General features: G+C 38.7%; 4 protein-coding genes across 13 annotated transcripts; 3 read left to right on the top strand and 1 right to left on the bottom strand.

Annotated features, from left to right (window-relative positions):
* Window positions 1-16,196: 16,196 nt before the first annotated feature.
* Window positions 16,197-34,053, top strand: LOC127440802 (gastrula zinc finger protein XlCGF57.1-like). Of its 4 annotated transcripts, XM_051697716.1 has the most exons (4): window positions 16,214-16,254; window positions 16,811-17,480; window positions 22,799-23,076; window positions 28,413-34,053. In XM_051697716.1, exons 3-4 carry the CDS (start codon window positions 22,980-22,982, stop codon window positions 29,594-29,596), a joined length of 1,281 nt encoding a protein of 426 aa, XP_051553676.1. In that variant the 5' UTR covers window positions 16,214-16,254; window positions 16,811-17,480; window positions 22,799-22,979; the 3' UTR covers window positions 29,597-34,053. The 4 variants fall into 4 exon arrangements, with proteins under 4 accessions (XP_051553675.1, XP_051553676.1, XP_051553677.1 ...); XM_051697715.1 differs by lacking the exon at window positions 16,811-17,480 and having other exon boundaries at window positions 16,197-16,254; XM_051697717.1 differs by lacking the exon at window positions 16,811-17,480 and having other exon boundaries at window positions 16,214-16,249.
* Window positions 34,054-35,306: 1,253 nt separating this feature from the next.
* Window positions 35,307-63,352, bottom strand: LOC127440893 (gastrula zinc finger protein XlCGF49.1-like). 2 transcript variants are annotated; one of them, XM_051697983.1, is made up of 3 exons: window positions 63,334-63,352; window positions 63,075-63,199; window positions 35,307-36,230 (listed from the first exon to the last, which is right to left on the bottom strand). In XM_051697983.1, exon 3 carries the CDS (start codon window positions 36,223-36,225, stop codon window positions 35,491-35,493), a length of 735 nt encoding a protein of 244 aa, XP_051553943.1. In that variant the 5' UTR covers window positions 36,226-36,230; window positions 63,075-63,199; window positions 63,334-63,352; the 3' UTR covers window positions 35,307-35,490. The 2 variants fall into 2 exon arrangements, with proteins under 2 accessions (XP_051553943.1, XP_051553942.1); XM_051697982.1 differs by lacking the exons at window positions 63,075-63,199; window positions 63,334-63,352 and adding an exon at window positions 37,119-39,284.
* LOC127440908 (gastrula zinc finger protein XlCGF49.1-like) lies at window positions 40,349-46,884 on the top strand. Its single transcript, XM_051698006.1, has 2 exons — window positions 40,349-40,877; window positions 43,309-46,884. The coding sequence occupies exons 1-2, from the start codon at window positions 40,787-40,789 to the stop codon at window positions 43,818-43,820; spliced, it is 603 nt and encodes a 200-aa protein (XP_051553966.1). The 5' UTR covers window positions 40,349-40,786; the 3' UTR covers window positions 43,821-46,884.
* On the top strand, window positions 55,784-96,407 carry LOC127440895 (gastrula zinc finger protein XlCGF7.1-like). 6 transcript variants are annotated; one of them, XR_007897218.1, is made up of 4 exons: window positions 78,336-78,599; window positions 83,514-83,759; window positions 87,178-87,302; window positions 94,144-96,407. XR_007897218.1 is itself a non-coding variant. In XM_051697986.1 (3 exons), the coding sequence occupies exons 2-3, from the start codon at window positions 62,164-62,166 to the stop codon at window positions 94,878-94,880; spliced, it is 822 nt and encodes a 273-aa protein (XP_051553946.1). In that variant the 5' UTR covers window positions 55,784-55,933; window positions 62,003-62,163; the 3' UTR covers window positions 94,881-96,407. The 6 variants fall into 6 exon arrangements, 3 of the variants coding, with proteins under 3 accessions (XP_051553946.1, XP_051553945.1, XP_051553944.1); XM_051697986.1 differs by lacking the exons at window positions 78,336-78,599; window positions 83,514-83,759; window positions 87,178-87,302 and adding exons at window positions 55,784-55,933; window positions 62,003-62,248; XM_051697985.1 differs by lacking the exons at window positions 78,336-78,599; window positions 87,178-87,302 and adding an exon at window positions 55,809-55,933.
* The last annotated feature ends 17,931 nt before the right edge of the window (window positions 96,408-114,338 follow it).

Below are 114,338 nucleotides of genomic sequence, written 5' to 3'. Positions count from 1 at the left end.
AATTGTGTGATATAGCGGCATTGTATCGGCCTATCGGCCACCCTGCACTCTGGACATTGGCATCAGCCATTAAAAAACCCATATCGGTTGACCACTAATCGTGAGCAGTTCAAAATACCATTAAAGATTTTTCTGAATGTACCATGGTGTCATTTCCATCATCAACAGGGGAGGGATAATCACTGGCATGTAAGCAAAAATGAGAGGGAGATGAAGCCCCTGAATTTTTTAAGTCCCTCGCACCTACGTGTTGATCTACCTTTTTGAAGTAATTCAGTTTATTATCGCACAGCGTGTTTTATGTACTTAGGAGCTGAATGCAAAGATAAAAATACATTTAAGAGTGCTGAAACTGAACAAACCCTTCACGTGACCATGACCGGCTAATTCTGCTGTGCTCACACGCCATGTGAGGAGCAGACATGTGAGCGACTAGCTCTGCGCACTTTGCTAGTTTTTTTATTATTTTCATGTTATAATCCAGTGAGATTCGATACACCCAGTTACACATTTGCTCTTTGGGAAAATATGGCAAAGAAGTCAAAATCCTCAGGCTCTGGAGACATTAAAAGACACTTACGTGCTCAAGCTGAAACCTTTGATGGGCCTGCAGACCGGGGACTCAATTTGAACAGCATGGTCGGAGAAATTCAGCATCAACTGTCCAACATGTTTGTGATGCTGACGAAGGTTGTTGCTGACTTGGAGGATCTCGCTGTAATATGTCGATCGATTACAGCGATGGAAACAAAATTCTCTGAGTTGGTTACAAGAGTGGCAGATGTTGAGAAATGGATCGATTATCTGGAGTCATCAGAAAGGGAATTGTCTGCTAGTCCACCCGCGTCCAAAATAGACCTGGAACACATTTTGGAAAAACTGAAAGATCTCGAAAATAGGAACCGAAGGAATAACATACGGATTGTTGGAATTCCTGAGCATGAAAAAGGCAGAGATATGGTGAAATTCCTAGACAAGCTCTTCCGAGTCTGGTCGACAGAACAGGCCATAAACTGGAAATCGAGCTAGCTCACAGAGACCCGGCTTGCAGATCTGCTGAGGGAGACAGGCTGTTCTGGCCAAATTTCTAAGATTATCCGATAAAGATCTTGTGTTGCGCCAGGCGAGGAGCAAAGGAAAGCTTTCTTGGAAGAATCACAATATTTTCTTGTTCCCGGACTTTGCGAATTCGACAAGAGAGAAACGCGATCAGTTCAAGGAATGTAAGAAACTCTTACATCAACAGAAGATTGCTTTTGCAATGATGTTTCCAGCCAAACTGTGAATAGACACCAAGGACGGCCACAAAGTATTTTTATGCCCCAAATAGGCACTGGCCTTTATAGAAACTATGGGTGAGTAAACCATTGGATGTTTCTCATGTAAGTGGATTGACTCGCTGTACATTGACTCGACTGTTAAGGAAGCTGGGCGGCATTTTTGTTTCTGTTTGTGTTGGCTCCACCTAGCGGCTGGAGTTTGTTTTGTGGAATGACACTTCTCCTTCAAGAAACTTTTGCATTGTTGGAAGATCGCTTTTACACTGATGTTCCAGGCCAGATTGAGAATGGACACTATGAATGACCGCAAAATATCTACATGCTCACACAAAGGACGTCTTTTATGAAGTTGACGGACTGAGTAAGTCATGGTGAATTTTTTTTACGCAGCCTCCGAGTGAATTTGACTCTTGATCATCTGAGGAACCAGGACGCCTGTTTTGTTTCTTTTTGTGCTGGAGTTTGTTTTGTGGAATAACACTGCTTCAGGACAGTTGTGGATGAATCTGTTCGTTCTTTGTGCTTATGCCTCCTGTTGGCTGGAGTATGGTTGCGGGACATTGGAATGATTACGTCATCTGCTGCACTCATAACAGCCGGCTCACTTGTTGTCGCGGGGGCTCTCGTAGGCGTACATGGACCTTCTGAGTTTAGAGGGATTGACACCGGTTGGTGCTGTCGTGCGCGGGGTTAATGCGCACGTTTTTTCTTTTTTCTGTTTGTTTGGTTCGGGGGAGGGGGGGAGTTCAGGGTTTATTGTTGCACTAATGGGAAATGTGGTCTGTATAATTTTGTTTTTGACACAGTTTATTTTTTCAGTTATATCAAAATGTCAAATGTTAATATGAGTGGATTGTCTCTCTCCACATGGAACGTGAATAGGTTGGGGCACCCCATAAAAAAAAAGGAAGATTATTTATTTTCTTAAGCATAAGAAATATGATATAGTGTTTCTTCAAGAAAGGCATCTTTCCCCGCAGGAAGCTGAAAAATTTGGGAAGATATGGGGTGGACATGTTTTCTTTAGTGGTGGTTCAAGTAAAAGCAGGGGGATCATGATATTGATAAATAAACATCTACAATTCAAATGTCTCAAACAGAGTAAAGATAAATTAGGAAGAGTCATTATAGTTTTAGCAGAAATTCAGGGGCAAAGGTTGATTTTGGCTAATATATACGCACCTAATGCTGATAATCAGGGCTATTTTATAGATCTTGAAGGGATGTTGCAAGCCGCTGGCACCAGTCATGATATAATATTGGGAGGAGACTTTAATCTTTTGATGGACTCAGTCCTTGATCATAGTGAAGCAAAAGTGTGCAAGCCTCCTAGAGCAACATTGATGCTTCACAGGATGTGTAAAAATCTTGGTCTTGCAGATATTTGCCGACTTTTGAACCCATCTGGTAGGGTCTATAAATTTTTTTCATCAGTCCATAAGATTTATTCTAGAATAGATTTTTTTTTTTTTTTTATATCTAAGTTCCTCATTTCATCTGTGGTGGATTGCTCAATTGGAAACATCTTAGTCTCGGATCACACCCTGGTGAGTTTGGAGGTGTTGCCACATATGGAGAAAAAGAAATCATACAGTTGGCGCTTTAATGTATCCCTTTTGCAAAATCCTGATTTCTAACAAATGTTAAAGACTGAAATCAGTCTTTGAATGATATAGCTTGCAAGGCACTTCAATTTCCAATAGTCAAAGTTGGCAGCACCATTCATACATTTTTATGGTACAACAGCAACCTTCTTCGGGTGTGGAAGAAAGCAAAACTTCACTAAGGGAAATGTTGACTTGAATATTCAAGAAGTAATTAGGAAAGACTGTGGAGTCCTGGAAGAAGGTTTTATAGACGTATGACACTAAACTGAAAATGAGTTTTAGACCCATGAGTCAGCAGTACGTCTGGAGTACAATGACAAGGTGATGACAAGAACAACACCATCCCCACAGTCAACATGGAGGTGGGTCAGTCCTGTTATGGGGGTGTTTTGCGGCTGCAGGAAATGGCTATCCTGACTATGTGACTGACACCATGGATTCTTTCTGGTATCAGGCCATTTTGGCATGAAAAAATGTGATGCCTTCAGTGTGTAAATTGAAGCTCGAACAGTTCACAGCTGACGGGATTACCTAGCGCATCTAGAAACCAAGCGATCGACAGAATTTCCTGTCGCTCGTTACAGCTGGTTAGGACAAAAAGTCTGATTAACATAGAAAAGATACATTTTATCGTGTGTCATTGGCCATGAGGTTAGGACACGATGTGATTGTAGCTGCCTTCAGCATCCTCTGTCTATCTCTCTCAGTTTGATTTCTGAGTACTCCATTTCAAACAAATAAGGCTGGGCATAGAAATGCATCAACTACACTGAACAAAAAAGACATCTAAATCCATTTAAGTACAGATACAAGCTAAAACAAAAATGTGCAAAGAGAACTAGCTTCTTTTCTACTGAAGACTTTCACTGGAATTACTGTTAATTTTGCTGCTGCATCTTCCAGTGGACTAGTAAACAACAACTTTTTTCAAAATAGACTGCACGCTCTTTATCTAATTGTTTTTTAAATGGTCTCGTGCGGACAAGCTATCTCTGCAAGCCACTGGGCTTGGTTGCAAGAAACCCCTAAAGCTAAGAAAACCCTTTGTGGCAATACCCTTACAATTATAATTAAGGGGTTTCTTAAGGGGTTTCTTGCCAGCATGGAGTGACCAAATGGTTAACTCAAAGTTGGGTTATTTAATTGCAGCTTCCAGTGGTTAGTGCAGCTCAAAGACAGTAGGATGTCATAAAATTTATTTTATTTATTATGTTTTTATTAAAAAAAGTTTTACTTCTTGTTAATACAGAGAAATAGCCAGAATATGTGTTAACACTTTACATTAAGTTTATACAGGTTAGTTATATATTAGTTAATACAATAAATAACACAAATTAACAGTGAACTATTTTACAGCATTTATTAATTTTGGTCAATGTTAATTTCTTTATATACTAATGCATTTTGAACATAAGAAGTTTCATACCATAACACTAGTTAATGCATTAAGAACTAAAAATGAACAATAACATTTATTAATTAACACTAATAAAAGATTAATAAACACAGTAGTAAAATGATTGGTTATTTTTATTTAGGGCTAAAACGTTTAGTCGACGTTATCGACAGCGTCGGCAATAAAAAACCATAGACACATTTTTTTGTTGTCGAATAGTCGTTTGATCTCGTTTAACGTAACATGAGTTCAAATTAAACTCTAATGATGACGCGCGAGAGCAGCACTGCAGTTCACGCCGACTGAGGAGAGAAAGAATTACACAGCTCACAGTCCAGATGCACTCTAAACTTTCCAAAAAACTTCAGTTGATGTAGATCGCAAAGTATTATGCAAAAATACAAAATAAGTAAATACAGAAGCACTCTTGTTGTGGAATAAGCGGAGCCGGAGCTCTTTCAAGGAAACACCCCGATGTTACATCTTTAATGCAGTTATATTTAATGCATTATAGCTTTATTAAAGATCAAATAATACGGAAGCAGATCACGTAAATTAATACAAACTCCAAAACTTGCATTTCTCTGTGCGGTCAGCACCTCGTCCATGAGTTGTCCACGCGAATGTCCCGATCAAAGGGGGAGAGATTGAAACTGCATCCGGCTGAGGTACACTCTGTCACGGGGACGCTCATCCATCGAGCGCGCACTTGCTGCAGCTAGATTATAACGTGATGGCTCACGACTTATTGTATCATAATACAGTACATGTATGTGTCACTGCGCATTTCTTAACAGGAAGAAATTTGGCAATACGCAGCTTTATTAATATGAGAGAGTTTGTTTTTTTGTGAGTTAAAGATGGATTGAAGTGAACAAAAAGGTAAGAGAGGGTTGTATTCACCCCATTATACACTGCAACAAAATGCGTTTTGGATTTGTTTTTGTGTTGGCTTGTTTACCAATATAAATATCTAAAACTCCTTTAAAACAATGTACATTTACTTTAGCAGCTATACTGCAGAATAAAAAAAAATTATCTGAGAAAGTTGAATATAATGTTAAACAAATACAAATATTTTAAAATATCTAAAAATCCTTTTAAAAAAGCAACATATAAGTTATTTAGACTTGCTTTTAGAGAACAGATCTTGAATATAAGTATACGTTGTCTTTACTGCACTCGCAGAAGTATAACTAAGTGAAAAAATACACTTATATACAAAATACACTTATATTTAAGATACATGCTCTTAAAGCAAGTCTAAATATCTTATATGTTGCTTCTCAAGTAAATGTATCTTGTTTTAAGGATTTTTAGACAATTTTAAATGGAAAACAAGACAAAAACACTTGATAACAATAGGTTTTTCTGCAGTGAATTTCTTTAACTGAATTAAACTTAGTAAAAAGTTTAGCTTTCAGTGAATGTCATTTAGAGTATTTTCAAAGATGAATTTGTCCTCTTTATTGTTAGTAAGCACATTTAATACAACCTTTTAACTCAGGGCACAAGCTGAATAATCAATTAAGAGATAATGATTAATCATTGCAATAATCGAATAATCGTTCTAATAATCATAGGATTAGTTGATTATCAAAATAATCGTTAGTTGCAGCCCTATTGTTATTTCATGACACCTAATGGGTTAACATTGATTCATGTTTTAGTTGCGATAACAAACAGTTTTTCAAAATTATTTTGGAATGTACAGTTCTGTATTTGACTAAATTAAAGTTTAGTCTGAATCCAAGACAAACAAGTACTGTTGTATCCAGTCATTCCCATCATATGATAAAACGACACCTGTTAATCAGTATCTGCAATGCTGAAATTTGGTTCTGTGATGCCAACATGCCATTCTCATATGTACCCACATATATCATGTCAATGCCAGTCCTGTATGTCAGATGCAGCAAGGACAAAGTTTGGCTAAATAATCATACCAGAAGTCATGGCACCCTCTGTTCTCAAACTGTGATAGTTCAATTATCTGAAGTGTTGCAGAGACCATACATGCATCTCATTATCTGGATGAATGTAGAAAATACTCATCTATTTAATTTCCTGCAGTGCACAATAACATTTTGTGTTGGATCATCTCAGCATCTTTACTTTACACATAAAACAGAAAAAATGTATTGACAAGGACAAACTGTCAGCACTTAGTATAAAGCAGTGCAATTGTTAAATGATTTAATTAGTACTAACATGACTTTAAACCACTTTTGAACATTGTTAAACACCTTCTAACCCAAAGCGCTGAGAAACAGAAACCTTCCCTCAACCTAATGACAACACACTCAAGAGCCGCAGCTCAACCCACATGATGTCACATCGACAGAGAAACATGTGAACAAATATTTAGGGATTTGTGTCAAAGTCTTACACATTGTAATTATGTATGTGTAATAGACAAGTATTATTTGCCCTAATATCAAAGGTCTTACTAGAAAAAAAGAAATTATGATCCAATATGATGGATCATGCACACATAGACATCAAAGGGGGCTTGAGCACCTACCCTTTTTCTTTCTTGAGAGAAAGTGTCCTTTTTTCTGGGGTGCTTTTTTATTTATTTTTATTTTTTTAATAAATGAATATACAGGTGCATCTCAATAAATTAGAATGTCGTGGAAAAGTTCATTTATTTCAGTAATTCAACTCAAATTGTGAAACTCGTGTATTAAATAAATTCAGTGCACACAGACCGAAGTAGTTTAAGTCTTTGGTTCTTTTAATTGTGATGATTTTGGCTCACATTTAACAAAAACCCACCAATTCACTATCTCAAAAAATTAGAATACATCATAAGACCAATAAAAAAAACATTTTTAGTGAATTGTTGGCCTTCTGGAAAGTATGTTCATTTACTGTATATGTACTCAATACTTTGTAGGGGCTCCTTTTGCTTTAATTACTGCCTCAATTCAGCGTGGCATGGAGGTGATCAGTTTGTGGCACTGCTGAGGTGGTATGGAAGCCCAGGTTTCTTTGACAGTGGCCTTCAGCTCATCTGCATTTTTTGGTCTCTTGTTTCTCATTTTCCTCTTGACAATACCCCATAGATTCTCTATGGGGTTCAGGTCTGGTGAGTTTGCTGGCCAGTCAAGCACACCAACACCATGGTCATTTAACCAACTTTTGGTGCTTTTGGCAGTGTGGGCAGGTGCCAAATCCTGCTGGAAAATGAAATCAGCATCTTTAAAAAGCTGGTCAGCAGAAGGAAGCATGAAGTGCTCCAAAATTTCTTGGTAAACGGGTGCAGTGACTTTGGTTTTCAAAAAACACAATGGACCAACACCAGCAGATGACATTGCACCCCAAATCATCACAAACTGTGGAAACTTAACACTGGACTTCAAGCAACTTGGGCTATGAGCTTCTCCACCCTTCCTCCAGACTCTAGGACCTTGGTTTCCAAATGAAATACAAAACTTGCTCTCATCTGAAAAGAGGACTTTGGACCACTGGGCAACAGTCCAGTTCTTCTTCTCCTTAGCCCAGGTAAGATGCCTCTGACGTTGTCTGTGGTTCAGGAGTGGCTTAACAAGAGGAATACGACAACTGTAGTCAAATTCCTTGACATGTCTGTGTGTGGTGGCTCTTGATGCCTTGACCCCAGCTTCAGTCCATTCCTTGTGAAGTTCACCCAAATTCTTGAATCGATTTTGCTTGACAGTCCTCATAAGGCTGCGGTTCTCTCGGTTGGTTGTGCATCTTTTTCTTCCACACTTTTTCCTTCCACTCAACTTTCTGTTAACATGCTTGGATACAGCACTCCGTGAACAGCCAGCTTCTTTGGCAATGAATGTTTGTGGCTTACCCTCCTTGTGAAGGGTGTCAATGATTGTCTTCTGGACAACTGTCAGATCAGCAGTCTTCCCCATGATTGTGTAGCCTAGTGAACCAAACTGAGAGACCATTTTGAAGGCTCAGGAAACCTTTGCAGGTGTTTTGAGTTGATTAGCTGATTGGCATGTCACCATATTCTAATTTTTTGAGATAGTGAATTGGTGGGTTTTTGTTAAATGTGAGCCAAAATCATCACAATTAAAAGAACCAAAGACTTAAACTACTTCAGTCTGTGCACTGAATTTATTTAATACACGAGTTTCACAATTTGAGTTGAATTACTGAAATAAATGAACTTTTCCACGACATTCTAATTTTTTTGAGATGCACCTGTATATTCCTGTCTGCGCACAGCTTCCCTGTCAAACAAATATATTTATTGAATAAAAAATCAAAATATCAGGTCGGGAGATGAGACTTTTTGTCGAATTCCGATGCCCTCCCTCTCTGTCTCCCTCCCTCTCCACGCAGCAGTGCAGCACACATCGGCACATCAGACACACAGACAGGCAGACAGACAGGCAGCAGCCCCTCCCAGCTCCTATCCCAGTTGTGTTTTTCTTGGCTTGTGTGGAGTTGAGTGGTGATGAACAAAAGACTAAGCTACCAGTGCCTCGACTTTACAGCTAATTAGCCAAAAGCCAAAAGACAAATATAGTTAACTTGTGTCTTGCTAACATGCATGACTCATGAGCTACTAGCTAATGTAATAAGTTAGCTAAAGTTTAGCTAAGGCAATATATCATGGCCATACAAGCTAATGTACTGTACTTAATGGAGACACTACAAGTGAACACAGTAAAATTTGTGTCTAATAACGTCATCGCAATCGCCACATTGATATGCAAATTAGGCGTTAACTAAATAAAATGCGCTAATTTGCATACATTTGACAAGGCACTGCAGGTGAATAGGATAAACAAAATAACCACAGAACTTCCCCAGTTAATGACTGACATCAAGAGTCTTTACCCCTGAAATGTTATGTTTAAGCATGCAGATTAGCATGTTTTGGTTAATTTAGAAGAAATCTACAGATGCAAACAGACGGAGGGTAGTAGGCTTAAAACAAACACCATCTAAATATGTATTTTGGAAGTTTTCTTTCCATTAGAGTAAAAGAAGACATGGAAGCAAAATAGACCAAAATCTCAAAATTGACCACTACATTACACTAATTTTTCAAAATTTGCTAATGACTTCTGGAGTCATTGATTCCGCACATCAGTTTCACAGTTCTACAATTTTCTCCTTTTTGGGGTAGAATAGTGGGACACTAGGGTGCTTTGGAAATGCAATAGAGCTTTTGCCAGGAGAGCAGACCGACACTGGGTGTTCCAGTCCACACCTACAATGTTAAAGGCCTCAGTCATGCTCCCTTGACTCTCGTGGGCATTAAGTAACTTTAAATGGCTTACCACATCTGCAACTGTACAGTGATTAATACTCTGTAATATTGTGTAATTATAATGTAATTATGAAGCCATTACAACAAGCATTCTGCTGTAGTGAGTTAATTTAAATGTAAGCACAGCTTAAGGTGTGTAGTTACACTTGAAGTACACTTAAGTACAGCCTAGATACACTTTATTTTACAGTGATTAATACTGTTTTATATTGTGTTAATCTAATGTAATTATGAAGCTATTACCTGTATTCAGCTGTGTACTAGTGAGTTAACTGAAACTATTGATCAAATAGGTATGTAACAAGACAGGCCTGTTGTATGTGATAATACTTGTCTGTTACACATACTGTAACTAATCATATAACGTGTAAGTACATGCTGTTCCAAAACTTAATTACATATTAAGTACATAATATTTCATGTAATTACATTATTTATTAGTACTCTAAGGAACACTGTAAAATAAAGTGTTACCTGAATTTATTTTTGGTTGTGTCTATTGATTTTGTATTTCAATAAAAAAAAGAATAAGAATAATAACAAGAAACATATGAAAGTCTTTTAACGCAAAAGTTCCAGTCCTGCCTGCCTGCCATCCTTGATTTTTTGATGGGAATGACAATGAGGCTGTGAGGGATAGACATACAGTCTCTTCAATGTGCTGTACTGTATGGGATGAATATAGTCTGAAAATGATTCACAAATGCGTAAACACTTATCCACAGATTCGATAAATGTTATACATGCATCTTTCTATCAACACACAAATGCCTTTCAAATTCCGAATTAAATGAATGTGCAGCGATTTGTACAAATAGAGACATATTTGTGAATACAAATGTTCCCTTTTGTATAAATGTAACACAATTTGTGTGTCTAAGCAAAGGAAGTCGTTCCAAATTAAACACAAAATGACACGTGTGCATTCATTGACATGTTTTTGTGTCTATTCTGTTTTATTTATTTGAATTTTGAGACTTTTGTTTTGCTGTCTTTACCATGGCCGCCCCACACACAAACAACTAACAATGAATAAGTCCTAAATTCATCCATAATGTGGGCACACCTACCCACCAATTTGGGAAAAATTAACAAATGCGTGTTATTAGCCTTAAACAAAAGTATTTTTACTTGTGTCTGTGTAATTTATTATTAAATTAATGTGCACCTATTTGTACAAATAGAGACATATTTGTGAATATAAATGTTCACTTTTGTTCAAATAAACCACAGTTTGTGTATGCAACCAAATGAATATGTTCCAAATGAAACACAAAATGTTCTTGTGAAGCATTGAATGTGCATTTGTGGATCAGGTGACACACGTGCATTCATTGACATGTTTTTGTGTCTATTCTGTGTTATTTATTTGAATTTTGAGACTTCCTTTCCGCTGGTTTTGCCTTGCACGATCCATACATAACTTTGTGTAATATAAGCAGCTACCACTAGATGGTGGTCTAATTTTACAGATGTACCATCAGGCAGGGCATGATTTATTCACAAGTTCACTCGGCATGCACAGTTTACAAACGCCAATTGAAACAAACAGCGTCTGAAATCAGCAGAAAGAATCAAAGGTTTGTCTCAAATTTTAGAGTTTAAGTCCTGGTGAGAATATGTTTGTGTTACATGTCAGAAGCTTTCTAGCTAATAGGATTCCAACACCTGGCCTTTGTTCCATGTCAGCGTTAGAGTCTGCTACTCAGCAAGGGAGACAGCGATAGCGGTCATTAATCACGTCTTCCATATTCATGGCCTCCCGGTCGACGTGGTTTCTGACAGAGGCCCCCAGTTTGTGTCACAAGTTTGGGCAGAGTTCTGTCAACAGCTGGGGGCTACAGTGAGTTTGTGCTGGCTCATACTGTTGTTTGGTTTTATCTCTCCCTCGTGTCTCACAGGTGGAGCCGGCAAGAGTGATCAGCGTTTCTATGGTAACGCTGATCATTCTCGGGGAGATGATGATCCCGGCAATGATTTACTCACCCGTTCCACCTGCTTCACTCTGATTGCACTCCCTACTTATTCCTTGTGTTTCCCCTCTTTATTTGCCAGTTTATTGTTAGCTGTCAATGTTAACTGTGCTCTCTTGTGTAGTTGGAGCATGCTCGTTTGTCTGTTGATTACCTGTCTAAGAGGTGTGGTTACCTTCCCGTTTGCCGTCTCCCTCACCAGTTCGGTGCCCAGTTCATGTGGAGGAGGATTCCTCGGTCTCTGTCCTTGTCTCGGGGGAGTATATCATCTGGGCATTGCTTCGCACCCAACCAGCTTTAATGGACTCTCTTCGTATTGCTCCTGACTTCCACAACACACACACCCATCATACGAACACACTCTTCACTATCCCATAGCGGCTCAGTGGATCTCTGCCTTCTGCAGCCGGCACCGGGTGCACCTTACCTTGACATTGAGAACTTGTGTTAAAAAATCCATTTGAACTGTCATCTCTGCTTTTGGGTCCTTTGTCTTCCTCCACCCCCCATGACACATTTTCATTCATACGGTTTACATTTTAGAAATATTTTGAATATGTTTATTTAAAATGTCGCTTTATCCTTGTGCCTCTTGGATAATCAGACATACAAATATTTTTTGTATTATTCGGATGAATCAGTTATTTGTTTTGAAGTCATTATTCGTGCCTTTCCGAATAAGATATTCAGCTTCGGGCACATCCCTACTTAATAGTCCTTTTTTTTACTCGAAATCTCCACTTTATCTTTTACTTTCAGATGTGAGAGTGAAACAAAACAGGTACCACATGTGACTTTCAGATGTAAAAGTGAAAGTGGTCTGTTTCTCAACCACACCTATTATATCGCTTCTGAAGATATTGGTTTAACCACTGGAGTCTTATGGATTACTTCTATGTTTCCCTTATGTGATTTCTGGAGCTGAGATATTCTTCTAAAATCTTCATCTGTGTTCTGCAAAAGAAAGAAAGTCATACACATCTGGGATGACATGAGGGTGAGTAAATGATGAGAGAATTTTCATTTTTGGGAGAACTAACCCTTCAAGAATTTTATATTAAATAAATGGCAAAGGGAATTTAATATATGTAAATTAGGAAGACATTAATGTTCAGCCAACAGTATGAGAGATCACATACAATATAAGACAATATAAGAATAGAAGAGAAGAGGTGATATGGACTATTCTAAAATTTGGACATACAGGACTTAATGCATCCTTTATCAGGTTATAGTCCAAAAAATGAGCATGGGTTCCCTTGGAATTTTTCTATGGGTTTTTATAATGGCAGTTTTGGATTTATGAGTAAAATAAGGTCTGTGGTAAACATAACTTTAGGACACATGGACATTTTCCATGCCATATTGAAGCAACATATATATATATTTTATTTTTTATTTTTTTAAGTCAAGTTTTAAAGCTACACTATGTAACTTTTGACTTATTGGAAACACTGATGTTCTGAAATAAATGACATTACAAAAGTTAGGCAACGTTTGTTAACATTAAGACATAATGATTGCTAGTCTGATAAAGTCAAACGTTGTAAAGTTTTTATAACTGCAGGATATTCTGGCCAAATAGACCACGATAGTAACTAATTAGGGCCCAAGCACTGAAAGTGCGAGGCCCTATTGTTCTTCTAAGGATTATTATTATTATTTTTTTATTATTATTATTCTTTTCAAGGTTTTCGGTACTTTTGGGGTACATAACATGCGTGAAAACTCTTGAAAGTTTGCACACACATCAGAGTCGTTGGCCATTAGGGCTTGGCAAAGTTGCAGGTGGGGTCATGCAAGGGGGGCTCTGCAGCACCACCTAGAACATGGGCATGTTCGGGGGGCTCTGTAGCACATCCCTTTTGAGCTACAGTCACTTTGTACACATATAGATCTCATCAAGCCGGACAACTTTTGTGCTGACAGTCATAAGCTCTGCCCAAAAGGAAGTTGGCCATTTTGGATTGTTTGAAAAATGCATGCTGTGGAATTTGATATACTCCTCCCAGGGATTTCATGTTACAGGTACCAAATGTGGGTGACATCGTGCCAAGACATTGACGATGCTAAATTGCGAAGGGATTTTTGATATATCGAATGGTGTTGCCATGGCGAAGCGATAAATTAACATAAAAAAATGGAATAAGGAAGTGTCTTCATATCTTCTGCATGCATGGTGTGATTTTACATAGAAATTTAGCCAAATGTTTGTCCTTGCGGGCTGATCACATTGATGTGGCTATTGTGGGTCACGGCCATAGCGCCACCAACTGGCGGAAGGAAGTGTGTCACTTTTAACAGACTTTGAAATATCCCTATTATGTTAACCTGAATTGCTTCAAAAAAATTAATAATGGCAAGACAGTGCAGATTTAAAATTCTGAAGGGATTCTTGATATCTTAAATAGTGTTGCCATGGCAACGTATTAAATGTCATAATTCCTTTTTATGTATATTCACATGTTTTTGAGGAACTTGGCATGCTTAAATTTTCATGGTATTTTGCACACATATCAGAGTTGTCAGCCATTAGGTCTGGGAAAATTGTAACACATGGGCGTGGCTGGGGAGCTCTGTAGCACCAACTTTTGACAAAAGTTGTGTAGGTTAGTTTCTTCTACGATCACCAAACTTGCTACATATATTGTTCTCATCAAGCCGGACAACTTTCAAAATTACAGTCATTAGCTCCGCCCAACAGAAAGTCTGCCATTTTGGATTGAATGTGAATTTTTTGAAAATTGCAGGCCCTGAACTTTTGAAAACTCCTTCTAGGGGAATCATGTGACTGTCACCAAATTTAGGCATATTATGCCAAGACATTGAAGATGCCAAACTGCGAATGGAATTTTGATATATCGAACAGTTTTGCCATGGTGACGCAATAAATTAAGGGTAAAAATGTGAAACAGGAATTTCCTTATATCTTCTGAGTGAAAAATTCAGCTGTATGTTTGGTAATAGGGGCTGATCACATTTATATGGCTATTATGGGTCACGGCCATAGCACCACCAACTAACAACAGGAAATGTGACACTTTGTGTGACTTTGAAAAAGTCCTCTTATATTTACCCTCCCAAATGCATGCAGCCACCATGCTTAGTTTTCCTAAAGCCACCAGGTGGTGATGGCGCCGTAGTGCTTGGGCCCGTCATCGCTGCTTGCAGCTATATTTTATATATTGTAATTGTTACCAACCAGTGGTCAACATCATTTCACAACATCACATGTCCTTAGCAAGCCTAGGACTAAAGGATTTATTTATATAAACTATTGCTGTAATAAAGAAAAATACACACGTGTGCTAGCAAGTGAAAAGTTCTGCACTGATTACAGTATAATTATTGTATTTCACTACACACAGATGTGTGTGTGATTACACAACTATACATAAACCACATCAATAAAATATCTTACCTGTTGTGTAAAAAAAAAGCCATCTCTGGGTCACTTTTAAATCCTTTCAGATCTCAGAGTTGTACACATCTGAAAAGCCAAACCGATGTTGATTCGAGTTTTATTACGCACTCTGACGCTTTCCCTTTTTGCTTGTAGACTGCTCTGTTCGGGGTTTCTTTCTTTTTACAAAGTGATTCCCTGGAAGTTTGCCATTTTGAATGATCCATGGTCAAATTTTCTCGTTCCTTGTGACAACAAACTTTCAGCTTCAGCTACTCCCACACCATACATGTGCTACAGAAGCCGGAACTTATTTTCTCTGTGTATGGATATGATATGACATGCACGGGTGAATGACGTATGTATGCAATTTCCCGCTAAATCCATCCCGACAGCTCTAAAATAGAAATCTTTATTATAGGTTTATCAGAGTGTATTTGGGTAAAGACATGGTTTGGAAGATGGATTTTTGTTGCACTCTCTCATAAATAGCATTTTGTTGTTTTTAACAACAACAACAAAAAAAAGTTACATAGTGTAGCTTTAAGTACAGTATGAGTGTGTGTTATTTATGGTGTAGAAGAAAATGCCCACATGTCCTCAAGTAATGTTTACCACAGACTTTATTTTACTCATAAATCCAAAGCTATTATTAGAAACTATAGGAAATGCCTGTGGGAACCCATGGTGAATTAGGCAACAAATTGACGCCATGGCTGAGCAGCACCTTGAAAGGCAAACATGATACAGGCAGATGTTGTGTACGCAGAGAATTACAAAATGTGGAACATGTTATATTAAAATGTGAACATTATTCGGCGGAAAGGAAGATAACGGGCAAGAGCTTGCAAGGAAATTACACAGATATGTAATCGTAGAGCTGGCTGTTGGTTAGAAGATAGAATGTATTGCAGTGTAGTTGCGGAGTTTTTGATGAAAACATGAATATAACAAATATAACAGTGTGTTGTGTCGAAGTCTGTTCCCCCTGTGTTTCCCCGGTTAGTGTTCCCCGTAGCACAGTTAAACATTAAACACAGGGGGAACAGACTTCGACAAAGGGGAAACATAGGGGGAACAGACTTCGACACAACACAGTGTGAATTATAATGGTACTTATATAACATAAAAATTCCACACACACATAGGACTGACAAACACCCTGAGTGGTGTAGTCTTGTGGAGCTAAACACACAACAGCCCAGATCGCACTACAGTCATCATGTTGGATACACAGTGCACAGTAGGGGGCGGTATGTGCTCATGGCGCCAACCCGACAATGAACCAAAAGAAGAAAAGAGGAAGGAAGAGGCTCCTTCGTCTGCTGTAAGGTTTGTGTTTTCAAATGCAAAGTACTTTTAAAAGTGACGCGTTTGTTATTTATTTAAGTGCTTTCTTGGCATGGCACATATTTGTACATTCGTATGGCTAAATATGCGTTAAAAACTGCGTTTACAGCTGAGCTGCATATAAAACAAAGACGGTGCAAAATAATATTACACTACATAATCAGGAGAAAAACACAAAATGTATAGTTGACAAATAAGGTAAATAGGATACTGTTAAATAGTAAAAATGAAGTTACACATAAAGGGACAATAAATACCAGAACGAGCCATAGACAGTGAGTTTACTCTAGTGCTGCTATCACACAGCAGTCCTTGTGTTCAGTCCTCATAAGAAGGGCATTTTTTTTTTTATTATTGTTTGTTAACCAGTCAAATGTGTTGTGAATATGTTGTCTTTGTATTGTGTGGATTTGGTTAGATATGCAACTCTGTCTTGATTTTGTTTTTATCACAGTGTAAAGTAATATAAAAGATTAGTTGCAATAATAAAAAATAATTATTACACTATTACACCTTTCAATCCTCCTGCTTTGCACAGGTCTACTTCCCTGAAGATTGGATCTTTAATTTAGCTGACGTTTGTGCTTCATTGAGCTTCTGTAATGTAACTGCATAATATTTATTTTGAATAGTACACTGTAAAATATGTCTGTAATTTTAATGGTAAAAGACTGTAAAAATGTTACAGAAATAAAATGTTACTTGATTAACGAGTATTAACTGTAAAATATACAGTAAAATGTTTTAATATATTTTAAAAGACAATACAGTAGTTTTTACAATAAACTGTTGTAGAAATTATATTTGTAGATGTAAAAAGTATGATTTTCCAGTATAATTAATGGTAAAAAATTTATATTATGTTTAACAAGAGAGTACATAAATTATTGTTAAAATTACGGTAAAAAAAATAATAATCGGGCATTCCCAGAACTCCCTGCGTGACCCAGTTTATTATATTTTATGGGAATAGTTATGTTTCTTCTTATTTTTAATATCAGTTACGTACATTGGGGTGTTCTGTGTTATATCTGATGTAGTTTAATGTTTACTGAATTATTTTAATTTCACATGTGTTACGCTGATAGTGTTTAGTGTTTGTGTGAGTGACACTGAGCATTGTCTCTACATGTTTATTGGTCATTGCTCCTGGAAGAGCCTCTATTGATCCACTTCATGTCATCATGTGCCCTTCTGTAATTTTTACGGTGAGTAACAATACATTATAAAGTGAAAAGCAGATTTTTACAGTTTTTGAAGTTTAATATCAAGTATATGACTCTTTTTTTTTTTTTACTGTAAATGTAATGTTTTTTTTTTACAGTGCCATCGTGGTCATGTGAAATACTACTGCTTTAACTGTAAAATGTACAGGTTGTTCTGTAAAGTTGTTTAAATTTTACTGTATTTTTTACATAATTATTCTGGCAACCACAGCTGCCAGTGTTTTATTTATTTTTTGTAAAACAACAGGATTTTTTTTTTTTTTTACAGTGTATGTAAAATTAGAAGGCTCATCTATGTTCTGGATGATTGTATTTTCTGACCTTTTGTCTACTGACAAGTGCCAGATCGCAAAGACGTTTTACTACAATTCGTAGCAAGCGCGAGTCTGGTGAAACGGGTGTTCTATTTTCAACAATTTGGAGAGTTGGGGAATGTTACTTTTATAGGAATAGTTCACCCAGAAATGAACATTCTCTAATCATTTATTCACCCTCATGCCATCCCAGATGTGTGTGTCTTTTTCAAACACATTTGATGAAAAATAGAAAAATATCTCAGCAGGTCCTTAAAATGCAGGTGGATAATGATCCGACTTTTAAAGCTCCAAAAATCACAGACAGTCAGCATAAACGTCATCCATACGACTCCAGCGGTTCAATTAATGTCTTCTAAAGCATCATGATTGCCTTTTTAAGAGGAAAAAGATCAATAATCAAGTACTTTTTAACTATAAACCATCGCTTCCGGCCAGCAGCAGTATACGCATTCACAAGAGCGCTGCGTACACGTCGTCTCACGTGTGTTGAATTCACGTTGGCATGTTATGGGCGTAATCTCACGTTTTTCTCTTGGTTGAGACATCCAGGATAAGCACACAAACGCGCCATTGTGAGTAAACAAACAGATACAAATACAGATCTAAACCAAAACAAACGAAGCTTCTGTACAGCATTCCTCCTACTCAGTTGTAAACAGCGCTGCTCTTCCGGGTGTGACACACATGTGTCAGTTCTCGCGTGTCTCACGTGCCAACCGCTTACCGCTTACCGCTGCTGACTCAGTATAGTGAATGAGTGCTCTGTCTGTCCTCTCCAACAAGCACAGTGCGTGATGCTCAGAAAATGTATTGTTTTCAGCAAACGAGCATTTTCACACATTCACTTGCACCGCGCAGTACATGCAGACTGTACATTTGTTTAATTTGCATCCATTTGCAGTTTAATAATCAAGCAAGGACATATCACAATTTTATTTTGATTAATTGTCCATTTCAGTGTAAAAGGAGTCACAGACAGTCAACCAGCGCATCTTATCTCGTGGCTTGTTGAGCGTGGCTTGTTGAGCGTGTTGCCACGGAGATATAGCGCGTGTGGAGGCTTCACGCCATCTACTGTGGCAACCACGCCCAACTCACCACGCGCCCCACCAAGAACGAACCACATTATAGTGACCACGAGGAGGTTACCTCATGTGACTCTACCCTCCCTAGCAACCAGGCCAATTTGGTTGCTTAGGAAACCTGGCTGGAGTCACTCAGCACGCCCTGGGATTTGAACTAGCGAGCTAGCGAACTCCAGGGGTGGTAGCCAGCGTATTTTACCACTGAGCTACCCAGGCCCCCTATAGGTATGTATTTGAGTAAAATGAACATTTTTGTTTTATTCTATAAAGTACTGACAATATTTCTCCCAAATTCCAAAATAAAATATTGTCATTTAGAGCATCTATTTGCAGAAAATGACAACTAGACAAAATAACAAAAAAGATGCAGTGTTTTCAGACCTCAAATAATGCAATGAAAACAAGTTCATATTCATTTTTAAACAACACAATGCTAATGCTTTAACTTAGGAAGAGTTCAGAAATCAATATTTGGTGGAATAACACTGATTTTCAATCACAGCCTTCATGCATCTTGGCATGATCTCTGCCAGTCTTTCACTTTGCTGTTGGGTGACTTTATGCCACTCCTGGCGCAAAAATTCAAGCAGCTTGGCTTTGTTTGATGTCTTGTGGCCATCCATCTTCATGTTGATCACATTCCAGAGGTTTTCAGTCAGGTTCAGGTCTGGAGATTGGACTGGCCATGACAGGGTCTTGATCCGGTGGTCCTTCATCCACACCTTGACTGACCTGGCTGCGTGGCATGGAGCATTGTCCTGCTGGAAAAAACAATCCTCAAGAGTTGGGGAACATTGTCAGAGCAGAAGAACGTTTTCTTCCTGGATAACCTTGTACGTGGCTTGATTCATGCGTCCTTCACAAAGACGAATCTGCCCAATTCCAGCCTTGCTGAAGCTCCCCCAGGTCATCACTGATCCTCCACCAAATTTCACAGTGGGTGCGAGACACTGTGGCTTGTAGGCCTCTCCAGGTCTCTGTCTAACCATTAGACGACCAGGTGTTGGGCAAAGCTGAAAATTGGACTCATCAGAGAAGATGACCTTACTCTAGTCCTCTACGTTCCAATCCTTATGGTCTGTTGTAACCCTCAGCCTGGATCTTCTTTGCTTCTCATTGATGAAGGGCTTTTTTCTAGCTTTGCACAACTTCAGCCCTGCCCCTAAGAGCCTGTTTCGAACCGTCCTCACCGTGCACTTCACCCCAGCTGCCATTTGCCATTCTGTTTCTAGGTCACTTGATGTCATCCTATGGTTGTTGAGTGACATTCGAAGGAGTTGGCGGTCATCCCAGTCAGTGGAGTGTCGTTTTTGCCCTCTTCCGGTCTGTAGCTTTGTTGTCCCCAATGTCTGCTGCTTGACCTTGTTCTTATGAACCACCGTCTTTGAAATTTTAAGGATGGAAACAACCTGACGCTCACTGTAAAACCAGAATTGAACCCTTCTTTTCCTCACTGAAAACTTTTCTTTTCAACTCTTTTGGCATGGTCAATAGTTATTTTTTGATTCCAATAATTTTTTGAGGTACTACTAGCACTGTTTTTGCCATCCAGCTTGTCCTATTGCAAGAGGATAGTGATGACCACAGCAGTGGTTTTTATACTTTTCCTCATTAAATAAGATTTGGTTCAGGTGATAACCTAATCAGTATCTCATTAAGTAGAATGAGGTGTGCTTGTGTTGGAATTCAACAGACACTGGAATGGAATGGCTGCCATTTTTTAAGAAAAATTTGGAGTGGTCTCCTATTTTTTTCAGAGCTTTATATAAACCAGTAAAAAAAAAAAAAAAAAAAAAATTGATTCTCTTTAGCCCTTGCTTAAGTTAACTGTGTCTTCATTCTTTTTTTTAAAACAATTAATTAGCTAATTGCAGCTGTATGTTTTTGACTCATATAAAATAGTATGTTTTATTATTTTTATTTTATTACTTTTAAATATATTTTTCTAATCAATCACGTTTGATCTTGCCTGGCAACATGTGAGTCCCTGCCACTGCAATGAAATACGAATCCACTGACACAAGATGCAGTCTGGTCTGTAAATTTATTTCAAGTTTTAATTTTTGTAATATTTCCGGTTTGTCCAGATCCAAAGATCCTGGTGAAAATCGAAACATCCAAATCTTCAAGAATCTTTTGGAAACAGTGTTACAACCCCCTCAAACAGCACGTTTTCAGCTCAAATAGAAGATCTAAACAGCTTCATCCCCCCTTGAGTTAAGGGAAATAGTAAGGTGTGAATCGCTGATGCTCTGGGTGTTTAAAACGTATGTACGTTTAAAAAAGTTTTAAGGAAAAAGTCCTTAATAATGCACTAAAATATGTTACAGGAAATTGTTTAACATGTCTCACAAGTTAAACATGTCTCCACAAAACACTTTTAAATATTTTGTTAATGTTTATTAAAAGAAGAGTCTGTCTTCGCTGAAGTGAGATGGGATGAAAAATGGGTTCAGTAAAAGGTGGATACGAACCCTCATAATACATAGCCCCAATTTAACAGACTGATCACGCCATTTCTAAGTTAACAGTACAGTTTCTCAGCATTCAACAGGGCGCTAGGCTGCCTCACAGCGGCAGCCGCACTCCCAGCCCTTACCTAAATCAAAGATACCTCTGCATGGCCCGATCTTCACCTAGCCCCTCCGATCACCGCAAGAACAACTTGCCACTGCAGCAACACTTGTAATGCAGTTTGTAAACAAATATTAATATTAAAATATTAACTACTAATAAAATACTAGATAAAGAATAACAAAGCATGTAACCAACAGTTTTGAACTTTATAGCGTTTCTGGTTATTACATGAAGTATGAAACTCAAACTAGACAAATTTTATACAAATAATGACCATGTGGAAAAATTCTGTTCATCTTTTCTTTTTATTGCCAGGAGAATGTAACATAATATGACACAATGATACATATATATTAATTAATTCATATTTGTTAATCCTTTTTAAAAATAGAAAATATGGGCTAACCTATCGGGGAAAAAAGCACAGGTCTTAACCTGGTTTAACCTAGGTTTTTTGAATAAGCTGCCTAATGATGCTCACTCACAACGTCCGTGTATACTGTATAAACATACTCACAAATGATAATTCTCTCTAATGAAATGTGAATTAATAAAATGCACATGAATAACTCTTATGCGTGGGTGTCCTCGTGAACACTGAATGTTGCATGAAAGTGTTTATCATGCATCTCCTTTGCAGCGTCCCTCCAGCAAATAAATGTGGTGGTGAACTTGAGCATGTTATTCTTCATCTTTTTTATGTCGATTGGCAAAACAAGCTTAACAAGCAATACTGCCACAAACTGAATGAGGCGCTCAGCTCTGGCCTATTTAAATATATAGTTATAGCACCCCTTAGCAGTGTAAAGCTGCTAATGACTAATTCACGGGGTGATTGCAGCAGTACTAAGCATAATCTACAGTAATCTACATAACCTACTGTACATTCTATATATACTACTATATATACTTTTTTATTTTTATTGAATAATGTGTATCTATATTGTGTGTATTGTATACTGTACAGTGTATGTTATTATTTGTATATTGTGTTGAGTGTAATTATGTGTATATTAGACTTTAAATTGTGTTGTGTTAATTTGATGTTATTGTAAATTGGTATGTCTCATCACTTTCACGACTGCTATATTGATCGGAACTGCACACAAGAATTTCACACACCATTGCACTTGTGTATATGGCTGTGTGACAATAAATGTGATTTGTTTTTTTGTTTGTTTTTTTTAATCTGGTTGACTACCATTTGTACATTACAAGGCCTAGCTATGGTTATACGTGGAAAACAGGGTAATGGAATTTTCTACAAAAGGTGTTATTGTTCAAATTAAGGAATTTGGTCCCTCTTTTTTTTTTTTTGCAGATCTGTTCCTCCATACCACACAGCAATCATGATTCACCCCTGCAGTGAAGACACTCCCACAGCAATTCACCAATAAATGCTGTGATTATTTCCGTCATCCGACAAGTGAAGAAAAAAAGTGGTTTATAAAGAGGAACAACTCCAAGTGTAACCACTGAAGTCTACTGACACGATTCCTAAAATGCAGTGTGTTAAAGAAGAGTTTAAAGAGGAGAGTGAAGACATCAGTATTACAGAATCATGCAGAATTAAACATGAAGATACTGAGGAACAAAGAGGTTGGTGTTCATTCTTGATTCTTCGTCATTTGAGGAACAAAGGAATATTCCGGGTTCAATACAAGTTAAGCTTAATCGACAGCATTTGTGGCATAATATTGATTACCACAAAAATGTATTTTGAATCACAGAGGTGGGTAGTAATGCACTACATTTACTCCATTACATTTGCTTTTTGGAAAGAAATTACTTTTTAGGTACTTTTTTCTCTCACACAAGTAAATTTCTTTTGAAAAAATTTACTTTTACTTCGTTACAATGGGTGGTGTTCCTGTCGTTACATTACTGGGTTTAATTTTAATTAATGTATAATTTATTGAGAGATTATTGAATGGGACTTTTATGACAGCGGAAGTTCACACAGCTGCATACGCTGTCACAGACTGTCACTCAAGCCGAGTCTATCACTGCTGCAGCATCAAGGTCTTCAAAGTGAAATACTTTCTTCGCTCCGCACAGTGGAAAAAATAATAGTTTCGTCATGCAATGCCTTCATTTTACTATCAGTTTTTAAGTGTACATTTTTAAATCTGCAGCAGTATATCAGTGCACTTTGTCCCGGGTGCTGCATGTCATAAGCAGTATTTACGCATTTAACCCGTGCAGCTATCGCAGCTATTTTGGGCTGATTAACTGTATAAATCCATGTAAACATCCACGCATTTTGCTCTGCCGAACATATAATTGACAACTGGGCTGCGAACAGACAGCATTTCTGCTCGTGCACAGCGTGGTGAACGTGTGAGAAATGTGCGGGTGCAAGGCGATCATATGGCAAAGAGACATATGTTGCGCGACCGGGGTTGGTCCCCTACACAGGCTGCATACTCTGTGTTTAGGGAGCGGTGGTACTGCTGTCCAGAACTAATGATCTAAATTCTTTCTACACCGAAAACTGTAACTACGCTGAACTAAGAACTAAAATCTATGAAATAGTGAAAGTAGGCATTAATAAAGCATGATCTTGCTTTGGTTTATATTTCAGCATTATATATAATGTCCCTGTGGGACATTGTTCAAGTTTTCATGGTAATAATTACTAGAAATGTTTCCAAACCTCTCTTCTTATTGACAAATTCATCCAGGTCTGACAAGAGCCCTTAAAGGGATAGTTCACCCAAAAATTTAAATTCTCTCATTGTTTACTCAACCTTATGCCAGATGTGTATGACTTTCTTTCATCTGCTGAACTCAAATGAAGATTTTTTGAAGAATTTCTCAGCTCTTTTGGTCCATACAATTTAAGTGAATGGGTGCTAACATTTTAACGCTCAGAATCACATAAGTCAGCATAAAAGTAATCCATAAGACTCTAGTGGTTAAATCAATATCTTTAGAAGGAGTGTAATGGTTCTCGGTAAAAAAAACGAACCGTACGGTTCTCCACCCACGGTTCAGGAAGCATTGGCACCGCGGTCGGTTCACGTCAAGTTTAATGACACATCTGGAGCACAAGTTTTGGTCAAGAAAACAAAGCGTCAACAGACAGGCACAGTTACAACCTCCGCTAATGCACCTGAATGGATCTAGATGGATTCACTCTGCCTGTGTTTCAGTGTGTCAACTTGATGACAAAGAGCCGCTGATAGAGAAGCCCCCTGCGTTTCTCCTTTCTGGGAACATTTTCTTTTTGCAGTCAATTACAACAGCTATGGTCAAAAGACGTTTACAAAACAGGCACTGTTTGCAGACATTGCTCGACACGAGTGCTGTATACTGGTAATATATGTCAATAATGCACATGAGGGTTTAAAAAGCACACGCAAGTTCTTCTTGTTTCCTCTCGGGGCTGTAATCTATCGCGAGCATCAATAATGCACTTTGATTAATGCCATTAAAATGCCATCATAGTAATACATTGATACACGATTAATCTTTTATGCCGACATCACCCAGGGAAAGAGCCACAGGTGAGCCGAAAGTGCACACACTCCTTTCCATTTTTAAGCAGGCATTAAGTGCTAATTCGGACAGACATGAAAAAATAACTAAAGTGCTTGGGGTGTTCATGTGGGATTTCCACGTATGAGAAAAATACTCCAGGAGCATTATCACAACATCTCGTATGCATTTTAATAGCAAAGTTATTCCTTCTATAGTGATGTACAGCTTCCGAATATTGAATAAATGTTGAGTTGAGTTTGAAATGCACTTTATGTCGATGCATGTAGCGTATTAGTTAAAATGTTGATTTAGTAATTAGTGAAAATGTTTGTTTGGACCCTGATGAAAATTAACCATAATGCACCACATATTCTCAATTGGAGACAGGTCAGAACTGTAGGCAGGCCAATCTAACACCCACACTCTCTGCTTACACAGCCATGCACTTGTAATCCGGGTAGCATGTGGTTTGAAGTTGTCCTGCAGGAAAATGCAGGGACGTCCCTGGAAAAGACGGTGCTAGATGGCAGTATATGTTGCTCCAGAATTTGCACATATCTGTCTGCATTCATAGTGTTCTCACAGATGTGCGAGTTACCCATTCCATGGGCACTGACACACCCCTGGCCCATACAGACACTGGCTTTTGGACCTGACGCTGATAACAGCTTGGATGGTCCTTTTCCTCTTTGGCCTGGAGAACACGATGGCTGTGTTTTTCAAAAACTATTTGAAATATGGACTCGTCGGACCAAAAAACACAGTTCAACTGTTATACTTTCCATCTAAAATAAGACCGAGATCAGAGAAGTCGGCAGCGCTTCTGGACAGTGTTGATGTAGGGCTTCTGCTTTGCATAGTAAAGTCTTAACTTGCATCTGTGGATGCAGCGGTGAATAGTGTTGACTAACAAAGGCTACTAAAGTAATCCCAAGCCCATGTTCATGTTTATGATATGCATTACAGATGAATGACATTTTTTTAAGACAGTGATGTCTGAGGGATCAGAGATCACACACATTCAGAAGAGGTTTTCGTCTTGCCCTTTACGCACCGATATTTGACCAGATTCCTTGAATCTTTCAATTATATTGTGCACTGTAGAGGGTGAAATGCCCAAAATCCTTCCAATTTGTCTTTGGAGAACATTGTCCTCAAAGTGTTGGATTATTTTCTGAAGCATCTGTTGGCAAATTGACAAGTCTCAAACGATCCTTGCTCTTGAAGGACTAGGCTGTTTTTGGAGGCTCCTTAAACAGTATACAGTACTATGACACAATTGCCTCACCTGTTTAACATCTCCTGTTTCACATTGCCTTGTTATTTCAACTCGTCAAATTGTTATTAGTCTTAAATTGACCCTGTCTCAACTTTTTTGGAGTGTGTTTCAATCATCTGATTTGAAATTACTGTACATAAAAAACAAGGAAATTCACAAGGTAAAAACGTGTAGCTGTAGTGCTTTTAATATAGCAAAGGGTAAATATAATTTACAAATCACTCCTTTTTGTTTTTACTAGCATTTTTCATACTGTCCCAACTTTTTCGGAATTGGGGTTGTAAAAAAAATAGTGTTATTTAAGGGCAAACCTATTGAAGTGTTTACCAAATAGATTATTCTTTGGATTTGGGAGTAATATTTTTTTTCCGAACAAAGCAAATACCAAACCGTACCGAAACCATGACCCTAAAACCATGATACAAACCGAACCATGAGAAATTCAAACCATTACACCCCTAGTGTGGATGAGAAACAGATCGCTTTCACATTCTTCTTTTGTTTTTGGTGATTCACATTCTTATCTGCATATCGCCCCCCTGCTGGGTTGGGAGAATAACTTCTAGCAAAAAATTACTTAAATATTGATCTGTTTCTTACCCACACCTATCATATCACTTCTGAATATATGTATTTAAATACTGGAGTCTTATGGATTACTTTTATGATTCTTTTATGTGCTTTTTAGAGCATCAAAATTTTGGCATCCATTCACTTGCATTGTACTGACCTACAGAGCTGAAATATTCTTCTAAAAATCATAATTTGTGTTCTGCAGAAGAAAGGAAGTCATTCACTCTGGGATGGCATGGGGTGAGTAAATGATGAGAGAATTTTCATTTTTGGGTGAACTATCCCTTTAAAGTGATAGCTCAGCCATAATTTAATATTCTGTCATCATTTCCCTACCCTGATGTTGTTCCAACCCATATGACCTTCTGTATTATGTGGAATACAAAATGTGTTAGACAGAATGTTAGAGACTGACAGTCTCAGTCACCATTCACTTTCAAAATATGGAGGAAAAAAACATTCACTGAAAGTAAATCGTGACTCAGGCAAACATTCTGTCTAATATCTCCTTATTGTGTTGCATGGAAGAAAGAAAGTCATATGGGTTTGGAACAAAATGATGGCGAATGATGACAGAATTTCCATTAATAATAATAATAATTCTGTAATACATGTTAAATGTGTATTATGTAATGGAATATAGGGGAGTTAACATCTATTATGTCATTTGTGAAAGTAATGAGTTACAACTTGTGTACTCTTTTAATTGGATACTTTCTTACTCTTACTCAAGTCATTATTTATGTTAGTACTTTTACTTCTACTTGAGTAATTTTTTTTTTTTATTTTTTTTTTTTTATTGATTTTTTTTTTTTTTAAGTAATTGTACTTTTACTTGAGGACAGTTTTTGGCTACTCTACCCACCTCTGTTGAATAGTCCCTCCATGAAAAAGTGTGGCACTTACAATGAAAGTGAATGTGGCCAATTTTTAAACATTAAAATACTCACTGTTTCAAAAGTATAGCCACAAGACATAAACAATATGCATTTGAACATGGTTTTAGTGTGATAAAAATCACTTGCCTTTTCTGCTAAAAGTTATAGCCAATTTTACAACTTTGTTGTCATGACGATGTAATGTCAACAAACACAAAATGACAAAAAATTACTGTTTAAACAAATTTACAGCTCAAATAATACATGAGTTTAAACAGAAGAATTAATGTTAGTGCTTTTATAAAATTATAAACTTCACATTGCTGCCTTTTAACCATCCGAAATTGGCCCCCATTCACTTCCATTGTAAGTGCCTCACTGTAACCTCAATTTTTCCTTTTTTTAAAGAAAATGAGGGATGAGTCGAAATTTAGTTTTTGTGGTAATCAACAAATTATTTAGGTTGAGCTTAACTTGCAACTTGAATCCAGAATATTCCTTTAATTAGACCTGGCAGCTGCAGTCAGGAAATAATAGAAGTGGTAAAAATATAGTTGAACAAACAAATAATACCAGAATCTACATGAGAATTACAGAACTAAACTTCAGCATATCAAAGATCACATAAAGTAGACACTTTGCCTTTGCTGCTTGCTGGCATTAAATAGGGGTTCAATTGTACTTCTCTTTTCACATGTCTCAATTTACCCTCTTCATTTTAGATGTAATGGAAGTAAAAGAAGAAAGTCAAGAACTGAATGACGTGGAGGAGAAACACCATGAGTATCAGACATTTGATAATTTAATGATTGGTGAAGAGTCTTCTAGTGGCTCAAAGACTGAAAATAATTTCTCACAGAAAAGAACTAAAAAAACAAGAGACAAAAAAACGTACACCTGCTCTCACTGTGGAAAGAGTTTTGCACAAAAAGGAACCCTTAACGCTCACTTAAAATTTCTCACTGGAGAAAAGCCTTTCACCTGCCATCAGTGTGGAAAAACTTTTGTGCAAAAAGGAGACCTTAAATGTCACATGATAGTTCACACTGGACAGAAATCTTTCACCTGCCATCAGTGTGAAAAGACTTTCACACACAAAAAAAACCTTAACACTCACTTAAAATGTCACACTGGAGAGAAGCCTTTCTCATGTTTTCAATGTGGAAAAAGTTTCACATTTAAAAGAGGCCTTAAGTGTCACATGACAATTCACACTGGAGAGAAGCCTTTTACATGCCCTCAATGTGGCAGGAGTTTCAGAGATAGAGGACACTTTAAGAGTCACATGAGAATTCACACTGGAGAGAAATCTTTCACCTGCCATCAGTGTGAAAAGAGTTTCACACACAAAAGAAACCTTAACAGTCACTTAAAACGTCACACTGGAGAGAAGCCTTTCTCGTGCTTTCAATGTGGAAAAAGTTTCGCATTTAAAAGAGACCTTAAACGTCACATGCAAATTCACACTGGAGAGAAGCCTTTTACATGCCCTCAATGTGGCAAGAGTTTCAGAGAGAGTGGACATTTTAAGAATCACTTGAGAATTCACACCGGAGAGAAGCCTTACACATGCCATCAGTGTGGAAAGAGTTTCACACAAGTAGGCCATCTCACACTTCATCTGCAGTATCACTCTGGACTGAAGCCATTTAACTGTGATCAATGCGGCAAAACATTTATGGTGGCATCACATCTAAAGGCACACCTGATTACTCATACTAATGAGAAGCCTCACGTGTGTTCTTTTTGTGGAAAGAGTTTCGATACATCATCAAACCTGAAAGCACATGAGAGAGTGCATACTGGAGAGAAGCCATACCACTGCACTTCATGTGGGAAGAGTTTCAGCTCATCAAGTAATCTACAGACTCATTTAAAAAAGCATTGTCCAAAACTGTCATTGTGAGCATGTTAATTTTAGGGACAACACTTACACCGATCAGCAACAACATTAAAACCACTGACAGGTGAAGCGAATACCACTTATTATCTCGTTTAAGTGGCACCTGTCAAAGGGTGGAATATATTAGGCAGCAAGTGAACAGTCAGTTCTTGAATTTCATGTGTTGGAAGCAGAAAAAATGGGCAAGTGTAAGGATCTGAGCGACTTTGACAAGGGCCAAATTGTAATGGCTAGACTATTGGGTCAGGGCATCTCCAAAACGGCAGGTCTTGTGGGGTGTTCCCGTTATGGAGTGGTTAGTACCTACCAAAAGTGGTCCAAGGAAGGACAGTCGGTGAACCGGCGACAGGGTCATGGGCGCCCAAGGTTCATTGATGCGCGTGGGGAGCGAAGGCTAGCGTGAGCGTCAGAACTGAACCATGGAGCGATGGAAGAAGTTGGCCTGGTCTGATGAATCACGTTTTCTTTTAGATCATGTGGATGGCCGGGTGCGTGTGCATCGTTTACCTGGGGAAGAGATGGCAGCAGGATGCCATATGGGAAGAAGGCAGGCCGGCAGAGGCAGTGTGATGCTCTGGGCAAAGTTCTGCTGGGAAACCTTGGGTCCTGGCATTCATGTGGATGTTATGTTCCATGCCTCGACGGGTCAGAACTGTTTTGGCGGCACGAGGGAGACCTACACGATATATAACTTAAGACAGTTTACTTGATCTGCTTAAGTTTGAAAGTCATTAAAAAACATTAAAGTACCACAAAGGTTAGGAACAGAAAAAATGCCTAAAATGCATACTCCAAAAATCATTATAACTTCCTGAGACCTGGACGAGATTGATGTGTGCATTTTCCATTTCCCTTTATAATTTGTATCTAGTAGCACCTGATAACCATACAAAAGTTTTCTTTAAAATTATGTCATCATATGGGGACAGTGGGTCAATGTTTGGGAATTTTTTAATTAATGCCAAGCAAAAGATTGTGAGCTTTGTTTATTAAATGGTTTATTAAAATGTTTTCTCTCTCTGCACTGTCAAACCAGGGTCCGAAATTAACACTCACCAAGCGCTATATGCAGGTAAATTTTCTATTTGGCCAGTGAATTTTGCAGTCTCACTGGTGGGTTCTTTTTCCGTTGTTTCAACGTCAGTGTCAATTTATATAAGTAGTTAAGCACATTCCAGTTTTGTCCTCAAGGGGACTCTGTAGGCCTACAGTCAGAAAGGTCTCTGATGTTTAGACAGAATGGCCCAAATTTTCCCACTGCTCATCGGTAGCCTCAGTTAGCTGTAATTCTAGATGAAGGCTATGTTCATGACCGTTCATGCCATCAGGAAGAAGGGATTTCGGATTTCGAGTGAATGTGGGAGTACGTTTTAATAACCCATCACCACGCATTCAAATTCTCAGGTAATGATTGAATTATAATACAGGAAGCAAATGGTTTTCATGATGTTTTTTTCCATAAACTGTTCTCGATTGTACATTCTACTGGCAATGAGTGCAGAAAATCAAACTTAAATACTCTGAGGGGGTTTCCTGCACTACTATTCAGCAGCGCAGCAACCCCACCACTAATTCCACAGCGTGAGACATAAAGACAAACAAATGACTCTTATAACCCAGTTCTGTTGAATCTGTTATACATTGCGAGACATAAAGAGTGACAAGTGTTGTCTGATTCACAAATAAATGTCTGTATTAAGCCGGCTCTTTTTTTAGTGAATCAAATAGTCTTTTGAATCACTTGGAGCTGACTGAATTAATTGACTCCAAATATACTTACGGTGTTATTTAAGGCTCATGAGACTCAGAATCTTACTGGTTGTTCATATGACAGTACATATGTGTGTACTCTGGTGTGACATATTTTCAGGTCCCCAAAAAATCTGCCTACCAAGCTCCCAATACACTCTGGTACATGGAAATACTCATGTGAAACCGATCAATAGGCATTTGCCAGGTCCAGCCAGCTTACTTGGAGGTCTTTCTTGGTTCTCTCAGCAGACTGGATCTGCTCTCATATTATTGACGTATGCTCCACACACCCAGGAAAATCTGGTTTGCCTGCCTTCTGGCAGCTTGTGTCAATGTATCTATTTTTCAGGAGGTAGTCAGACATCTTCTTTGCTACCTATGGTATCCCATTCAGGCCCGGGGAAATAGTAAAGCAATACAATTCTTAAAAAAAGCAGTTCACTTTTAAACCTGATAACAGTCTTGTTTATTTGTCTCATGGCTGCCAAATCCACTTGTAAAATGCAATAAATAATTGGCTTGCAAGAAATCTGACTGGCTGATCTGGATGGCTGGTAGGCTAAAAAATTATTATCTGACAATAGGATTTAAGTTTTAATAATAATAATAATAATAATAATAAAGCAAATGTTTAGGCTTTGATTTGGTAAGGATGTCTTTGAAACGTTTCATATATATTTTAAAACACTATTGGTTAGGTTTAGGCTTTGATTTGGTAAGGATGTATTTTTTAATGTCTCATTTATATTTTAAAACACTATTGGTTAGGTTCAGGCAAACGTTTTAGGTTAGGGAGGTATGTTTTAAATACATCCATCTAAAATTCACCTTAAAACCTCGTCTGAATACAACACTATTTTACTCACTTTTGGCGCCCCCAGCTGGACATTTCACTGGAAAACTGCAGCCAAAGGTGTTATACAGCACGTATATTTTGAATTGCAAAAATGTTGTAATGTGCACGTAAATTTTATGAGATCAGGCTGTTTTTATCGGTTTTACAGTATGCTTTGCACAACTGTAAGGACAACCAGCAAAAGTAATGTGTCCACGCAACCCTGTTACTGTTTTCAACCCTGTTATTGTATCCTTTGAATAAAATATCTGAGCTCATTTTATGATGACAGACAAATTACACTGCAAAAGTTGCTCTAAATTAAAAACAAATTAGAGAGTATTTCATGTAATTATGATATTTCTTTACTCCATGAAATTGAATTTAATTGAAAGAAGGCTTTCTATTATACTTTTTCAGGTCCCCCAATATTGGTAACAGGATTGCTTCAAGGTCAACACATAACAGCTTAAACATCTCATAAAAAAAATTATCTTTGATTCTTAAGGTAGACAATACAGGTTTATTACCTCTTTTCTTAAAATTCATAACGATTTGTGTGGATCCAGCTGCTGTCTTGTCTTGCGGAGTCAGATATTTTCATCGGGACAGTACTGGATATAATCTTTTTTTTTCCTCCTCCTTTTTTTTTTACAAATACACAACTTGCAGAGTCTGTGGAAGGTGTGTAGACTTATTACAAGCTTTATTTTGCTCACGTGTGCAAGAGCTGACAGGTAACACATGTTTTAAGCTTTTTTTATGTTTTGGACATTCATTTCCCAAAGCAGTGCGCACCAGTGTGGGAGTTTCTGCAGACCGTTGTCTACAAACTCCCAGGAACAGAGTCCCCTTTAATAAGACTGCTGCATGGTTATTTGTCATGATAATCAGTGCTGGAACCACATTTGTTATGTGAGTTTGTATGAAGAAGAAAGTTGACAAACCTACTTTAATAATTTATATATATATATATCTGTCTTTTTAGCTGTTTGATGCTCCACTATCTTCACCAGCTGGTTGCGGACTTAAATTTGACCAAGCTGATAATGCATTTTTATACTTGTGCCTCTTTATGTTAATCTTATTGTTGTAATGTTAATGTACTATTGAAACAAAGCTATTAATGTAATTTTTTAAAGATTTGTGAACAGAAATTGGATGAATGGATATGGTTTATTTGCTGTTTTATTGTTCATTGAGAATGAAAATATACTTATGCTTTCTCTATGAAACACAATTTCTATTTTTTGTCTGTAGTTACAATAATGGAAGGTAGTAAAATATGAAACATACTCTCTGAAGTAATGCAAACCTGAGTTGTTATAAATTCACAAAAACTGCAGAAAATACTGATACCCAGATAGCATACATATCCGGGCTTCATCTGGGCCAACTGTGGCACATATGGCTCAGTTCTGGCAGCGGCAAAGGTCATATGGACCGTATCTGGCCCACACACATCAAGCCGGTATGGTCTTTTCAAACCCTTCATACACAGCTTGAAACACATTACCTACACATTGGGTTGTTGCAACCTAGCAAAAAATTATCACTACCCATAAGACATTTTAGACAATCAACCCATAGAGTTGGGTTGGTTGTACAACCCAACATGCTGGGTCAAAATAACCCACGGTTGGGTTTGTCCATATTTGACCCAGCCATGGGTTGTAAAACAACCCAAATTGGGTTATTTTCAACCCAAAAAGTGTGTTTTAGTGTGTAGGAGCAGTGGGTGAGGCATCTTCATCCTCAGCATCAAGGGCTTGGAGGTTGGGGGGCATCTCCTCATCTGTGTCACTTCCTTCATTGTCAAAATCTCCCTCCTCATCAGAATTAAAAAATATATTTATCTGATCTCCTCATCTGTAAATTGATTCCTTTTTTAAACCAGACGTATTTTCTGTGGCAGTTGTGTAAATAAAACTGTAAATAAATCAAATGAACTCAAGATGTGTGTAAAATAGATGACGAGCTCCGATGCGAGTATGAGGTAAAAGTGACGTGTTGTGACATCACTTGTCACCGGGGGAAAGGGAAGACTAGTGAAAGGCTATCGACATAGCCATGATTTTTTTCTTTTTTTAAATGGCAGTACAGGGCCTGTCTGATAATATATATACACAGATTCACTATTAAAAATAATTAACAACATAATATGTTTCATGTGAATAAAACATTGCGTTTGAAATGTAATAGTTTTTCTCGCTGTAGATATGCGCTGGAAGCTTGTATTTTAATACTTGTGTTTATTTGAATACAATGAACATTTCCTGTGGTAGAAAAGACTGTTCGAGCAGCTGTTTTAGACATATAAATGACAAGCGCTTAGCCAGTCACTCTCTCTGAAGCAGCGGCGGGAAAGCAGATTTGAATTTTAAAAATTGCCAGTTGATGACGTCAGACACGAACGAAAGGGTTAAAGCCATTTTATTTGCAAATATAATAGTTAAAATGAGTGTTAAATCTGTCTTTTTTGTATAATGTGGTTGATGTACAGTAAGCGTTTTTTAATGGTGCAAAAATATTTTGAGTTATTAATTTATATTAAAGATTAAAATTATTGCATTTAAGTTGTGTGCCACATTTTGCACCTGTCTTGCCTGATAAAGTAAATGAAAAACAATAGGTCACATGGCAAACAGAGAATTACAACATCAAGAGAATAAAAATCGAGGTTACAGTGAAGCACTTACAATGGAAGTGAATGTGGCCAATTTTTGGAGGGTTTAAAGGCAGAAATGTGAAGCTTAAAATTTTATAAAAGCACTTTAAATCTTCTGTTAAAATGTGTCTACTATTTGAGCTTTAAAGTTGTTTAAATCCTTGTTTTACAGTCGTTTTAGGGGTTTGGGGTTTACCGTGTTACGTTGTCATGGCAACAAAGTTGTAAAATTGGATATTGATATTGGATACTTTACACAGAAAATGTTAGTATGCAGTTTTATCACACTAAAATCATGTTTACACGTATTGTTCACGTCTCGTTGTGATACTCAAAAGTTGGCCCCATTGAAAGTCTCACCCAGAAGTCTGTTTGATGTTTGTGTTTACTTCTGGAAGACATCTTTTTTTTTTTAAAGCAAAGTATTGCAATAGAAGAAAAAATTCATACAAAATGTGTTTCATTTCACAGCATCAACAACAATAGTTTTATTTCACAAATAAGTACAAACGTCCTTCTTCCACTTACATACAATGACAGTGATTCACCCACTTAATTGTAATTGTTCTTTTCAGAGAAATCCTATCTTGTTTTTTTCTAAATTTCATCCCAATTTGCCAGGCAAATAAAGATTACCTTTGCTCACTGTGACAAACCTGGACAATTATTTCTTCTATGAGCCCGTAGATTACTTGATTGGGTGAAACTCTTCCCACATGAAGCGCAGTGGTACGGCTTCTCTCCAGTATGCACTTTCTCGTGTTTTTTTAGGTTTCCTGAATGAGCAAAAGTCTTTTCACAGTGTGAACACCTGTAAGGTTTTTCTCCAGTATGGACTCTATGGTGACATTCTAAGTCATACGCTTTGTAAAAGGCCTTCCCACACTCAGAGCACACGTGATCTTTCACACCAGTATGCAATATCAGGTGCCGTTTTAAATTGTGCAGAAATGTAAAACTCTTTCCACAAATAGAACACAAAGGCCTCTTATTTGCATGAACTTTCAGGTGTTTTCTTAAGACTGATGCTGAAAAAAATGTTTTGCCGCACTGATCACAGCTAAATGACTTTTCTCCAGAGTGCACAGACAGATGATTTTTGAGACTACACGCCTCTCTGAAACTCTTCCCACACTGATGGCATGTGAAGGGCTTCTCGCCAGTGTGAATTCTTATGTGCTTAGTAAGACTTGCTCTACATGTAAAAGCATTCCCACACTGATGACAGATGAAAGAATTTTTGCCTCTTGTTCTTTGAGTTCTTTTTAGTGAGAAAATACTTTTAGTGTGTGAGCCACTAAAAGAGTTTTGTGTCTGATCTGGATGGCGCTTCTCTTCCACGTCATTCAGTTCTTGACTTTCCTCTTTCACATCCATCAGATCTAAAATGAAAGCACAAAATGGTCATCATTCATTTCATAGAACAAATATTAAAATTAAGAAAATAAAACGGATCCCAAATTTTATAGCAGAAAGCTACAGGTGTTAAGTATCTATTTTAAATATGATCTTTTTAAGTGTGATCCAAGCTGCAAGGTTTAAAGGGATAGTTCACTCAAAAATGAAAATTCTCTCATCATTTACTCATCCTCATGCCATCCCAGATGTGTGTGACTTTCTTTCTTCTGCAGAACACAAATTATGATTTTTAGAAGAATATTTCAGCTCCTTAAGTTCACAGAAAAAGCATTTAAAGGCATCATAGAAGAAATCCATAGGACTCATGTTTTAATCCATGTCTTCAGAAGTGATATGATAGGTGTGGGTGAGAAAGAGATCAATACTTAAGTCCTGTTTTTGCTATAAATTCTTTTCCCGGCCCACTAGGTGGCGATATGCACAAAGAACGTGAATCGCCAAAAGCAAAAGAACTCTAAGGAGAGAAGAGCGCTTAGGAAAGTGAAAGTGGAGATTTATAGTAAAAAAGGACTTAAATATTGATCTGTTTCTCACCCACACCTAACATATCACTTCTGAAGATATAGATTTAACCACTGCAAGTCATATGGATTACTTTTATGCTGATTTTATCATATTTTTGGAGCTGCAAATGTTTGGTCACCATTCACTTGCATTGTATGGACCTACAGAGCTGAGATATTCTTCTAAAAATCTTCATTTGTGTTCTGCAGATGAAAGAAAGTCATACACATCTGGGATGACAGGAGGGTGAGTAAATGATGGGATAATTTTCATTTGGGTGAACTATTTCTTTAAGAACTTTAATGTTATTAAAAGACAATAATAAGTAATGAAGAATGGACACCAACCTCTTTGTTCCTCAGTATCTTCATTTTTCATGACATTTGAACTGCATGATTCTGGATAACTCATGTCCTCACTCTCTTCTTTAATAAACATCATTTTACAATGTTTTATCCCGCAGATCTCAGTTGAAACACCTGGAGTTATTCCTGTTCGTCTTGAAACAAGTCTTCGTTTAGGATGATGAGAATACTATCAGCTGCATTTATCGCCATGAATCCAAACTTCTGTTGTTAACCTGTGTTATTCAGTGTGGGATGCTGGATATTTCTGCTTGATCCGGGTTTCAATCATGCGGCGGTCTATTGTCCGATACTCGAATAATGTACAAACAAACAAAACAACAATGCCAGTAGATGTTTTTACAACTTTATGGGTATCAGCAGAGATAATCGCTTACCGCTTTACGTTTCGGCAAACGTGTGCTAAACATAATATAATGGGGAAATTGTGTTTAATTTATTTTAGTCATTGGTGCATTTTATTTGTTTAAAGTAAATGTTTATCATAACTGCAAATCTCCCTGAGCACCGCCATGTTTGCATGACGTAAACAACAGCAACTCGGAGGGGACATTCTGAACAGTTTGTCGTGTAAAACGCTTAACGTGGTTTAAAGGAATATTCTGGGTTCAATACAAGTTAAGCTCAATCGACAGCATTTGTTGCATAATGTTGATTACCACAAAAATTTATTTCGACTAGTCCCTCCCTATCTTTAAAAAAAAGTAAAAAATCGAGGTTACAGTGAGGCACTTACAATGGAAGTGAATGGGGCCAAGTTTTGGAGGGTTTAAAGGCTGAAACGTGAAGTTCATAATTGAATAAAATCACTTACATTAATTCTTCTGTTAAAACTGGTGTAATATTTGAGCTGTAAAGTTGTTTAAAATGTAATTTTTACAGTTGTTTTAGGTTTGACATTACATCGTCATGGTAACCAAGTTGTAAAATTGGCAGTTCACCGTTTTCGTTTGCAATCACTGGTCGGCGCCCTGATGATTCGAATTGCCTGTTTTCTGTTTCTGGTCTCAAGACGCAATGTAAAAACTACCAAAACGAGTGATTCAGATGGAAAACAACAACCCTTTAATTTGTATTTTTATTTTTTATTTTTTATTTTTGGAGTAAAAATTAATTTAAGATAGACATGGGAATCTTTGAATGAAACACTAGTTTTAATAGCAACAACAAGAGCAGTAGGATTAGCACTAAGCCAAATTATTAACAATATGACTTTGAAAGGTTTGTAAATCATTCCCTGTAACTGTATTAAGGGGATGGAAAAAGGGGGTTTTCTTAGTTTGAGTCACTGCATTTATTGGTGAATTGCTGTGGGAGTGGCTTGAATCTGTAAATGGGTGCATTGGTATTCACGAAACACGAACAAAACTATTTGATTTTGTGAAAATTCTCATTAGCCATTCTTACGTACATTTTCGCATTCACAAACATTTTCTTTTCTTTTTTTTTCTTTTTTTTTTAATACAAACAGCTTGTTGATATTACATCGTCATGGTAATTAAGTTGTAAAATTGGCTGTAACTATACACAGAAAAGGCTAAGAAGCGGTATTTGTTTAAGTGCTATAATTCTTAAGAAAACATTCTAAACCAGGGGCGTAGATTCCAGGGGGGATGGAATCTACAAGCAAGTACAACCAATAATCAAAACAAGCAAGTACAACCCATCCAATATTTATACCATGATCAATGGAAACATGTAAATGCTTTATGTTGCAACCCCCTCAAAGTTCAAGCCAAATCTACACCCATGTTCTAAACAAATACAACTCTTCTCTGTTAAGAACTTCAGGACATATACTCAAAACTGTTTCATGCTTTCATTGTATTTGATATATTGAATATTCTTTTTTATTATGACTCCTTTCCAGAATATTTTTAACTTTTTACAAGAATAAAAGACATGTGGTTAGCACTGAACTACACTCTCTCCAACACCTTAGATTGTTTATACTTAGATGATATTTCCGGTGATATAAAATATCTCATATTGCTTTTCCAAGCATATTCTTTCCAAAATGGAGATTGTGTGGTTGTATGTCCTTTAAAACTCTGATCCCATTAACAATCTGTTATTTTGTGTCAAATTCTATGTACCATATTTCTTTAATATTATCAAATTTTTAAGAACCATTTTCTTGGAATAATTTTTAAACTTGTCCCCTTTTTTTCTTCTTTAAACTTCTAAGGTTATATGTATTTATTATTGATTAGGAGTAATTTATTTAATTATTGTCATTATTTTATTTGCTGAATAATGTATGGGTGGTGGGAGAAAATTGCTACCACAAAAAAAAAAAAAAAAAAAAAAAAAAAAGTGAATGAGAAATAATTGTGTCTAGAGAAAAAGAATGTAAATGGAATCTGCAATGTAATGAGAAATGTATTGAATGTATAGACACAATAAAGTATATATAAAAAAAGATGTAATTCATCGATAGGGAATTACGTAAGCCTACATTGCTGTGCAGAATATTTCCAAACTGCACTCAAACTTTAAGATTTATGCATTTCAATTTCATAACAAAATTCCATTCAACTGAATTGACTAATGCATGACAATAGAAATATCTACAATGAAACAAAATGTTTTTAGGATAAATCACCAGTGGGTCGAATTAAATACCATATAGTATATTACATTCAATTTCTAAACCCTTGTGTGTCAGTTTAAAAAAAGTTACTCAGAGGTCCTTAGAGGACAAAAATGTCAGTGGCAAAAAAACTGCCATAATAATATTATATATAATATTATTTTCCACTTTCAATGACTTAGATTTTTTTAACAAACATCAGTCCTGATCATAACTACCAAATATTCATTCATGTTCAGGATTTTAACCCTTTAAATGCCAGTTTGTTTACATAATGCCACTGTTGTTTTTTACACACACACACAAATTACTCAATACACGCATACAAAACACACTCTGAAATCCATACCAACACACCCACACAATTTTATCTGCATCATTTATTAAATTGGCCTGCAGTGCTCTGTAATACAGCAAACAGAAAACAGGGGAAAAGCATGTATTTGCTCCATAGGCTAAACATGAGGAAACATGGCGCCATCTGGTGGAAAATATAAAAAATTACAATTTTGAAGCCAGGGCTCCTGGATGAAAGCATAATGTCCTAGAATTCATGATTTTATGCTTTAATGGCACTGGGATTAAATATTGCAGTTTTAATGGGTTTCAATGGGGACAATTTTGTCCTGAAGGTCCAGAGTGTAACTATTTTGTGAACAGTGAATTACAGATGTTTCCCTCCAAAATACACACCTTTGGGAAAATTTATGCCGTTGGTATTAACAGCCAAAATGATCGAAAAAACAGAAATGAAAAAGACAAAAATGTCCCGAAGGTCGCACAAGGGTTAATTTCAGAAGCCTATATTAATAACGAATTATTTGTAGGTTTTTTTTTCTCCCTTCCTTCGACGCTCGCACAATCCTGTCCAGTTGGAGGCAGTAAAGCACCGAAGCTGTTTTGCCAAACGTGATTAAACTTCAGAAGAAGAATCCTTTTCTTTGGACGCTTTGTGGATATAGTGGCTTATTATAAACTTTAACCATCTTTGCACGTTTCCAAGACTTGTTTCCATACAAACATTGGCTGTGGATCTGCGTGACATCCTGTTGTAAAGATGTACTTTATTAAAGAAGAGAGTGAAAGTGAAGACATGATTGATCAAAAACAATGCAGAGTAAAAACTGAAGATATCGAGGAACAAATAGGTTGGTATTTATTTTTGATTCTTCACAATGACTGCTGATGACATGAATGTTAGGCTGTCGCTGGTATCTACCATACAGGACTTTGTCTCGGCTATGAGCTTTCGCCACACGCACCCATTGTACACAGGGGCCATGGGTTGTTCCTGGCAGGCAGTAGATGCCCCAATCCTGCCCCACCATAATCCTAAACCCCAAAGTGTACTTCAAGTTTGACGCAAACTCTCAGCATCTGCGTACAGTCGAACGCGAGCCTGTCAAAATATACTACACCTGACTGTGCGCATACACAGGCGTTCAGCGCATGCGTGGTACAACTGCTGTGACACACTGGACTATTTCTCTTCAGGAGTTTAGACCCATAAAAATGTCTTTATATTCCTTAAGACTCGAGTTATACAATTACAGGTATCTCCTGACCTCCTCACTAGGGCTGCAACTAACGATTGTTTTGATAATCGATTAATCTTCAGTTAGTTCTTCGATTAAGCAGTTAACGGATAAAAACAAAATGTTATTTCCTGTATTTTATTAAAATAAAAAAAGGGCATAAGGATTTGGTTTGATTTACAGTACTGAATTCATGATTCTAAACTCAAAAAACTCAGAACAATGCCTGAATCATGAAACATTGTTTGATTGTATTATTATTATTATTATTACTTTCAGGACATTTGCAAAACAGTTCCTTTCCTCTACTTGTAAAACTTAACAAAAAGTACTGTTCATTAAAGTGAAAATGATCTATCTGGGATAGAGTGGGACCAAAATCAGCCAAGCAGAGGGTAAAATGGTGACACCAAAAAATGGGGACACATCCCGCTGTCAGATAAGCATGAGAGCTGCATTCACTGTCTGGGCAGCACCCACGCAGAGACAGCCCTCATAGAGACAGACTGCCCTCACTGTGAGGGGATGAGTCTCAAGACGCTTCGCTCGCGAATCGCCCTCGTTCTGAGGCATGATTCAGCCATCCACGCCCTTCCACCTGCCTCTTCTGTGACTCCCGAGGGATCACACGAGGAGGTACAGCGGGGCCGCGAGGTCGAACAGGATGACTTTGAGGTTGATCTCATGCCGGCACACGCCCCGTGAGCCCCTCAATCTTCATATACTGCTTCTTTGCCGATACATTATGTGTGTGACGATAAATCTCGTTGCGTTCGGCGGTTCTGATGGTGGGATGATGAGATGTCTCTCGCTGCATCTGGCGAGTGGTCAATGGAGGACGTTGCCCCCCATCCCCCAGTGAGGACGAGGAGCATGCAGGCACCACTGTCAATGAGATGCTTCACGTCCTTTCAAGGGCGGATGAAGAGCTCGGTCTCGAGTGGTCTCCTCCAGAGGAACCTGTAAAATCTCTCCTTGTTCTCGCAGTCCGGATGCTGTCAAGCGACTGCATTCCGCAGATCTGCCCCGTTCTTCCCGGAAGTTAATAACGAACTGACAAAATCCTGGCACGTGCCTTATTCAGCTCATTATTCAGTTGACAATTCATGTCTGGAGTTTGGTTCGGGTCTTTCAAAAACCATTGTCAAACCCAGGAAAGGCTATGTGCCTAAGGTTCTAACCACAACCTTCAGAGCGCAGGTGGTTCACCTTCAAGCCTTTTTCCTTCCTTCATTTAATTCGGATGAGGAACAGTCCTTGCATTTGTTATGCCCTTTGCGAGCGCTACACACATACGTTGACCGCACCCGCCAATTCTGATCAAATCTGACCAGCTCTTTGTGTGCTATGGAGGATGCACCAAAGACTTTCTCACTGGATCGTTGTTGCGATCGCCCTGGCTTATGATTCACAGGGTGCCCAACTGGGGTTAAAGTACACTCAACTAAGGGCGTGGTCTCTTCATGGGCATGGATGAACGGTGTGTCCTTACAAAACATATGTTTTGCAGCAGGATGATCTTCTCAAAACACTGAAATGATAAAGCAAGGCTTTACAACCTAGATGTAACGTCAAATAGCAAGTCATCTCTGTCTTGAGCGCTTGCTATTTCATTGGCCAAACATATACTTATGCCCCTCTTTTTAAGTACGGGCTCAAAAAAAATGAAAATGGTAGCAAATTATGCAGTATTTCAATTGAATGTTGGGGTGTATTTGTTTGATGTGAGAAATTAACCATCAGGGCAGTCATAAATAATACGGTATTAACAGCACTGACAATTCAGTGTTCCATGAGGATTTCACATCACAATATCATCAGTTTTCTTTAATGAGATTGGTTTTTTCTTTTTTCAAAACTTACTAGTATTTTTATTGGATATACAAATCTCATCCATTCTTCTTTGAATTTTCGTTTTTCATCAATGTGTACATATCTGTAACATAGCATTCTGTATTCTCAAGGTTGATTATTTTTTATATCCTGTCATTTCATACTTATCCCTCTTGAAGTTAATTTCAACAATTTGTTGTTTTCTCTCTAGACATAAAGGTGAAAGTGGAAAGTCAAGAACTGAATGAAGAGCGGAAGCATGATCACGGTCAGAATCCCATAAGAATTCGCACCAGGGAAAAGCGTTACACATGCAATCAGTGTGGAAAGGGTTTTAAATATCATGGACACCTTACTATGCATGTGCGAATTCACACTGGAGAGAAACCTTTTACATGCCACCAGTGTGGAATGAGTTTCATTCAAAAAGTAAACCGGGATATTCACATGAGAAGTCATACTGGAGAGAAGCCTCACACTTGTCGTCAGTGTGGAAAGGGTTTCACGTTTCAAGGAAACCTTAGTATGCATATGCGAACTCACACTGGAGAGAAACCTTACACTTGCCATCTGTGTGGAAAGAGTTTCACACAGAAAGTAAACCTTAATGTGCACATGCATCTTCATACTGGAGAAAAGCCTTTCACGTGCCATCATTGTGGGAAGAGTTTCATGCGTAAAGGAAGGTTTAATTTGCACACGCAAATTCATACTGGAGAATAAGCTTTCCCGTGCCATCAGTGTGGAAGAGTTTCATACAGGGAAGCAGTCTCAAAACTCATCGGTGCTCTGCAGTACAAACGGTTCATAAAACACACCTGAACATTCCTGCAAATAGGAAGCCTTACTTGTGCCCTCTTTGTGGAAAAATTTTTATAAATCTGCATCGTTTAAAAAGGCACCAGACAATACATACTAGTGAGAAAGTTACTGTGCGCTCAGAGTGTGGGAAATCCTTTACTTGAGTTCAAGTATTGTAAAAGCACCGAAGAATTCATAATGGGAAAAAAACCTCAATCATAACTAATAGCAATAATCAGTCTAGTATAGACATGTACTAGTTATTATAGTTAAATAGTGTATATTAATAACAATGCCATTTATTACTATATCGTATAAGCTAAGTTCTCTAACATGTAGTGTACACTGTTCTGACTGAATAGTATGAAATTACCAGAGATGAAATGGAGCAAAAAATTTTTTTCAACTCATCCCTCCTTTTCCTTCAAAAAAGTTGAGGTTACATGTTTCATTGATTTTTTATTTTATTTTTATAATAGTTTCTTCATGAATGTCTTTTTTTTCAGCAGAAGTGTTTGGCATGGACGATAGGTTGTGGAAAGATATAGTTGGTGTTATTTTCTAGAACTGAATATAGGCATCAAAAAATCATGTTCACATGCTAGCGTATGGTCTATGTTAACGCTGGTAGACCTAAACGCTTTGCAGGCAGGTGGGTAGAACATAGTCAATAAAGATAAAAAATAGAAAAGCACATTGTTATACCTTGCAAATATTTATCAGATTACATCTTTATGCTTTCTTTTCATTTTTCTGAAAAAGTTGCCAGGGTAACCTCTAAAGAAACCTGTGATGACATCAAGAACATGCGACAGTAAATTCCCCACTTTCTTTGAGACCAGTTTGCTAAATGCACTTCAATTTAAGAAGTGTTTTATTACTGTGCCGCATAGATGTCAAAAGCTTCCTATACACCGTTACTAGAGAGTCTGATGCCTTCCTTATGCCTTTTTCATGGTCATGGATTATTGTAATTGTGAAAGAACAAGTATGCGTGTCCTATTTATGAATGTTTGGTAATGTATACATGTTTAACCCTTAAAGCTGATGTACCTTTTTCTGTGTTAAAATACTTTCTCCTATCCCAGCGGAATATGCAGAGACAACTGTAATCCATTCAGAGGTTACTTTTATCGAAAACTGTAAACACTGTCTCTGCGGCGCTATAAAACATTCCTTTGTTTTGGTCAACCTGTTTAGACCCTACCCAACAACATTGCTCAACCGATGGCATGAGATGGAGGCGGAACTATCTCTTTGTTTCATCAATGGCATAAGAGGGGCGTCTTCGGAAAGCTGTTTTGAAAACATTGAAACGTTGGCGCAAGTGTTGCAGAAACTACAAACTCATGCATACTCGTCTTTTAGTAAAGCTATAGACATGCAGATTTGACATTATAATGGATAATAACATTTGTTTTTCGGTCAAGAACGACAGGGTGCGTTCCATTTGGAAGTGACCATCCCTATGCCCTCTTCCCTTGCAAGTCTTTACCATGTGAGAGTTTCTGAGGGCTAAAAGGTTTTGGGCTCAATAAGTCAGTTTGGAATTGCTGTTATTTAACAAGTCATTTGTATTTGAAATTGTGTTTTGAACTACCCTGCAGCTTGGCTACCATGTTTGTTCTTTCTTCAAAGTGCCGTGGGGAGCCTTTATTTATGCCGTTTGGCACGCTGTGTCAGTGTTTCAAACGAAACATTTTACTAGCCGGTAAAAGCAATATTAAAAAGGTGGGTTTTCAATAATTTCTTAAAACAGTCCAGAGTGGGGGTATTTCGGACAGCAAGGGGAAGAGCATTCCATTACTTGGGGGCAGTAAAAGAGAACACTTTCTCACCTGTGGTTTTTAGTTTATACGAAGGTTGTTTTGAAATACTTTGCATATATAAGGATGTGACTTTTCAGTGGAATGATCCGTGAAAACTATATGAATGTAAATTTTATATATCAGGGTACCACGGGTCCTTAAAAAGTCTTATATTTTTTGCTGGACAGAGTGGATTGGGAGGGGGGTTACTACACTCTGTGAGCTATATGAGAATGGAGTATTGAAATCTTTTGAAAATATGGTCCAACATTTCAGGATTCCCAGATCTCAGTTCTTTAGGTGTTTTCAGCTGCGCCACCTGCTCTGTACTATTTTTGGGAGTTGTATACACCCTCCTAAAGTGGCAGATACTCTAAAAGTGGTGATTACTGCTTTTGGAAAAGGTCATGAGGCATCAGTGTATTACTCCCTGTTAATTCAGGGTCTGGGGGACGGAGCTTCAACTAATCTCAAGAGATTATGGGAGAGAGATTTAAACTTGGTATTGGAGGAGGGAATGTGGGCTAGGATTCTAAAAAAACATCAAGTCTGCATCTAGAGATTCAAGGGTGCGTCTGATGCAATTTAAGATTTTGCATCGATTATACTGGACATCCTCTAGGTTGTATAGACTTGATCTTAAAGACAAACCCACGTGCTGGCGATGCCAATCAGAAAACGGGTACACAACCCATGTTTTTTGGGGATGTGTTAAGATACAAGAATTTTGGTTGAGGGTTCAGAGATTTATGTGTGATGTATTGGACACAATTTTCTTTTTGCCCCAGACTCTGCATCATAGATGATGGGGTGGTCATCAATTTTGGGGATTGCCACTTAAAAAGTTGGATCCTAGCCGGAGTGATGGTTGGCAGACAAATTATTCTTAGGGGGAGGAAGATGGCTGGGGCACCCTCGTTTCGGGAGTGGTGCGGGGAGATGGGCGGGGTGGCAGCACTTGAGGAAGCTATTTTTTTAGAAGGTTGGGAAAATGGGATTTGTTTAATAGGAAGTGGGGTGGATATTTGGCTTTTTTGAAGGGTTCTCAGGGAGGGGCAGTGGAGAGGGATTTAAATTTTTTAGTTTGATGTGTATGTGCATTCTTGTTTTTTGAAAGTATATTTTTTTATGTTTAAAAAAAAAGTTATTTTTATGTTATAATTGTAAATGACCACTGTAGTGTGTGTTTGTGTCAGGGGTGGGGGGGGGGGGTAAATTTATATAACTGATTCCGATTTTATGATTTTGTGTTTATCTGTCTTGTGGATGGAATCAATAAAAAATGTTAATAACAAAAAGTCTTACATTTACTTTTTAAAATTTAAGGCCAAAAAAATTCTTAAACATCTTAAATTACAAGAAGTCTTAAATTTCATTTGCTGAGGTCTTACATTTTGTGGCATGAATAGAGGAGACGCTTAAAACAGCAGAATCTGCGCGACTCAATCATCTTGCTCTCAATTTTTCAATCTTGGTGAACTTTATTAGCATGATTGTGCTTATATACAATATTGCCAAAGCATTAATACACAAAACAGATGACAAGACAAAAAATTATTATAAAACAGTAACAACAATAACAATAGAACTAACTAATATAAGGTGCCAGGTAATTAATAAAATAAAATAAAATCTATAATAACAATATAATTATATAATACCTCTATTTCTCTCTCTCTCGTGCAGCCAGCATTAGCAGCTGACGCTTGAGTTTAGTGTGAGCGTGCACAAGAAAGCACAAGCAAGCGCATTTTTATTGAACTTATGATGTTACACATGTATAAACCTTCATAAACCTGTTAATTCGAAATGCAAATGCGCTAATACTTTCACTCCCAGCACACACTCACAGCGAAATCGTAAGGATTCGTACAACTTTTCTAAATTTTGGCTAATTTGTATAATATCATACGACTGCACTGCATTCAATGAATTCGTATGACTTTCACTACAGCCAATGACGTCGCTGGACATCATTTCCATCTAACACGCAACAATTACAAGCTTCTGTCACACACAACAGTCTCCTATCATGTTTACACACTCTACTTATAGGTTAGGTTTAGATAAGGGGTTTGGGCTAAGGGCATAAGCATGTTCTTAACACCTCGTGTGCAAAACTCGTGCTTACATGTCCGGGTATTTGCACGTGATGAAATCGTATGAATTTATACAAACAAAATTGTATTAAATAGCCAACTCGTAAAATATGTCCGAATTTTCATGAGATCGGGTTGTCGCTCCTATTTATAATCAACAAAGCTGTCAACATTGCAGTTTGCAAGCACGCAAGGTTGAAGTGATCTTTTGACGCCTTTCAAATCGTGGCGCTTCCTTATTTCACACTACCTTTGACAAGAACTGTAAAGCTAACAGAACTACTCAGCTGCAGAGTTACACTTGTTACATCTCTCATCTCCATCTCTCTAGATCTGACATATACAGCGATTTTCTCTGCCATCTCAATTTAAAAAATGTTGTAATAATATACAAAACTATAATAGAATTATATAAATATTATAATATTAATAATATACATAATATGAAAATATATTATCTATATAATGTTTAGTATACAATCTGTTACATCATTACTAATTATGCAGCACAGTTCTCTTTCATAATTTAATCTTTTAACATTTTCAATACATCTTGTCAACTTTAAACAGCCATTTTTAAGGTAACTGACGAGTTTTGACATTTATTGAGATATTTCACATAAAAATTAAATTTCCTCACCTTCATGCTGTTGCAAACCTGTATGACTTTATTATTTCAGTGGATATCAGAAGGAGATATTAGGGAGTTTCAGTCACCATTCACTTACATTGAATGAAAAACAAGTTGCAGTGACAGTTAATGAGACTAAACGTTTTGCTTAACATCTCCTTTTTTGTTCCACGGCAGAGAAAATTCATTCAGACTCAAGGGTGACCAGTGATGACAGAAATGTCATTTTTAAATGAACTGCCCTTTAACTACCTGTTAACGTATTTGGTAAAGTTATCTGCCAAGACAAAATATATAAATGTTATTCAGCACATGCTAGACTTTATTCACAGCAGCGCCATCTTTCATTTTTAATTGGAATGAAAACGAGGCTGTGCGGGATAGACGTACAGTCTCTTCAATGGGCTGTACTGCAGTTTAAAGTGTTTTTGGATCGGTCCGTGGACAAAACATTGAAAAATATCTGTTCAAGAACACTCAGTGGACAAAAACATTTAGAGTTTTATTGTTGAAAAAAAGAAAACGCATAAATGCACCATAATATATATATATATATATATATATATATATATATATATATATATATATATATATATATATAAAAACATGTCCAGAGACATCCAAGAAGCCTCAGTGGTTTTGTATTTATCAGCTAATTAATTATTTAATGTGTTTTTTAAAATTTGTTATTTATTGCAAAAGTGATCATAAATGTTTCTTTTATTTGGCCTTAAAAAGTCTTACATTTCATTCCTTCGAACCTGCAGACACCCTGATATATGCCTTTTGCATACTGCCAAGTATCAGTATTCTGTTTGGCCTAATGAAGTCGCTAGGAGGCACCGGTCATCTCCATTTAATGTTCTGTTATAATGGCATATTAAAATGATGCTGGAGTTTTTGGGACTATCATTGTGGTGAATAATGTCGCATGTAGTTTGAGGATATACTTGTTCATTTTTGTTATACTTAATATGGGTATGTTTTTATTTTCATTTTTATTTTCTCCCCAATTTGGAATTCCCAATGTGTTCTAAGTCCTCATGGTGGCGTAGTGACTTGCCTTTATCTGGGTGGCGGAGGACAAATCTCAGTTGCATCCACATCTGAGACCGTCAATCCGCGCATCTTATCACGTGGCTTGTTGAGCGTGTTACCATGGAGACCTAGCGCACGTGGAGGCTCACGCTATTCTCCGCGGCATCCTCGCACAGCTCACCACATGACCCACCGAGAGCAAGAACCACATTATAGCGACCTCAAGGAGGTTAACCCAACGTGACCCTACCCACCCTAGCAACCGGGCCAATTGATTGCTTAGGAAGCCTGACTGGAGTCACTCAGCATGCCCTGGATTCGAACTTGCGACTACAGGTGTGGTAATTTGGATGTTTCTTAGCTCTTTAATATAAATGAACTTAGTTGCTATTTAATTGACTGCAACAGTTTCACTGTACTGACACTTGCTCCCCTGGCATATACTAATGATTAATTGAATAACTTAATAAAATAATCCTCAATCCGTAAACATTAAAATACTGTTTCAAAATAAAGCCACAAGATGTAAACAATGTGTGTAAACATGATTTTAGTGTGATAAAATCACCTGCTAACCTTTTCTGTGTAAAGTTATAGCCTATTTTACATTACCATGACAACGTCAACGGACTTTAAAACGCTCACAAAAAATGCCAATTTAAACAACTTTACAGCTCAAATAATACACAGGTTTTAACAGAAGAATTAATCAAAGTGTTTTGTTTTTATTATTAGCTTCACATTTCTGCTTTTAAACCCTCCAAAAATTGGCCACATTCACTTTCATTGTAAGTGACTCACTAACCTTGATTTTTGCTTTTTTTAAAGAAAAGGGCGGATGAGTCGAAATTCATTTTTGTAGTAATCAACATTGCTACAAATGCTGTCGATTGAGTTTAACTTGTACTGAACCCGGAATATTCCATTAAATTATTCCTCCAACGACGAACGTAAATGGGTCACTATAAATGGGCACATGACCGAAACAACACTGTAATACATTGAATTGATTGTAAAAATGCCCTGATTAAAAGTATTGAATGTTGTTAAATGTCAAGCTTTGATTATCTAATAAAATAAAACAGGAGGTTTAAATGGACTACAAATGAAAATCAAAAAGTCTTGAAACAAATTACAAGGTGTTGACATATTTGCAAGAATTATCAGTTCGTACTGTAAGATTGTTTTCATGAGCTGTGTATTAAATGGTTAGTTGATCACGACCCAAACTCCTTGGTGGATTAGACACAGAGAGAAATAGTGTGGACGGACTGGCAGAGAGAAGTGGAGTTTACGTGGTAGGATTGAATATTTTCTGGTGGATTAGCATAAACTGTACTTTGACTGTAACATCATGTCAACTAGTTCAGATGGAGATAATGGGAATGAAATGGATTGGATGATATCTAGGTCTGCAAGGTAGAAAAGGGCGTTGAAAGCAAAATATAGATTAGCAAGAGCGAGAAGTTGGTCAGATGATAGTGAGGCTGGCAGGGGTAGCAATACCAAAAAAATCAAGAACCAGTCAGCATGATAGGCAGACAATTATGGATCAAACACAAGAAAATGAATGGAAAGTAATAATTGAATTAAATCAGGATGGTGGGCACTATCACCTGATTAAACTTACTAGAGCGATAGAAGAAGAAATAGGTAGAATTAAATATGCTAGGTTTTTGTACAACAAGCGAGTATTGATACATGCATCCTGCAAAGAACAGCAGGAAAAGATACACAGAATGGTGTCACTTAAGGGGGAAAATATGAAAGCTCACATCCCAGGAGCAATGGCAAAGCTGAGAGGAGTAATTTCAAGAGTCCCATTGAGTATGTCTATGGAAGACATTAAAAATGAGATCCAAGGAGGCAAAGTAATAGATGCCACAAGATTTAAGAGTAAAAGGGATGGCTCACTGAAGGAGAACCTTTCAGTGGTAATTCAGTTTGAGAAAACCCTCCCTAAATCAGTTCAAATTGGTTACATGAATTACAGCGTGAGGGAATACATTCCCAAACCACTTAGGTGTTATGCATGTCAAAGAGTGGGGCATACAGCACAGTAGTGTAAAGGAAAGCTAAGGTGTGCGAGATGTGGAGGCCAACATAAGTATGGAAAATGTGAAAAGGATGCCAAGGTTAAATGTTGTAACTGTGGAGGCGAGCACAGTGCTGCGTATTGAGGCTGTGTAATTCAGAGAGAAGCTAGTGAAGTCCAGAGAGTTAAGATCATGTGTAAAGTTTCATACGCCGAAGCACTAAAGAAAGTAAAGGGGACGGTAACAAACAACAGGAATTCTAGTGGAATGGCTCCAAAAAATGCAGTTCAAAATGACAGTATCACACCAGAAAATCAGGCCAAATCCAAAGGCCTCATACTGATGCAGAGTGCTTGTGCTCACAAGTGTAAAGTAGATGATGATTCACTAGTAGTGAACAAAGTGAACTTCGTGGTCTTCATCTGCCACGTAATTATGCTACAGCACAGCTGAAATCAAGACCATTGTGGAGGCGGCAGGAAGATTCATGCATTGTTGACAACAACTGAAGTTGGAAGAAATGTACAGGCTGAGGGTTAAAACTTAAGTTATAGTACTACACGTACTACAGTGGAATGCGAGAAGCCTCATAGCTAATGGTCAAGAATTCAAAATATATATATATGAATTAGAAGTTGTTCCAGATGTAGTATGTGTGCAAGAAACTTGTGTAACAGGTAAGGACGGGCAAGGAGGAGGCGGGAACCGGCTGAAGACTGAACATAAACTTTAATGATATAAATTAACTTAAAACAACATAAAACATAAGGACACAGACACACATGCAAGCGGCCGCGTGTGTCTCTCTCTCTCGAACCTCTCTGGCTGCCCCTTATCTCGCTAATGCTCCATCACGGCCCGGCCATGCCCTCCTCCTCGTCACACTCAGTTACAACCCCATTTAGATTATGTGATCCCAGGGTTCAGTTCTATAAGACATGGCAGGGCTAACAATCAAAATGGTGGAGGATAATCTAATTTTCTCAAAGATGGCCTATAGGGTGGTTCCCTCCCCTGAGTATATGGAATGTATAGTAGTTGAAATTTGCAGCCCAAGGAAAGAAGGAAATATTAAATGAATCAATATGTACAATCCATGTAGAAAGCTAACCGCTGACATGTTCAGAGAAATGGCAGGTACAGTATATAGAAAGGAAATGTGTATACTTGCAATAGTATATTTTGACTTCGAAAAGGCACGATTCTGTGTGGAGGGAAGGGTTACTTATCAAATTAAGTAAAATGGGTATTGGAGGAAGGATGTACAATTGGATAATGGACTTTCTAACAGGCAGAAAAATTAGAGTCATGGTTAATGCAGAAGTATCTAAGGAATTTGAAATAGATAATGGGATCCCCCAGGGAAGTGCAATCAGCCCTGTATTGTTCAACATAATGATAAATGACATCTTTACAAATTTAGATGGATGCATCAAATCAGCACTATATGCAGATGATGGGGCCATATGGATGAGGGGAAGAAATGTGACATATGTGTTAGAAAATTTAAGGAAAGCAATAAAGAAAGATGAGAAGTGGTCATATGAGTGGGGGTTCAAGATTTCAGCAAGCAAGTCTTGTTACATGATGTCTACAAATATGCATAAGGTAGGTGCTGAGAAGCTGATACTATATGGTCAGCCGATGGAGAGGGTGTCTGAATTTAAGTACCTGGGGCTATGGCTGGACAACAAATATACATGGAAAGTGCATATTAAACACCTAGAAACAAAATGCAAAAAAGAAATAAATCTCTTACGAGCTATGGCCAAATGTGACTGGGGGCAGACAAACAGTCATTAATTGACATTTACAGGATGATTATGAGGTCAACAATAGATTATGGTTGTATAATATACGGAGCAGCAGCAAAGACATCATTGCAGAAAGTGGACAGACTACAGTATAGAGCACAACGGTTATGTATAGGAGCTATTAAGTCAACCCCCATTAACGCAGAACTAATATAAGCAGGAGAAACACCGCTGGAGTTAAGAAGGAAGAAACTCATACTAGCATATTGGGTCAGGTTAAAAGGAAGTGGGGAAGAAAACCCTACAAAGAAGACAATACAGGATTGCTGGCAATATTGCAAGTTCCAGGGGAATGGGTTTGGGTGGAGGCTTTAGAATTCACCAGGTCCGCCTCAGTTAGTAACGTTCCCCCTTGTTTTTTTTTCCAGAAGTAAAGATAGACATGAGTATTGAATGAATGGCAAATGAATGAAGTGGGAGTTAAAACAAGTATGTACCTGAGAAATAGTTATCACAATTATCTCAAAATCTACACAGATGGTTTTAAGAACAAACAGGAGTGTGTGGGAATTGGTGTGTATATCCCTGAGTTTAAAATATCTATCCCCAAAAGGTTGCCCGACCACTTATCAGTATATACAGCAGAAATAGTGGCAGCCATTATTGGATTACAATGGGTTGATGAGGTCAGACCAGATAGGGTGGTGATCAGCTGCGGCCCATGCATTTGAAATCTAGGCCTTCAGTGCGATTCATGCCATTAAGGAAACACAGTTTCACAATGAGTGTGTTTCATACATTATGTGGCAGTCGACTAATAATACCAATTGACATTTTAAAAACACGTCCACGAACGAAAGCCAGAACCAAGGAGGTCTAATACCAAGAAAAAGCTCTCTAATAATATTTGTGATTTAAATTTTGCTTGCAATACATTTTGTTTCGTCAGGGTACACGGTTACTTTTCAAAACGTGATCCGACACTGAATGCTCAAGCAGCGTAATTTACACTTAGAAAACTCCTGATGTTGCTATAACAATGCAAAAAGCATTTACCAATTTACTTGAAGTGAAAATCAGTGCACCTTTCCTGTTTAATATATCAATTGCTCGATCTTGCAGAACATCTCAGGTTTTTAAATCCATAAGGATCTCTTTCTCGCGGCAGTGATGACGATCTCGCACTTTTCGCTCTTGAACTATGTACATCACTTAAAGCATGATTGCGTCACTCAAGGCCAACTAGAAGGCCTGGACTGGGACATATCCTAAAGACCACACCCACCAAGAACAAATAAATCAATCTGATTGGCTGATGAATCTGACTATCTGACTTTAGATGCCTATTCACTTACACTGTTGAGGGATTCTGTGGAAAGTCTGAAGGCCTGACGGGGTGGAGCTCAGACTTACGCGCTACTTCGGCTTCGAGCATGCGATTTGTGAAACAGCTGTCACACTTTGCTTGTAAGCATCGAGGAATAAATTCTGATTAGATACATTTTTTTGCTATTCGTTTGTAGATTCATTAGGAGTTGAAAGTGATTGAAAATACATAGGCAAAAATGTCAATGAAAATGAAAGGATGAAAACATTTTATTTATTAGGCTTTACTGGCCCTGAGAAATCACCACTTGTGGTGATATGGACTGATTCAATAGCTGTCTTGGAAAGCATACAATCAACAACAATTGTCAGAGAAGATTTATTCATTGAACTGCACATTTGTTTAGACTTCATAGAGGTGGTATTGATGTACAGTTTTGTTGATCAGCTCATGAGGGACTGAAAGGAAATGAGTGTGCTGATAAACTAGCAAAAACTTTACTAGTTGCACTTAGAAAAGGAGAAGGAAAAGCTCAGATTAAGAAGAAAGGAATGGAGATATGGCAGAAAAGGTGGGAGGAAGACCAGAAAGGAAGGGGATATCATAAAATACAAAAGTTGATCATAACAAAGAACTATAAAGAAAGGAACAGAAGGGAGGAAATCATCATAACAAGACTCATATTGGATCACACAGGATTAAATGGCACTCTGTTTGTACTGGGGAAAAGGAACAGTGATAAGTGTGTGAACTGTGGAGTTATAGAAAATGTTGAGCATATCATATTGTATTGTACCATGTATGGAGTGGAAAGAGAAAGGCCATGTGATAAAGTCCGAGAGGCGGGACGGGAGTGGGATCTGATGGGGATACTGGGAGCAGAAGGAGAGGGAGAGAGGGTAAGAATCACCAGGAAGGCACTGTTTACTTTCTTAAATGATACAAATGATTAAATGATAAATGGTGGGTAGAATTTAAGAATTAGGGTAAAATGACATGATGTTGTACACTCTTGTACAGTAGGTGGCGGTACACACATTAAATTTGATTGCGATCCGCCAGTAAACCGACAGAGTAGAAGAAACACACACACACACACACACACACACACACACACACACACACACACACACACTCACTCACTCTCTCTCTCTCTCTCTCTCTCTCTCTCTCTCTCTCTCTCTCTCTCTCTCTCTCTCTCTCTCCTGACCAGTTAGTGGCGGTAATCCACCTTTTTTTGAATGAAATAAAACTCAAGAAGAAGAAGAATGAAGTTGAAATAACACGGACTGATGGCTTCAACAGGAGCTTATACTATCAATTAACAATCTCGGAGCTCACGGTAGGTCTGTCTTTACTCTGTAGGATTGTAAGTTATCGTTAAAAATCAATTCGTCTATTCAATGATTGAATGTATTTTACTTCCGGAAGCAGACTGTTGCGCTGCATTACAGTTCATCAACCTTTGTTACTGCAAACATAAAGCCGGTCTGTTTTTATTATATGTGCATGTGTTATAAATGTTCTTGAGTATATTCCTGTGCTCATTATTTTACAAGACTCACACAAACACACTCAATTCAGTGAATAATGTAGAAGCTGTAAACACATTCTTGTGCAGATGCCTCATATTTGATCATTTACCTGGTGTTTTAATATGTAAATCACTGTGCCTGAGATATATATATATATACTGGCGGCCAAAAGTTTGAAATAATGTACAGATTTTGCTGTTTCGCTAGGAAATTGGTACTTTAATTCATCAAAGTATCATTCAACTGATCACAAAGTATAGTCAGGACATTACTGATGTGAAAAACAGCACCATCACTATTTGAAAAAAGTCATTTTTTTGATCAAATCTAGACAGGCCCCATTTCCAGCAGCCATCACTCCAACACCTTATCCTTGAGTAATCATGCTAAATTGCTAATTTGGTACTAGAAAATCACTTGACATTATATCAAACACCGCTGAAAGCTTTATTAAATTAAGTTTAACATTGTCTTTGTGTTTGTTTTTGAGTTGCCACAGTATGCAATAGACTGGCATGTCTTAAGGTCAATATTAGTTCAAAAATGGAAAAAAGAAACAGCTTTCTCTAGAAACTCATCAGTCAATCATTGTTTTGAGGAATGAAGGCTATACAATGTTTGAAATTGCCAAAAAACTGAAGATTTCTTACAAAGATGTACACTACAGTCTTCAAAGACAAAGGACAACTGGCTCTAACAAGGACAGAAAGAGATGTGGAAGGTCAGATGTACAACTAAACAAGAGGATAAGTACATCAGAGTCTCTAGTTTGAGAAACAGCCGCCTCACATGTCCTCAGCTGACAGCTTCATTGAATTCTACCCGCTCAACACCAGTTTCATGTACAACAGTAAAGAGAAGACTCAGGGGTGCAGGCCTTATGGGAAGAATTGCAAAGAAAAAGCCACTTTTGAAACAGAAAAACAAAAAGAAAATGTTAGAGTGGGCAAAGAAACACAGACATTGGGCAACAGATAATTGGAAAAGAGTGTTATGGATCTTAACCCCATTGAGCTTTTGTGGGATCAGCTAGACTGTAATGTGCGTGAGAAGTGCCCGACAAGACAGCCACATCTATGACAAGTGCTACAGGAAGCGTGGGATGAAATGTCACCTGAGTATCTGGACAAACTGACAGCTAGAATGCCAAGGATCTGCAAAGCTGTCATTGCTGCACATGGAGGATTTTTTGATGAGAACTCTTTTGTAGTTTAAGAAGTTCTGAACATTATTTTCAAATTGTAACAGTAATTTTTCATGTTATTAATGTCCTGACTATACATTGTGATCAGTTGAATGCCACTTTGTATTGAAGTACCAATTTCTTTAAATAAGTGCAAAATCTGTACATTATTCCAAACTTTTGGCCGCCTGTATATGTAATGTGCAGATGCCTCATATTTTATTGTTTACACTGTGTTTTGTCTTACTGTACATTATTTAATATGTAAATCACTGTGCCTGATATATACCTGACATTTAAAATAGCAGTGAGGTTCGGCAATTAGTTTGGACCAAGTTCGTAGTAAAAGACCCCATAAAAAGACCTCACTGCTATTTTTATTGCAAGGATAATATAATAAAGTATTCCTGTAACGGTGCTCTTTTCTAACCCTTCACAAGAAATTAGGGCTGCAACAATACACAAAATTCACAGTTCGGTATGTACCTCTGTTTTAGGGTCATGGTTCGGTACGGTTTTGGTACAGCAGGGAAAACAAAGAATCTCTCTTTAAATTATTTGTTTTGAAAACACAGTGGCTGATGGGCAATAATTCTTATTGTGAAGGCTCATTTATACATGACTGCACTATTTCTTAAATGAAATTACAATACAAAAAATTAAGAGCATCTTATATGCACATTGTATAAAACATAGATTAATAATAAAAGTAAAAACAAAAGTTCAAATATAATAATTGTAACAAAATTAAGACATTAGCAGTGCAGATTTCTGTGTCTTTTGTCTTTCAGCTCACCACTTGTACTTCTCACTCAATTTTCAAATGTTTTGTTTTCAGGAAAATCAGAATATCCACATTATCAGAGGAGAGGGCTGATCTGTTAGAACTGACAATGTCCCCTGCTGGACAATTACAACACGTGCTTGTTTATATAGAGTGGACACTATAGAATTGCTGAAATGTGTTCTTGTAGGAACTTTATAACGGGTCTCAAGCACTTTAAGCAGATGCTTATATCCTGTGTTTTTGGCAACTGAGTATGGTCACATATCTGCAGCAATAAATACTAGGGATGGGCGATACCACTTATTTTCGATCCGATACCAATAATTTCAAGTCCAATATCGTTGATACCAATACTGATACTTCTATTAAACTGATTTTGTTTGCAATTTTCTTGGGATGAAATGGGTAATTAAAAATATTATTTTTAGTCATAATTCAAGTCATTAATTATTATTTTGTTTTTTTACATTTGTGAGCCTAAACAGAAAAATATTAGACTTCCGTGTTGTTTACCTCTACAAAAATTAACCATGGTTTCACTACAGTAACTATACTTTAACCACAGTATTTAGTTAAACCATAGTCACCACAATATTTCTGTAGTAAAACCATGGTTCCTTGTTTATTCTGGTGAGTGTGTATATCGTGCCAAATGCGTGTGTGAACACAGCGCTGCAACAGCTGACTGATCAAATTACAGACACAGAACAACAATACCCGGACTCAGTTATTATTATTCTTGGGGATTTTAACAAAGCAAATCTCACACGTGAACTGCCCAAATACAAACAGCACATTACATGCCCCACCAGAGACAGGAACATACTGGATCATTGCTACACAACAATAAAGGATGCATATCGCTCTGTCCCTAGAGCAGCTTTGGTTCATATTCTTCCAAACTACAGACAAACTAAAATCTGCTAAGCCAGTATTAAGGACTGTAAAGAGATGGACAAATGAAGCAGAGCGGGAACTAAAAACCTGCTTTGACTGCACGGATTGGAGTGTTTTTGAGGCTGCAGACACCAATCTGGACGAGCTCACAGATACTGTTACATCATATATCAGTTTCTGTGAGGATATGTGCATTCCTACTAGGACTTATTTAAAGTTCAACAACGACAAACCGTGGTTTACAGTAGAGCTCAGGCAGCTTCGCCAGGCCAAAGAGGATGCTTACAGGGGTGGAGATAAAGTCTTGTACAATCAGGCCAGGAACACACTGAATAAGGGAATCAGAGTGGCTAAAAAAGAAGTTTTCAGCTAACGACCCAGCATCAGTGTGGAGTGGCATGAAACAACTCACAAATTACAGGAATCCTACCCCCAACCCTATGGTGGATCAACAACTGGCTGACGACCTGAATGTGTTCTACTGCAGATTTGAAAGGCCCAATCTCACATCCTACACCCACTCTGATCTTCACACAAACACCAACACCTCCTGCAACCCCCCTCCTCCCCCCTCCTGCTACTCAACCTGCACTTAAGATCTGTGAAGATGATGTGTGCCGTTCCTTTCTGAAACAAAAGACGAGGAAAGCTTCAGGCCCAGATGGTGTCTCACCAGCGTGTCTTCGATCCTGTGCTAACCAGCTGGCCCCCAGCTTCACACAGATCTTCAATAGATCACTGGAGCAGTGTGAAGTCCCATGCTGCTTCAAACGCTCAGTCATTATTCCTGTCCCAAAGAAACCAAAAATCACAGGTCTTAATGACTACAGACCTGTCGCCCTGACGTCTGTGGTCATGAAATCATTTGAGACTGGTGTTGGCCCACCTGAAGAACATCAGTGGACCCTTTCTAGATCCCCTTTAATTTGCTTATCGAGCAAACAGGTCTGTGGATGATGCAGTCAACATGGGATTGCATCATATCCTGCAACATCTGGACAGACCAGGGACATATGCAAGGATCCTTTTTGTGGACTTCAGTTCAGCTTTCATCATCATCCCAGCTATACTCCAGAATAAATTACACCAACTCTCCGTTCCCATGTCTATCTGTCAGTGGATTACCAGCTTTCTGACGGACAGGCAGCAGCTTGTGAGACTGGGGAAACTCACTATCAGCACTGGTGTCCCCCAGGGATGTGTGCTCTTCCCACTACTCTTCTCCCTCTACACCAATGACTGCATCGCCAAGGACCCCTCTGTCAAGCTCCTGAAGTTTGCAGACGACACTACTGTCATCGGCTTCATCCGAGATGACGATGAGTCTGCATACAGAAGGGAGGTTGAACAGCTGGCTGTCTGGTGCAGTCAAAACAACCTTGAGCTGAACACGCTCAAAACGGTGGAGATGATTGTGGACTTTAGGAGGAACACCCCAACACTGAACCCCCTCACCATTCTAAACAGCACTGTAGCAGCAGTGGAGTCATTCAGGTTCCTGGGCACTACCATCTCACAGGACCTGAAGTGGGAGACACACATTGACTCCATTGTGAAAAAGGCCCAGCAGAGGTTGTACTTCCTTCGCCAGCTGAGGCAGTTCAACCTGCCACAGTCGCTGCTGATTCAGTTTTACTCAGCAGTCATTGAGTCTGTCTTTTGCACTTCAGTAACTGTCTGGTTTGGTTCAGCTATGAGATCAGACATCAGAAGACTACAAAGGACAGTTCGGACTGCTGAGAGGATTATTGGTTGCCCCCTGCCCCCCCTTCAAGAACTATACACTCCCAGAATGAGGAAAAAGGCTGGAAAAATAACTCTGGACCCCACTCACCCTGCCCACTACCTTTTTGAATTGTTGCCTTCTGGCCGACGCTTCAGAACTATGAGCACCAGAACCGGTGGCCCCTAATTAGGCTGATTAAGCTTGAGAGGCTTAATCAGTCTAATTAGGGGCCAGGTGTGCGGAATCATGACCCGCCATCATCATGGTGCTGCCCAGTGGTCGCTCAGGAAAACTGTGGATAAAAGACACAGGACGTATATTTATTCATCAGTGCTCTTAACTAATTTCACTCGCATAAAGAGCCAGATTCTATATTCCTCAAAATGCATCTAAACATAGAAAGAACATAATGAAATAGTTATGCCAAATTAGCTTAATAAAATCTTTAACTGCGTTCAAGATATTAATCTCTGATGGTTGAATGCTGAAGTGTTTTGACAATGGGAAAATAGTAGAACAGCAACAGCGCCACCTGCTGTGCAGAGGTGAAATAGTTTTTCCGTTTCATTTCGTTCAGTCTCTGTCTGAATAGAGCTTTCGTCCGAAGTTCGTCTCTCAAAAAAACGGCACTCTTTTGGTATGAATAGGCCTTTAGGAAGGCCATTAATGACTACTGATGTGTGATGAGGATCTGAGACCCCGTTTACACCTGGAAAAAGATAATACGTTTTTTGGGGTGAATTATAAAGTATACTTCGGCTGTCAGCATTCCGAATCGCTCTGCGCACAGTATGCGTGATGCAAATTTCGTCATCAGTACAGTCTGTTTGGACTAACCTCACACTTTTCTCGACACATTGATGCAGTCTTCATCTGGCCACATCACCAAGCAGTCGTTGGCATGTGTCGAACGCATTCGTGTTAGCTCTTGTTTAGAATAGTATACTTTGAAAAGCAACGCGGTCGACCTTACGTGAGCCGATCCGGAACGCACAAAAACTAAGTATACCCTAGCCTTCAGTCCCATGAGAATTGAAGAGGTTGCAAAGTCTTCTTTCATTTTTCTTTATTTTGTGAAATGTATTTATTTGTGATTCATAATTTCTTCAAGAAGCGATTAATGAGGGGCTTTCAAAGTATGTTGTGAAATGCAAGTATAAAAATACAGTAAATCAGTGAAGGATAAAAATAAGTAAATGTGATTATAAATACAGAAATGCAAAAACTAAAGCAAAGAAACTCATAGGTGTTAATTCATAAAAATTTTTATTTTATTTTGGCAGGTCTGATCTTCACTACCACACAGTGATTCTGAATCCACATTTAGAGAAATTCACCAGTAAATGCTCAGAATATTCCTGTCATCTCTGAATCAAAGACACATTTCCAGAAGAGCAGGACAAACTTCAATCGTGTCAACAATTTCTGACATACTACAGCAAAGATGGACTTTATTAAAGAGGAGAGAGAGGACACGGGTTATCCAGAAATATACATAGTGAAAATTGAAGATACTGAGGAACAAACAGGTTAGTGTCTATTCTTGACTCTTCATTAATAACCACGGATGTGTTATGAGTGTCTCTGACCCTGTTTACACCAGGAAAGAAATTCAGGGGCGAGTAATGTGTTTTATAGTGTGCCTAGCTTTTTTCTTTTTTTTCCCCTTTTTTTTTCTTTTTTTAAACTTCTATTGGCATACAACTCTCCCAACTGAATTGCCGCACATTGGTTTCCCGTATTTGAGTAAGACTGAAAGCAGAGCGTTGTGGAGAAAGAAAGCAATCCCAAATGGATATCCAACAGTTTTTTGAAAAAAACACACCCCACGCAATTCGTCAGATTTGTCTGGACTTTCGGACTGCAGCCCCAGTCCGAAAGTTCATCTGACCCAGGTGGAATGTTTGTACTTGGACAGGTTAACATGTTATTCCATAGCAGCTTTCGGCTGGTGACAGTAAGCCAGAGGCAAATATGTAAAACTACAGCTAGTGTCCTCAAAGCTTGTGAATGAATTAAGCTGTATTTCTTTAGTTTTTTTATGTCTTCTGTTAAAGCAGCTGTTTAACACACAATATTAGCTGTTATTATCAACATTACTCTGGACAGTACCAAATATTTAATTAAATCAAAGAGTAATACACTCACAAAGAACTTAATTAGAAACACATGTACACCTACTTATTCATGGGATTATCTAATCAGCCAATCGTGTGGCAGCAGTGCAGTGCATAAAATCATGCAGATATGGGTCAGGAGCTTCAGTTAAAGTTTACATCAACCACCAGAATGGGGAGAAAAATGTGATCTCAGTGATTTCTGGCATGATTGTTGGTGCTAGACATTTTCACTCACCACAGTCTCTAGAGTTTACTCCGAATGGTGCCAAAAACAAAAAACATCCAGTGAGCTGCAGTTCTGTGGACGGAAATGCCTTGTTGATGAGAGAGGTCAACGGAGAATGGCCAGACTGGTTCGAGCTGACGGAAAGGGTTTACACACAATGTACATCCAACACATTGCATCCAAATATTTTAAACTGTTCAACCAAGCACATCAGTACCATAACTATCAAACAGTCATGAAATATTCATGAATTAAACTGTTTACTCACAATTTTGCTCACAAGTCCAAGTGTTTTAACCGCCCCATTCTTCAAAAACATTTCCTTTGCAAAGCTTGAATCGTATTATGACTGGTTCACAAGCAGTCCATGTTGATATTAGCCGCAAGAACAGTAAGACGCAGAGCAGCTGAATGAAGCCAAACATAGTGTCCTTTTCTGAGTTGTGACTGACACTGCATCTTTTAAAAGTGGCGTGATAAACATGACAACGGTCAAAGATGTCTGTGTAATGCATGTTATATGCACAAAAAACTTCTAAATAGTCCAGATGGGTCTCCTTTCATGTTCAGATATAATTAGTAACACTAAGCCGGTCTCTCTCCCTGTTTACGATATGAACTGAACGCCAGTGGGTGGGGCCAAGGGTGCAATGACACATGGTCTGGGGCATGTAAATACAACTGAGCAATATCTTGTGACATCACGGACACAGTTTTCAAAATGAGACTTTTCAGCAGGGTGGGAACTATAAATACTCTTTAGACTGGGGACGAAGTTTTGAGTTCTAAAATTTACAATATGTTTTTATGGTACAGTTCCCACTTAGATGTCTAAATATCAAGGAAAATTAGATTTTCCATTTCATGACCCCTTTATGCTCTGTAGTTTTCACAAGCAGAATCAAAGATTTAGTCGCTGAGTTAAAGATTTGATTATTGGCTGAATGTTATAAACAAATGAATCCCTGAGGGAAGAGACTTGCTATTAAATCGGTTGTGACGTGTAATATACAGTAGGTAGATATTAGGCCTAATTTGTAAATTAAGAGTGTGGATATAAACTTGAAATTAGACAAAAACAAGACCAACACTGACTGATACAAAAAGCACAGAAATAAAATATCTGTACAGTCCAGAAACGAGAAATGCAGCAGGTGTATTTTGAGAAAGATATGACGTAGACTGTTTTAAATAGTCATCTTCACCCTGCAGCAGAACAGCTCTGAAAATAATAATAACCGTAATGATTTTGCTGCTATTCATATCAAATGCCATTAGCATGTCAAATTAATGTTTTTACGTTTTTAAAAACATTACCTAAATGTATAGGCCTACTTGAATTTTGGATTCTGATCAGCTCCGATTTCCAGCCACATGTATAACTGGGGTTTAACAAAGATTATTAGGTTTCATTCAGCACTTCATCTCTAAATGTGAAATAATGAGAGAAACTGCGCTTTTTTTATTGTGGTAACTTGTGCTCTGTCCCTTTACATTAAACAGTGTCTACGCTGCATGGAGAGATGAGAGAGAAATGCACTGAGAGAGATGGATTTACAGTCTTATAGAAATTAACTGGTGATTTCATGTGTTCCAGACATGTTCAAACGAAAAGTAAACAAATTGGGAATTTCGTGCACTGTGATTGTGAACTGTGGAATGTGCGATGATACTTAGTTGCATAAGATGTGCAATCCTGCTCCGAAATTCCTGACGTGGGGGTTTTTCACCTGCAATTTTCTACACAGTGGCAATTGATGCTGCTAAGACACTTGGAAAAGAGGCACCCAGTATATTATGTGCTTGCGTGTGTTTGCGAGCTAAATATAATCGTGCTCGCTCGTCTAGAGTGCTTGGCTAGAAGACTGTGTTCGCTCTGTAATTTTTGTGCTCTCTCGCTTGTCTGCTTGCACTAATGCTATAAAAGCAGTGCTGGCCCAAATCTCTCTCACACTGGCCACGGGCCATTGGGCAGTCCTTGTTGTCGAGCCCTGGTATTAAAAGCACACATTTCTTTGATCTTTGAAAAGCATATCTAAGGCTGAGACAAAAGTTAGTAGGACATTTTATCTTTAGTTTCAGGAATAGTTCAAGATTTATTATATAAATGGCACCTCACAGATGTAACATTTAAACTTTTATTATAAAGTGTATTATATTTAGATATTTCGAAGCATGGCCATACGTATAGACCTTATTCACAGCAGTGCCATCTTTGATTTTTGATGGGAATGACAACGAGGCTGTGATTTTTACATGTTAAAAATCAAAGATGCCACTACTGTGAATAAGATCAATTCACAGTGCTCTGGGCTGAGCCCTGAATATCCACTGACACTTGAACCACCCCTGCACCAAAGCTGTTTATTTTCCTGACACAAACGTTGCATTTTTTTAAAGAGATATATATATATATATATTAGTTGATATTTAACTATCCAGATATGTACCTAGATATTTCGCACATCGCATTCCAGCAGGATGCTTATTTATCACTACTGGAGTTACTATGACTTCATGTCTTGTTTTTGCTGATCACCAGTTCTTTGGTTTTTATTTATATTCAACTCCTATGCACCATTTCAGTAAAGCATTTGCTCAGTTCATACTGAATTTAGATCTATATATTGAAGTCTTTTCCATTGTTCTTGTGCAGGAAGCTCACCAGGGGCCTGGGTGGCTCAGTGGTAAAAGACGATGGCTACCACCCCTGGAGTTCACTAGTTCGAATCCCAGGGCGTGCTGAGTGACTCCAGCCAGGTCTCCTAAGCGGACCAAATTGGCCCGGTTGCTAGGGAGGGTAGAGTCACATGGGGTAACCTCCTTCTGGTCGCTATAATGTGGTTAGTTCTCGGTGGGGCACGTGGTGAGTTGAGCGCGGATGCCGCGGTGGATGGCGTAAAGCCTCCACACGCACTATGTCTCCATGGCAATGCACTCAGTAAAGCCACGTGATAAGAAGCGTGGATTGATGGTCTCAGACATGGAGGCAACTGGGATTCGTCCTCCGCCACCCGGACTGAGGCGAATCACCACGCGACCACGAGGACTTAAAAGCATACTGGGAATTGGGCATTCCAAATTGGGTGAAAAAAAAAAATTAAGGTTACAGATACTGAGAAATCCCATGTATTAACAAGACCTTCGTCTGACATATCGCAGGACTAATTTTCTTTTCAATTTACATTTGTCGTCCTTAAATTATTATTATTGACCATTTCATTTTTTTCTTTTAGGCCTGATGGAAGTAAAAACGGAAAGTCAAGAACTAGATGAAGTGGAGGAGGAAAATTTGTATCAGTTTAGCTGCTCACAGACTGAAAATAATTCCTCACAACAAACAACTGAAAGGACAGAAGCCACAAATTGTTACACCTGCCCTTATTGTGAAAAGAGTTTCACACGTAGATCAACCCTAAAGGAACACATAAGAATACACACTGGAGAGAATCCTTTCACTTGTGCTCAGTGTGGAAATAGTTTCAGACAAAAAGGACAACTTACCAGTCACATGAGAATTCACTCTGGAGAGAAGCCTTACAAATGCTCTCAGTGTGGAAGGAGTTTCTCAAGGAAAGAACACCTTAAAAGGCACATGATCGTTCACGTGGAAGAGAGGCCGGTCACATGCCGTAAATGCGGACAGACATTTAAATATTTAAAAGGACAATGTCATCTTCACTCTCTGCACCCTGAAGAAAAGTCATTAAACTGTGATCAGTGCGATAAAAGTTTGATCTCGGAATCAGACCTGCAAATTCACAAGAAGCCCCATTTGTGCTCTTTCTGTGGAAAGAGGTTTTCATGCCAGAACTGTTTCAAAGAACACCAGGAAATTCATACTGGGAAAACTTATGTGTGCCCTGAGTGTGGTGATGTCTTTAGAGGAGCCGGCAACTTGAAATTACACCAGAGAGTTCATATTAAAGAAAAACCAAGTGTTTATAATGTGTGCAGAGTTTCACTCACTCAGGAATCCTGAAAATGAATGGAGAAAATCCTTACAGTCTTCAAGTGGGAAGTTTCACCACATCATGCACTCAATTGAAAAAAAAAAAAAAAAAGCATTGTGGAAAAATGTCACTGTGAGCTGCTCTTCAGGTTCATCTTCAGGTCCAATGCTTTGTATAGTGTGAATTTCAGGTAAACGTAAAGATGAATGAAATTGCTCTTTTTGTTTTTAGGAATTACTTTCTTTTATTATGGTTAGTAGCAGTAATAGAAATATATATATATAGAAATGTCTATTATTGTAATATCTCCTTTCAGTAACATTTTTGTTACATCTTGCTGTTGAAATGTGCTGATGCATTGAGGATTTGAGAATGGAATAGACTTTCTTACAACAAGATTATAAAGGCTTAACAAGTCAACTACTAAGTGGATGAAAAAAAATATACAGTTTCTAAGGAAATACATTTTGGTGATTCCAGTATTCATATAACATTTTTGCTGTGTGAAAACAACTCTAACTTGGGCATGGTTCAAAATACATCTGTTTTTTTTTATTCTGTCCATGATTATATCATGGAAAACCTGGAATTGTAAGGGAATTTCAAAATTGTAATTTCCGGGGGTCACGTGATGCCACCTAACCAAGAGGAGCAATCCACGTCTCTCCCACTCAAACTACCCTTTTAAAGTTTGCTCATATTTTTAGACAAATTTATATGAAACGATTCCGTGACAATGCCTAGCAGAGGCAGTGATCTCCGAAATGTGGTAAAGATGGGTAAAACAACTAAAAGACGTAAAAGGTGAAGGGTTAGCGGAGACTATGAATGTGGAAGATGGGGAACATGCACACGAGCAAGCCCAACAGGGGTTTAATTATGGAAAACTTGTCTGACATAACGAGACACATAACCGCCGTCATGGATAAGTTCGATACTTTTTTAAGCCGAATGAATGACATCGCAAAAAAGTCGAAACCTGAGATTCGGGAGCAGAGGACAAACTTGCTTCGACCAAGATGAAATTAACAAACGCTTTACAATGCTTAGACGAGCTGTCAGCTAAAGCGGATGATTTTGATAATAGATCCAGACGAGAGAACCTGATCATTCTAAATTTTCCTGAAAGTTTGGAGGGCGCAAATCCCATCAATTATTTTCAGTCTTGGCTACCTGTTTTCCTGGGCTTGGACAGAGAGATGGAACTGATACGCCTGGACAGTGTACACAGACTGGGGAGGCCCAGCTCGCAACGGCCTGGGCGTCGTCCGAGACCGGTGATAATGAAACTACATTATTTCCAGGATACGGGCAAGATCATCAATACAGCTAAAATGAAGGGTCCGCTGTTGTTCCAGGGGAATGATATTTCCTTAGTGCAGGACTTTTCGCAGTCAGTGCAGCAGAGAAGACGGGGGTTTAATGCTGTCTACGAAAATCTCAAGAAATGGAACATAAAGTTCAGAATGTCCTTCCACGACTGATTGTGACTGCCCAGGGAAGGAGGATGACTTCCTGGCTAAACTAGGGAATTCTCTTAACTCAGCGAGTTAAGGTCTGTCGGTCAAACCAATGTGATGCTCAATGGCTATGTTTAATTACTGATATCTGAGAACAATTTTGTTGTCCTTGTTTGACAGTTCTCAGGGTGGTCTTACTAAGTTTTACTGTCAAAAATGTTTCACTATGTTAAGCGTAGTGATGCTGAGCGGTAAATGTCATAGCTGGGTGCCTTTGCCGAGGACTATGTGAGTGGGGGGGTTGGGATTTCTTTTTTTCTTTTTTCTCTTGGCCGGATATTTTTTTTTTTTCGTTTAGTGCGAGACTCTTCCTTAGTGGTAAAACTACTCCAGTAGCATGTTCCCCTGTTGACTTATGTCTTTGTTATTTTCTTTTATGGTTAATATTTGTCTTGGTTGCTGTTGCACCAATGAAAAGCAGTTGTTATGCGTTCTGGATTTTGTCCCTTGGGGATTTAACTGGGGTGGGTGGCCCATTTTTTGTGGATTGGTTTTTTGCTTTGCATTTCATTTGCAGTATTCCTATTTTTGTTATTGTACTACTATCTTATGAGTGAATTCAATATACTGTACCTTAATGTGAAGGTTAAATGCAAGAAGGTTCTGTCCTTGTTGAAAAAAGAAAAGGTTCAAGTTGCCCTATTACAAAAAACTCACCTGAATGATATTGAACGTGCTAAATTACAACGAGACTAGGTGGGCCAGATATTTTTCTCTTCTTTTAAATCTAACAGTAGAGGTGTTGCAATACTACTACATAAGCATTTCCCCTTTAAACTTGAGAGCATGATTAAAGATAAAGAAGGCAGATATGTGATTATTTCTGGCTACCTGTATGAAGAGATGGTAACGATAGGCTCAGTGTATGCCCCTAATTCTTTCCAAAATATTTTTTTTTCTGTCGTTGTTGAGAGATGCGGCATCTCGTCTCAGCCCATTCACAGTCCTGGGTGGAGATTACAACTGTGTCATGAATGCTGACCTTGACCAAAAACCGTCACTGCCTGTCAGAGACGCTAGGATGTATAGAGCCTTAAGCGATTTATGTAACGACCTTAAACTCCTGGATATGTTGAGACTTCTGCATCCTAAGGATAAAGATTTCACTTTTTATTCTGCTTCACACAAGTCTATCTCTGGGATAGACTATTTCTTTGATTCTAGGTTAGATTTGGATAGAACTATATTGTGTGACATTGGATCAATTTCTTTTTTGGACCACGCACATTTAAGTATAAGATTCAAACCCCCCTGTAAATCTTGGAGGCTCAATTGCTCATTATTTAACAGTTCAAATGTTTTAGATTACCTAAAAATGCAGTGGAACTACTTTCTAGAAACTAAGTCACCAGGTGTTTGCCCTTTAATCCTATGGGAAACAGACAAAGCTTTTATGAGAGGTGCCATCATTTCTTATGCTTCATTGAGGAAGGAGACCATTAGAAAACAGATGGAACTTGAGTCTAAACTGGCAGATTTAGAATCCAGGTTTAAAAGTTCATTAGACAAGTGCTTGTATAGGGAAAAGTAGACGATAAGATCAGCTCTCGACCAACTTTATATGCAAAAAGCTGAATCCTCTTTTAAAAGCTGAATCCTCTTTTTGCCAGGTTGAGAAATAAACCGGGAAGACTGCTGGCAAGACTGGTTAAAGGCAGACTGTCAGCGAATGTAATATCCTCATTAAAAGACAACAGTGGTAAAACACATTTTTTGACCAAGTCGATAATCTCATGACAGAATATTACTCCCAACTTTACTCCTCTGATATCTCGTCATCTGGAAAAGTCATGGAAACTTTCCTATAGTGTTTAAACCTCCCTAGATTAAGTGAGGAGCATAGGGAAGTTTTATCAAGTAATATTACGAAGGAGGAGGTCCTGAAGGCAATTGGTTCGTTGAAAAACGGTAAAGCTCTAGGAACGGATGGTTTCGGTCCAGATTTTTATAAAAAATGTGGACATTTATTTAGTGATCAACTACTTAATGCTTACTCTTCATCGTTTGAAAAGGGAATGCTACCTCAATCATCAGGCAAATATATTTCTTATTCTTAAAAAGAATAAACCTCCAAACGAGTGCTCAGCGTATCGTCCTATTTCATTCATTAACACTGACAGCAAGATTCTTTCAAAGGTACTAGCTAGATTCTAGCTGCTAGAAGATTGGAGGCATTTTTGCCTTATTTAATTAAGGTTGACCAATCAGGATTCATTCGTTTACCAACATGTGGCATCTTCTCGGTATCATTCAATATTGCAATCAGACCCAACAAAGAGCCCTTGTGGCTTCACTTGTTGCAGAGAAGGCGTTTGATCACGTAGAATGGACATACTTATTCGAGGTGTTGCGGCATTTTGGGCTGGGAGACAAATTTGTGAAATGGATTCAGATACTTTATAAATCACCACAAGCCTCTGTTCTGACGAGTGGTATGCTTTCTCCTGCCTTTAGTCTTCGAGGAACCTGGCAGTTGTCCCATCACCATTACTCTTTGCCTTGGTTCTTGAACCAATAGCAAAGGCCATTCAAAGTCACACTATCGAAATTAATGGGATGAGACATGATTGCTTTATACACGGATGATATCTTGTTGTTTTTGACTGAGCCCGAAAAGTTGGTGCCAGCTGTAATTAAAATAATAGACATTTTCAGTTCCTTCTCAGGTTATAAAATAAACTTTAGTAAATCCGAGGCGATGGCACTTGGAGCATTTGGTGACAAAGGCTATGCCCGTGTTTCCATTTAAATGGTCGGTTGACGGTTTCGGATATTTGGGAACTAATGTTTCTACAAAGTTAAAGAGGCTTTAAATACCTTCATCTTAATTGAACCCCTGTTGTTAAAAAATTTCAAGAAGACTTTGTCAGGTGGATGGACCTGCCTATATCATGGTTGGGTCTGATAGGTTCATTAAAATGAACATTCTTCCCAGACTACTGTACCCATTACAAATGACTCTGCTTTACATTTGCAAGAACATGATTAGCAATTTGGAAAGAAGTTTTTCGAGGTTCATCTGGCATAAGAAGAAACCTAGGTTATAAATATCCAAACTACAGTTACCAGATAATGTAGGTGCTCTGGTCCTCCCTAACATTCATCTCTATAACCAGTCTTGCCATGCTAGAATTCTCCGCAAGTGGTGTCAGGTTGGGCATTCTCTTTCTGATGTTGATTTGTTTTTTTACCCTACCATACTCTCCACTTAGCTTACTTACTGGGGATCTAAGCAACACTATGATAAATATGAAATGTAACCCCTTTCTCCAGGGCACATTTAAGGTATGACATGATATCTGTAAATTTTAGGGTGGTAACAGCTCCACAGTTTTACTGACGCCTCTCATAAGGATCCAGGAATTTGTTCCAGAGGTAAAAGACTGTATATTCCATCATTGGTATAAAAAAAGAATCAAGTTTCTACTTCACTTGTTTAATGGTGACATGCTTTTATTCTTTCAGCAGCTGCAAGATAAATGTTATATTCCAAAACAGCATTTTTGTGGTTACCTACAAATTAGGCATTTTATATTAACTAAGATCCCCCACCCCTCTCCTAGTTTGTCAAAATCACCACTGGTTGAGTTATTGACTCAAGATAATTAGAAAAATAATTTCAGCCTTTTTATTTCTTAAACACACCATTCCCACTACTCCAGCCTTTAGGGGTGAATGGTAGAAAGACTTTGGTAGTACCCCCGAGAACGAAGACTGGGAGAAAGCCTTCAAACATACTGGTAGTATATTCATCTGCATTGAAGCAAGGGAAATGCAGTTTAAAATTGTTCATCATCTCCATTGCACCTATTATATCCTTAATAAAATAAACCCGCAAAGATTATCAGTCTGTTCAAAGTGCAAGAGTGGCAATGGTACACATAGTCATATGTTATGGTCATGTCCATCAATCTCACAATTTTGGAGCAAGGTCCAAAGGAAATTAGAAACCATATTTGGTTATGCTGCTGTGGGTAAAGACCCATGGATTTTTATTTTAGGACTGGTACATAATCCGACATTCGCACCGGGGGTATAAATCTTGTACGGAAACTGCTTTTTATTGGCCGAAGATGTATTTTACTTAATTGGATTAAGGATAAACCACCATCAATTCGCATGTGGTATCAGGAGATTTTCAAGATGCTTCCATTCTTCACTTAAAGGGAATGTAGATGCGTTTAGACATACCTGGTCTCCATTCATGGCCACCCTCTTAGATTCAATTAAAGAAACTTTAGAGCTTGGTCAATCAGACATTTCTTGGAAAATGTAATAACTTTGTTTCATATTATAATACTGCTACTTTGTATGTGCACTATCCTGGGTGGGTGAATTTTTTTTATGGCTCTGTACTTTAATAGTTTTGTCCTATGTTTTTTTTTTTCCCCTTTTCTTTCTTTGAATATTGTCTGTCTTTATTGTTCAAAATCAATAAACATTAAAAAAAGGTAATTTCCAGGCCTGGAACAGTCACAGATGTGCAATAAATTGATAAAAGTCATGAAAATCTCTATAGTGAATGTAATTTGCTGTGCATGGAGATTTGGTAACCCCAGCTGTTTTTAGTAGTAGTATTTTCTTTTTGTAGGCACACATAAGTTTAATTGTATTATCAAATAAGTACAATGCATAATATGTGTATTCTCTTAATTCTAAGGATTGGTGGACTACTTGGCAAGGAATTCCTCCCCAACAATCTCAATAAAATGATTTTAAAACATTTATGCAATAATCATTAGTGACTAGAAAAGTTATGAAAAGTAATTGTTCAAAAAGCGTGGAAGCTTTATTTCTAAGGCCACAACTATATAGTAGTGATGCATAAAGAAATAAAAAATATTCTATTGCATTGAAATCACTCCGAGACTGCTGGCTATGGTCATCTACACGATGCAGTTGAATACTGTTGGCACTTTTTTTGTTGTGCTTAATCCCATTCTATACACAGTTCAGTAAAATGCAGGAGTGAAAACAGCATTCTACAACCAAACTAACTCCAAAAGGAGGCAAGATAGTAATCTGAGGGTAGCCAGTTTCTCCACAGAACCCACATCAGGTGAGGTGATGAACTGTTTTGAGGGAGGACTAAATTCACAGTCCTTTGATCATGGTTATAAAAGGGACCTCCAATGTTACCTTAAACCGATCGGAGGAAGAGTTGTCACTTCCAATGTGGAATCTAGGAGAAATTCCATAGATTAATGATCACCAGGATTGTTTTGGGAAGCAATTGAGGTGACAGGAAAAAGTCTTGCCTGTGAGGCGCACTTTTTAAACATGGGAGACAGGAGAAAGAAGGAAACATTTCCTGTGTGTAATCTAGGAAAAATTCACTAAATTAGAATGATTACAAAGCTGATTCTTGCAAAGAAAAATAGTTAAGGTTGTAATAAAAAAGTCTGTGGGAGAGATGCATTCTTATAAGAAGAGACGACTTCTTACATGTAGTCTAGGAATAAATCACTAGATTAGAATGATTACAGTATCTGTATTTTTCCATAAAAGAAAAATAGCTACGGTAATAATGAAAAGGGCTCGCCTGTGGGGGAGCCATTTTGTCACAGAAGAGATTAAAATACTTGAAATAACTGTTTCATCTTTGTAGAAAAGCAGTTGAATCTAGATAGAGGATTCACCCAGAGCGGTATTAAACTGCTATTTAACACCCCAGGTAGAAGTTTTTTTACTGAACGCAAAACAACCTTCTATGAGGTTAAAAAGGAAAGCCTTACAAAGACCTTTCATGTTGTAACCAGCCCGAATGGGGAGTATACAAAATTTTGTGTAACAAAGCACTCGTTTCAGCGCTACTCATCAGTGATGAGAACCTAGTTCCCTTTCACAGAAAGCACCTGGGAAGACCGGGAGGAAACGTCTAGATTAAAATCTAGCGAAAGTATTTGGGGAAGACCAACCTGCCACTTGTCAGATGTCCGATAAAGATAAGCTTTTTGCTCATGCCCAAGAGGAAGCCATGCCTCTTGTGGAGTGGGCTTTAAAGGAATAGTTCACCCAAAAATGAAATGTCTCTCATCATTTACTCACCCTCATGCAATAAAGGAATACAGGCTTGCTAATATAACCAGTTCTGTTGTATTTTGCAAGGTATTCCAACCGATTTCTAATAATCACAGATACAGTAAATGATCATGTTTAATATTTCCTGCATAGTCAGCACAGCCATACAATTTCTGATTGGTCAGTTACGTTGTGGCAGTGTGTAAATGCAGAAGACATGCCCATCTCTGTGATTTCTGCAGACATCGCTTAGGTAAACATTTGATGACTACAGTAATAATTACCATAGAGACATATGTCCGGAAAACTAATCCCATCTGAATAGGGCTTAACTCTCTCCTGAAAAGTCCCTTTTCTGTATATCCTTTTAACACTTCCATGGTCTTAACAACGAGTTTTATGACTCAGCCCATAGACATCCAGTGTTTTTTGGGAAGCCCCGTCCTTTCCCCATGTTTTGTGGAATATCTCTGCCTCTGAATGGACTACAAACGTGACCAAATGTGAAAGCTCAAAACCTCAGGTTTACAATGCTGTCTCACATTTTATTATCATCTATACAGGAACATATTCAAATAATGATTGGTTTTTAATATTTTTTTGCTGAATTGCATATTTATTTATTTTTCTGAACATTTGAGACATTACAGTGGATTATTTACCCAGACCAGCTGAGAGACAAGTAAAAATAGACTCATTTTGTAGAAAACAACCTAAGGTAAGAGCTGATGTAGAGTTTGTGGTTATTTAGGGCTCACAGAATCAGTGATCAGAGCAGACATGAGCTTTTTTGTTTTCACAATTTCACTATGAAATTCTTTGATTAAATGATAAATGTTTATTAAAATTTTTACAAAATAATATAATAATTAATCACTTTAATTTACACTTATTCTAAAAAAATTTAAACAGGTGTTTATTTGTTTACTATATCTCAGTTGAACATGTCGAACATTTAATAAACATAATGAACACTGCATTAACAGTTAAATAACTTTTGAACAAATTAATATCAATAATCTTATGTTTGTGTCTGTTGTCAGTGACTGTGGGTGTCTGTGATGTATTTATGTGTTGTGTGTGTGTGGAGGGTTGCGTGTGCGTGAAATTATGAGTATGAGAGTGTACTTAGAGTAACATTTTGAACTTCACTCATTTTACTGTGGGGCTTTCTAAAAATGACTGGATGCCTATGGGCAAAGTCACAAACCACACTGGGGCGCCCTCTGCTTTTCAGATCTGTATATTGCGATAGAAGGGGATTAAGAAAAAAATAATATTTTTCTAGTGTTTGCTGCCATCTAGTGGAATGATTTAAGACCAAAATTAGGGGCCGTTTACATGACAACGTTTCAACTAAAAACGGAAATCTTTATGCGCTTTGGCTGTTCGTTTACACGACAACGGCGTTTTGGGGCCTGAAAACGCAAACCTTTGAAAACGGGTTTCTAAGTGCAAGTTTTTGAAAACGATGCCGTTATTGTCTCCGTGTAAACATACAAAAACTTGAATTTGTGAAAACGATGATGTCATGCGCACGCGTATTACGTGTTCAGTCTATAGGCATGCGAGCGAGTACTTCAAAACAACGCACGAGACATTCAAAACTACAATGGCGGACTACAGGACTGTGTTTGTGCTGCTCAAGATTTTGAGTTTATTGACGCTTCTCGAGTAAAGTGTAGATTTACTGCATCACTACTACGACCAGCGATCGCCATCTTCATTGTTTGTATTCACTGCTCTGTGAAAGAATGCTTATGTGCACGGGCGTGTAGTGTTTCTTTACAAAGTGACATCGCCAACTACTGGCCTGGCATGCATAATACAGCGTTTTTAGTCATTTTCGTGGATCCATATGAACGGGGATCGTTTTGACAACGTTGTCGTCTGTACGCGAAACTTTTCAAAAATGCATAGGAGAAACTAGTACATCGTTGTTGCGTAAACGTACCCTTAGTGAGAGAGAAAAACATTTGAAATGTAAAAAAATTACATTAACAGGTTCAACTCTGTGGAGGATGCCATGAAGTTTCAGGACGAAAACTTAAGTTAAGCTGATGTAAATCATTGTTAAAAATGTGAAAGTGTCAAATTGACCCATAAGACCAAGGAAGGGTTAAATTACCATGATAACTATAGTTTTTCCACAAAATGCCATATTTACTATTTTGTGCTTAAGTAGAAGCTGTATCGGCAATGAAGCATAAACAGACAGCTGCACCTGCTTGCACAGAGCCTACACCCAAGCGGTGTCTTGTTGGCGAAACGTCCAAAGGACCCTCTGCCCCGTCCCCCTGGTCAACATTTTTTACCCTATTTAAAGGAGATCCAATATGAACCTATTGTAATTTTACAGTAGTAATAAATGCTGCAACATCACCCAATCATCCAAGGGTAATGAGGAGGTGGATAATATGGCCAATCAGGCTCTTACACATTTAATAATTGACATCAGTGCACCATTAAGTAAATAAGAAGTCAAATGATTAATTAAAAAGGCTGTTAAGGGGATGTGGCAAGAGAGGTTGGACAAGGAAAAGGACAACATCTATTCAATATTCAAAGACAAGTTGATTATGAGAGGAGTAATTATGACAATAGAAGGGATGACACAGCAATATTTTGACTACAGACTGGACACTCAGCACTCAATCATTCACTATGCATTGTAGGGAAACATGAATCTGGTAACTGTAATAAATGTGGTCTTCCTGAGACTGTTGAGCATGTGCCGCTATATTGCAATGCAGATGACAGAGAAAGACTCCAGCTCAAAGAAGAATTCAAATCTGTCTCAGCATTACAGAACATACTGAATGATTCTTCAAAACATGTTCTTATCTAAAGGTAATATAGATCTCTATAATAGAATTTAGTCTTTAGTTTTTAATTATTTTTTTCCCTTCTACATCAACGCCTCACACGTTGTCCTAACCAGACGCGACGCGATAAGATTCCGGTGACACGCAATCTGTCTGTCCACACCAGGCGCGATGCGACACAACGATATTCATACACAAGAATAATTTACAATAAAATGTAGAAAACAGAGCAATCACAGATGGAACAGTATATTTATTGAACGCAACGCAATTTTCTCACATAAGCGCCGTAACGCTTTCTGCGGCAAGCTCAGAGGGGAAAAATGCACAATCACACATACACAGGGCAAAGTTACGTTATGAATCGCATCCTAATTCAGTCTTTTACTGTTGTTTACGTTCACGTGGTACTCCTGTTATTTAGCTGATCTCCGCCTGACGGAAGCAGAATGTGTGTGTGTGTGTGTGTGTGTGTGTGACAGAGCTCCGACTGAAGAGAACGAGACCTCAAGCACAACATTTGGTAGGTGTGTGACACCCACAGCCAAAATCAAGTTGTTCTGAACCGGATAGTGAGATGCCTGCTGTAATATACTGTTAAAAGAATAATTTTAGACTCAGGGGTGTAGCAGTCATTTCAAAAGTGAGGGAGACAGAACGATTAGTGCAAGATTAACATAAATATATAAGGTATATTTTTAAGGCTCTCAGTCGATTACATTTTTTTATTGAATTAATTACATTGACCAGTGAATTTTAACTTTTGCATTTACACATTTAGACATTTGCTGTATGAAAGACACAGCTTAAACACATTTGCCCTGTGAAAAAGTGTGGGGGACGAACTTTGGTTTTATTAAAAGTGAGGGGGACATGTCCCCCTCATCCCCCGCGTTTTGTACGCCCCTGTTTAGACCCATTTGTTGACTGCTGCCTGGCGCGACGTCGCAGAAATAGAAAACCCTGCCGCTCATGTGTCGCGGCTGGTTAGGAAAAAACTCTGATTAACATGGAAAAGATGCCTTTTATCGCGTGTCGCGACGTCATGTAGCACACGGTGTCAGACTCCATCCCAGCAGGTGGCGGAAATGCACCAAAAGCTGGTTTGCCAACCGGCAGAAACATCAAAGAAGAAAGAGGAATGACGTTGAAATAACACGGACTGATGGCTTCAACAGGAGCTTATACTATCAATTAACAATCTCGGAGCTCACGGTAGGTCTGTCTTTACTCTGTAGGATTGTAAGTTATCGTTAAAAATCAATTCGTCTATTCAATAATTGAATGTATTTTACTTCCGGAAGCAGACTGTTGCGCTGCATTACAGTTCATCAACCTTTGTTACTGCAAACAGAAAGCCGGTCTGTTTTTATTATATGTGCATGTGTTATAAATGTTCTTGAGTATATTCCTGTGCTCATTATTTTACAAGACTCACACAAACACACTCAGTTCAGTGAATAATGTAGAAGCTGTAAACACATTCTTGTGCAGATGCCTCATATTTGATCATTTACCTGGTGTTTTAATATGTAAATCACTGTGCCTGATATATATATATATATACTGGCGGCCAAAAGTTTGAAATAATGTACAGATTTTGCTGTTTTGGATGGAAATTTGTACTTTATCTCATCAAAGTGGCATTCAACTGATCACAAAGTATAGTCAAGACATTACTGATGTAAAAAACAGTACCATCACTATTTGAAAAAAGTCATTTTTGATCAAATCTAGACAGGCCCCATTTCCAGCAGCCATCACTCCAACACCTTATCCTTGAGTAATCATGCTAAATTGTTAATTTGGTACTAGAAAATCACTTGCCATTATATCAAACACCGCTGAAAGCTTTATTAAATTAAGTTTAACATTGTCTTTGTGTTTGTTTTTGAGTTGCCACAGTATGCAATAGACTGGCATGTCTTAAGGTCAGTTTTAGGTCAAAAATGTCGGTCAATCATTGTTTTGAGGAATGAAGGCTATACAATGCTTGAAATTGCCAAAAAACTGAAGATTTCTTACAAAGGTGTACACTACAGTCTTCAAAGACAAAGGACAACTGGCTCTAACAAGGACAGAAAGAGATGTGGAAGACCAGATGTACAAATAAACAAGAGGATAAGTACATCAGAGTCTCTAGTTTGAGAAATAGACACCTCACATGTCCTCAGCTGACAGCTTCATTGAATTCTACCCGCTCAACACCAGTTTCATGTACAACAGTAAAGAGAAGACTCAGGGGTGCAGGCCTTATGGGAAGAATTGCAAAGAAAAAGACACTTTTGAAACAGAAAAGCAAAAAGAAAAGGTTAGAGTGGGCAAAGAAACAGACATTGGACAACAGATAATTGGACAAGAGTGTTATGGATCTTAACCCCATTGAGCTTTTGTGGGATCAGCTAGACTGTAAGGTGCGTGAGAAGTGCCCGACAAGACAGCCACATCTATGTCAAGTGCTACAGGAAGTGTGGGGTGAAAAGTCACCAGAGTGTCTGGACAAACTGACAGCTAGAATGCCAAGGATCTGCAAAGCTGTCATTGCTGCACGTGGAGGATTTTTTGATGAGAACTCTTTGAAGTAGTTTAAGAAGTTCTGAACATTATTTTCAAATTGTAACAGTAATTTTTCACATTATTAATGTCCTGACTATACATTGTGATCAGTTGAATGCCACTTTGATGAACTGAAGTACCAATATCTTTCCATAAGAGCAAAATCTGTACATTATTCCAAACTTTTGGCCACCAGTATGTGTCATGACTGTTTGATAGTTTATAGGAAACAGGTAGACAAGTATCTATATCCACAGTAAAACAAGTCCTATATCGACATAACCTGAAAGGCTGCTCAGCAAGGAAGAAACCACTGCTCCAAAACTGCCATAAATAAGCCAGACTACAGTTTGCAAGTGCACATGGGGACAAAGATCTTATTTTTTGGTGAAATGTCCTCTGCTCTGATGAAACAAATATGTAATGTTTGGCTATAATGACCATTGTTGTGTTTGGAGGAAAAAGGGTGAGGCTTGCAAGCCGAAGGACACCATCCCAACCGTGAAGCATGGGCAGGGCTCAATGCTAAGTATTTTTTGAAGTAGACTGTTTTGAATATTCATCTTCACCCTGCAGCTGAACAGCTCTGATAATAATAGCCTAATAGCCATAGTGATTTTGCTTCTTTTCATATCAAACGCCATTATAATGTCGAATTAATGATTACATTTTGAAGCTAACCTAATTAAATCTATACTTACATTTTGGATATTGAGCAGCTCGTGATTTCCAGACATGTGTATAACTGGGGTTTAACAAAGTTTATTATGTTTCATTTGGCGCTTCATCTCTAAAGGTGAATTAATGAGAGAAAATTAGTTTTTTGTTTTTTTACAGTGGGAATAAAACTTGAGCTCTGTGCCTTATTGAGAGCGCATGTACATTAATCAGTCTACGCTGCACATATGATGAGACATATGCACGGAGAGACGTGGATTTTCAGTCCTGTAGAAAGAAACTGTTGATTTCTTGTGTTCCAATGTGTGGATTACTAATTTTCACCAACATGTAAAAACGAAAAATGTGGGGATTTCGCGCACTGTGAACACGGAATGTGCAGGGATACTTAAAATGTTGCGCAAGATGTGCAATTTCGCTACGAAATTCATTAAGTGGGTTTTTTTTTTCTTCTATTTTCTACACATTGGTAATAGCTGCTGCTAAGACACTTGGAAAAGAGCGAGGACAGTGCTAGGAGAGTGCGCTCGGTGTCTGCCCGCGACTGTGCCTTGGCGCGTCCAGTATATTATGCGCTCGCGTAGCTAAATTCTTCGGTTAGAATACTTGGTTCTAGCAACTGGCCAGAATCTCTCTTACACTGGACCCGGGCCATCGGGCAGTCCTTATTGTCGAGCCCTGATGGGGTGGCAGCATCATGTTGTGGGGGTGATTTGCTGCAGGAGGGACTGGTGCACTTCACAAAATAGATGGCATCATGAGGAAGGAAAATTCTGTGGATATATTGAAGCAACATCTCGAGACATCAGCCAGGAAGTAAAGCTCGGTTAAAAATGGGTCTTCCAAATGGAAAATACCGCAAGCATACCTCTAAAGTTGTGGCAAAATAGCGTAAGGACAACAAAGTCAAGGTATTGGAGTGGCCATCACAAAGCCCTGACCTCAATCCGATCTGGCAGAAGTAAAAAAGTGTGTATGAGCAAGAAAGACTACAAACATGACTCAGTTACACCAGTTCTGTCTGGAGGAATGGGCCAAAATTCCAGCAACTTATTGTGAGAATCTTGTGGAAGGCTACCCAAAACGTTTGACCCAAGTTAAACAATTTAAAGGCAATGCTACCAAATACTAACAAAGTTTATGTAACCTTCTGACCCACTGGGAATGTAATGAAAGAAAGAAAAGCTGAAATAAATCATTCTCTCTACTATTATTCTGACATTTCACATTCTTAAAGTACTGATCCTAACTGACCTAAGACAGGGAATGTTTTCTACGATTAAATGTCAGGAATTGTGAAAAACGGAGTTTAAATGTATTTGGCTAAAGTGTTTGTAAACTTCTGACTTCAACTGTATATCACTGTACCTTATCTACCTTACCTGTAAATTATCTAGACATTAATCCAGGCATTATAAAAAGAGAAGTTGGGTTTGGGAGTCCATTTGGAATATACTTGTAGCAAAATACATATTCAAATATCCACCTTTTCCTGAATGCGGAAGTGTTCCACAATTCAGCTTTTTTCAGTTTCCGGTCTCCAGTGTTTTGACGTGTTTTCATTCACATTGGCGTATATTCTTAGCGGGTACTGTGATATTAAGTATTACTTTTGTAAAAATAGTCAAAAAATATGTGGCTGTAAAGTGCTGATTCTTCACATAGTCGAGATGACTGATTTATTGACAGAGCCTCATCTGAGTGTGTAGATGACAATGCGATGGTCTGAGGTTAGTTACGTTGATATCATGAACTACTTTGAGTATTTATCACAGCCAACAACTGCACAAGTTGAGCCCGAAATTTATTTTCACTCCAAAAAAATGTAAAATTGTTGTTGTTCTCCATCTGGATCACTTGTTTCGCAAGATTTTACACTGTCTCTCTAGACCAGCAACATAAAAGAGGCAATTAGAATCATCATGGTGCCGCCCAGTGGTTGCTCAGGAAAACTTTGGACAAAAGACACAGGACGTACATTTATTCATCAGTGCTCTTAACTAATTTCACTCGCATAAAAAGCCAGATTCTATATTCCTCAAAATGCATCTAAACATAGAAAGAACATAATGAAATAGTTTTGCCAAATTAGCCAAATAAAATCTTTAACTGCGTTCAAGATATTAATCTCTGATGGTTGAATGATGAAGTGTATTGACAATGGGGAAACTAGTAGAACAGCAACAGCACCACCTGCCGTGCAGAGGTGAAATAGTTTTCCCATTTAATTTCTTTCAGTCTCTGTCTGAATAGATCTTTCATCCGAAGTTCAACTCGCAAAAACAGCACTATTTTGATGTGAATAGGACCAAAGTATACTTCACCAGTCCGCATTCTGGATCGGTCCGTGCGCAGTATGTGTGACGCAAATGCCGTCTCGGCACAGTCTGTGCAGACTGACCTTGCGCATGGCCCAGGGTTTCTCGAAACACTGAAGGCCTGACTACCCTTCGGTTATCCACATTGCTAATCACTCCGCGTACAGTATGTGCAATGCTAATTTTTTCATCAGCACGTGGTCCTTGTCTGTGCGCATCATCGGCGCATGTGCCGGCCACTGATTGTACTAAAAGAGTATTACAAAGCAGCTGTAATGGGCATGTGTTGAACGTGTTCGTATTTGCTCGCGGTCAGAAGAGTATACTCAGAAAGGCAATGTGGTCGGCTGGGCGCAATCCGATCCGGAACGCAGAAAAAGGAAATATTTATTTATTCGTGATTCGTAATTTCTTCAAGAAGCGATTAATGAGGGGCTTTCAAATATGTTGTGAAATGCAAGTATAAAAATACAGTAAATCAGTGAAGGATAAAAATAAGTAAATGTGATTATAAATACAGAAATGCAAAGAAACTCATAGGTGTTAATTCATAACATTTTTATTTTTATTTTGGCAGGTCTGATCTTCACTACCACACAGTGATTCTGAATCCACATTTAGAGAAATTCACCAGTAAATGCTCTGAATAATCCTGTCATCTTTGAATCAAAGACACATTTCCAGAAGAGCAGCACAAACTTCAAGTGTGTCAACAATTTCTGACATACTACAGCAAAGATGGACTTTATTAAAGAGGAGAGAGAGGACACGGGTTATCCAGAAATATACATAGTGAAAATTGAAGATACTGAGGAACAAACAGGTTAGTGTCTATTCTTGACTCTTCATTAATAACCACGGATGTGTTATGAGTGTCTCTGACCCTGTTTACACCTGGAATAAAGCTGCGTTCAGGTGTTCTGATCACAAGTGGTCAGCGCTAAATAAAATTGCAAAATGGTTCCAAAATGTTCTGTAATTGCATCACAAAAACCTTATACAGAGCAGTGACGACTACACGTGAAGCGCGTCTTAAAGGGATAGTTCACTCAATTTAAATTCTCCCATCATTTACTCACCCTTATGCCATCCCAGATGTGTATGACTTTTTCTTCTGCTGAACACAATTGAAGATTTTTAGAAGAATACAGTGCATTCATAAAGTATACAAACAATTGAAATTTTTTTTTTTTCGTATTTTATGTTTCAGCCTTATGCTAAAATGCTTTAAAAAAACATTTCACATCAATCTACACTCCGTACCTCATAATGACAAAGCGAAAACCAGATTTTTTTTTATACATTTATTAAAAAAAGAAAAAACTGAAATATCACATTGACTTTGTTTAATTACTTGGGGGGGGTTAGAGTGCATTTTTATTGTATACAGTCTTCTTATTTTGTGCATACTATGTATTGTATATTATTAGGTGTATATCGTGTTGTGTAACAGATGTGTAAACTGTGTTGTGTGTAAATCAGATGTTTATTGTAATTGTCATACTGCTGTGTTGCATGGAACCACACTCAACACTTTCACCCACTGCTGCACTTGTGTAGATGGTTGAGTGACAATAAAGAGATTTGATTTGACATGCATACTCAGACCCTTTGCTATGACACTTGAAATTGAGCTCAGGTGCATCTCATTTCTCTGGATCATCTGTGAGATGTTTCTACACTTTGAGTGGAATCCATCTGTGGAAAATTAAATTGATTGGTCATGATTTGGAAATGCACACATCTGTCTTAATAAGGTCTCACAGCTGATAATGCATATCGGAGCAAAAACCAAGCCATGAGATCAAAGGAACTGCCTGCAGAGCTCAGAGACAGGATTGTGTCGAGGCACAGATCTGGTGAAGGCTAAAACATTTTTTTGTCTGCATTGAAGGTTCCTAAGAGCACAGTGGCCTCCATATTTCTTAAATGGAAGAAGTTTGGAACAACCAGGACTCCTTCCTAGAGCTGACTGCCCAGCCAAACAGAGCAATTGAGGAGAAGTGCCTTGGTAAGAGAGGTGACCAAGAACCTGATGGTCACACTGGTTGAGCTCCAGAGATCATGTGTGGAGATGGGAGAAACTTGCAGAAGGACAACCATCACTGCAACACTCCACCGATCTGGGCTTTATGGCAGAGTGACCAGACGGAAGCCTCTTCTCAGTGCAAGACACATGAAAGCCCACTTGCAATTTGCAAAAAAGCACACAAGACTCTCAGACTGTGAGAAACAAGATTCTCTGGTCTGATGAAATGAAGATTGAACTGTTTGGCCTCAATTCCAAGCATCATGTTTGGAGGAAACCATGCACCGCTCTTCACCTGCGCAATACCATCCCAACAGTGAAGCATGGTGGTGGTAGCATCATGCTGTGGGGGTGTTTTTTCAGCAGCAGGGACTGGGGACTGGTCAGGGTTGAAGGAAAGCTGAATGCAGCAAAATACAGAGATATCCTTAATTAAAACCTGGTCTAAAGCACTCAGGACCTCAGACTGGACTGAAGGTTCACCTTCCAACAGGACAGTGACCCTAAGCATACAGCCAAGACAACACAAGAGTGGCGTAGGGACAACTCTGTGAATGTCCTTGAGTGGCCCAGCCAGAGCCTGGAGCCAATCGAACATCTTTGAAGAGACCTGAAAATGGCTGTCCACCGATGGTCCCTATCCAACCTGACAGAGCTGGAGAGGATCTGCAGAGAAGAATGGCAAAAAATCCCCAAATCCAGGTTGCAAAGCTTGTTGCATCATACCCAAAAAGACTTGAGGCTGTAATCACTGCTTCAACTAAGTACTGAGTTAAGGGTCTTTTTATTATGTCAGTGTGATTGTGGTGAGTAGGGCGGGGCCGAGCAGCGTCTGAGCAGGGTGGGGCTGGGAAGATAAGTGGTGAATGAGTTTCACCTGTGTCACACCAGTCTTGCATTCCAGTGAGGGGCGCTGGGAGTATTTGAGGAGAGGAGACGGCAGCAGACGGAGAGGGAGAGACCCACGTAGCCGCTGTGTGTGCGTCTGTGTTTTGTGTTTTAAGTTGAGTTTTTCAATGTTGACTTTTTTGCTGGTTCAAGCCTCCTCCTTGCCCATCCTTTACCTGGTGCCGAAACCCAGGAAGGGGGAGGGTCGGAAAGCCCTCGCCGCTGTTGGAGGGTCGCGACGGCAAGGAGGTTTGCCAGGAGGCGGAGGAGCCCGCTGCCGTCTGCCAGGAGGCGATGTCCAGTGCCATCGCCTGGTGTCGCCACTGCTTGGATTGGTGAGGACCAGGCGACAGTGAGCCAGTTTTTTTTTTCTCTCTGTCTCTCCCGCTTGTTCTTTCTCTCTCCCCTCTCCCTCCCCTCCCCTCTCTCTGTTTCCCAGGAGGCGGGAAAGACCGTGCCGGAGGAAGGACGGCCGAAAGGGCAAAACCTCCCCTCCAGGAAGGAGGGGGTTGGGGGGAATTCAGGCTGGAGGTCTCCCTGGCCTGAATCTGGCGATAGAGGAGTGCGACGAGGGCGTGGCTGGGCCGTAATGACGCACGCCTGGCGCTGAGTTGACTAATCGGCAGGAAAGAGAGAGGAGGAGTGGCAGGGACACCAGTCCGAGAGAGAGAGATGCATGTGTTGTGTGTGCGCGTGTCTTCGTTTAAGTTGGAAAGCAGTTTATGTAATGTTTAGGTTTCCTTGTGCCGTTTAAAGTTTATGTTGATTGTTCAGCCGGTTCCCGCCTCCTTGCCCATCCTGTGAATACATTGCAGTGATATTTCAGTTTTTCTTTTTAATAAATTTGCAAAGTTATCAAATATGGTTTTGCTTTGTCATTATGGGGTATGGAGTTAGATGTGGAAAAAAGATAATTTAAAGCATTTTAGCTTAAGGCTGCAACATAAAATGTGAAAAATAAATAAAATGAAGGGGTCTGAATACTTTTTGAATGCACTGTATCTCAGCTCTGTAGGTCCATATAATGCAAGCGAATGGTGATCAGACCTTTTGTAGCTCCAAAAATCTAAATGACTTGAATAGTTAAATCCATATCTTCAGAAGTTCAGGTCCTTTTTCAAGTCTAAATCTCAACTGTCTCTTTTACATCTGAAAGTCACATGTAGTGCCTGTTTAGTTTCACTTTTACATCTGAAAGTTAAAGTGTAGATTTAGTGTAAAAAAAAAAAAGACTTGATCTGCTTTGCACCCACACCTATTATGTCACTTCTGAAGAAATGGATTTAAACAATAGAGTCATTTGGATTACTTTTGTTTCTGTTAGGTACAAAGGTCTGATCACCATTCATTTGCATTGTGAGGACCTACAGAGCTGAGATATTCCTCTAAAAATCTTCGTTTGTGTTCTGCAGAAGAAAGAAAGTCATACACATCTGTGATGGCATGAGGGTGAGTAAATGATGAGAGAATATTCATTTTTGAGTGAACTATCGCTTTAACCATAAAAAGGGCAAGAACATAATGATACAGAAAATTAATTTATTGCTGTTTTCCAACACAAGGTCTCAAATAATAAATTTCTGTTTTTCTCCCAAATATCCCTTTCATTTTTCATCTTGTAAAAATCATGATCAGAAAGATACCATTTGCCTCGATGCTTCTCAATGCTTAATCGCTGTGCAATAGATAGCATACAATGTGTACAGTATATTACTAATAAATGTTATTTGTAAAGCACTTTTTTTTTTTTTAACGGTTTAAAAAGTATTTTAGACATACAGAAAAAAATGGCAGTGCTTGTGCAAAATAAATACGTAAATAAATAGACTGCAAATGAATAGCCTAATCAATTTTTTATGTAATACATGTTAATAAGTGAAGAAAAAAAGCATAGTTTTACCTTGTTGGTGTAGATAGTTTATTTTTTAGGAAGGTAGGCCTGTTTAGAATCAAACTCTATTACAAAAGCAAATACTGAATCGAATACAAAACGTAACTTTTGCAGGGCAGTATTATTGAATGTTATTTGCTTATTTTTCTATTATTTATTGTTAATATTATTGCAATGCACCTTGATACTGTTTTGTTTTTTTGTTTTTTTTGATCATTATAACTTTCAGTCTTTTTTGTCCTTGGGAGGTAATTCAGTAGGTAGACAGCAGCCAGTAACACTAAAAACAATTAATGTCGAACATTACAAACATTATCTTATGAGCTATTTATAAAAGTAGGCCTAACTGCCAGAATAAAATCAATAAAATTGTCCGTCATGCAAATCTCATACAGGGACCAGGAAGCTACTCGCCATCTGCACAGGCGATGAAATTAACTTAATTTACTGGCTATTTTACAGTTATTTACCTTATAAACTACAGTAAGGGTTAACAATGCATCTAACAGAGAATTTTGAGCCAGTACAGAGCCTGTTTAGTGTAGCTTTAAACATGTCTATGTTAAGACAGCTTAACCCTGTGAAGCCTGACATATGAAAGATTTGTAAGAAAATTCAATTTTTTTTGACATGAACCATTATCTTGATTTTGACTCAACATAAAAAGACAGAAACACATCCAAAGGAATACCAGTAGCAATTTTTAGAGTTGAGGTGTAGTCTCCCACTTCATGGAACCGTATTCACAGACGGATCAAAAACCGATAACGGTGTATCGGCAGCAGCAGTGATAGGAGATCAGCACTACGGCATTCTAATCCCGGGTCAAAGCTCCAGAATGGAATTTCTTAATCGCCACAGACTCCAAATCTTGCCTCCAAACGCTTGAATCCGTAAAGACTGTTCACCCCACAACTGTAAACATTTGAACCAAAGTAGCTCTTTAAAGAAAAAAAACTTCAATATCCTCTTCTGCTTGGTCCCGGGACATATTGGCCTGGCTGGCAATGAGAGAGTGGACATGGCCGCTAAGGAGGCCCTCAACCTGGAAATCTATTAATATCAAATGCCTCACTCATACTTTAGATCATTAATAAGCACATATTTCTCTAAGGGCTGCCCCCTGATTGTAGACCAAACATTAGTTGATGAGAAGTTTTAATTGGTCGGTTGGTCGCAGGAAACCGACGAACCGTATTACGGTATTACCACTGGTTGGACGGTAATTTTCATTAAGAAGAGTTAGGGTTAAGCCTACACAAAGCAAGACACCTTGATTTCAAACTTTATCTTTTATTTATTTTAACTAAAAGTTCAAATGAAACTGGAAAAAAAAAGTGCATTTACATGTGCGTGTTCCACATGCACGCCTCCTTATCAGCGCGTCATATATGCGCATAGACGCTTTTCTGTCATCTGTTCTTAATAATATAATAAAGTGTGTTTCTTCAAGGATGTGTCTGTGTCTCTACGGGCAAATTATTTGTAATATTAATTTGATAATAATAATAATTTAATACATTTAATGGGAAAACAAGCCAAATATCGTCTTGACACGTTCAAAGGCATCAGCTATTGGTGATCACTCTGACCATCGTCGATCCCGGAGATCATCGTCTGTGGGAACAACACTAATGTGCATTTCTCTCTATAAATTAACAAAATGTTCAGACAGTCTCCTTGCTGGTTTTTCCGACACTTTCAGAATCATTACCGCTTTTGCCAGTGTCGCTGCGGCTCGCTTCGTGCGTGCGCTTGTATATTTTAAAGGCTCATTATTACGGTTTAGTATTTCTCTGTAATGTAGAACAGTGTTAGCAATGTTTCTTATAACATTCTCAGCCCTGGAACTCAAACCATTTTCTGATGCTTCCAATATATATCTCTATTTAAGTAATTAAATTAATATAATAAACGTATACGTGTGACTAATGACTTAAATTGACGCCTACTAGTCGACTAGGAAAATCTTTGGTGGGGGCAGCCCTAATATCTCTAACAAGTGGCAGACGGAATGGGATGAATGCAACAATAAGATATATAAAATAAACCCCAGTATAAGAAGTTTCTTTTCAAACTTCAAGTCTAGGCATGATCAAGGCGTGTTCACTAGGTGCCGTCTGGGGCATTCAAGACTCGCGCACAGGTTTTTGTTGATTGGTGAAGATCCTCCATTATGCCTTCCCTATCAAACCCTTTTGACTATCAAACACATCCTACTGAACTGTAACACCTTTGAAACTATCAGACAATGATTTGATTCAGAGACATACTTATTTAGAAAGGTATCACCTGAATGTATTTTAGAATTTTTGTCTTGCATTAATCTCAAATGTCTTATAGCTTTGTAAATTATATATATTTATTGTTTACCCTGTGCTTGCCATGTGAATATTCTTGTTTCTGACATGGCATTAATAGTTAATAAACAAACAAACAATCAGTTCAGCACATCAAATACAATATGCATAAAATGTATATTTTTTTCAATGAACAATTTGAAATTGATCTTTATTATGACAGAGCAGGCTGCATATATGAAAATACACAAATATTACTTCACACTTTAAAATATATCTTATAAAAAATGTCTTTTATTTTTATTTTTTTTATAGTGGGCATGCATGGGATGTAATGGTCATTGAGAGGTATACCTCAAAAGCCTATTGTATCATATTTGATGCATGTCATTTCAGCATGCTTTTTCAATAAAATTATATACAACATTTTAACCAAGCACAAGTTGATTATATTCAGCAAATACTCATTTTAAATTATAAGAAACAATATAATCACTACTGTCACTTTTATTAATATAAGCTGTCATTTATCCCAACATGTGTAATTTTTTGCAGAAGTCTGCCGCCATTTTAAATGGAACGAAATAAACAATGAAACCACTTTTTTTCACAGATAACGCTAGATGGTGCCATAAGCATGTGAAACGTTTTTTCAGCTTCAGCAGATAGTAAGACAGGAGCCGTCAAACGTTGTTTATCATATTTGAGGCATACGGCGTTATATGGTTAACATTATTAAGTCTCAATCACCAAAGGTAAGGGTGCCATCCCATAAAGTCTACATCCTGTAGTCTTGTTTAGGATTTGAATAGTAGTAAGTATAAATTACCTTAATGTACTTTTATTCACATTCTTCTTTGCCATAGGCAAAGCAGTAAAAACCGCTTTGGGCAGCTGCAGCCCCAGTCCGAAAGTTCATCTTTCCCAGGTAGACTATTTGTGCTCGGGCAGGTTAACATGTTGTTCCATAGCAGCTTTAGGCTGGTGACAGTAAGCCAGAGGCAAATACTGTGTGTAAAACTACAGCTGGTGTCCTCAAAGCTTGTGACTATTAAAAACTATTTCTTTAGTTTTATATGTCTTTGTTAAAGCAGCTGTTTAACACACAGTATTAGCTGTTATTATCAACATTACTCTGAACAGTACCAGATATGTACTGTTTAGATATGTAATCCTTAAAACAAAGAGTAATACTGTATATACACATACTCAGAATTTGCAAACCTTAAGTCACAAGCTTGACATTTGTTTTTTGCAAAACTCTAAAGACATGATGACATAAACCTTGCAAACTTTGCCAAATCTAGCAACTTTTTTATTATAAGCACATATTTTAGCACATTTAAAGCCTGTTCAACCTAAACTAAGTTAAAAACACCAGACAAATCAATAATAAGCTGTAAAACTCTCAATTGTACACAATGTGTGTTGAATTATGGGAAGGTGAAAGGGACAAAATAAAAAATACACCATATTAAAAGCACACATTTTTCGATCTTTGAGAAGCATATCCAAGGCTGACACAAAAGTTAGTAGGATTTTTAGTTTCAGTAATATTTAAAGGTTTATTATATAAACGACACCTCACAAATGTAACATTTAAACTTTTTAAGTGTATAATACGTTGATGTCATTAAAACATGGCCATATGTATAGACCTTATTCACAGCAGCGCCATCTTTGATTTTTTTTTTTACTTTTTGACTTTACATTTAGTCATTTATCAGATTGTTTTGGATAAAAGCACTTACAGATGACGAGCATAAGCAATTTGTCATAGAAAAGTCAACAATATCTGCAGTATCGCAATGCCAAGTTTTCACAGTGGTTGGAGTAGTATAGAAGCTAGCGCAGAGGAAAGAAATAGACATGGATTTGTTTTAATGGTTAAATAGTAAGTGCATTTAGTGTGGATTGGTTAAGTGCTCCTGGAACAAATGTGTTTTCAGCTCTTGAGTGCTGAGATGGTATCAGCAGATCATGTGGAGGTTGGAAGCTCATTCCACCACAGAGAAACCGAGAGAGTGAGTGATCGTGAAATAGACTTTGTGCCTCTTTGCTATGGGACTACCAGGCGCTGCTCGTTCATTGACCGCAGAGAGTGAGTTGGGGCATAGACCTGTAGGAGTGAATTAAAGTAAGAGGGTGCTGTTCCATTGGCTGTCCTGAAGGCCAGAGTCAAAGCCTTGAATTTGATGCGGGCAGCTACTGACAGCCAGTGGAGTGAAATCAAGAGTGGGATGACATGAGCCCTCTTTGGCTGATTGAAGACCAGACATGCTGCAGTGTTCTAGACCATCTGCAGTGGCTTAATTGTGCTAGCTTGCAGACCGGCCAACAAGGCATTACAGTAGTCCAGTTTTGAAATGACCAGAGCTTTGAACTAAATAAAGTGAAGCTTTCAAGCAGAATATAGAGTTAACGTAAACAAAACGTACCATCCTCCATCGTGGACTCCAGCAACGCAGAGTCCAGGGCACTCTTCCTCCCATTGCTCGCCGGTCTATTGCCATAGCGTCCATTTGGTCGAACCACTTCCACTTTCTTCTGTTTGAACCACTCCGGCTGTTGTGGTCCTTGATGGTTCTGTAGTCACTTAAGTTTTTTTAAATTTTCCCTACACTGTTGTTAGGTCCGGTGGTAGCCATGTGCAGCCAACAGCCGAGACACTTCCTGAAAGACTTTTTCGTTTCGCGTCGTTTCGTTCATCGCTAACGAGAGCAACGTCTGCACCTCATTTATTGACCACGGCGTGGTTTTGCGCACAGCCATTTCTTTTTACAATTCGAAAGTTGCGTGAACAAATGATATTGCTGTCGCTGTTGCTAACTTTAAAACTGATGTCCCGTGTCGCAAATTCAGTGACTCTGGTAGTGACGATTCTCTCTGACCAATCAGTGATCTGCAGGGTTTTGACATCACATTTAGTATCAGCTCGGCTCGCTTGGAACCTCGACCGAGGTGGTACTAAAAAAAGTATCAGGTACCAGGTACTATCCACAGTGGAAAACCCCCAAAAAGCGAGCAGAGTTGAGTTGAGCTGTACTGTGCAGTGGAAAGCCCCATAATAGTCAAGGATTTACCTTCATAGTCACTGATGTGTAATACAATCTCCCGGCTAACAACAGCTACTAAGTCCTGTATCACAGCAAAAACACAGCAAGCAAACTACAGGTGTTGTTTTCCTCTGACAGACCAAAGTGCTTGTCCTTGGGGGGGAACGTCCTTGATAGGAATGACAATGAGGCTGTGAGGGATAGATGTAAAGTCTCTTCAGTGGGCTGTACTGCAGTTTTTGGATTGTTCTGCTGACAAAACATTGAAAAATATATTTCTAGGAACATTAAGTAGACAAAAAAAAAAACTCCAGGCAGCACGAGTTGTGGAAAATTAGATGGGATCATTTAGCTTATTACAGCTTTATACAGAACGTGCCATTAAAGAGAGCCTCGATTTTATTTACTTTACAAATCAAAGATGGCGCTACTGTGAATAGGGTCTATTCACTGTGGTCTGGGCTGAGCCCCAAATATCTACTGACCCTAGAACCGCCCTTCCACCAAAGCAGTTTATTTTCCTGACAAGGTTTTTTAAAGATACAGTATGTACTTTGTATTTTCTATTATGCTCAATTTACTATCCAGATATGTACCTAGATATTTCACATGATCCAAATTCAGCAGGATGCTTATTTATTTATTACTAATATTTATGAATATTTATTTTATTACTGGAGTTACTATGACTTCATGTCTTTTCTTGCTGATCATGAGTTCTTTTGGTTTTTATTTAAATTCAACTCCTATGCACTGTCAGTGGAGCATTTCAGGAAAACTTCTGCTCAGTTCATACATAGATCTATATTTTGAAGTTTTTTTTCCATTGTTTTTTGCGCAGGAAGCCCACCAAGAACATCAGCATATTTAAAAAGATTAAAATTAAGGTTACAGATACTGAGAAAATAATATTGGTGATTGGACACAACCATGAGGGACCCATGTATTAACAAGACCTTCGTCTGACATATCGCTGGACTAATTTTCTTTTCATTTTATATTTGTTGTCCTTAATTATTGACCATTTAAGATTTTTCTTTTAGGCCTGATGGAGGTAAAAACGGAAAGTCAAGAACTAAATGAAGTGGAGGAGGAACAATGGTATCAGAATCCTCATAAATTCATAACTGAAGTAAAATATTTGAGTTGCTCACAGACTGAAAATAATTCTTCACAACAAACTGAAAGGACAGAAGCCACAGATTGTTTCACCTGCCCTTATTGTGAAAAGAGTTTCACACGTAGATCAACCCTAAAGGAACACATAAGAATACACACTGGAGAGAATCCTTTCACTTGTGCTCAGTGTGGAAATAGTTTCAGACAAAAAGGACAACTTACCAGTCACATGAGAATTCACTCTGAAGAGAAGCCTTACACATGCTCTCAGTGTGGAAAGAGTTTCTCACGGAAAGACAACCTTAAAAGGCACATGATCGTTCACACTAGAGAGATGCTTTTCACATGCAATCTGTGTGGACAGAGATTAAAATATTTAAAAGGACAATGTCATTTTCACTCTCTGCACCCTGGAGCAAACATATTAAACTGTGATCAGTGCGATAAAAGTTTGATCTCGGAATCAGACCTGCAAATTCACAAGAAGCCCCATTTGTGCTCTTTCTGTGGAAAGAGGTTTTCATGCCTGAACTGTTTCGAGGAACACCAGGAAATTCATACATTTGGGAAAACGTATGCATGCCCTGAGTGCGGTGATGTGTTCAGAGGAGCCGGCAACTTGAAATTACACCAGAGAGTTCATGTTAAAGAAACAAATTAAAAGTGTTTATAATGTGTGTAGAGTTTCAATCTTTACAGTCTTCAAGTGGGAAGTTTCACCACATCGTGCAGCCAACTGAAAAAAAGCATTGTGGAAAAATGTCACTGTGAGCTGCTCTTCAGGTTCATCTTCAGGTCCAATGCTTTGTATAGTGTGAATTTCAGGTAAACCTAAAGATGAGTGAAATTGTGAGAGTTTGAAAAAGAGTTTTTAGGAATGCCTTTCTGTTATGATGGGTAGTAGCAGTGATAGAAATGTCAATTATTGTAATGTCTCAGTTTAATTTGTTACATTTTGTTCACTGTTGAAAGGTGCTGATGCATTGAGGATTTGAGAATGGAACAGACTTTCTTGCATTAAAATCATGTATATAGAGGCTTAACCATTCAGCTACACTTACTGTGTAAATTAAAAATTATGCAAAAATATGTACTGTATAATGAAGTTTATTCTGGTTATTCCAGTATTCCTATTAAATTTATGCTTTGTTAAAAAAAAGTCTAACTTGGGCATGGACCGCCACAATTTAAAAAAGAGAGCTAACTGTTTTTAGCTAACTTTTGAAGGCTTCTCCTTTCTGGAACTAACAGGCAGAAACCGAAACTGTGTGTGTGTGTTTCTTAAACTGTGTAGCAACAAATGTGTAGCATACAAAATTACAAGTTAAAGGTTGTTATCATAAAAAAATTAGAACAACACTTTCATTATAAATGGGATATTTGTTGCAATCTTTAGAGCATTAGAATCATAAAAGTATGTTAAAAGTTATCCTACTAAAACCTTAGAACACCAGGCTTCTATAGGCTTCTTTCTGCCCTGCTGTAATCTCCATGCATGGCTTTCCTACCTCCACAATCTCTCAGCTGGATCAGAACTGGTCTTGCACACCAGACTCATCACAGTTCCACAGGTACAAAGGAACATCTATTATGCCCTGTTGCTCCAAGAGGGCCTCAAAGTGGTCAAAACATTTGCCCACCACTTCAGGATTGAGGTCTGCAGCTGAAAGAGGTTCTGGTTTTCGAATATTAAAATCAGGATTACGACAGATAATTTTCACACCAGTAATATCCGACTTTGCCTTTGGCCTCTGAGAAACCATGAATTTGATTAACCTTTGCATATAGTCATCTACCTGGCACTGCACAATTTTTTTTTGTTGCAGGAAATACTGTTTGTCACAAGCTCTCTTTCTGCCTCTTCAGGGCTCACAGGCTCTCTGCCAGAGGCATGGTAGAAGCCAGTAATTTTGCCAACGATTCGTATTTGTAGGGTGACCCTAGGGATGTTCCAAGCTCTTGACAGAAATCGAACATTTGGGGTTTGCCTTCATTTTACCAGTTTGTTGTACTCCACTGAGTGCTCATTTCATTCTCTCTTCACTCCACTGATTAAATCTTTTTATTTCTTTCTTTTCATACTTCTTGGCATTATGTCTGGGGAAAAAATGAGTATGGTGTTGTAAACATGAATGATTTTGTATTTAGTAATATAAAATATTAAGATGAGCAGTAACAAAATACATGAAAAGCCTATTTGGAAAGTGGCCCATTTTATCTACCACCTTCAGGTAAAATGGGCCACCACATGAAATTGCATTTTCCTTATAAATGAATTTTATTTAATAAAATACAATTTCATAAAACATACCTAAACACTTAAAATGAAACAGTTAATATGTCTTGTAACTTGAGTATTATCTACTTTCAGAGCTTATTACTTGAGAGTAATGGTTGATTTGTCGCACCCCTTATGCGGTTTTTGAAGACCGTCTCCCTTATAAGTCTTGCCCCACCAACCGTAGCTGCCTTAAACCAGTCAATTCACTTTTATCAGATTGAGCAGCACTGCGGCAACAGATCACACTGTTTGAATTTTTGTAGTGGGAAATTTTGAAAGAGCAGACATGCTCCATCCTTAAATGGCTCATTTTACCTGATGGCCCACTTTAGCTGTTATCACCCTGTCATTTTAATCTCCGATCTGTTAGCTAGCATCTGGCATAATTTTTTAATTCTTAGGTAGAGAGCAGAAGTTACTAGCCAGGTTTAAATCCCAGTTTCGCTGACGGGGCACATTGTAACGTGGCGTTCCATATTGTCAGATATGTAATTTACATAATTCCCCCTTTTGTGTGTGTTTTATAATATGGTTTAAACAAGGGTGTAGATTTGGCTTGAACATTGGGGGGGGGGGGTTGCACTGTAAGGCATTTACGTGTTTCCAATGATCATGGTATAAATAATGGGGGGTTGTACTTGCATGTTTTGATTATTGGGGGGTTACCTCCCCCCATCCCCCCCAGAATCTACACTCCTGGGTTTAAAGTAAAAGAATGGGTTGACCAGGTTCTCCTCCACTCTGGATCATGAGGGGCTCTGTGTTGAGCTGAACATGCTGCACCAGCTGATCCCTGTAGAAATAAACCAGATTGCAGTGATGTGCACGTGGAATGCAAGTGGAATGAAGACGGTCATGTTGTGACGTCATAAATGCTCCGCTCAGTTCACGCTGACCGACAGTAAAACAACTTTAAAAAACGTCTACTTGCACGTGCATACCAATTCCAGTGGGGTTGCATTATTTATGTCACACAGAAATAGATTCTTCTGGAATTTGAATTCAGATTAAGTGATCGGGATTGATCAAATCTGCTTCTCTCGGAACACACAATGAAAAGAGTCAGAACTGAAGTGGATCCAGTGAGTAAAGTCACAAAGTTAATCTCGTAAGTATTGAAAGAACTAGGTTAGTATTTCTGAAAGTCCACTACTAATATGATGTGCATGTATTATAAATGAGCACAGTGTACATGACACTGAACAGATGTGTATTCCTTTATTAAGCTTCTGTTTTGCTCTCCTTCTGGCACACACATTCAAAGATTCAATGAACTACTCATAGTAAAATATTGCATGTAAATACACTTTGCTGATGCACGTCACGCACAAAACAATTCTCTGAAATCAAAGTAGATTTGCAATAATTAATATAAAAGTGGATTTTCTACCTGTATTTTGTATTCTAATACCCAATTTGATTTTTTTTTTTTTTTTTTTTTTTAATGTGCATCATTTAATGTGTATTTTCATCACTGTACTCTCTCATGTTGTCCTGACTTTAAAAAAGAAAGCAGTTGGTTTGTTTGTGTGACACTCATAGCAAAATACATGTGCATAAACAAGACACAGAGGAAGATTTATGTAGCTGATTTTTTTATTCCTCAAAATGCATCACAAACATGGAAATAACATTACCAGAATGAACCAGAATACTTTTGTAGATCAGTGCCGCCTGCAGTTCAGTGGTCAAATTCATTTGCATTTTATTAATTTAGGTGTTTTTGTCAATCTCAGATTTGGAGAAAATTGCCCTTTAATCCAAGACAATCATATAGTGATGGTAGTCCTAAATGATTTATCATTTTTAAACCAAATCTGACCAATTAAAAAGACTGATTTCCAAAGCGTAAGTGCTGCTATTTTTTATATACCGATATACATTATATAAATTTAACCCGAGACACGAGTGTGACTGCTGTGTGCATTTCTATTTCTATAACCTAATAAGAAAAGAAAAAAATAATAATTCTAGAGCAAATGGTTTTTCTTAAAAATGTATGTCCTCATATGGGGACAGATGTACCAAGTTGTGAAAAGTTAAATGATACCAAGCTATAGAAAGTTTATTTTTTTTTTTTTTTTTTTATGTCAGGATTTTCTTCATCAAATTGTTTATGTTTTGAGGAATGTTGTTTATTCATGTTTTTGAGACTTTACAGACATTACAGCTGATTAAATAATTCTGATTCTAAGTAATGGCAAGCATCATCCAATCACTGCCAACCATGTTAAAGTAAAATTATACATTATAAATTCTGGATCTATGTACTGATTACCATTGTTCTACGCAAAACATGTTGAGTGGTCTAAACATCATCTACAGCCTGAAACTGAACTTTTGACAGGAAGTTTGGAGTGAATGCACTTAGCTGCATAGGAAAGCTACAGGATGCTCCCTATTTAGTGAATGGCTTTCTGCCTGCACTAGTGTCAGAACAGTTCAAAATGCACCTTATTTTCATTCAAAGCCTCTGATCGCAACATTTTTCAGCTTTTGGATGAGCCCATTGATTCTCGATGTGATGATGCACCATGAATATAGGATTTCTTAGGGAAGATGGTGCTATAGACAAACTCCAATGTGATCGGTGCCGTATTGTTGTCACATGACTCCGTGCATCGAAAGTTTAACCCTTTACTGACAGCCCGGAGTCTTCTGAACTGAGATCAGTCCGTTTAAATAAATTTAAATTATGCATTTAAGACAAAATACATGCAGTGTGCATGGGGTCACACAAGGAAACAAGATTTAATTAATGGTATATTTAGTCTACGTAAATAACAATATATAATAACTATCTAAAATGAATAAGGGACAATAAATGAATAAATACTAATACAGCATCATTTTAATATCTATTTCGTATCTTGAAACTTAACATCAGGCGGCGTACTCAGGTAAGTGCACCGTTAGATCAGGCTCATGCCGAAGAGGTAAGTATTTTACATAATGTTTTCTCCCGTAAATGTAAATGTGTAAATGCCAACACCATCATATATGTCGAAAGGACTGAAGCCTGTTAACCAAAACATGAACTCATTGATGTCATAAAATATCAGTCTGCTTTATTCCATCTGTTACTCCTGGTCGGAGGCTTCCGCAAATATTTAGTTTATACGTAGGGTTACATTCTACCGAAGTTTAATGGTGCAACGCTCACATATTTAGTAGTGCGTAAACTGTGATTTAGTGCCCATTTATGCCACAACTAGCCCAAGTTGTAATTTGCGTATAGCTGGTGCAACCGGCCCCAGGTTTCCTGACCAAGATCTTGTGACCAGTTAGATTCTTTTTACACTGAAGAACTGATAAGCCATTGACCTGCTCGGATCTGATCCAAACTTGTTCCTCAGCAAATATGATGTTGCAAACACCAAATGTTATCCATGGTGGTTGTGCAACCAAACATTTCTATGGGTTCTCCTACATTTAAATGTCTAATAAAATAAAGCAGAGTCAGTGTTTATTATTTAATGTATATCATTATCATGTCACTTCTGAAGACATAGATTTACCCACTGGAGTCTTATGGATCACTTTTGTTCTGGCTTTTTGGAGCTTCAAAGTTCTGTCCACCATTCACTTGCATTTTATGGACCTCAGAGCCGAGATATTCTTCTAAATATCTTCGTTTTTATTCTGCAAAAGAAAGAAAGTCATGTTTCTAGAATGGTATGAGGGTGAGTAAATAAGAATTTTATTTTTTGGGTAAACTGTCCCTTAAAAATAACCAGACAATGAATATAGAAATTAAGTAACTATGTATGTATGTATGTGTATATACAGTTGAAGTCAGAAGTTTACATACACTTAGGTTGAAGTCATTAAAACTCATTTTTTAACCATTCCACAGATTTCATATTGGCAAACTTTAGTTTTGGCAAGTCATTCAGGACATCTACTTGGTGCATGACACAAGTCATTTTTCCAACATTTGTTTACAGATTGTTTCACTTATAATTGACTATAATCACAATTCCAGTGGGTCAGAAGTTTACATACACCAAGTTAACTGTGCCGTTAAGCAAAAATGTCAAGCCTTTTGAAAATGAGCCAATTAGCTTCTTACAGGCTAATTGGAGTCAATTGGAGGTGTCCCTGTGGATGTATTTTAAGGCCTACCTTCAAACTCAGTGCCTCTTTTCTTGACATCATGGGAAGATCAAAAGAAATCAGCCATGGACCTCCATAAGTCTGGTCCATCCTTGGGAGCAATTTCCAAATGCCTGAAGGTACCACATTCACCTGTACTAACAATAGTACGCAAGTATAAACACCATGGGACCACACAGCCATCATACTGCTCAGGAAGGAGACATTCTGTCTCCTAGAGATGAATGTAGTTTGGTGCCAAAAGTGCAAATCAATCCCAGAACAACAGCAAAGGACCTTGTGAAAATGCTGGAGGAAATGGGCAGACAAGTATCTACAGTACTGTGCAAAAGTTTTAGGCACTTGTGAAAAATGTTGCATAGTGAGGATGTCTTCAAAAATAATGACATACATTTTTCATTTATCACTTAATGTCAAAAAGTCCAATAAACATAAAAAACCTAAATCAATATTCGGTGTGTCCACCTTTTCCAAACATAACGATGGTCATTATGGCCAAACAGTTAAATTTGTTTCTCCAAAAAATAAGATCTTTGTATCCATGTGCATGTGTATTTTTTATGGCAGTTTTGGAGCTGTGGCTTCTTCCTTGCTGAGCAGCCTTTCAGGTTACGTTGATATAGGACTTAGGTTTTACTGTGGATATACAGTACTGTGCAAAGGTCTTAAGCACATAAGATGTTTCACAAAAGCCTTTGTCTTAAGATGGTTATTTATATCTTCAGCTTTAGTGTGTCAATAGGATATATAAATGTTAGACTCCCAAACATTACTTCTGCAAATAGAAAAGATTAGAATAGAAGAACAGGGAGCCCTGCAACACGTCATGGCCCCCACAAAGCCCCCTACTGAACACTGAGTCAGTCTGAGATTACATAGAGACAGAAGCAATTGAGACAGCCTAAATAGATAGAAGAACTGTGGTGAATTCTCCAAGAAGCTTGGTACATCCTATCTGCCAACAACCAAGAAAAACTGTGTCCAGGTGTACCTAGGAGAACTGGTGCTGTTTTAAAGGCAAAGGTGGTCACACCAAATATTGATTTAGCTTTGTTTACTGGACTTTGTATGACATTAAGTGATTAGTATTTGGCTAAGGTGTATGTAAACTTCTGACTTATATATATATATCAGTTTATAACACACACACACAGGCAGCCAGAAGTTTGGAATAATGTACAGATTTTGCTCTTATGGAAAGAAATTGGTACTTTTATTCACCAAAGTGGCATTCAACTGATCAATGTATAGTCAGGACATTAATAACATGAAAAATTACTATTACAATTTGAAATGTTTTTTTCAGAACTTCTAAAACTACTTCAAAGAGTTCTCATCAAAAAACTCCATGTGCAGCAATGTGCAGATCCTTGGCATTCTAGATGTCAGTTTGTCCAGATACTCAGGTGACATTTCACCCCACGCTTCCTGTAGCACTTGCCATAGATGTGGCTGTCTTGTCGGGCACTTCTCACGCACATTACAGTCTAGCTGATCCCACAAAAGCTCAGTGGTGTTAAGATCCATAACACTCTTTTCCAATGATCTGTTGTCCAACGTCTGTGTTTCTTTGCCCACTCTAACCTTTTCTTTTTGTATTTCCGTTTCAAAAGTGTCTTTTTCTTTTCAATTCTTCTCATAAGGCCTGCACCCCTGAGTCTTCTCTTTACTGTTGTACATGAAACTGGTGTTGAGCAGGTAGAATTCAATGAAGCTGTCAGCCGAGGACATGTGAGGCATCTATTTCTCAAACTAGAGACTCTGATGTACTTATCCTCTTGTTTAGTTGTACATCTGGCCTTCCACATCTCTTTCTGTCCTTGTTAGAGCCAGTTGTCCTTTGTCTTTGAAGACTGTAGTGTACACCTTTGTATGAAATCATCAGTTTTTTGGCAATTTCAAACATTGTATAGCCTTCATTCCTCAAAACAATGATTGACTGACGAGTTTAGAGAAAGCCGTTTCTTTTTTTGCAATTTTTGACTTAATATTGACCTTAAGACATGCCAGTTTATTGAATACTGTGGCAACTCAAAAACAAACACAAAGACAATGTTAAACTTAATTTAATAAAGCTTTCAGCTGTGTTTGATATAATGGCAAGTGATTTTTCTAGTACCAAATTAGCAATTTAGCATGATTACTCAAGGATAAGGTGTTGGAGTGATGGCTGCTGGAAATGGGGCCTGTCTAGATTTGATCAAAAATGACTTATGATGGTGCTGATTTTTTACATCGGTAATGTCCTGGCTATACTTTGATCAGTTGAATGCCACTTTGGTGAATTAAAGTACCAATTTCTTCCAAAAATCTGTACATTATTCCAAACTTTTTGCCACCAACATGTGTGTGGATACATATATACACACAGAAATACTCAAACCAGCCCGTCTGGCACCAACAATCATCCATGCGATTATCTAATCAGCCAATCATGTGGCAGCAGTGCAGTGCATAAAATCATGCAGATATGAGATTCAAATAGTATAAGAAGTTACTTCACACACGGAATGTGTGCTTCGCATTGCTTTACACGGCTACAGGGCTCACTGTCATGCACTGATCGGGACATCTTCCAAGGTGATCTGGATGAGAGAGTTTCACTAATCACTGACTATATCAAGTTCTGCATTAACACCATCATTCCCACAAGGACTTTTATAAAATACCCAAACACCAAATCTTGGATCACCTCCCACATTAAGTACAGCCTGAAAGAGAACCCCCCAACCACTTCACACTGGAGAATGTCCGACAGCAGCTGGGCAGGTGTAAACCTGTAAAGGCACCAGGACCAGATGGCATTCCAGCGAGGGTGCTCAAGCTCTGTGCTATGGAGCTCTCTCCCATTTTGTATGCCATCATTTGGGAATCATACAGAACTGCCTCAATACCTACACTCTGGAAAACATCATTATACCAGTACCTAAGAAGCCTTGTTCCTCGGGACCCAACCACTTCCGACCAGTTGCACTAACACCAATAATCATGAAATGCATGGAGAAACTGATCATACATCACATCCTGCCAGCTGTCAGACCACAGCTGGACCCACATCAGTTTGCCTACAGAGCCAAAACAAGGAACAGAGGATGCTGTCACATGCCTCCTCCACTCCCTCCTTCAACATTTGGAATCACCAGGCAACTTCGCATCAGTCCTCTTTGTTGATTTCAGTTCTGCATTTAATGCAATACAGCGCCACCTGTTGATTAAGAAACTCCACCACCTCAACGTTCCTACACTTCACAATTTCCTCAGCAACAGACCACAGGCTGTAAAAGTGGGCACTGTAACATCATTAACCATCATCACCAATACCGGTGCCCCTCAGGGCTGTGTCCTCAGTCCCTTTCTGTACAACCTCTACACAGATGACTGCATTAGTCAGTCACCTGTCACCACATACTACAAATACTCAACACTGCCATACTGGGGCTACTCAACGACAAGAACTGTTACAGCCTACCAACACTCACTCTCACTTCAAAGTGGTGCTCTGACAACTACCTCCAATTGAATATGGATAAAACAAAAGAACTGGTCATTCACGCATCAAACACATCCCACCCTGGACTAAACCACACCATTACCCATGGACAGCCAGTTGAACAGATCAGCAGTTTCAAATTTATTGGACTCATCATAGATAATATACTAAGTTTCGATGAACATATCACTGCCATCCAAAAGTGTTCACATCAAAGACTTTATGCAATATGCAAACTCGGAGATCTATCTGTTGCCCAGTGGTTCATTGATATGTTATGGACTTTATTACTTAATACTTACTGTAGTAACATTGAAATCACAGTATTTTTCTGTAGATTTTTCTGTATTTTCTGCTGTGACGCTATAAAAATGCTTCCAGTGTGAAAGCCCTGTCGAGTCTACAGCTGCAGTTACACTGTAGTTAAGCTGATGCTATGCTCACGTCTCGCTCAAGACTGTGATGTGAAACAGGCATTAGAGAGTTAGAACAATACTATTGTCACAGAAGTTAGAGTTTTGGTTATTCAGGGCCCCTGTATCTCGGGGACAAGTTGACTGCCCAGAAAATGGGGACAGGCTAGCCCAGCCGTGGCCTCTTCTCTTTTTTTCTCCCCAAAAAGAGTGGAAATCGTTAACCGACTGGGGGCCATAAGTGTCCGCGTCGGGGGGGGGGGGGTGTCACTCCCAAGGGGAAGACACCACGGAGACCACACCCCACCCAAAGGGGGGGGGGGGGTATTTGAGTTGAAATACGTCACATGGTCTTACCGAGTTGTGTCAGTAGTATGTCATGTGGAAAAGTCACGTGGTAGGTCCTACCCAAGGGGGAAGGAGCTCTACGGACACAGTGACCAGGGGCAGAGGCCCTCTGCCCAAGGAAGATGCAGTTTACCAAAAGGGAAACAATTTTGCGGAAGTTACATCACACGGGGTTACCTACAGGTCATGTTTGTGGGCGTGTTTGTGCCACAGCTGGGCACGCAGGGGCGGGGGGGGCTGCTCCTGGAGCGCCATACGGGCCGTAAGGGAATGGTGGTCGGTAGTCATGACAATGACGGCCGTGAGCACCGGATATGAGACCCAGGGAATAAGGAAACCGCTCTTTTGTTGAAATTTTGGGTGAAATCAAAGGAGAAAACAAAAGATTCTCCTCCCGGCCCTCCACCGGGGGATGGAGTGGTCTGTCCACCAGCTCCAGAGCAGCGTGTCTTCTCGTCCCTGGGTCGCCCGTCTCGGGGACGCTTCGAAGCCCTCCTCGGGTTCTTGGCGGCCGGCCGTGAGACAGGTGGCGTCTGCTTCCTGCAGGTGGCTCCATACTGGGGCCGGACCATGGGGGCGGGCTGCGGTGGAGCCGGCGCTGTTGCAGCAGGAGGACGCCCTTGGCAACGAGCAGATGGGGTGCAGGGTCTTGAACCGTGCCGGGGCAGGATGTGCTGAATAGCCTCCATCTGCCGTTTCACCGCCGAGAACCTCTGGGCGAAGTCCTCGACAGTGTCGCCAAACAGGGCATCCTGGGAGATCGGGGCGTCAAGGAACCGTGTCTTGTCAGCCTCCCTCATCTCAACCAGGTTGAGCCAAAAGTGGCGCTTCTGGACCACCAGGGTGGACATCGCCTGCCCGATAGACCGCGCCACGACCTTCGTCACCGGAGAGCACGAGATCGGTCGCCGAGCACAGCTCCTACATCAATCCCGGGTCAGAACTACCCTGATGCAGTTCTTTTAGCGCCTTGGTGTACTTGCAGGAGAGCCATGATGTGCAGGGCGGAGGCGGCCTGTCCAGCGGCACCATAGGCCCTAGTCGCGAGAGATGATGTAAGCCTACAGGCCCTGGACGGGAGTTTCGGGCAGCCCTGCCAGGTGGTAGTGCTCTGCGGGCACAGGTGCACCACAATCGCCTTATCCACCTGGGGAATCGCCGAACACCCACTGGACCCACCGTCGAGGGCAGTGAGAGCGGGGGAGCTGAAAGACCGGGATCGGGCAGTGAACGGTGCCCTCCACGACCTCATCAGCTCCTCATGCACCTCTGGGAAGAAAGGGACCAGGGCGGGGCATGGCCGTGAGTGGAGCTCTGGGCACAGGAACCAATCATCGAGCCGCGAGGGTTCGGGGAGAGTGGAGGATTCCACTCCAGCCCGACGCTTGCAGCTGTCCGGTCAAGCATGGCCGTCAGCTCTGCGTTGGCCTGCGACTGGGCGACCATACCTGAAGGTGGAAGCCCAGCCGAGGCCTCAGCGTCAGACTGGACAAGCCCGCTCTCCAATGCTGCGATCGACAGCTCATCCTTTTCACGAGCCCCGAATGAGAACACAAACTTGCCCCGAGATGAGCCGGCGGTCTCATCCCAGAACCCAACCAGGGCAGACGAGCGTGCTGGGGAATGGGAGATCCGTGGGGGGTTTCCCGGCGGAGGTGCTCCCATTGAGGTCCCCAATTTGCCCCCAGTGCTAGCCGAGGCAGCCTCATACTCGTACGTAGAAGGACCGAGGCGGGGAGCCGCTGGGGTGGCTTTCTCTCTTATGAAAGAAAGCCACGACCGCAACATTGCCATAGTCATGTTCTCGCAATGAGGACATGACCTGTCCATGAACGATGTCTCCGGGCGGCGCCCAAACACGTAATGCAGCGATCGTGGCCATCAGAAGCAAAGAGGTATTATACACAAACGGAAAGGCATCTTAAAAAGATGCTCCCGTAAGTGCTACTCTTTTAGTTGAAGAAAATATACTCTTTTAAGAGAAAGAATATACTCTTTTAGCCTACCGAAGCAGCGTTCTCTACACTCCACCGGTGCAGAGGAGGAGAAGCCGCTGAAATGCGCCATAAATCCAGCATATAAGGTGAATGAACTCGGATGAATTCAGCTCAATGAATAGAACTGCTTGGCTCTGAAGAGAAAATCTGAATGAGTGGTTGCGAGCCAGCTCCTTTTATACCCGTATGTCCAGGGGAGTGGCATGCAAATTCCACTCGCCAATTCCCATTGGCCTTTTCTCAAAGATCCGAGGTGTTTGGGGCTCCCAAGAGTGAACCCTAATGTCACTACATCAACACAATGTCAAGTGAGTGACAGATAGGGAACTTCTTGCCAGATACATAATACAGAGAATATTTTACCACCATTCCTTCAGTGAAGTCTTCTGGAGGCAATATATTTACCTCTATTATACCTCTGTATACCTCTAGAATTCTATTTCTATCTTTATAGGTACATGTCTTCATCTACCTTAATGATATTAGCAACTTCGTAGAGCCATTAGAACTTCCTAAATTGATGAATGATCAAAAACACTTTGACTCAGATATTACTTTGGAGGAGCTTGTTAAGGTAATTAAAGCCTTTCCCACACGTAAGGCACCGGGGCCAGATGGTTTTTCTGCAGAATTTTTTAGATCTTATGTCAAAGAACTGGCTCCACTTATGTTATAAAATTACACAGAGTCATTAAACAAAGGTGAAATACCACCAATCATGATGCAAGCCCTGAACAGTCTCATTCTTCAAAAAGATAAAGACCCAAATGAATGTAAATGTTATCATCCAATTTTCCTGATGTAATAATATTGTCTAAAATTCTGGCTAATCGATTAAGCAGAGTAATTACATCTCTTATACATATAGATCAAGTGGGGTTTATTTGGTCATAGTTCTTCTGATAATATTAGATGTTTTATAAATATTATGTGGGTGATCTGACCCCAATCCGACCTGCCATCTCACTTCACACCAAGAAGGTGTTTGATAGGGTGGAATGGGATTATCTTTTTTAGATTTTGGAAATGTATGGGTATGAACTTTTATTGGGTGAATTAATTTACTTTATAAACAACCATTAGCAGACGCAGTAATAAAAGAGGATGATTTTCCTGGTTTTGTAGCAGGAGGTGTGGTGCATAAACTTTTACTCTACGCAGATGATATATTATTATTATTTGTCTCCTACCCTAGAAGATCTATGCCTAGCCTCCACCAAATTATTTATTCTTTCTGCAAATTGTCAGTATAAAGGGTGAATTGGTCTAAATCGGAAGCTCTTGCTCTGGCAGCATATTGCCCTACCACAGCTTTCCAACCTGGTGCCTTTTAATTGCCCAAGCAAGGCATTGGGTATTTAGGCATTTTATTTCCAGCAAATTTGAGAGATTTAGTTAGTTTTGACCCATTAATGAAAAAGTTATTGTGTGATATTGATGGGTGGGCTTCACTACATCTGTCTATTAATGGGAATGCAATTTATAAAAAATGAACTGTATCCCCAAATTCAATTATTTACTGCAGTCCCTCCCTCTAAAAGTTCCTCTCTTATTTTAAACAATTTGATAGAATATAAGTATTTTATTTGGAATGGTAAACAACCTTGGTTACATTTCAGTAAGTTACATAGACCAATTGACAAATGAGGTTTAGGCCTCCCCAAATATTTTTTTATTACTATGCTTTTAACTTAGACACTTGGCCCATTGGTCTCTTCCATCTGAGAGGGCCCCTCCCTGATACAACAATGAACAAGCAGTCCTTGCTCCAATCTCACCATTGCAAATTATTTCTATTAAATTGTCTAGAAAAGTAAAAATGCAACCCATTATTTCACACTTACATTCAATATGTACAAAGTTTACCATACGTTCAATTTTGATACTTAAATGTTTCCTTAAGCATATGACTGAACCCTAAATGATGTATTAACAAGTCCATCTTTTGCTGAAAAGAATGGATGGAGAGGGGTGCCTTAACAGCTCTTAAGAAGTTATGGGAAAGAGAATTTAACTTGTTATTGGAGGATGGGGAGTGAAAAAATGCTAAAACTATGTCTAGGGATGCAAGGGTACACCTTATTCAGTTTAAGATTTTGCATAGTTTCTACTGGACTCCTTCTAAATAGTTTAGGCTTGGTTTAAAAGACACACATACTTGCTGGCGATGTCAGTTTGAAGACGGAGACATAGCCCATGCTCTGTGGTTCTGCGATAAGATTCAAGAATTCTGGTTGTGTCCAGAATTTTATCTGTGAGGTTTTAGATACTCAAATTTAATTCTGCCCCAGTATTTTGGGTGATGGGGTGGTTATTAAAGTAGTTGACAAACTTGCAAAAAGCTGGGTCCAAGCTAGTGTAATGATTGGTTGACAAATCATTCTTAGAGGATGGAAGTCAGTTGGCGCTCCATTTTAAGAATGGTTCACCAGATTGGGCAGGGTGGCAGCATTTGAAAAGATGTCATCTAATCTGCCAAGCTGTTTGTATGCATATGGTAAGAAATAGGACAAATACATGACCTTTCTGGAAGGCTCGCGGTGAGGGCCATGTGAAGAGAAACTTTTTTTTATATCTCATGTTTATATATGGACTTGGACCACGGGAATGTTTGTTGGGGGTTGGGGACTGGGAGGGGGATAGGGAATTAATGGGGGTTCAGGGGGATAATGGTTGACTCTGTGTATGTATATTTTGCTTTATTCTGAGTTATATTTGATAATCAACCAATAAAAATGTTAATCTGGAAAAACAAAATAAAAAAAATAAACGCAATTAATCACGTCCCCGGACCGTAATAAGGAATATTCCTTCCATCTGAGCAATTCAAGCTTGAAGTACCACCTGTTTTCTCCAGAGGGCAGTAGTGTTGTCAAAAGTACCGGTACTTCGATATGAAGTCGGTACTAAAATAAAAGATACCAGTGTTTCTGCAGTACCAAAAGTAGCGAGTACCGACTCTATTCGGTACCAGCACGCAGTATGACTGACATATGACAGCTTTAAGTATGTGTGATAAAAACATTCACAACGTGGAAAAAAAAACTTTACAAAGTAGTTTTGGGATGTTGATGTTAACTCCTTTGCTTTGAAAGAGAACATTAGTAGGAAAAACAGCACGTGTAGTAGGCCTACAAGGTTGGATGTGGTAATTTGGTTCCTAAATGTTAAAAGGAGGTTTGCAGATGTAAAAAAAAGTCATAACATTGTTTTTGCAATGTTTTGCAAATATATATTTATATAATGGGAAAATCCAACATCTGTCGTATTAAATACGTTGGATAAAATGTTATCACAACTTGGGGAAAAAAACGTCTGTACAATGTAGTTTGCTGGGATAGTGTTGGTTCTTTGCTTTAAAAGATAAGGTACAGGGGAAAACATTTGGACAACAGTTCATGAGGTGCCAGGCTGAATGTGGTTAGTAGGTTCCTTGAATGTCACGAGGTGATTTGCGGACATAGTAAATCGTCATTACAACGTTTCTGTAACATTGTCAAAAAACAGATTTAAAACATTAAAAAACAGATATTTGTCGTATTAAATACATCAGATAAAAACGTTATCATGACCCTTTCACAATAAACAAAAAAAAAAAAAAAGTTTTTACAAAATTGTGTTTGCTGGGATTATTGCTGGTATACTGAAAACAATGAGAGACAAAACGCACTGGTTTTGCTCGTTGCCTGTCGCCTTCAAAGAAACGTGCCGTGTCTGCCAAACACAGAGGCGGAAAGAAATGTTTGTTCACCGAACTCTGAAGTTTACCAAATCGTTCACATGGATACTTAGCACATGCGACACACATGGAAGAGCAGCGCTGTTTAAAAGTGAGTAGGAGGAACACTGAACAGAAGCATCATTTGTTTTGGTTTAGATCTGTTTTTATCTGTTTCTTTACTCACAATGGTGCATTTGTGTGCTCATCCTGGATGTCTCAACTGAGAGAAGAACATGAGTGTAACAGTTGGCGGACGCCAGCTCACTCCTCCCCTGGCGGATAGCAGCAAGTCCTCCTGCCCCTGGCGAACAGAATCGCTCCTCCCCTTCTCGGCAGACGGCCACGGATCCTCCGACTCTCGGCGGCCAGCAGCGACCCTTCCATCCCCAGGCAGATGGCCGCGGCTGCTCCCCTGGTGGATGGCAGCGGCGAGGACTCCACGACAGCGAATCCCTCCTCCTTCCCGGGTTTCAGCACAACTGTAACAGTTCATGGATGGGCAAGGAGGCGGCGGAAACCGGCTGAACAGTCAACGTAAAGTTTTAATGAGAAACTCTGTGTTTATGTTTAAACAAACATAAACACAGACACATATGCAACGCGGCCGCGTGCGTCTTTCTTTCTCTCGAACCTGCGTCTCAGGCTGCCCTTTATCTTGCTTTCCCGCTGATCAGCTGATTCAGCGCCGGCTGTGCTCCATCACGGCCCGGCCACGCCCTCCTCCTCGTCACAATGAGATTACGTCCATATCATGGCAATGGTTATCCGTCATACGAGAGACCATGTGATCTCCACCCTCTCGTGAAGTTTACCAGAACCGTTGTATTATAGTTAAAATGTTCTTAAATATTTATATTTTTCGCACCAAAAGCGATCATATCACATTACAAGATATTAATTTAACCGCTGGAGTCATATGGATAATGTTTATGCTGACTATCTGTGATTTGAGCTTCAAAAATCGTATCACCATTCACTTGCATTTTAAGGACCTACTGAGCTGAGATATTTTTCTATTTTTCTTTTACATGTGCTCTGGAGAAGAAAGAAAGTCACACATCTGGGATATCATGATGGTGAGTAAACAATGAGAGAATTTTCTTTTTGGGTTAACTATCAGTTTAATTTAGCCCATTAGCGGGTGTTACATATACTAACCATACAGGCAGAGGGAGAGACAGAGAGAGAAAGAGAGAGAGAAACTCAAATGAAAAAAATAAATAATAGGTTTTACTATAACCTATCCTCGAGAAAGGATAATCACATTTTTAAGTGCCTTCTTTATGACAAATCTCAAGATTAAAATCTTGAACCAATATTGCCTAGCGCATTATTAGCTGATTTTGAATGTACATCTTAGACAAGAACGTGAGTAGATGATGGTCTGTGTATACCACAACTGTAAAAGCTATGGATCCAACGTAAACTTTGAAAAACGGCAAATTCATTAACAATGCTAGTACTTCCTTTTCAATAGTGAAATATTTACTTTGATATGATGTAAACTTTCTTGAAAAGAAGCACACCAGGTTGTCAAAGCAATCAATATCCTCCTTTAGGAGTACAGCACCAGCATATGTTGCACTAGCATCCACTTCTAGTTTAAAAGGTCTAGAAATATCTGGAACAGGGAGAACAAGAGAACTGCAAAGTAAAGCCTTTGCATTATCGAATGCAGCCTGACATTCCCCATTCCATACAAACTTTTTAGATGTTTGAAGGAGAGCAGTAAGTGATGAAACTACGGAGGAAAAACCAAAAGTTGTAAAGAACTTCAGCAAGGCCCTTATGATCACAGTAACTGTGATTTTATGGGGAGGGATGGCTTCAGGAAATTGGATTGCTGTGCTGATATCCAGACTTGGTTTTTGGCAACAGGCCAACACAGTCAATTAGGACACAATAAAATGGTTCTCCCATGACTCATATTGGACACAGAGGAGCCTTTGCCACCACTTGATTGGATTTCCCTGAGTGTTGACAAATATCACATGTTTGACAGTACTGAACCACATCTGACTTTAGACCTGGCTAAAAGAAGCAATTCAGAAACCGACTTTATGTCTAGGTGATCCCTAGGGTGATTATGGGCCAGACAAGACATATTGTCGGTATGTATAGTTAACAACAATCTGATATACAGTGCTCCAATCCTTATTCTCCTCACCATGGGGAATCCACGTACGCATTAAAACTCTATCCACTAATTAACAAACAGGCTGAGATGTTGCCTTTTCTAGATTAAGTGTTGACAGCGAGTCAAGGTCTCAGACATGTATTTGCTGAATGTCATATCTGTATCAATATGCAGTAGTGAACTTACTTGAATTCACCTAGTCTAACTATAACACTATATAGTTCTAACTATTTCTCTGTTGCAGGTATGGGAGGCAACATCACACCATGGCTGGGTACTACAACACTGTAGACATCTTTACTGAACAAGAGAATATTGTTCATCAACAACCTCTTATAACACAGCACCCTCTATTAGCATGAAGGTCAAACAAACACAAATACATCACACGGAACATCCTGTCCACAACATCCTTTGACCTGAGTAGGTGTGACTTTCCACACACCTCTTTCTCACAATCTGACACAAGGAAGGAGCCTGACAAGTCCAATACATCTTTCAACTTATGTCTTCACAACACAGGAAGTAAACACTGAAGGAAAAGCTTGTGACAAGCCATCAGGAGAAACACAAGCCATCATGAGAATCCAAAATATCAGGTAGAGGCAGCACTTTTCCACCTGCTAAATCATCGCCTAGGATAAAGATTTCCCCCTTCACAAGCAGTGCAGGACGTACTCCTACCCAAACAAACCAGTGGATTCGTCAATCCTCAGCATGCTTGGTGTCAAGGTATCTGCGGAGTTTAGCAGGTCTCTCCTGACAAACGACACATAAAGGTCGTGGTGCATCAATCGATCATGTCTTTGTAAATCCTATGTGTAAATACTGCTGATCGTATCGCCATCTTTTGGGTTTGACCCCCTGAAACTGAAGGATTCGCATTTGGTGGTCTCAGAAACCGCTCCATTGTAATTAGTCACATCTGCTTTATTGGCGGGCTTGACAAATCTTCACAAAGATTCTTGATAAATATTGTTTTTTTTGCTTATTATTTTCAGAACTGTTTAAACAATGTTTTAAATATAATATAATAGTTAAACTCTCTCACTATATATAATATATACATTTTTTTACCACTCTCTCTCCGTGCCTCCCCTGACATGCTCTAGGCACACCCCACACTTTGAAAACCGGTGCTCTAGATGAATACAGTGCAATGTAAACTTTGTAACACCCATTCCTAGTCCCTGTACCAATACATGTGATGTAGAAGAGGAGTGGTCAGACAAGATTGTAGGTGGTTGTAGGTGTGGGTATGTTATGCACTGTGGCAGTATTACAGTCTCAGTTAATTTCTTTGTGTGTGTCAAAGAATTTTCCCATTCGTTTCTATGGTGGGACAAATACGATTGAGTGCTATTTTTAAAAAAAGAAAAGAAAAGAAAAAAACATTACCAACAGGAAAAGTCACATTGGACCTAGACCACTCAGAAGAAGGACACCATCTCTATACATAAAATAAGGGGTTGACTGGTACAAAAATGTCTGAACAACAGCACATACAGGTTAATAAAATAGAACAGTTTTGTTGAAATCACAATTGTATTTTTTTGTCTAACAATAAAGGCAGCTCATTATATGATAACATTAACAAATCTAAGAAGTACATTTAC

Source organism: Myxocyprinus asiaticus, chromosome 5 (assembly GCF_019703515.2).
Source record: "Myxocyprinus asiaticus isolate MX2 ecotype Aquarium Trade chromosome 5, UBuf_Myxa_2, whole genome shotgun sequence".
NCBI lineage: Eukaryota > Metazoa > Chordata > Actinopteri > Cypriniformes > Catostomidae > Myxocyprinus > Myxocyprinus asiaticus.
The sequence above is the reverse complement of the archived record's forward strand: the minus strand, read 5'-3'. Positions and strand labels throughout refer to the sequence as shown.

Coding starts and splice junctions, on each gene's coding strand:
- LOC127440802 (XM_051697715.1), top strand. CDS start 22,980: ATGCAGTGTGTTAAAGAAGAGTTTAAAGAGGAGAGTGAAGACATCAGT. Junction 23,077..28,412: donor AGATACTGAGGAACAAAGAG/GTTGGTGTTCAT, acceptor TCTTCATTTTAG/ATGTAATGGAAGTAAAAGAA.
- LOC127440893 (XM_051697982.1), bottom strand. CDS start 37,212: ATGATGTTTATTAAAGAAGAGAGTGAGGACATGAGTTATCCAGAATCA. Junction 36,231..37,118: donor AGATACTGAGGAACAAAGAG/GTTGGTGTCCAT, acceptor CTTTCATTTTAG/ATCTGATGGATGTGAAAGAG.
- LOC127440908 (XM_051698006.1), top strand. CDS start 40,787: ATGTACTTTATTAAAGAAGAGAGTGAAAGTGAAGACATGATTGATCAA. Junction 40,878..43,308: donor AGATATCGAGGAACAAATAG/GTTGGTATTTAT, acceptor TTTTCTCTCTAG/ACATAAAGGTGAAAGTGGAA.
- LOC127440895 (XM_051697986.1), top strand. CDS start 62,164: ATGGACTTTATTAAAGAGGAGAGAGAGGACACGGGTTATCCAGAAATA. Junction 62,249..94,143: donor AGATACTGAGGAACAAACAG/GTTAGTGTCTAT, acceptor TTTTTCTTTTAG/GCCTGATGGAGGTAAAAACG.